The sequence below is a fragment of the Dermacentor variabilis genome, chromosome 3 (genome assembly GCF_050947875.1).
Source record: "Dermacentor variabilis isolate Ectoservices chromosome 3, ASM5094787v1, whole genome shotgun sequence".
Lineage (NCBI taxonomy): Eukaryota > Metazoa > Arthropoda > Arachnida > Ixodida > Ixodidae > Dermacentor > Dermacentor variabilis.
In genome coordinates, this window is record NC_134570.1 from 102,563,994 (window position 1) to 102,688,672 (window position 124,679).

Below are 124,679 nucleotides of genomic sequence, written 5' to 3' on the forward strand. Positions count from 1 at the left end.
AACGCACCGACAACCTCCAAGGATGTGTTCGCTTGTTCTGCGGTTTGAACGGCCAGTAGTGGAATAGCAGTCTTAGTAAGATATTCATGTGCCTCCGGTTTTGTGTAACCAGACCGCCATCGTAGTGTCCAACGCGCTGAACTTCTCTTCATTTCGCCTTTCATTTGCTTTGTTAAATGGCACGTTCCTTAGGCGATAATACCGAAACTAATTTAGAATTTTGACGTATGTCGGCATTCCTGATCGCTTTATATTTACATGAACTGCTCTTTCTACAAGGAACTGATTAGGCTACCGTCAAAATTCATTTTTTATGCCTACAGTGTAGGTGTGAAAATTTAGTGCGTGTAACGTTGCCTTTCACAATAGAATCTGATCGTCTTTATGCCTTGGAGACAATACCAAAGCGCAATTGCTGCGCTACTTGTGCCGCAAGTCATACAACTTTTCAGGAAAAGTTATATATACATTCCCTCAAATTATGATTCTATCGCCCGATGGCCATGCCATCATTTTTATTAAACCAAACAGAGGCAGCACCAGAAATAAGGTCAGCGAGTGAGCTATCTAAGTTCAATGTTTTGTCGCAAAAACAATTGGCTTCCAGGAGAGGATTTTCCACTCAATCAGCTCAAAGTGAACTAAATGATAAAAAAAATGTACTGTCACTCTAGCACATGCGAAAGAAAGTGAAAGATGAGTCTTCGTACTATAGAGACATTACCTAAATGGCTTGACATTCTCATTCGAATGCGTTGTTACGTCTTAAGACTGTTTTCCCTTTCCTAATGTGGTTGATTCGAGTGCCTTAACTGATTATATGTTAAACCTTCTATTGCATGAATTATGAAAAAGTCATTATAAAATTTTTTTTCAGCTTGTATTATTGATTGAATGTACAAATACATATACCAAAATTTCAGAGTTATAACGACTGTATTAATAAAGATACAGCTGTGTGCCAAAATATGGCACACCATGAAGATGGCCGAGCCGTCTTGCTGCTATGGGCGGAAAACAAACCTTCCCGGACGGTGGTATTTTTAGCGTGATGTGTGGAATGAAATGAAACAGTTGTTTGCTGCGTTCAGGCACAGATGAAGGTTGCACTTCTACCTTAGAGACGACTGGTCTGTGCAAGATGGCTGCTTACATCTTTGTTTCTTTTCATCAAATTCTGGCCAGTGGCCGACTTGGTCAGATCGGACGTCTTTTGGTGGCATTGCTGCCTCTGTTGCTTGTGATTTTTTTGCTTGAACCTGGAATTCGATGTCTTGACTAGAAGGCCTTCCTGGTCGCGTGTTGGTTAGGCACTTTTTATGCGAGGTAAGGCATTCTGCAATTTCAGCTGTGAATTGAGCCAGCGGTAGTACTTGTTCCTTCCCAAGCTGCTTCTGCACCCTCTTGTAGAATAGCCATGCTGCTACTACCTATAAGTCTAGCATATGCGTGAAAATTCGAAAGTGCGTTTTCTTCGACCTGATATGTATGCGGTAAAGTCCAAGCAGTGAGTCCAGCAGGTCGACCCCGCCCATTTGCCTGTTGTGAACCTTTACTACGCTGGGGCAATCAATTTCGTGAAACTCCTTGGCGGAGCTAAGCCAACGCTTAGTCTTATGGTCTGGATCTCTCCCAACAAAGCTCGACAGAAATGTCACGGCGCGGTTATCGTACCGCCGCACGCACGATAACTCCACCTCATCTATCGCGCTTGTGAGTTCCTCTGAAGCACCACGTCCTTCATATTTCAGTTCCTTTTCGCTTTTCAGGCGACAGTTCGGTAGACGATTCGCCCTCAACCTACCGATCGACTAAATTCCATCATGTGATAGAGTGGCCTGCAGCTTCAGGCTATTGAACATATGGCAGCATGTTACCATATTTTGTCTTTCAAGTTCATACTGTGCCAAATATGGCACACACCGATTTCGGGTTCTCTGCTGTAGTTGCAGACGAAATTGGAAAACTAATAACTGGCTTGAATTGGTGACACCGTAAAATATGCCAAAATAGTTTTTCTATGCTTCTGCGGTGGAAATCTTCAGAGAAAAAAAAATACCATTTGCTCGTGTTTGCCCCCTCCAAGTTTCACGTCGCTTCCCAAAATCTACTTCACCTCTGCTTTGCGTATCGCTCAAGAGATGGCAGCACTTGCTCATTATAAGAGCGCATAACTATGAAAAAAACTCCGACGGTATCACATTCTCAACTGGGCATCTCACACACACGAGAAAAAAATGGTAACCGGTATGTGCCAAATATGGGACGCCATGAAATGGAGGGCTAATTAGGCTTGCTTTAATTAACTTCGCTCTAATTAACACCGAAGGTAGGCGGTTCTCCTACCGCCAAAGGTGGGGGGTTGGAGGGCCTTATGAACTCTATAATAATTACCTGTGCCTTAATGCCAAGGATAAATCGAACATTGTGGATTCGAGTCCCTGAACTCAGAGTATTTTAATTAACGTTGGCTTATTTTGTCATGATTAAGAGCATCCGAGCGAGCTGTCGAAGACGAGGATGAACGCGGCAGCAGTGGCATGAGCGCGAGGGGCAGTATGGGAACGCGGACTTGGTGAGCAGCATTGAAGCCAGCTGTAGAAAAGACTAGGACCGAAGCGCGAGCAGTGCCACGAGAGCGTGTCTGTGCGAGGCGAGCTGACATGACTTCTTTGCCGCACGCCAAGTTTTAAACACCACCGGAGATTGAGCGAGTTAACAATTTCACCTTAATAACAATGACTATTACTGCAATAAGCCTATTTGATTCATTACTTCTGGATCTTTTCAATGTATCAAACAAATAGTTATGTTATGTTACATGAAAAGGTATACGCTATTTACGCTTTACAACTGATCGGCCCATATCTCCTTGGTAGGGTGCAGGTTGTTTGACTTTCCGGAATTGCGTCCGCATTCTCAACAATTAATATCAGTGACCCGCACAGGTGAATCCTTGGATCTCTCTCTCTCTCTCTCTCTCTATATATATATATATATATATATATATATATATATATATATATATATATAAATGACCAGTAGCAGCTCCTTTAATATTCACCTTGGCTGCATTGTTCTGATACTGATTGCATTTTGAGATAAACAGTCTATTTAATTACGTGACAGGGATACTACCAACGTTTTAAGCCGGTGACAGAGAAATGTTCCTGGACGTATTACCGATAAATCATTTTTATTATTTTGCGAGCCAGGCTTCTTGCAATAACGCATCGGTATGAATAGAGGAAACGGAATTACCCATAGTTCTGATAAAGCTTCGTTCATTGGGGCACAACTAGATAGGCAGTTTAGATTCCACAAGCATATCAACTTTGCGATAGAAGAGTGTCTTGTGATATGCGGATTTCAATGAAAATGGGTTCGTTTGTACTACTTTTTGCCACCCTCATCAACTTTTAAAACGAAACATTGTCTTGTCGCTTCCTTCGAATGTTATGCAGCTGTCGCTGCCGCCGCCACTGGCGACAGTGTCATCATCTTCGTCGTACCACTTTCAACCCTCGTCGCTCCTGGCCACAATCTATGACGATTGGTGGTGAAGGGTCATATCGTAAGTAAATACCGGAAACAGTGAATAAAGCGCGCTGTTGGCGAATGCGTGTGTCATACTGAAAGCATGATAGTCATTACACAATCGTTGTCGTACCAATGTCGCCCCCGCAACAGTTTAGAAGATCGGCCGTGGCCGGAATTATTGCAAACAGACATCAGGTATAGCGCGAATTAACACGACCCATTTACGAGAACGGACATTGTTCAGACAAACACCCGTTGTACTGCGAATTAAGGCAGCCCGCGGTACCTGACATACAAACAAACGTAGGGTATATTGCGAACGAGGAAGTCAGGGCTGGCCAGTACCGAGCATAGCGCAAAAGAACACCACATATAGAGCAAATAATTCATCACAGTTTCCCTCTACCATTCATGGTGACATAACGATGTACACATTGCGATTTCAAGTAGCCCCACGGTACCGGACATAGGGGAAAGACGCGATATAGTGCAAATTACAGCGGCCCGATTGGCCGTTACTATGGGGTTACTTTCAATGTGGTGCAAACACGCACCAGATATAGTTTTAATTGGGTGGCCCGCGTCAGCAAGTGATGTATATGTGCGAGGATAGGACCTTTAACAAGAAAACGCACTGGTTGTGATGTCGTCGTCATCATTAATTGGCTTCATACCATCGTGATCAATTTTTCGTTGTGAAGTTATTTTTCTTTCCGCACTTTCCACTATCTGGCTTTCAGTGCCTTGTCATATCGTCGTTATGCCGGCGTCTTCGAGCAGTCGTCATCATTCCTTCAACAACGTACAAGGACGTAATGCGATTGGCGTAAGCGCTTCATCCCCACAGGGTTACTGTCATGCCTTCGTGATCCTACCATTATCATATCATATTGGTACGGTGGGAAAAGAGAACAAAGGCATCGACAGTAAACACGACAAAGTGGCAACATCCTCTTGGGATTCTCGGCAGCTCTTTGTATACGCTTTGTAAATGCACCATGTGAATAGTTTTATACCCACGACATTTTGGTGGACGTGCGGGGTAGGCGTCTTCGCCACGAAGCTCCGCAGCGGCCCTCTCACCCAGCCTGGGACCAAGCTTCCAGTGAAAGGCACTGCATTTGCAGCTGAAATTCCGACTACAAATACCCAGTACGTTGCTCTACCTCAGCCGCAAGACCCCGGCAAGCTCGCTGGCATCGACGGTGTTGACGTAGAAGAAGGGTTGAAAATGTATGTGCGCGTCAGTAAGGTAAGCAGGTGGGATCCGACCATAATGCTGGCCAATGTCGTATTCTACCTCGACGGAACACCGCGAACGTGATTTTACGCACAAGAGGGAGGGCTAACCAGCTTGGACTTGTTCAAAGAAAAACTGTCCGACCTTTTTGGTAATCCGACTGGTCGACAACTAGCCGCCACACAACAACTCGCCAAGCGTGCGCAAACTGCTACCGAGTCGTAGGTCTCATACATTCAGAACGTCCGAGCCCTCTGTCATAATATCGACACGTCCATGCCAGAGGCGGACGAGATTGGACACATTATCAAAGGCATCGCGGACGACACATTCAACCTTCTGGTCTTCAGAAACTTACCGACTGTCGACGCCATCATGAAGGAATTCCGCCGTTTCCAGCAGGCGAAGAGTGGCCGTATATACAACCAGTTTACACGGCTTCCAAATACAGAAGCGACCTCTTCGTGTACCGACCAATATAGCTCGCCATCACCAAGCGAAAACGTGATCCGAATTGTACGCCGTGAACTCGAAGCAGCGTTTCCCGCCTCGCTTCAACAGCTGTCCTGGAACAACACTGCTGAGACGATATCGCTGATCCAGTCCGTGGTTCGTCAGGAAATCGCTAATACGGGTCTTCCAAGTGCCTGCTCCTTGAGTCCCCCTGACACCCGCCCTGCTCCTATGCCTCGGCCCTATCGCCGTCCACCTCAGAGTGTCCGTTATCCCTACGCTACCAGGAATTTCTTGGATTAGCGTACACCTTACGAGAGGCCGATCTGTTTCTGCAGCGGCCAAATCCCTCACGTTTCCCATTACTGCTGGAGCCGTTGGCCGTCCCCTCCTCGAAACACCTTCCGGAATTCAAGTTCCCCCCGAAATTCCTCACCTCATCGCTTCTACGGCGTTTCCGACGCCACTAACTCGACTCGCCGCTATGCGCGCTCGCCCTCGCCTCAACATCGCCAGCCACGTCCACCACAGCTTCACCGCTCGCCGTCGCCGACCTACGCAGGCACGTTCCAGCAGGAAAACTAGGCAATGCGACACCTCGAGGGGGCGCTACAATGTCGGATTCGCCGCAAAATTTTCCTTTGACGCTGTTTACGAGACATAACCGTTTTGACGTCCAAGTTGATGGCCCACCCGCCATAGCCCTCACAGATACTGGAGCGCACATATCGATTATGACCAGCCGCCTACGCTACCACTTAAAGATAATTGTTACGCCTGCTGTTACACCTTTCATACGAATCGCCGACAGTAACACGGTGAACGTGATCGGAATGTGTACTGCACGGGTGAGCATTACCGGCCGCCATACTCTCGTCCTTTTCACTGTGCTTGACCAATGCCCCCATGACCTCGCCCTAGGCGTAGACTCCCTCTCCGCTCATTCTGCGCTCATCGATTGTTCTTCAAGTACTGTGCGTCTCGACCTACTTCTACTGGACGTTCCTCCAACACCACACTAAATTCACCTAAGACCAACTGATTTTTTCACCTTCCATCGCAAGTCTTGAGATACATCGAACTGCCGCCTTCTACGCCAATTCCGGATGATGATTACATCTCCGCTCCCATAACTGCCATCGTTCTCACCCACAGCGTTAGTGTCCCGAATAAAATACTGAGGGTCACACTCAATCGAACGTACATCCCAGCGGTGAATGTCGGGCTCGCTTAGCAAATTCTGCTTAAAGAGATCACCCTGGCTAAAATCACTGCTCTAGAAGTTAGTTGTGTTCAGGCTTTTGCCGTCAACCTGGCCCTTGAGCCATTCCACACTATAGATCATCGTCATGTTTATATATTCTCCCACATGTCCTAAGTATTAGAACGTATTTTTAGTGTTATTGTCATGCGTTATAGAGGAGGTCCGACATCGGTGTATAACAAGCGAATGTCTTTCTCTATGTACGTTTAACTACGTATATATGCATACGCGATTTAGTAATAAAGCTTCACTATTTGATGTTTAATATATTTTAAGCACAAAGTGCACACTTATAAAAGCTACATTGTCGCATGTGTCATCGAGTTTATCTTTCTTCCCTGCACAAAGTGTCTTAGCCTGATTAGACGCCACAACAGTTTTATTTATGATAACGAAACAAAAAGTGGCCCAGTGACGACAGAGTGACGACAGGAACACACCGATAGACGCACAACAGCGAGGCATGAATTCCTAACTACTCTCACAATAATATGCCTGATTTCGAACACGATGGTTATAAGATACGCAAGTGGAATACAACTTGTGGTATGTCTTTTTTACTGTTTGCATTGGCTTGGTATTACTCGCCAACTTGCAGATACAATATCATTAGCACGGAGTTGTTGTCATCACTTCAACGCAGCCAGAGCAGCGAAAGCGCCGTGGCTTCGGAGAGGTGTGCTCACCTCACAGCCCGAAGGCCAGGGTTCGATTTGTACCTAGATCAAAACGTAAAAAAAATGTCTTCCTGGACCCATTAATTTCCTTTGTTTACAGGAACATCCCTGGTAGCGTTCTTCGGTCACGCCGACTTCGTCAAATTTTCCCGTAATTGAGCATATCATGCTTTCGGATTAAAAAAACAAATAATTCGAAAAACAATGAAGGCAGAAATGAGAGAAGGTACGCGCTTGCGATGTACGAGTTCACTTAATCGAACGACGGTCGCCGTCTTCTATCTTCATTAAATGGGAAAAGCTACTGCTATACTACTGAAAACAACTGAAAAGGCAGTTTGTCGGTAAGGCATACGGCCGTCTTCAATAAGTTGAGGCTCTGAACAAATCTTTTGACGTATTCCTTGCGTAGAAGGCAAAATCATTCCTCCACATAGCGTACGAACGCTTCCGGCGGCGGTGTGAATTTTGCCATTACTTCTTGCTCAACTGCTTCCACAACAAGGTTCCCTGCTTTTATCGGTTTGGGATCAACCTTAGTGGTCCCCTGCTTCTGAGTCTGCGTCTTTAAACTGTAGGGAAAAAATACGCTTAGCCGAAATGGTGATAATGATGATGAAGATTGTGATGATGATGATGATGATGATGATGATGATCATGATGATGATGATGATGATTATCATGATGATGATGATGATGATGATGATGATGATGAAAATTTGTTGGCATCCCGTTTGAAAGGGGGTGGTGACATTCACCTGGCTTGCTTGAGTAAAACAGATGTGCTGTACGGGCCCTTAACTTTAGCATTTTTGTGTAAATATCGTGAGCCTTTTTTTCCCCTTGACGACATATCTACATTGTACCGTAATCTATGCCTGTTAGGGATCCGGTCGTATAAATCTCTTCCCTGCTTTTTTTCCCACCGATATTCTAAATGACTCTTGCCTACTTTGACTGCTGACCAGTTGATGCTTCCGTCCACTTCAAATTCAAGCGCTTCTGGAAGGTGTACGTCACCTACGGATCTCACTATTTGAATACCTGCGCACTCCATTAGGATGCGCTGAATAAACTCCGGTGTTCTGCGGCAGCATACACATTTGTTCCAGTGCTAGGCAGTATCAAAGATACAGGTATCTTAGATACTATCTTAGTTACCTTTTTGGTTTCCTGTATCTGTATCATGATACGTATGGCAACACTTAAATGAATATCTGCGTTTCCAATACACGAAGGAATGTATCGTGTATCTTAAAATCCCAAATACTACTATCGTAACATCACCGTGCGAAATTATAAACATTTACTGAACTCCGCTTCTCAATCTGACACTGCTGCCACTAAGTCACCTGAATCTGAATCAATATCTGCATTCCCGATACATGAAAGAATGTACCGTGTATCTTAAAATGCCAGATACTGCTATCGTAACATCACCGTGCGAAATTACAAACATTGGCTGAACTACGCTTCTCTATCTCATACTGCTGCCACTAAGGCACCTGAATAAAACTAAAGGCCGCGACATTCTTTTATATTTGCGCAACAGCCCTCCAGCTAGGACAGGCGATGAGGTCTGCGCGTCCCTATTGGAGGAGCAGAGTCATGTCGTGGCGCTCGAAGCGTCCTGACAAAAAGCAAGCGCGAGAATGTCTGCGCGCACCCGACCCTTTGTTTTCTTGATTTTTTATTATTAGTTGCGTCGGCGCCATGTCACTTGCTCGAAGCCACCGTACTGTGTTGCCTATACCCCAATGCATGCGGCGTCTTTCGCGCACATTCTCATGCCGCTATAGTGTGGTTATCAAAATATACAACGCAGCTATGGCTACGATGCCGTGCACTTTTCGTGTCCCTTCAACAAATCTGATTGAACAAAAACTGTCATCATCAGCAATACGTACGTGCCAGTGTTCGCGCGTTCATCGTCATCTTCTTCCACAGCTGGCTCCGATGTCGCTTATCATGCTAGCGTTCCCATACAATACCGCTCCCTCTGCGAAAGCACTGACGGCACTGGCCCACTGCCAGTTGGCGCGGTGATTTCGGTCTCAAATTCCTTGCCTCAATATATCGCGAAATGACAACACGAATGTGTATAACGAATAGACAACACGACTGAACGCGGATGTGTAAAAATAAACGTGGTATGCCTAGCTTTCGTTACGACGACCACCGACCAGGACAATAAATTCCTTCGCGCCTTCGTTCGAAATTCTGAGCCACCTCCTTGTCGTGCGCTACACAGCATCGCTGGTCGGCCACAGTCACAGAGTTGAATGGCTCATCATTTTCTTTTGTGTGCTGCTTTTGTTACGAAATCTGAAGAATGCAAGAATGAGCTTGCCTTGCGTCTAGTCTCTTTCACACATCTGCGATTTGAAGGATATCAGGGATGTAAATTTGACTGTTGTGAACCAAAGCAGTGATGGCGCTGCATCCGTGAGACTTGTGGATAAGGCGGCTATTTTGTCTACGTGATTGTTGTTCGCAAGCACCAAAAGCAATTTTTAGGACTAGGTTACATGCGACGTTTTTGTGCTACACAAATTTTCTGGTAGAAAAAAAATTCTAAAAGTATTGCGCGTTAATGAATATGTCGCTAACGAACTCTTTACGCGAGCAGATAAGGAGATCATGAAAGATCATTGAAACTTTACGTGCTCTGTGTATAGGCAGTTCTTTCACAAACCAACATGCTTAATGGAATTGAGTGTGGATAAAAAAGCAACTTGCCGCAGGTGGGGAACCATCCCAGATCTTTCGCGCGAAGTATGTGGGATCGTTCTCCATTTGCACCAGGTTGCTTTTTCATCCACTTTCAATTCCATTAATTTAAAATTTCTTTATTACAATTAGTAAGTACAAGTAATTTACCCCGTGTTGTCCTTGGTGTCTTCGTTTGTAAGCTTCTTATGGCATAATTAATAAAATTTGGGCCCCTCGGTTAATCCCCTTTCATCTCGCTTTTGAGCAGGAGGAATACAGAATCCTCACACCGATGCGCCTTTCCGCACAGTCTCTCAGCTAAGCGCGTTACATACTATCACTGACGTAGGTTACTTAAATAGCATCAAACACATACTTAGAAGGGCAATACAGGACAAAATCGCGCTTGCCCTGCCAGTTTTGCTGTCGTGTCGTCCTTATTTGCGTAATTTTTTTTCTAAGTAGGAAAATTGGAAATTATTTAGGTATATCACGCCGGGTGTGAGGATCCAAAAAGATTGTTTTGTTTAAAACAGCGCATAGCATTTCAAGGAATTACGAAATCAAATTTTCGCCCAATGGAGGCCATTCCTTTGCGCCATTATTCGCCACATGCATTAGGTGAATATATTTGGCCGTTGTCATCCCAGATAGTGGTCTTTTCATCGTGTATGTTTAGCGCATACATTTATCGTAAGGGTAGCTGAAAAAGAATGCATGATTGTGCCATTGGAAGGGGAACCTCTTACGGCATTTTCACTATACCTACAACGCAAGAAATGCTGATTAGTAGCCACTGCTAAGGAGTAACAAAACTCTTTATGATTCTTCGCAAGTAGCAGAAGATTCTTTAGCTTCACTACCTGTAGAATAGATCACCCTGAGTCGTGAAATTTAATAAAGGTGCAACAGCCATTGGTATCGCAGTTCGACTACATATTTGCAACATTCGTGGAACTTCATTACGTCCGCCCACAATTTGCCCAATATTGCTTGTAGACCCAGCGCGTGCTCCACCTTTAGGACATTTGTTTACATATAAACCAATTTAATGACGGGACAGTTATTTATTACTCCGCATTACAAACAATTCACATATTTCGTACGAGATCCTTTTCAATCACAGCGCAGAGCAAACGACCCATCGGGAAAGGAAAACAAAGAAATACTACGTCAGGACTTAGCACTGCCAACTCTATAAGTATGTGCTAGCGTGCTTATATTTTGATGATTGTGACCTCTGGACAACTGCACGTGTTTGCCTGATGGATGGTCTGGCGCACTAACTAATCAAAGTGAGGTTGTCATATCTCTTTATTAATTTGGTGCATACTTTGACGCGATCGCACACGCTCAACAAGAAGCGAGTTTTCTGTTGAAGTTCCCTCTTGAAAAACGGTGAAGTCTGGCCCATATGAGGCAAGAAAAAAGAATGCGTGACCGATGGTGGAATCCACCCTCTGTCGTGCAGCACAGCAGCCGAATGATCTAACCATTAGGTCACTATTGCTTTTTTTTCTTCATTGATTAGGCCATGACTGGACACACACTTCTCTCACGCCAAAGTCAAGTTTAAATCGTCTGGCGCGCGCATCCCTTGCACGTTTCCGGCATTCTTCCCTATTAAAAACTAAATCTTGGGGTTTTACGTCCCAAAACCACTTTCTGATTATGATGCGCGCCGTAGTGGAGGACTCCAGAAATTTAGACCACCTGGAGCTCTTTAACGTGCACTTAACTCTAAGCACACGGTGTTATCGCATTTCGCCCCCATCAAAATGCTGCCGCCGTGGCCGGGATTCAATCCCGCGACTTCGTGCTCAGCAGTCCAGTACCATAGCCACTGAGCAACCACGGCGGGTCATTCTTCCCTTTTAACTGCTGTCGCGTTGAGACGCAGTGTTGCACAACACTACTTCCCTATAGGCCAGCAGTTTTAGAGCTCTCTCCCTTCAAGATCCGCCCGTATGTTTCGTTAAACAGATACCTAGAGAGTTTGTGAGGTCTGCCTATGCAATTATGTTACAATCAAACTACGACACCAGACGTGAATCAAACCTACATATTCAGGCAGATATAAATTTTTAGAACCAGTTCATTTTCCTATCCTTTATTTCTATTGAGGTTCTTGGCTGTGAGCCTAAAGCTGCGATATACTGGTAGCTCCACGGAGGCAGTATTTGAGGCGTGATTGGAAGCGCTGTGCGTTATAAAGTGCTTCATGCGTTGACAGTTCTAAACGATGCCGCAGAACCCACCGTGTGGGCGCAGTCGCCTTGGCGCCGCTCTGCTAAGCCCGTGGGTGCGGGATCAAACACCGGCCCCGGCAGCCCCACATGCATGGTGTAAAAATGCGAAAACGCCCGTATACCGTGCATTTGGTGCACGTTAAAGAACACCAATTTATCAAAATTATTATTCCGAAGTCCCCTAAGACGGCATGCCTCATAATTATATCGTGGTTTTGGCGCGTAATACCAGATACATTATTTTAATTTAAAAATGCTGCAGTGCTCTGGCTTGTTCTCCATAGTTAGTATGGTCATCAGTTGCCCACTACTCAAGAAGTCTGCTGCTGTAGTTTATTAAGAGGGTACGAATGGTTGGTGGGATTTCATAGTTTTTTTCTATAGCTTTTTGGTGAATGCTTCCAGTTTCTCAATACGTTAGAAAAATCGGGCAAAGCACGTCACTTGAGTGGTGATAACGTATCAAGCCAGAAAGTTTCACGTATGATCGTCGAGGAAAGCACGGTGAAAATACCTCTTCTTCATAGAACGTGGAATGAAATTAGCTTGTGTAAATACAGTTTCCACTTTTTCGTAATTCACAGACTGTTTTATTTTGGCTTTATGGTGTGTTGGTTCGCTATAGTTATTATTTGATGAGGTTTCATCCTCTCGTTCGCTGTTCGGTACGAATCATTTAGATACAAGGCCGCTGCATGAATGTTTCCTTGCCTTCTCTTTTAGTCTTTCAGATTGCCTATATATTTATTTGTAAGTATTCTCGCTGGTTTTTTCGAACGCAGACAGACCAGTATTTATTCTGTCCGTAAATGGAAACATATTCTGGAAATAAAAATATCGGCAAATAAAACCGATAGTCAAATTTCATGAATTTTTCTCACAAAGCCCCCATCGCTGAAACCAAGATGGTTTGAAATTGCCTTTTCGTTCATCGCTGTTTCTCCTTGCAGAATAATCACCACGTGTCAAACTGCCCTACTATATCTTTTTTTAGTTTTTCTAACTACAAAGCGATACTGTTGGACTGTGCCACAAGGAACAGACGATATACTGTGTATTTTAGATATTCCGCACGACGTCTTACTTTAGTGTGAAATGCAAGTACGCTAACGTTTCTCCGCCCAGTTCCTTGTTCTCCCAACAGGCCCTATATCCGTCCTCAAAGCGATGGTTGCAATACTAATATCCCGCCATGGCTATCGCAATACGTAGACTAATAAAAAGACAAACGTACCACGCGTTCGTTCCGCCACGACGTCAGGTAAATCTGGTTATGCAGTGCTCGTGAACGTGCTTCCTCCTTTCGCCTTCACTGCTGTTCGTGGTGTCCAAGGTAGACGTTGAACTGAATGTTTAATTGAGGACTGCCCCACCAAAAGCCTCCTTCAAATCACGTCTTGCACGCGATTTGAAGAGCATAATGGAAGAGAAACAAAAGAGCAGAACTTTTCTTTTAAAAACGAATAACAAACGTGGAGACTACCAGTCTGCCTAATGCCATAGTACGTGTACGCTTAGTTCTGGTTAATCAAGAATAAAAGAGAGCGTTAACTTGTCCCTTGCTACCAAAAAGGCCGGTTTCCGACTTTTTCTTGACGCCAACCAACAAGTATAAAAGCCCACTCGTCGAAGACCCCAACCAGAAGCTTCTGCTCCTCCATCGAACTAGGACCACCAACATGGTAAGTCACCAATGAACTTTTCGCTACTATGTGCAAACCTTACCGGCTGATCAGGCATTCCCCGTACCATAATTGAATTAACATCCATGAACGAGCTTCGCATAAAATTACGAAAGCTTATTGTTGCAAGAAACAGCTGATAAGAGACCTCCTTTGTGCTAGCCTTGCATTCATTTGCATTCAGCGCGTAATTCAAAAGCTGGATATTTAAAAATTAAGCGGAAACGTCCCCTCAAGCAAAAGCTGTTGCAGTGTTCACTTCCACTCTAGACACTCACTACTGTCTTCTAGCTGTATTGTGTGCAAGGAGTTTTTTTAATGAAGACCAAAAAGGCGCACAGAAAATCGGAAACAGGTCACTGCTAAACAATTCTACGTTAGGCCTTAGAAAAGAAAAGCCTTATACGCACTGCTGGGGCTAGTTAGCGCTACTCCTTTTTTGCGATGTCGGAACTATTTTATCTTGCAGTTGCGTGCCTGCATTGTCCTCGCCCTGGCCGCCAGCGCCTTCGCTGGTCACCTTGGTCACGTTGCTGGTGGCTACACCCTTGCCAGCAACCTCGGCTACGGCCTTGGCTACGGTAGCCTCGGCTATTCCGGTCTCGGATACGGTGGCCTTGGTCTCTCCCACTACGGCCTGTCCCACGGAGTTGGCTACTCCGGCCTTACCGGCTACGGTGCCGGCTACGGATATGGATATGCTCCCGCCGCCAGCTACGCCGTCGCTGCTCCAGCTGTTACCCGCACCGTCTCCACCTACCACGCTGCTCCAGCTGTGACCGCTGTCCACGCCGCTCCGGCCGTGACCGCTGTCCACGCCGCCCCAGCTGTCACCTACGCTGCGGCCCCAGCTGTCACCAGGGTGGTTCAGTCCGCTCCAGTTGTCCAGACCTACGCTGCCGCCCCAGCTGTGACCAGAGTGGTCCAGTCCGCTCCAGCTGTCACCTACGCTGCCGCTCCCGCAGTCACCAAGGTTGTCCAGTCCGCTCCTCTTGTCCAGACCTACGCTGCTGCCCCAGCCGTGACCAAGGTTGTCCAGTCCGCTCCTCTTGTCCAGACCTACGCTGCTGCCCCAGCTGTGACCGCTGTCCACGCCGCCCCAGCTGTTGCCACTGTCGCACATGCTGCCCCAGCCGTCGCTACCTACGGAGTTGCCCATGTTGCCCACGCTGCCCCAGCCGTCGCCACCTTCGGCGTTTCCCACGTTGCCCACGCTGCCCCAGCCGTTGCTACCTACGGTGTTGCTCACGCTGCCCCAGCCTACTATGGCTACGGTGTTGGCTCCCTCGGCTACGGCGTCGGCAGCTACGGTTACGGCCACGGTCTCCTCGGCTACGGTCTGAACTATGGCTATGGCCTTGGCTCTCCTCTCAGCTACTCTACCCTCCTCCGCAAGAAGAAGTGTAAGTTCTCCTTTGTTTTCAATTCCTTTCAATTTTAATCCCACTCTTGGCCTCTCATTTCTCACTAACGTTCACGTTTTGTTGTTCTTGCAGAAATTCTCTTCTTCTAGGACATCGAACTGAATCCAATGCGCCGAGCAACTTGAAAACCATTTTCAAGGCTTCAGTCAAATGTATTGATTGTACTGACTACAGAATAAACTTCTTGTCCCCACTCAATTACGCCATTTATAGCCCTTCATTGGAACAGCTCCTTGAACGACGAATGGCAGGCAGTTATTTATTTGTTGGCGCCCATTAACAACGGGTCGCTCCGATAAAACGTATTACTTGGCCGTCGACCGGACAGAGCAATGAGGCCATCCATCAATGTTGTCTTAGAATATTAAATTACAGGCCCTTCGAATTCGAATGACAGGCCCTTCGAATTCGAACATGCATATAACCGCATCTTTCTGCGTGTCCTAATCATTACACGTCTGTCCATAATTTTCACCACTTTTGAACTTAGCAAGGTAGCACGCTGGAGGACTTTGCGATTCCTCGATATGTTCTCTTTTCTCTTTTTCTCGATCAAGGTTTGCTTCTCATGAATTTCAGCATTGGTGTTGGATCTACGCCTTGCATTTGTGACTACATGCGGCCTGAAGAAAAATAAGCAGGCATATTTTTTCAGCGCGTTTAAGCCGCAGCTTATGCGGTTTGCCTGTAATTAGTTTTTCATTACGCGAATTAATCTGAACTGGTCTGAAGGTGGTTTGAACCGTTATTTTTTTCGCTCCGGAATGAAACCGGGACTGCACCATTCTCAGTGAATCAAAACACAAACTGGAACTACAGCCTTTTCTGTTTGAAAGACTGTTCATGATGTCCTGAAGTGTGCATGCACTGCACTTGCTATGAACAAATGCCTCTTTCGTATCTTTCTGTAGACTGTAAGTCAATTGTGCTGGTAACGCTGCCCCAATCAGCAAAAATGGCAACGACATCTGGCTTGCCGGCGGCTCTTTCGATTGGTGCTGAGTATTAAAGTTTCTGGTTTGTGGCACTCGCTCGTGATATAGATACTCTGGTGCAGTTTGAATTTATACTGTATTTGGCCTTCATATAAGCCATTCCGCACTGCGACTCATGTTGCAAGCATCCCACAATTTATAGGGAATGACGTCTGCCGTACCTTAATACGGATATTGCGCACTCACCAAACGAAGCTAAAGGCTGTTAAATTACCTGGACTGTTTGTCTGGGGATAAAAACAACTGAGTCTACCGTTTGGGAGTGCGGGTGCACCTTTCTCTTTATTGTTAGCTGATCCGTGTAATAGAGTAGTCTGCCTCCGTTGACTGGCACTTGACTGAGTTGGCTATCTTGTGCGCATGTCTTCCGTGTTAAATCCGCCGCACGTGTGCCGATAAGCGATACATCGTGCCTACATAAATCCTTGTTTTTGTGCAATAAAGGAATCTTGCAAAAGCTGCTGCTGCGTCCACATCGGTTATTACACTGGCGACGAGGCACGGTTGTGCCCATGCGGGGAGGGCGTTTTCAGCAAGATGGCCTTCGGCGTCCGTATCGGCAAATTTCACTTAAATGGTAACTCTTCATGGCAGGATTACGTCGAGCGTATAGAGCTATGCTGCACTGCAAAAAAGCTCAAGGAAGACTCCGACAAGAGGGCAGTATTGCTGAGCTGCTGTGGGGAGGATACGTACTCCCTGATAGCTACCCTCGTCAAGCCTCTCCGACCACCGTAGGCTGTGGTCCATCGTAAAAGCCGTGAAGAACCACATCAGCCCGAAGTCATCCGAGCTATATTCAAGGTACGTGTTCTCGAAGCGAGATCAGCACGACGCCGAATCTGTCGCAGACTACGTTACAGCTTTACGTAAGCTAGCCGAGAACTGCGGGTTCAACGACAGCCAGCTTCCTCTTGACGTAATGCTAAGGGATCGGTTAGTTTTTGCAATCTCTGACAGCATTGTACAGCAACGTTTTTTTGGCCGAGAAAGACCTAACTTTTAAGACTGCCTACGATCTAGCAGTGACGGAAGAGGCTGCTGCAAAACGTCAAAGGGTTATGGGCGGCCTACGTCAGGACGTCCCTGATTTGACAGCTAAAGTGGACAGGCAACCCATGAAGCAGCATAAGAATGGGCAAGATGTAAAAACTTCAAGCGAGCAGTTGAAACGGCAGTGTTTCCGGTGTTTGGGCAACCACGCTGCATACCATTGCAGGTTTAAAACCGCAGTATGCTTCAACTGTTCCGTGAAAGGGCACTTCGCCAAAGTATGTCGCAAGAAACAAAGAGGTCAGGTTAACCACCAGTTAGAAAATATGTCAAACTCGGAGCAAACTGAGTATGATGGCATGCTAAATATTAGTCAAGTGACTAGCGGTTGTCGCAAGTTTAGGTGGCCGTAAGTATAGGCGAATATAGTAAGTATAGTAAGTATAGTAAGAACTCGAATTAGCCTAGACCTGAGGAGGGAACTGAAGAAACTGATACATAAGAAGCCGATTAATGAGTTAGCGGTAAGAGGGAAAATAGAGGAATTCCAGATCAAGCTACAGAACAGGTATTCGGCTTTAACTCCGGAAGAGGACCTTAGTGTTGAAGCATTGAACGACAATCTTGTGGGCATCATTAAGGAGTGTGCAATGGAAGCCGGTGGTAACTCCGTTAGGCAGGATACCAGCAAACTATCGCAGGAGACGAAAGATCTGATCAAGAAACGCCAATGTATGAATGCATCTAACGCTACAGCTAGAATAGAACTGGCAGAACTTTCGAAGTTAATCAACAAGCGTAAGACAGCTGACATAAGGAAGTATAATATGGATAGAATTGAACATGCTCTCAGGAACGGAGGAAGCCTAAAAACAGTGAAGAAACTAGGAATTGGCAAGAATCAGGTGTATGCGTTAAGAGACAAAGCCGGCAATATCATTACTAATATGGATGAGATAGTTCAAGTGGCTGAGGATTTCTATAGAGATTTATACAGTACCAGTGGCACCCTCGACGATAATGGAAGAGAAATTAGTCCAGAGGAATTCGAAATCCCAAAGGTAACGCCGGAAGAAGTAAAGAAAGCCTTGGGAGATATGCAAAGGGGGAAGGCAGCTGGGGAGGATCAGGTAACAACAGATATGTTGAAAGATGGTGGACAGATTGTTCTAGAGAAACTGGCCACCCTGTATACGCAATGCCTCATGACCTCGAGCGTACCAGAATCTTGGAAGAACGCTAACATAATCCTAATCCATAAGAAAGGGGACGCCGAAGACTTGAAAAATTATAGACCGATCAGCTTACTGTCCGTTGCCTACAAACTATTTACTAAGGTAATCGCAAATAGAATCAGGAACACGTTAGACTTCTGTCAAGCAAAGGACCAGGCAGGATTCCGTAAAGGCTACTCAACAATAGATCATATTCACACTATCAATCAGGTGATAGAGAAATGTGCGGAATATAACCAACCCTTATATATAGCTTTCATTGATTACGAGAAAGCGTTTGATTCTGTCGAAACCTCAGCAGTCATAGAGGCATTACTGAAATATATATATAGCGGCTCCACAGCCACCGTAGTCCTCCATAAAGCAAGCAACAAAATCCCAATAAAGAAAGGCGTCATGCAGGGAGATACGATATGTCCAATGCTATTCACAGCGTGTTTACAGGAGGTATTCAGAGACCTGGATTGGGAAGAATTGGGCTTAAGAGTTAATGGAGAATACCTTAGTAACTTGAGATTCGCTGATGATATTTGCTTGCTTAGTAAGTCAAGGGACCAATTGCAATGCATGCTCACTGACCTAGAGAGGCAAAGCAGAAGAGTGGGTCTAAAAATTAATCTGCAGAAAACTAAAGTATTGCTTAACCGTCTCGGAAGAGAACAGCAATTTACAATAGGCAGCGAGGCACTGGAAGTCGTAAGGGAATACATCTACTTAGGGCAGGTAGTGACGGCGGATCCGGATCATGAGACGGAAATAATCAGAAGAATAAGAATGGGCTAGGGTGCGTTTGGCAGGCATTCTCAGATCATGAACAGCAGGTTGTCATTATCCCTCAAGAGAAAAGTATATAATAGCTGTGTCTTACCAGTACTCACCTACGAGGCAGAAACCTGGAAGCTTACGAAAAGGGTTCTGCTCAAATTGAGGACGACGCAACGAGCTATGGAAAGAACATTGATAGGTGTAACGTTAAGGGATAAGAAAAGAGCAGATTGGGTGAGGGAACAAACGCGAGTTAATGACATCTTGGTTGAAATCAAGAAAAAGAAATGGGCATGGGCAGGACATGTAATGAGGAGGGAAGATAACCGATGATCATTAAGGGTTACGGACTGGATGCTAAGGGAAGGCAAGCGTAGCAGGGGGCGGCAGAGAGTTAGGTGGGCGGATGAGATAAAGAAGTTTGCAGGCATGGCATGGCCACATTTAGTGCATGACCGGGGTTGTTGGAGAAGTATGGGAGAGGCCTTTGCCCTGCAGTGGGCGTAACCAGGCTGATGATGATGATGATGATGAAGTATAGGCGGTGAAATAGTGCCCATGGAAGTCGACTCAGGAGCAGCTAGGTTGATTATCAATGAAAACACGTTCAGCAAACTAAATGTGGCCAGGCGCATAAAGCTTGAAGAATCGGACACCAAGCTCGTAACTCGGACTAAGGAAGGATTGGACTTTGTCGGAAAAGCCACACTTCCGGTCAAATTCAAGGAACAAGACTTCGAGCTGCCGATACTCGTTGTACGAAACGAAGGTAGCACGCTTTTGGGTCGTGATTGGTTCAAGGTATTGAACATTAATTTCACTGGGCTTCACAGCATCGAACAAAACGCAGAAGCCCTTATCAAAAAGTTTCCAGATGTTTATCACGAAACATTTCCAGGCGCTGCTCTGCCACCCCTACACATCGAGCTGAAGGAAGATGCCCGGCCCAAGTTTCTGAAATGCCGCAGCATTCCGTTCGCACTGAAGGATAACGTCAACACAGAACTGGAAAAACTGGAACGTCAAGTTGTTCTGCAACCGACGCAGTACTCCGAATGGGCCACCCCTGTGGTTATCGTCCGTAAGAAGGATGGGTCATTAAGAATATGCGGCTACTGTCGAAGTACAGTAAACCAAGCGGTAAGGAACAACGTCTATCCTTTACCTACTAGCAAGGAACTTTTCGCAAAGCTAGAGAAAGGCCGTATTTTTTCTAAAATTGACTTGACGTGAGCGTACCAGCAACTTGCAGTTGATGACGCTACAGCAGAAGTGCTCACAATAAAGGGTCTGTACAAAGTGCGACGTTTGTCGTTTGGTGTCTGTGCAGCACCCGGATTATTTCAAAGAGCAATTGATACAGTGCTTGCAGGTCTATGCCAGGTGGCGGCATACCTCGACGACATCCTTGTGGCCAGCGAAACAACAGAGGAACACCACGAAATCCTCATGGAGGTTCTCAAGCGACTGTCAAAAGCGGGACTGCGTATACAAGGCGCCAAGTGTCAGTTCTTCAAAGAGAGCCTGGAGTATTTGGGACACCGGATAGACGCCACCGGCATCTACCCGTCAAAGGCTAAAGTCGAGGCGATTCACAAAGCACCTGTACCAAAGAACAAGGAGCTCCAAGCTTTTTTAGGTATGGTGAATTTCTACAATCGTTTCCTAAAAGGTCTGTCCGAAGTTGCAGAAGTGCTCTACCGCCTACTGGACAGCGGCAGTACGTGGAACTTGGGTGACGAGCAGCAACTAGTTTTCGAAAGACTAAAGACGTTGCTGACGTCCGAGTCACTTTTAGTGCATTTCAACCCTGATGCACCCTTAATTCTGTCTTGTGACGCATCACCCGTGGTTGTGGGAGCTGTATTAGCTCCCCGCGGCCATGAAAGCTCTGGCAAGGTCATATGTGTGGTGGCCGAAGATCGATGCCCAGATTGAAGATTTCGTGAGTCATTGCAAACTCTGTCAAGATAACAGGCAAAGCGAACCTAAAACGCCTGTGAACTTTTGGACGAAACCCGAAAGCGCGTGGAGCAGAATTCACATAGATTTTGCAGGGCCGGTTAAGGGCGTTTTCTTTCTTGTTGTCGTGGACGCGCTATCAAACTGGGCCGAGATCGAGATAATGCCATCGCTTCATTCCTCAGCTGTGATCGAAAAACTGCGAAGAATATTTCCTTCATACGGATTGCCGGAGTTGGTTGTATCTGATAACGGCACAGCCTTCTCGAGCAGCGAAATGCTATCTTTCTTGAACAAAAATGGTGTGCGCTACATGTATACAGCTCCATACCATCCCGCAAGCAACGGAAGGGCTGAACGCATGGTTCGCGAGCTAAAGTGTGCGCTTCGAAAGCAGAGCCAGGACACAATGGCATGTAATGTTTCTCGTTTTTTATTCAAGCAGCACTCCACGCCCCACTCGGAAACCGGGAAGACGCCAGCAGAACTCATGCTGGGCAGGAGCTTCCGCTCTGTCTTGTCGAGACTGCACCTTGGCGCAAAAGACCTTGGATGTACGAAGCCGCCATCCTCGAGGGAGTTTCTGCAAGGTGACCCCGTGTATGTGCGGAACTTCTCTCGTGGTCCGAAGTGGCTGGCCGCACGGATACTTCGTCGCTTGGGCCACGTCATGTACAAAGTACAGACTTCCGATGGTTCAGTGCACCGACGTCATCGCAACCACGTGCGGAGAGCATGGGATGCTATACCGATAGTCTCTCACGCTAACCCCAGCTTCAAGCTTCCAGCGACGCAAACTGCAGTGCAGAGATCGCCTAGTCCAGAACTTCCGCAAGCATGCCGTAGGTCTACTCGTGTACGTCGCCCAGTGCTTCGTTATGGCATTCACTACTAGGTAGGAAGGGATGTGATAACAGAGCGACGTGACTGAGTTGGCTATCTTGTGCGCATGTCTACCGTGTTAAACCCGTCGCACGTGTGCCGGTAAGCGATACATCGTGCCTACATAAATCCTTGTTTTTTGTGCAATAAAGCAATCTTGCAAAAGCTGCTGCTGCGTCCACATCGGTTATTACACTTGTGGAATTTAGCGAGGGTTCCCTTCAAGCAGTGTCACTAGTGTTAGTGTAAATTCATGACCTGGAAACGAATCGAATGAGTTGTAATGTAATTTGGCCGTGTGCACAGAGTCGCAAAGCAAACTCGTGGTGCAGTGGCCAAGTCAAATGCTCCAAATCTGGAAGGAGCGCTGTTTCCTGTTGCTTCTAAATTTCTTCTGATCAAATAAACTAACGAACTACGTGCGCTGTATGAGAAAACAGCACCTTCTGCCTACACCGAAAAACTAAAGTGTGCTATCAAGACGGCATGCCTACTCGTGGCAAACCATGTGTCGTGACCAACTTCTGGCCTTCCGAGACAGCTACTGTTCCTGCTACTGGTGCCTGCGGGCAAAAGTACTTTAGCCAGGATATTCCTGCTGCCTAAGCAATTGTTAACACGACTGCTGGGGCAGAAAATTAATCTATCAAAACCAAAATGAAGCTTGCGTGCATTACTAATTTAATAAAGGGCCTGCCGAAACAAAGTACACTCCACCATTTGAAATGTGAGCAACATGTTTGATATGTATGAAACAAAACAAATGGCCTACTCACGGTGAATAAAGATGCGTTCGAAAAGTAACGTCGTTCGGTTGGGTCTCGCGCGATTTCCCTGGCTTCGCCTAGGTCGCGACATCGGCGTGGACTGGACAGTCGCGTGAGGCGAATCAAAACGTCGCCGTTTCGAACGCGCACAAATAGCAGCCGTGCATAATATCAGTCACATTTTCTCAATCCCTAGGATTCTTATCCATGTCGGTCTCCGATGTGCATCATCTGCTTCTTTAAAAAAACGATGAAATCGCACATTGCTGCTTTTCCAACGCGATGACGTGCATATGTATAAAGAACAAGTGTTTCGACATTCGTCTTTTTTTCTTTTCATGCGTGGCAGCATCATGACGAACTGAGAACTGCGATGTATTCTGCGCGAGCTGCACTGCGAAGCGTTCTTTCACGTGAAGCCTAACGCTGGATTTATAAGCGCCGCCGCAAGATATATCTAGTGATCATTTACAGTCGCGAATACCCATACCCGATGAATAAATACACTGTATGTGGAAGAACGTACTGTTTCTAACATTGCCTTTCTTCATAGGAGCAGGAAATTTTGTCCCATGCAGACAGTGAGAAATAAGAATGTGTGCCCATTGCAATTCAGCAAGAAGCCACACTTATGAAATGGCGTCGTACTCCGGTGCGCGCGAACGAGCCGATCTTACTTCAAGGTGTGAAGTGTCGTGCCCAGACTACGCATTCCAAGTTTTCTGCATCGTACCTAATATACCTAAGCAAATCTATCAACTGGAGGCGCTTGTCCAACATGTCTACATGATCTTTCCAGCCGAGAGTTATTCTTAATCGCTTGTGGAATAAACATGCGTTCTCCCGCACCTGCGAGCAGGACACGAGCATGTAGGGAAACGCAGGGCGACTTGCCGATTCCTGGCATGTTTTGCTCGAAACGAAATCACTTTGAGGAAAAATGAAATAATATTGGAAATTATGAACTGATCATTAACATGCAACCGCTTTATCAACATAAATTGAGCAACATGGCACTGAGCAATGAAGTGGGCATTTAGCTGTTACCCGGTAAATGCTCTCAGACTGATCAGTAAGGCTGTTGTCAATCCTAGCTTTATGGAGAGGGATAGGCGTATCTCAGAAGAGGTTGCCTGGCTGATCACAGAGAAGTCGCAACGTAACTCGTAAGTCACGGACATGATTAAGCACATCATAGGCAACTAGCTTGCATTGCCAACGGCTTCTATGGAAGAAGGTTTCCTTGGGATGCAAAAAGCAGTGTGTTGGAGTAAGGTTCAAGGGGTATGCGGAAAGAAATTTTGCTCACGCTTATATGTGTATGTCTAGCATTTGCGGTGCGTGCGCCTTGTCTTTGCGCACCTGTTTACATTTCGCTGGCCACAAAAATCAAGAATTTGGCGACCAACAAGCCATACTACCATCATCACTAAGGCAAACGCCGTCACGGGAATTTCCTTTCATTTCCTAACCTATAAAGTTGAAGCAGTTCACCAATGTCAGCACTTAGGCATTCCGCTAACTCTTGATTCTTCTCTGTGCGATCATTTCCGGCCCACCAAAACGTTACGCCCAGACAAGCTTTATTTCGACTCATTGTGCATGATAACCAAAGATGGTACTGAGATTTTGAATGTACCCCTTTTCATTCAGCTCAAGGGTGGATCAGCATTCCCACTCTCCCTTCCTTGCTTTCCGATTGAGTTACGCTGTGCCCTTCACAAAAATAACTACCAATCCCTGGCGGCACTTCTGAGTCTCTTAGGTGCGTTTCTGTTACCACAAACACCCTTATTCGTTCTCTATTTAACTGCTCCTCAAGCTATAACCGATTTTCCGTTCTTTTACTGCCTTACATTTTTATGTAGCTTATGGCATGGCGAGCACTCTTTCTTGCTTTTCTCCTTTTTATTCTGTAATTGATGGCGATGCTATTCTGAGGCTCCCCTAAGGACCGTCTATATTAATAGCTACTCTGGCCTCCTGAGCACCCCCCCCCCCCACCAGGAAAGAAAAGCAACTGCGCGGCCAGCAAGTCACCAGCCCACTTCGGGTCCAGGCATGTGATTGAAGTGGATCCCGTCTCGTTGAAAACCACCACGCCTTCTCACGTACCTGTTTACTTCTACATCCTCGAAATCTTTCTCTCAGATCAATCTCCACAACAGAAGTAAGCTTAAAGTACACCTAAATAACATGTTTTTGTCGCCGCCACGGAGCCCTGGAAGAAAACTTCCGTCCGCCACAAATATCGCCACAGGTGTCTCAATATAAGTTCGACAAATATAAGTCCTGATGATGATGATGATAATGATGATGATGATATAATGACATTCTCATTGAAACGGCGCTGAGAAAAATAGCCACCTAGCCTGCTTGATTTATTCAGGTATGACATACATGTTTTCTACCTAGCATTTTTGTATACATCTACATAACCTTGTTTTTTGCCCTTCAAAATCTACCATGTACCGCTAGCCATAACTTTCTATAGCGCGTTTTCTACAGAACATCGTTTTTCACTAATTATAGACGCCAACTTAAAGAAAGAAAACGTCCTTAGGAAATATATTGTGCGACGCCGGACATCTCACACAACCCATACCACTATTCATGACCTAAAACGTGTTCCGAATTGCGTGCTAAGACTGAAGTAGAAACGTTGAAATTTTGTAGTAAAAAGCAATTTGCGATGAAATTTCTGATCGGTCTGTCTATTCCCGTGGATATATCGACTTCAATGATTTTACCTTTAGTTGGTTGCAGCAACGGCTCTTGCAATGAAAAAAGAGTGCTTCCATAGTCACAGTTTTATTGCGGAATACAGCATGATCAAAGCGAGAGCTGAGCATTCTGATCAGTCATGCTTCAATGTCGCTGATAACGAGATTGCGAGTTGGCTGGTTTGAGCTGGAGACCCTTCTCCTATTTGCCCGAGCGTTGAGAGCTCGCACGATATGGGCTGGCACTTTCGCTCCTCAGAATCCTCTGTTCTCTAGGCCATAGTAGCACAAATGAGGATGCGCTTTGCCTCATTTGCCGCAAGAGCCGAGCTGCATTACGCGATAGATGATACAAACTCTGGAATGGGAGTTGTAGTTGTAGTGCCCAATGTAAAGCTTACAAAAATCTATCGACTTTCCACGAGCTTCATGACGTATATAGCCAAAGTCCATATACACTGTTTTATAAAATATAAAGACGCCAAAAAAACGGACACACACAAGGGATGAGAACGGGACAGGGCGCCACTAGCGGCTGCTTTATTTGAGAACGTAGGCACTTATACACCGTCGGTATAAAGCAGGTGCAGTTGCGAGTGGCGCTCTGTCCCATTCTCTTGTCTTGTGTGTGCCCGTTTATTTGGAGTCTTTATATTTCATAATAAACAGCTACCAACTAGGCCAACAGGAAGTACCTTTAAACACAGTTTTATTGCGATGGCAAGTTTATGGACTTAACAAGCGACATTTTGCTGTCGTCGTCGGTGTCGTAGTGTGGTTCCCTACATATTAAGGTGTATGTATGCTACATGCCATGCCAAGTTATACGACATGCGGTATATGTCCGTTATATTGACCAACCATTCTATCACTAAAGTGCTAATACCATGTCTAGCAGTGTTGACAAGATTATTCCTCAGAATTTTGTGAATGGCACCCGACAAACAAATGTCATGAAACGAAACACCGACAGTGCATGCCTCCTATTTAAATCTTCTCACACTGAAACAGCAAAAGTGCGAATCAGTAACACAGCTGAAAACTAAAAAGGATGTAACTTCGTTGGTGCAGCTGTGCACAACCTACAGGATCGGCCATGGAAACAGGTTCGGAGCATTCCCGATTAGGAAAAGTGGTAGTATTGTCGTTAAGAAAGGCGTTGGCTGTAATTAATAGACATAAATGAAATTATTTGATGGCAGGATTCAAACAGAAGAGCCCTAACTAACTGCACGTTTTTACTTAGCTAAAGTGTTTTTTTCACTTCATACTGACACTACTGCTAGGAACCTCAGACTTCAGGTAATATTCTAACATGTTCCTATTGCATTTATTACTTCGCCTTTACGGAGAAACTGTGATATCTACTTAAGTAGCTGGTTGTGAAAGGGTAGTAGTCTTTTGTTGTCTTTTAAAGGCACTATTCTAAGCGATTAAAGAATGCTATTATCAGTTTAAGGAGTTCCTAAATCATGGGCCCGCCGAACTGATTCATGGTAAGAAGGGACAATAATGGTTTTAGGTTTTCGATCTACGATATATCCTCAAGTTGTTCTAGGCATGGTAATATAACTTTAACTTCACTATAAAATAGCACTTCAAATGTAAAGTGGGGATTAGGTATTTGAGTAATTAGCTTTGTTACTTCTCTTCGATATTACAATTCATGCAAATGCCAAACTAGAGCAGCTGTAGAAATAGATTTCGTATCTTAAAAGAAATGTTCAGCGCATGTTAACGAACAGGTTAACCGGATACATTACCGACAGCCTGCTGACGCTGATGTTCATCAAGATAAAGCGACATCAAAAAGTAAATTTAGAATTGGTGTTTTATATTTCCCTCGTATTGGGATCTACAGTCAAAAATTTCATGCACATCTGCGCACGCATCCCCTGTTCTATATGCATAATCGTCTCCTTTTTTCTTCTGCTCTATCGTTCCCACCCTAAAAGCGCTGGACGTTCTGGTAGGTCGCCTCATAACACAGCTTTGTCCAAATTAGCCTTTGTTTTTGAAGGTATCAATGACATCTTACATTTCTGAAAATTGAGCATCGCCGACATCGAGGGTTCTTATCAATAGTTTCCTTTTAGCTCCCTAAAAACTGTTCAGAAAACAAAATAAACAAAAATGTGTCATAAATAATAATTCATCCTGATACTTAGCGCCTTATCCTTTGCAACATATGTCAATATACCGAGCATACTCTGCATAATATGACTTCATTAAAAGCGGGCTTGATCGTCACCTCTCGCAAACGTTAATGCAACGTCAACATGAAATATTCATCACCACCACTTGCCTTTTTCTTAATGCAACAAAATATTTAAATTTTAGTGTGCTAGTGCTACGGCTTGCAATCCAGCGCAACGCTGTTGGATGTCCGTCCGCTGCGTGATCAGGAAATGAAGAGTAAAACCCCTTAAACTTCGTAAGGTAGCGACACTCTCCTCCTCCGCCTGCACTTCTCGTTTTTCCTCTCCTTCAAGCTCCCTCCCCGACCGTGGCGCCGCCTATACGGCTCGAGCGTAGCACACGAGCTTTCGCAGAGGGAATTCACGCATAGCAAGGCGGCGGGATTTGGGCATTCGCGTTGGCTTTCTAGCTCCGAGTAACTTCGTGCACAGCATAGAATTTATATACGGATGGTTATACAAATTCAGTGACGGCAGCTTCTTTTGCTGTTTTGATAACTACTTTTTGCTTTTTTTTAAGTATCTGAACGAGCGCTAACGCTGTGCCATGCCGACTCCGAATGTATCGCGTGCTCTACAGTTAGGTACGCAACATTTGTCAAGTGCCTGTCGCAAGATCTTGTTACGAATGGTTGTGAATGAAAGACGAACGATCGTATGCCAACATGCTGACCTACAGCAAGCCCTCAGTAGCATGAATAATCCGCGCCGTCCTTACCATGTGAATTCGCGGCGCGTATCACCAATGACACACAAAGGCTAATAGAGGGGACGAACGAACGCTGCTCTGAAGGTTCGAAAGCATGTTACAAGCTACGGTGCCGCCAATGTGCAGAGGTGAGTGCTGGTGCTATTATGTTTCTCGTGCCTCGAGGTCATCAGAAATACGCACAGCGGATTACTGAGTCGGTATTCTGCGTATATAAAAGACGAAATCAGGTTTTTTTTTTTGCATTCGTTCTTGAAACGGGAGCGCGGTAACAGTGCTTCATTCAGGCTCAAACAAGTGGATCATTTTTTTCAGGTTAATGACTCATCACGAATAACATTTCATTGCGCGTTAGCTCGTCCGTTCACGAAGTAACGTACTTGTTGCAAACAGAGTTTCACTAAGGTGCATGTATTGAGGATGGTTGCGCTCGCTCCGAAATAACATTTGCGAGATTTGACTTCAGTGGAGTGATGACGGCGAAAAAAATTGCCGCTTTATGACGCAGCCGAAATTGCGCTAAGTGAAATGACGCAGTCATTCATATTGAGACACTATTTGTTGCCTCAGAGACAGTCTCAGAGACAGTCTCAGTCTCAGAGACATAGTGGTCGAACGAGCTAATAGCTGAACGAACGTGGTAAGCGAACGACTAAACGAACGAGCGAACGACGACTAAAGCAGCCATTTAACGACGGGGTGACCGCACGTTTTCTTTGCGAGTGGTCCACCGCCACAACTTAACCTACACGCACTTTAAAGCTGACACGAATTAACACGTACGTCTCAAAGACTTATGATGCTGTCTTTCGGTGACGATCGCTGTTTCGGGAGCGCACGCACACTTTTCTTTTGGATCGCAAATCCACTGGGCGACCGGCAATGACAAAGACGAACAAAAGAGGCAAACAAAGCGATTCGCTCTAAAGAAGGCTAGTTAGTAACCACAAAATACTGAGACTTGCTTTCCTAAGATGAGTGTTCACGCTCGAGCCTCAACTTTTGTCAAAAGGAATGCGGTGAATCCTAAAGGTTTCGTAATTAGGTTCTCGCACGCAGCCTCGCGTGCCCATGAATTCAAGCCTGTTGGCGTAGAATACGATTAAGCGCGCCAAATACGACCACGTACTGCCAATATAGTTAAAGCACACGACGCGTAGGAACCGTGTTAAAGCGTGCAGACAAATGGCAACATCCTCAGTGAACTGCGCAATATCCAGTACGTTATGGTCCGCAACAAATTACGCAAGACTGACACATAGTGTACTATAACAGACTCGCAACTACCTCGTGTAGTCGTGTGGAAAATGTTGGTCTGATTTTCTCCCACCTAATTCGATGAATCCATGTTTTCTCAACCCGTAGCGCTTACCGGGCGGCATCGAAAAGAGCTTATGTTTGCTGAAACTATTTTCGCATACGAAGACGCAGCAGATTATGTTGATAGAAAATGCCGTGAAGCGACTTCGCATTTCCCGCAAAAGTTCAAAGCGTTCGCAAATCTAAACAACACAGAAGAGCAACGGCGCCAACATGTGCTCCTCGCTAAGCCGTAGACTCTTCCCAAGCGAAAATGGTGCTGAAGCGCGACTGTAAACAAACGAAGCCGGCGCGAGGGCCCACGTGATGCCATTAGGTCAATAGCGACGCGGCGTCGGCCTCGGCCAGCGCGCGCGAGGAGGAGGCGGCATTCTTCAATGCGTGGCGCTACTTTACGAAGTTTAAGAGGTTTTATTGAAGAGCCAGCAGCAGTGCCACACCGTGGAGGAAGCAAGCAGTACGCGCATCACGCGTCCGGGGAGAGTAACCACCTATACCACGCCTCGCACGGCGCATCCAATAAGAGCACGCGCGTTATGACATCTGCAGCCAATAGGAACCCGTGCTCGGCGGCAGCTGCGGCCGGTAGGCGGTTTGCCTCGCCTCACAGATAGTTCAGCAGCGCGTGAGACGAAGTCGTGTCACAGTTCTTCGGGATATGCCAATGATGAGGCGGCTGAACCATCTGGGTTGGTCGAGGCGGAGCGCCAGGCTCGACGAAACGCACAACTACAGCTTAAACGGCAACGCGAGCGTACGTCGACTGTTCTTGACATGGTAGCTCAACGAGAAGAAGAAGTTGGAAAGACACAGGTTGAGAAAATGTCGAGAACATGGCGATAAAACTCCTGCGCAGACGGAAAGCCATCTCGACGCTCATGCCAAGGCCACAAGAAACGCGCGGGCTAAAGAAACTGCCCAGCAGCGGCAAGGCCGCGTAGACACCAACGTTCAACTGGCATGGTTACAACGCAGTGGAGATGCTCCAGAGACCTGGCATTTCATAGAGAAACCATCGTGTCTAAAGGCCATCTCCAACTATTTCACAGACCATAAGACATTACTCGTGAAATTAATTCTAAGTAGAAGTGATATTTGATCCGGTGTTGATGTGCGCAGCTAAGCCTCGTGGGACAGTAATAAAAGCAGGTCAACCAATGTGAAAACAGTCTCTAATTCGGAAAAATTACAACACACAATGAACAACAAAGGTAAGTCAGGTGAACTAAGCAAGTTATGCAAACCCGTGGTAAGTCAACACAAACTTAGTATAGGGTTAACAGCGCTTGCGGAAAATGGTTCGTGCTTACATAAAGCTAAATCTTTAGTGAATATAGTTTTTTTTCTTGCGATAAGCAAGTGAGCATCATTGCCTTATCACTTTTGTAACCAACCCTGTTTTTTTTTTTCTTTCGCAGCGTTATTTACCTTCATTAGACTCATAATTTGGGCTGTTAATGAACATCCTAACACGTATTGGGTTCAAAAGAACTTGATTCACAATCGAACAATATATTAAAGCGCATGTGTTTGATAAGCTTAGCAGAACCCATTCTATGATACCAAGGTTTTTGTTCGGCGTCTTTCTCTGTAATAAATAGTTTTTTTTTCAATTATATTGCTATGTTGCCCTTCCATACGGCTCTAACGAAACACGATTTTTAGTTTCAAGGCAGCTTAAAACTAAAGATTGACTCCATGCATTGTGACATTCAGCAATAAGCATTCGTCCTTGACAACACCCTAAAATAACATCTAGAGTGTTTCCTCATCATTCTCATTTCATGGTCTTTAAATCCACGAAGTACAGCGATCATCATGCTCAGTTGTTGCGATATTCCAAAAGGTCACAAGAGCGCTAAAAATTCTTAATGCGCTTTTAGAGGTGCCACATAAGAACCCTTACATAATTCGCATGATGTTTTTAAAGAACTGTAAAGCGCCACATGGTGTATATTCTGTGGGTATAAGTAGAATTTGAAGGGTGGTCGGCAGGCACTTTTAAAGGCGCGAGTTGAAACGGGTTTTGAAAAATTTCTCAGCCAGTGGCGCACAGTAACTATAAATGGTTATGCAAATTGTAGCCCGGAGTCGTGAATGGACTGAGCCCGGCACCAAGTTCACATTTGGCGTAAATGAGGAGGAGCCTGAAAGAATAAATGTAAGTAGACGTTTATTCACTAAATCACTTTATGTCCGTATACTTCAAGAAACACAGGAGTTGCGTTTAAAAGTTGCTATTCGATCATCTGATGAGGCCACTACGCAAATACGTGTGCAGCACCCCGAGTAAGTCAACGTAAAAATAACAAACAACAATACATTACCAACCTAACTATGGTATTAACATAACACTGAAAAAAAAATTTAAGTATTGACAAATGGTGTTGCCCTTAAAAAATTCTAGCCTAACTTGCTTGAGTTGCCGGGAAACGAATGAGGACGAATTGGTAATAATTTTTTTCGAAATTTAACCATATGGGTGGCACGTACCACGTTTACCTTTCCTCATCTCGTAGCCATGTTTCTTTGTTTTCCGAAAAGAAATTGTTGAGGTATTTGATTTCGTATAACTTCAAGTTTAAATCGCGCGCTCATTCGACAGCGGTATGACTGGGGAGTGCTGATGACATTCACATAACGGCACAAATTAACACTTACTTCTCCGCAGCACTAACTCAGCATTTTCTACGTCAAGTATGAGCCGCGCAGGCAAGTAGCGAATAGTGCCCTTACCTTATTTTCTCACTTAAGAAGAGACACGTAGTAGGCTTCCGCAATGTCCTCGGTCAGGTCAGCCAGACACCAATTACGTGTATTTATAAATGGCGCCCAGTATGTCAAGTGTGCCCGCAAAGTTTATTTTATGTCGGAAAATTACAGCGCCGTACAAAAGGTATACACATGTAGTTAGTTACCCTGCGAGAATGACAAATGACACTGGCTTTACATGCGGAAGAAATCGGGTTCAAGCGTGAATCGTTAGCAATATCAATTGGGGGGCAAGGTTTTAAACCGTGCGCTTAAATTAGATGCAATTTAAATACATCCCGCAACTGCTGAGCAAAAAGAGCTTCGCTGGAAATTATGCTGTGATTCTCCAAGGTCGCCAAAGGCTGTGCGTTTTCTAGTTTCTCAAGCTATATCTGCGTAATAATTCAGCCGTATACTTCGAAGAAATCGAGAGCACGACGTTTGTAACTCGCTCTGTAGCGTAGCGCTTCGAAGTTTTCCATCACTGGAGACTGTAGCACTTATTTAGTGTAACCGTTATACAGTTCGCATAAGCCTTTAGTGATTTTAAGGCAAGGAGGTTAACATACCTTCCATCTCCCGTTCCTTAGCTATTGTCTTTCCCAATTAGCTTTATAAACATACTCTACAAAAAAATGCAACAGAAACTGTCTCAAGATAACTGCCGACAGTAATGCAATTAGCAATCAAGCAGTGTAGGTACGTACCTTTATTTGAACTCTTTTATTTGAACTCTTTTAGTGGTCATTCTGAGGCTTTAATTGCTTCTGCGAAATGTGCATACTGTTCCCCTGTATCGCCCCGCGTTGCCATAGAACTCGCTTGCCAAGGTCGGCCAACAGCATGATAACCTCACGACTAGCATATGACGACGAGTCCGCGAGGGCGAAAGAATGACCTCGAAGGAACGAAAAAGTGGTACGACGACGATGGCATGAGAAAATGAAATGACGAGTGAGTGATGACGATAGTGAAAGGATGAAGGCATAACGCCAATTATACGATGGCGATTGTGTGATCGCAATGGTGTGATGACGATCGCATGACGACAACCAGCTGACGATGCTGGAGTGACGAAGGCGCAACTAGGGCCTCAGGGCGATGGTTTAACAGTAAAAACATAGCGACTGTATGACAGTTATGGCATGACGACGGCATGACGTTAGTCGGAAGATGAAACTGTCAAGACGAAGATGCAGGTGACCACGAAGACATCACAATCAATTATGACTAGATGCACCTAACCTAAGGCATCCGAAAATTTCGTTCACTGAGTTTGCGCAAAGTTTGGACGACGACGTCATGATGAAAGTAAGGTGACGAAGCTGGAAGGACGACGAGAGAATGACCATGAAGGTATCACGACAGTGGTATCGCAACTACAGTATGACAGCGAATACATAACGAGTGTATGACAACGATGGCATTAGGATAATTCACATGACGAAAGTCCGGTGACGAAGCTATAATGCCAATGATAAAGTGATCATAACAGCAAAATGACCGCGAGTGAATACAAAGTGGAACAATCTGTGAGACAACGTGGCTCACTGGCTCGGCGTAAGATAGATAGATAGATAGATAGATAGATAGATAGATAGATAGATAGATAGATAGATAGATAGATAGATAGATAGATAGATAGATAGATAGATAGATAGATAGATAGATAGATAGATAGATAGATAGATAGATAGATAGATAGATAGATAGATAGATAGATAGATAGATAGATAGATAGATAGATAGATAGATAGATAGATAGATAGATAGATAGATAGATAGATAGATAGATAGATAGATAGATAGATAGATCTTGTAATTTCTGGAAGCGAATTTATCAGAAATTATAAGGAATTATAAGAAATTTAACAGAAATATATAAACCTTGCACCATTTACGAAACATAACCTAAAGGTTACAACTCTGTATCTCAGTGTAAAATACGATTAAATTCTGTAAACTAGACCTCATATATTCAGCCCGAATCGGATAAAATTGATATATTATACGCCACCTTGAAATACACAATGAAATTTTTAATAGGATATTTCAAAACCATTGCGAGCATTGTAACAATTATATAAGTTTTAAATTCATACATCTAATTTGTCTGCTCCAGATGCTCTGATGTAGTTAATAAAAATTTGATATCTGTTTTCTTAGCTGAGCTACTAATTTCATATGTTGGTGATCCTATTTTTAATACTGATTTCCAGCTATTCTTGTAGAAAACTCAATGTCCTAATTAAAATTATGCTTGATGCACTCACAAGAATTTATCCTTCTTTTCCAACTGCAACAAATTTCATTCAAATTGGTACAGCTGTTTTCTCATAAAAAATTACCGCCTCTTTCAATCCGTGAGCGGGGTCGAACAGCGAAGCTGTGTTCTTTACACCGAGTGTTACACTACGCAAGGCAACCTTCGCAAGCATTCTATATTGTAAATCTTTTCTTTAACCATTTTATCGCCTCATTTTTGCTTTCGCGTGCTTCCGCGTAATGACCATTTTAGTAGCGCTCCTTTTCGTCACTCCGAGTGTTTTTCATTTTTCCTGTGCACGTGAGGCAGACCCTACGACGACGAGCCCGTTCACGAGCCAACTCTCGATGGCGCTCCGTATTCGCAGCTTCTTTCTCAGGAGTACGCACAACTCGTGGTCTTGCCATAGTTGTAGCTGGGATGGAATGTGCGGAACTACTAATCTAAAGATTCTTGTATTGGGTGCAAGGCCCCCCATGGAAGATGCGGGCGCTGCAATCGTTTTGACGATTGGCTGGATTGATTTGACGATTGACGTGGCTACTTGACAGCGATTGAGGGCATGTGGCACTTCTTGCTGGCGCGAGAAGTGTCCGCAGCCACGCGCTCCTAGTACAGCGTTTCAATAGCTGGGCATTGTTCGTTGGCTTGAAACCGCCGGTATAACATTTGTTCGTTTGGCGGCAAGGTAGAATCGATCGTCAATAAATTCGCTGCCGACCTGGTTCGGCCACCGAAAATGCACGAGTGACAAACATATAAGATTCGCGTATAAGATAGCATTCTCACAGGGAGAGGGGGGTCACTCCGACCTCTTTACCCTTATTGAGCTCTTCATTTCCTCTCCCACTAGGTCACGTGGCCCCTTTTTAGCGATGTTCGACAATGACGGCACAGGGTCCGCATAAACAGCCTCGCTGTAAAACGTTTGTGCGTTTTACAGCGAAGCTGTATACCTCTACCGTCCAAGGAAATTCTCGTGTCGTTGTGGTAAGCAAAAAACTCCCCATACGTCGGCCGACACCAAAGATAGTGCGATGCCGGGCCCACTCGCGGAGGAGGTGAAGCAGGCGTTAAGCACTCCATATACGTGGGCCGATCTCGAAGGTGTTGCAATGCGGGGCCGACCCGCGGCAGAGGTGAAGCAGGCGTTAAGCACTCCCCATACGTGTGCCGATCCCGAAGACAGTGCAGTGCCGGGCCGACCCGCGCCGGAGGTGAAGCTGGCGGTAAGCACTCCCAATAGGTGGGCCGATCGCGAAGATAGTGCAATGCCGTGCCGACCCGTGGCGGAGGTGAAGCTGGCTCTAAGCACTCCCCATACGTGGTCCTATCCCGAAGATAGAGCAATGCCGGGCCAACCCACCGCGGAAGTGCAGTTCGCCATTAAGGGGCCAACATACACAGCTCCGCTGGTCATCCTTCTTCATAGAGTGGAAGGGTCCTGAACTTTTTTATCAATGTGAAGCAATATAAGCGCCATGAAGCAGAAAGCCCGGCGGGCGTCCGGCGTTAACATCTGATGGCACCAATACCCACGTGATCAAGTGATGACGTCACGTTCCCGGCGCTGAACCTGCTGAGGCTCGCACTTTGGTATCCCATGGTGAACGGCCACGGCGTCGGACGGGCGCCATGGCTCACACTGAAGAAATTTACTTTGTTCAATTCGAAAACTGAGTTGACTCACGTTAAAAACCAACCTTTGGCCCATACCCAACATTTGGGTTGCCTAGGCTCAAAATTGACTTTGCCCTATACAATCCCATGATTAAGTGAAAGGTATCGCGCGGAAGACTCAGAAGGCTTTCGCATCCAAAGCACGTAAGGGGACTTAAGTGTCGCTGTAATTTTTAGGTGCCCTTCAATAAACACCATCGCAGTAGGGTCCCAACTTAACGGTTCCAGTAGAACCGTGCATCACGCCGGTTGTACAGAAAACCAATGAAACAGAAAGTTGGCGTATACGCAAGCCCGCGGCCACTGTGGTGTCAAAAAAAAAAGCGAGAAGAGCTCCAGGAAAAAGAATAATCATCAGAAGCTTACCGCGAACAGTTATCTCGGCCAGGCATCTCATCCGCATGCCGACACGCTGTCTCGCCAGACGCCTAGCAAAATTGTCCATACATTGCCAGTCGAGCAGGTAACTAGCGATCTTCGAGATAATACTAATACATAACTGCCCTCGTTAAGAGCCAATTTGACGCGACAGTCTGAGGGTGTGCTTCTTCTATATTTTCTTCAGGTGGCGTTACAGCACAAGTAATGGCGGGCATTTCTAACTTATGATTATGATATATTGACCTCCCCTTTGAAACGGGGCGGTGACAAATAGCTAGCTGGCTTGAATAATGCTGTAGATGCTTTATATTCAAGCATTTTTGCGTACATCTCGTAAATTTCTTTTCTCTTCTTGAAAACCTCTATCTACCTTGTACCGTGACGTATGCCTGTAACCGCTCGAGTCGTAGCAATCTCTTCCCTGCTTTTTCCACCAACAATATATGCGTCTCTAGCTTATCTCAACTGCTGACTGGTTGATGGGTCCGTCCCTTCCGCTTTAATAAGCCCAAGCGCTTCTGGAACGTGCACAACCTGGAAGTGGTCACCCGACTTTTGCTGCAGCAGATACATGCCTTATCTTTTTTGCGAATATTTACTCCGGTCCCTTTTTGTCCTTAGCGAACCAGCTCGAGCCTCAAACAGCAAGACACTTTTAGCTCGTACAGGTTTTACCTTCGAATTTCTTTCCTTACCATTCTTGTATATCTCAATGTTTTCCTTTTTTGTGTTTTTGTTTTTTATTGTTCAAAGTCGATACGCAACGTGGGCGCAGAAAAAGGAAACTCCATGTGCAGACGAAGGTTAACGCCCAGCACACACTCCAATCCTTCACCTTATGACTCTAGAATCGTAGACCTGCTGTAGCGGCGTTGTGGGGGTGCGGGATCAACTCCCGGCAGCGGAGGCCGACTTCTATGGGGGGGGGGGGGAAGGGGGGGGGCGAAATGCAATATTACCTGTTTTCTGTGCGTTGGGTGCACCTTAAAGAACCCTAGGTTGTCTAAATTATTGCGAAGTCCCAAACAGTAGCGTGCTTCACGTTCATATCGCGCTATCGGCCCAAAATACCCCCGAATACGGTGAAATTTTATAATCCCAGTTGCACTAAGGAAGCTGCACTGTTCTTCTCTTGTGTCATAAGTCATTATGCAACTTTGAACGCTACTTTACGAGCAAATATGGTGATGATTAAACAAACGATGTTTTCAGTGGATGGCCAAAGAGTGACACGTAATAGATATTTTGAAAAAAAGAGTTTATTTTCCACAGAAAATTTGCTTTGCCTCCTTCTATGAAGTTTTCACATTGAACTGGTCTGGTGACGTCATCAAAAGATTACTTTGCTCGCTTCATCAAGCTTTCAATGGAAGTCCTCTTCAATGCAGTGTATGAACTTCCAGCAAACTACAGGTGTTTCCAGCCTTCCTTGACTTGGATAATTGCATGCATGCTTAAGTCTGACCACTTGTTCGGCAAAAGTTTCGTAAACCAGGAGAATTTCACACGAGGTATTATATTTGACCTCAGAAACATGACTTACTGCCATGTTACTGCGATCTTGTCAAAACCCCTTGCACGAAATATGTTTGCGCAGCAATAAAGGTCAATATAGAAAAAATATTATTGCGCAAGGTGACGATTGCTCGAGCAGATACACAATCAATATGGCTAAATAAACCTCAGACTCACCTGCGTGGAGACTATGTTGGTGCCTTTAGTCACACCTTCCCTGAAAGTAGAACAGTTATTGTAGTAAGTCATAAGTTCCGCATCCTTTCTTATTCTGATTCAAAACATACACTCATACTTTCAGTCACATTCATGTGAAAATGGCATAATACGTTTCTGAATATGACAGACGACTTTTGCACAAATCCACGAGGTGTAGAAAGTTTCAAGAAAGGAAATTATTTGTCATCCACTCGAGTTTAGTAATAAGCTGAAACAGTATAGTTCCATTTGCTAGATGGCTTTTCTTTCCAGCTTCGTGCAACCCTCGTGAACGGCATTCTTCGTTTCACTATAGTCAAATTCTCACTATGTCCACACTGTAGTCAAAGTAGGTCAGTATAAAATTGGCGTCGTTGATGCTACCTTTACTCACAAGTATGTCACAGACGGTACCACGAATGCGCCGCCACGACTTCAAACAAATAAAAACCCCTCAAAGTGACCCACCTGCTATGTCTGCCTTCCTTTGCTTTTCTTGATCCGACTTCTCTATGGCTCTCTCTCTCTCTCTCTCTCTCATGAAAGAGAGCTTAGTGTTGCATTACAGCTTGCTCACTGGCCGCTAGAATTGCAACATGAGAAGAACACACACCAGTCTTCATTCTTTTTTCTCCTTTTTGTCACTGAAGGGCGTGGGCTGTCTAAACCACAGCGCGTGTTGCCGCGATTACCATAAACTTAATACCTCCTGCCGGCCAGATCATTCTTTCGAGAGAAGAGAAAAGGAAGAAAATGTTAATTCACCTGTCCCCTATGTTATGCTGTTGAAATTCCTCCTAGCGACGGTTTAAATACTAATTTTTCATAGTGCCTGGGCCTACAGGGTGGCGATAACAAAACACAAAATGGCCCATGAGTTTGTTCGGTGCTAAAGCAGGCGACATCTGGTTAATACGCTGAGCTCGTGTGCGCATCCCCGCATTTGGTCCTCATTGTGGATGACGGTGTTCCGCTAAGAAACTGGGACTGAATATGTAATTGAGAACTCCTAGGAGAACCAGCTTTACTCCATCACATATCGCACACCGCAGCAGAGAGAGGAAGAAAGGCGGCGTGAGAAAAGATATGGTAATAGGACAAAAACAAATAAAAAAGCTAAAATGAGGAAGTTGAAGGATATGGATGCTGCATAGGATTACGTGATAGCAAAGACAGGTTCATTTTAGCGATGGTAGAGAGAGAGAGAGTTTATGAATCTCAAAAAGGGGCATTGTCTCCCTCACCTCCCCCTAAGTCCGGTTTATAACTTGTTCTTGAAGTCAACTACTAGGTATAAAAGCGGGCTCACCAGCGACTCGAATCAGAAGCTTCTGCTCCTCCGACGGATTAGGAACACCACCATGGTAAGACACGGGTGAACGCTTTATTCTCACGAGGTGATGCTACCAGTACATTTTAGAATGCGCTGCTTTGGGAAGCGACTCTAACTTGGAAAAATTACTAGTATTGCATAAATTCTCTATAATTGCTAGGCTTCTAAATATTAACTGTACTTATTCATGTAATTTATTAATTATTATTAATTGTTATTGATTAGAAGGTAATGATTGATAATTGAATGGTACTTAATATCATCCATAGTTATTAATTAGAAGGTAATACACAGTCATAAAATTATGACAAGAATCCAATGTGTCTGAAACTGAAAATATTGCTCACATAAAGGATGCTGAGGCTATATGCCAAGGAGATGCCGTTTAGCTGCTCAGTAGCTCGCATGTGAGCGACGTGCAAAGAGCAGATTAAATAGCAGTCACTACTATAATGTTGCAATGAATCTACACACAATACCTAAAGTTAGCCGCAAAAATGTATTCATCTGTATCCAAGAATGAAATTAGAGGCATACCAAAATACGCGCACACAACATTAATATCAATACTGTTTCTAGAGGCGTAATTTCTTTTACAGCTGCGTGCCTGCATCGTCCTCGCCTTGGCCACCAGTGCCTTCGCTGGTCACGTTGGCCACGTTGGCGGTGGCTACACCCTCGCCAGCAACCTCGGCTACGGCCTTGGCTACGGAAGCCTCGGCTATTCCGGTCTCGGCTACGGTGGCCTTGGTCTCTCCCATTACGGTCTGTCCCACGGAGTTGGCTACTCTGGCCTGACCGGCTACGGTGCTGGCTTCGGATACGGATACGCCCCCGCCGCCAGCTACGCCGTCGCTGCTCCAGCTGTTACCCGCACCGTCTCCACCTACCACGCTGCTCCAGCTGTGACCGCTGTCCACGCTGCTCCAGCCGTGACCGCTGTCCACGCTGCCCCAGCTGTCACCTACGCTGCTGCCCCAGCTGTCACCAGGGTGGTCCAGGCCGCTCCAGTTGTCCAGACCTACGCTGCTGCCCCAGCTGTTACCAGGGTGGTCCAGTCCGCTCCAGCTGTCACCTACGCCGCTGCTCCAGCTGTGACCAGGGTCGTCCAGTCCGCCCCAGCTGTCACCAGGGTGGTCCAGGCCGCTCCAGTGGTCCAGACCTACGCTGCCGCCCCAGCTGTCACCAGGGTGGTTCAGTCCGCTCCCGTTGTCCAGACTTACGCTGCCGCCCCAGCCGTCACTCGTGTCGCCACCTACGCTGCCCCAGCTGTCACCAAGGTTGTCCAGTCCACTCCAGTGGTCGCCAGCTACGCCGCTGCCCCAGCCGTGACCGCTGTCCACGCTGCCCCAGCTGTTGCCACCGTTGCCCATGCTGCCCCAGCCGTTGCTACCTACGGAGTTGCCCACGTTGCCCACGCTGCCCCAGCCGTCGCAACCTACGGCGTTTCCCACGTTGCCCACGCTGCCCCAGCCGTTGCTACCTACGGTGTTGCTCACGCTGCCCCAGCCTACTACGGCTACGGTGTTGGCTCCCTCGGCTACGGTGCCGGCAGCTACGGTTACGGCCACGGTCTCCTCGGCTACGGCCTGAACTACGGCTACGGCCTTGGCTCTCCTCTCAGCTACTCCACCCTCCTCCGCAAGAAGAAGTGTAAGTTCCGCCATATTGCCTCTAGTAAATGTTTTTGCGGTATCAATCTGTTCACAATGTGTGCAGCGCTAACATGTATTTTTGTTCTCTTTCCAGAAATGTTCTTTATCCTGAAACTCGGTCCGGACACAAACCACACAGCCATGGACATTCAGATTTTCTGGTTTCATTGATGTATAATCATTGTTATGGCAGAATAAACTGTTTGTCTGATATTTTTCCCTTTTGAGTGATGTACCGCATACGAAGACATGATAGGTTGGAGCAAGACATGATCTCCCCATTTCAAGACGGCGTACTGCGGTCGGCAGCTTCTCCGGCGTAAGCCTGATACAGTGGCGCTGGCTACGCGAAAACTTAGCCTATGCTCATTCTCACGGACGGTGCATCTGCAGCATATCTGTAGCGGCGTAATCCTGTTGCTAGCAAACATTTACAGAATCAGCAAAGCCAAACAGACTTTCTTACGGCAGTATTAGCTGTGTTTCTTTGGTTGAACTTTGCGCCACGAGGTCGCTCCAGCGTACATGGCGTCCACAACTGTGCATCGGGTTATCCCGTGAAACGCGTAGTACGCTTCCGTTTATCCGAATACAAGAGAAGCTAAAGCTCTCTAATAGTATTTGGGCGGGCGTTCCAGCTGGCGTTTAGGCACCGAACTACCATCTTTATGAAACGCTCTTACAGCCTGTATGTCCAACGAGGCTGATTATTCAATGACACCTGAGGTCTTAGCAATGATATTCAGACCCGTTAGAGGTGGACTCTCGTTGGATATGTTGTCTGCCGGTAGGACATTATTCCGTCTCGTGAGGCCTTCAGTCTCGTTGGCCATTCACGCTATGAATCTTTGAGACGCACCAGCTGTCTCACGTAAGCAATGTGGCGTCTCATGGTGTAGATGCTTTGGCGCAATGCTCGAAAAGGTCAGCCCTCCACTTCTCACGCCGCCCTCTACCTCTATTACGGCTGCGGAAAAAGCCTCCTGTGGAAGCGAAAGTAGCAGTCGCCTTCCGCGGTGGCGCTGGCGTCACTGGATATAACACCGATAGGACGAGGCTACTTATATTTAAAGGGACCTAAGCTGACGCTACTAATGTGCTGGTTGACGACTCTTTTCCTTGCGAAACTAGGCAATGAAACAAGAAACGTCAGCTAAACATATTCACTGTATCGCTATGAAGGGCCTTATATACGGTCCTACTCCGGACCACGTTACAGGACTTAGGAAACATATCTCGTCTACGGTGCAGTTAATGTAGTCCAGAGCCATCACATCATAATTATTTCTTTGGAGATCAATAAAAAGATCAATAGACGCATCAACCAAGTTCCTGTGCGACAACTCTTCATTTTGCTGAATAATTTTTATAGCATGGTTTGATAAAGAGGGAAGATTAATCACACTTTTCAACTTCTTCCACGTCACTTCAGTCCCCGAGGTTGAGTTCGAAAAAAAAGTGCAATAATACTCATCTCTAGCAATCCTGATATCTTTTGTTAATTTGTTATGAAGGCACTGTATTTTCTTTATCCTGACGGCGCATGTAGATCAGAATTTCGCCATATTGACTTGCCGTCAGCTGAACTGATTTCTCGATACATTCAAGAGTACCTTTAAGCGTTGCAACTCTGTCCAGTGTTTTATTTTTTTGTGAGAGCAGCCAGAGTTTTGCTAAGGCAGCTTCAATCTCGGGCTTGCTTCCTTGAACACTCCTCTTGGCACCGCGTTGCCTTTATCGATGACTCACCTTTTGACTTAAATGTGTTCTCAGACACGTTCGAACAATTCCCAAAATGGTATCAGTGGCCACACTCCGCGCAAAGCAGTCCTTCACTTTCTGAGCACTCTTCGTTACAACACAAACAAATCTCCTTTTCTGTGGCAGCCATGGCAGAAAAAAAAAGAATAAAATCTTTACAGCATTTGCTGTCACTTCAGCAACGCGAGAAAGCCAACGCTGTTCCTAGTGCATCATTAGCAAACAAATTCCTAATGCATTTTCACAGAATGTGTTTCATTAACAAGTTAACACTTCCACTGCAACTTTATGCCGGAGTACAGCATACGCGCTTGAAATAACTACCTTCAGTACAGCTGAACGACTGGGCCTACGATAACAAACTTCGTAATAGCACCGCAAAAAGTACTGTCATGAGCACCAGCTACAAGAAAACTGATGCGTATCGAACCTACTTCCTCGGAGGCACCCCTATAAGGACTTTTCGGGTTCTTTCCATTCTGAGCATCGCAGTCAGCCCTTCCATCGACTTTTCTGCATATGTCACCAGCACTGTATCAAAGGATTGTCGTATTCTTGGTTTTCTGTCGTGTCTCCCTTTCCTGTGGACCTGAGGTTTTCCGAGCACTTTACACCTCTATTATTCTGCCACGGCTTGAGTACTGCTCATCAGTATAGACCCTGTACCTAACTCGCGTCGCTGAAAAACTTAATTTTGTTCGGCACTGGGCAACATGCATCATCTACTCTCGTGTTTTCAGGCATCGCAAGCTCATGCAAGCCTACGAGGATTCCATCAAAGACTTCAAATGGCACACCCTGCAATAACAGCACAACACTGCACTAGCCTGTGCGGCCCGAGACCGCAACTCCATGCATATCTGGCATACAGAGCTTTCTCTCCACTCCCTGGCTTTCCTTGTGACCGCACTGAATTGCCTGCTCCGTGCTCTGCAATTGAGCAAGTATGTGTGTGTGTGTGTGTGTATGTGTGCGTGTGCGTGTGTGTGTGTGTGTGTGTGTGTGTCTGTGTGTGTGTGTGTGTGTGTGTGTGTGCGTGTGTGCGTGTGCGTGTGTGTGTGTGTGTGTGTGTGTGTGTGTGTCGTCTGCACCCTGCAAATTCCTGCTCGAGATCGCTGGCTCTCAGACGCTCTAGCATACAGGCATCAGCCTTTTTTAGTTTTGCGAGTGGTCCAGAGGGCCATGACACCACCAAGATTATTAATTAAATTATGGAGTTTTACGTGCCAAAACCACCTACTGATTATGAGGGACGCCGTAGTGGGGGACTCCGGAAATTTCGACCACCAGGGGGTCTTTAACATGAACCTAAATCTAAGTACACGGGTGTTTTCGCATTTCGCCCACATCAAAATGCGGCCGCCATGGCCGCGATTCAATCCCGCGACCTCGTGCTCAGCAGCCCAACATCATAGCCACTGAGCTGCCGCGGCGGGTGTCAAGATTATTATTATTATTATTATTATTATTATTATTATTATTATTATTATTATTATTATTATTATTATTATTATTATTATTATTATTATTATTTTCTCATGGCTACGACCGCACTGAATGTGTTGGAGCCACTGTGACAAGTAATTCAATATATTTGTGGAGCTTCGGGCGCTCTCACTCTTCTAACAAGAAATGCCGATGATATATGCCTTCATGGTGAAAACGCTGATGTTTCGAACACTGCTGATGGCATTGAAGAACATTTATGTTCTGTATATCGTGTAAAAGATGCTTGAAGTAACATTCCTTCTCATTCTGGCATGGTGTGTACGCTATCTCGTTCGAAGACCTCATTTTCATGGGTATGAAGCGCCGCAAACCTTCCCTTTCTTCTGGTGCAGATAGTATTCCTTCCACAGTGTTTAGCCCTTTCAGAAGCTGCCTACGCAATAGTGTACAGCAAGATCGACAGCGAAAGCACTGATGAAAGTAATGATATCTAATGTGTGTTGCATACATCTTGAAACATTTATTATTGTAACTGTGCTGCCAGTTTGAACAACCTGCAGAATGTTTTAGCAAAATGAGTGGAAACTTAGACGGTTGGGTGTTTTCACTCTGTGTCACTATGTTGTAGGCAGCGGGTTCACTTTTTTCATTGTTTTTCGCAATGCCATGCGCCAGGCATACCTTTCAAGTGGCTGGATAAGTGTTTTTGAAGCTTTTCAAAGTTTATGTTCTCATTTTCGATGTTCTTCTAACGAGTTTTCACTTGGAGTTAAAATTATTTAAATATCACAACCCTTGGCTGGAACCAAGGCGGGGTCCAGGCCCACCCCACCAAATCGCAGGGCACTGAATAAAGTTATTTGAATGAATGAATGATGACAAAAGTCAATAAATAATTGAAAAATCCTAATCTTTTCTACAGTTGTACACTTTCTATGATTCTGAAGATGCAAGAGATGTGATGAAAGCAAGTTTTGAATCAACGGGATGAAGTGGCGTCTGACAGGGTTAAGGCATATGGAAGCATACTTCTTTCCCGTTTTCACAAGCATCTTCAATAGTTCCTTAAAGTCTAGTGCGTTTAATAGCACTCGTTTAATGTCCAGGGTATATGAAATATAGACATTGGTGTGTACTTCCACAAAACGTTAAGCTTCTCCTCACACAGGTAATCATACAGCGTGCCCTTCATGATCTTGGAATTGTATGTCATATATTGCATGATTTCCACTCACCTGTTGTGTTTGGGAAATTGTATTCAGCTGTGTGCCTTTGTAGACGGAAGTGCGATATGCACATCTAATTCTGATCTCATTGAACGCGCCCCTGATAAATTGATATCTATCTTCAAGCGACTCTCTTGCCATTCTGGTGACCATAGTTCAGCCTTCTCAAATATACCTCAACTTGCACCTGTAGACTCAAGACTTAATTAATCAGACCTTTTGTTCCTGTATATGGTGGTCCATGGCATTATACAATCCCCAAAGCTTCTTGATCATATGCATTTGTTCGTGCCGCAACAGTATACTAGGCAGCATTCCACATTCTTTCCCTGGCCTTGTTGCAACACTGTGCTATGTATGACTCTACTCCAAAACACATAAGAACTGTGCCTGTATTGACACACTTCAGAGTTCATTTTTCTGTGTTTTGTACATTTGTAGATAATCATGTATGATTAACTCCCTTTTATTCTTCCTCGTTTTCTTTCTTCCATATTTGTTTCTCTATGTTACATTTTTTTGTCTACGACATTCATGTTTACTGTACATTTTGTCTCGCATATTGCTCGTTAAGTGCACCAGTACGAAGTCTCTCTAGCTGCTCCTGGGCACTATTATAAACATTTGAATGATTGATGATTATCGTAGTATAAAATCGTGCTTTTTAAGTATGCACTAGTATATTAGTTCAGTGCAGTGGCTTTTGCGCAGTTAAACAAAGGCATGAATTAAGATAGTGCAATGACATGCTATGTGCCTAATCATTTGTATTTTGCTATTAATTTCTTCTGAGCTTTACTAATGGCTAGCTATTCTATCTAGTGCTGCGCAATAATATATGCGACATCAATTATTGCGTGCCTCACAGAACAAATTGAATGTATTTCTCAGTCAAAGCATCACCGTAGGCTAAAACACTAAACTGGTATTTTTCGTGGTCACTTGAAGTCCATAAATTATGAAAACGACCTGTCTATATAGATAGTTCTTATATTACACAAATGAGCCACCCCCATACATTCGAATAAGTGCTTCGATAGTACGACTTGGCGTGTTGTTATCGGCAGTTCATCCAGCGACAACCTCTGGTCATGGCTAGCCCGATTATGGGGAACGGACCAGCGGCCTCGCCAAAATCGTTCTCGAAACGTATGATTGATGGCCAGCACGGGAGTACCTCAGTCATGAGAGATTTGGGCAAAGAGTGCAACGATACGGTCCGTCACCTGTGAGCCGCCCGAATCGGCACATCCACGCAGGGGAGGGATCCGGTGTACGGTCGGAGTCAGTGTATGATCTCCGTTCCCCTGTTTGTGCCCAGTGATGTGCGTGTGTTTCCAACAAAACTCCCTTCGGAGGGAAAGCACAACATGCTTCCGGATTAGTGGGACCTGATATTATCGGCCTCCTGACGCCGGATTGAGGGAAGTGACTGAACAATGACCACGCAGGGCATAAAAAGAGCAACGGCCTGCTAAAGGAACTGGCTGCTACAACTTCATGAACCTTTCTTGTACTACTTTGAACTCTCTTGTATATATGTTAATATAATCTTGTTTTGTCAAACGTCTTGCATTCGCTTACTCCGTCACGAGCTAAGTAGATCCCACATCTTCAAAACCCCAGTCGCAAAATTGGGTGGCAGTGATGAGATAGCCTGCGCCAGCGCTTCGACTTCGGCATAGTGAGTGCCGGACCTTTACCCCTTGAGAGTTGCCCGGCTTAACGTGGTTCTTCCTGGTAACAAGGGTGTTAGAAGCCTTCTTGGAGGACACCTTGCTTCAACACTTAATTCCTTGAGGAACTTATCGGCAAAAGAGAGGTAGCCAGTCATGGATTGAACGAAGTTGCACAGAATGGACCTAAGCGTGATATGCGCGGAATTTGGGATCCATTGTGGGAAGCAGCTAAAGAAGGCGAGGAGTCATTGATGCGATAGAGGCAAGTGGCAGAGATGAGGAGATCGTGGAGGCTTGGGAGGATATTCAGGGACAGAGAAAGTGAGGCGTAATTTCCTTTGCAGGTAGCACAACTTCCTGTATGTTGATTGACAAATATTTTCAACATGAGGATGCCAGTTCAATTTATCTGTTATGGTTATACCCAAATATTTGAAGCTACATACTTTTACCAGTATATTATCAGCAATATTATATGTGAACGAGATCACCTCCTTCCTTTTTTTATATAAGTGGTCTTTCTTAATTAATTTTTATACCCCATTTTTGACACCATGAACTTAAGTTTGGAAGGCACTGATTTATTTTAAATTGATCTCCCTGCATGTTACCGGACAATAAATTAGGCAATCAACTGCAAAAAGCTTAATTTGTACAGGTGATTGGACAACCGCTGAGATATCATCAATGTATAGCAGAAAAAGTAGTGGCCCTAGTACGGAACCCTGCGGCACGCCCGAATACACCTCACGATTTCCTGAAATATTATCTGCCACTCTTACTGCTTGTTGGCGATCAATTAAATACGATACGATCCAATCGAGAACATCTGCACTAAGACCGACATTGCGAAGCTGGAAGAGCAGTTTACGGTGTGAAACTTTGTCAAAACCCTTTGCAAAATCTATGCATATAGCATCGACTTGTACACAGGCATCTATAGCAACACAGAAATCATGAATCGTTTCGATCAACTGCGTTACAGTTGAATGTCCACTGCGGAATCTATGCTGCAACGGACATAATAAGTCATTTTGTTCCAGAAATGGTTTGATGTATTTTTGCCACTATATGCTCAAATATTTTGCAACACACCGATGTGAGAGCCACAGAAGTATAATTGCTCAACATTGTTCTATCGCCGCTTTTGAAAATTGGGACCACAATTGCTCTACGCCAATCTTGAGGTAGCGAGTGGCATTTCAAAGACTTCTGCAATATAATTACTAGGTAATACGACAACCACTCCGCGAATCGTCGCCCAAATTCATTCGGTATACCGTCAGGCCCACATGACTTTTTCGTGTCCAGAACGAGCAGCTGACTAAATATGCCTTCTCGGTTAATATTAATATTACCTGCTTGAAGTGGCGATTTAGGAGCCGATTCATATTCTTTGTTGTCATCCTGGTCCGTACAGAACACTGACTGAAAATATCGATTGAATCTGTCAGCGATATCAGGCTTTTCCGTAATTACTTCTGTTCCTTCTACAATCTGTTCAATTCCTTCATTCGTTTCCTTAAAGAACAGCCAGAATTTTCGTGGTGAGGTCTTCAGAAAGTTAGTGAGGGTGTTATTAAATATTGTTTTTTAGACTGCGCCATCTCCGCCTTTAAGTTTTCTTTTGCACGAGATATTTCCATCGGGAACCTTTTATTTTTGCACAACCTTTTTATCCTGCGCTTCATCTGAATTATTTTTCGGCTTATCCATGGGGTTCTTCGTTTTGTTTTTTTTTAGTGCGAGTAGGTACGTAGTTATCCAAACAGTACTGCACAATTTTCTTAAAACGTTTCCAAAGCTGTTGAACCGACTCAAGCCTTGATATCATATGAAATTCGCTAAGTGACGTTTCTAAACAGTCAATGATAGTCGTATCATCAGCACGACCGTAGTCTTTAACATGTGCATAAACATGACGCTTTGATCGAATGCTGGTGTCACAGAACACGGCAACCACAACCATTCTGTGGTCCGATATACCGTCCTCAACTGATACGGCGTAATCGGCCACTTTACTTGATATGAAAACCAAGTCTAACAGTGACTGTGACGTAGGGGTGATTCTTGTGCAGTCTTTTACAATTTGTGTGAGATTATGAGAAAACATTAGCTCTAATAGCCTATCAGCGCTACGGGTTTCTACATGACCAGTTGAAAAGATTTCCCAGTTAATATGCGGTAAGTTGAGGTCTCCAGCCATTATTAGTCTTGTGTTTCCATTTACATGATCACACAAAAACATATTTAAACCCTCTAGAAACACCAGCGGAGTGCTAGGCGGTCTGTAGACGGCCCCAATAAGATACCTAATGTTGGCGTAATTCACCTTGCACCACACTGTTTCTGGTAAATGGCAATCCACTTTTATCGCCACCATTGTGCTTTTAGTTATCACCGCCACGCCACCACCTCGAGTGTCCTTATCCCATCGAAAAATCTTGTATCCCGGCGGTACAATGCAGTTATCCGTTATGACACTATTCAGCCATGCCTCTGTTATGACCATAATATGGGGACTGTAAGTAATAAGTAAGTATTCTAAAGCTGTTACTTTGTTTACGATGCTTCGGGAATTTACTTGACTAGGACAAGAAACTCCTTCAATTCCAGCAGTGCACTATAAATGTTTAGATACTAAAGCTTGAAAATAGACTGATATGAATGTGCACTGCTATGTTATGTGTCAACCTCGCGAAACACACAGCATTTTAGTCTATGTTTAACCGTAAAATTAACACTGGCAGTCCCTGCAACAATGTGGCAATTAGTGGTCTTCATTGAGAAGTACACCATATATCGTACAAAGTTTGAAATCTCGAATTTCCTTCTAAGGGAAACAATTTTGAAATCAAAGCCAATATTCTAAAATTAGGAAGAGAAATACAAACCAGACAGACACATGCAATGCCTAAAAAATATTTTGTTCTGCACCTCCTATTTAATGCACATGAAGAGTAAAATCGTTTTTCTCGCAACTATGGGACCAAATTTGACGAGTCTTGATACATTAAAATATTAAAATATTAGTTTTTACATGAACGCCGTCGATATGTATAAAGAACTGCTGAAAATAGCAACACTTCAAGGAAAGAAGCTTACTCAGTTTGCAACTATATATTACAAGAAAAGAACAAGCACAATTTTGTTAATTCCGTAAATTTTCTACTCAAATACATCCAAAGTACAGAAATATTTTTGAGACAACCACAGGACTAACTTGAATTAAGTTTGTAGCATTTGAGAAAATTGACTTTTAATCGTTGCAGGAAGAGCTATCTTATTTAGGGCCTAGACGTAAAAGTTATCGAAAATTGCCAGGTTCAAGGAAAATAACACCACGAAGCTTATTAATCCCCGTCTCTGTGCCAAAAACAGATATGGCAGTTCTGCAGACACCATCCGCTATGTTGAAGGTCAAGAAATTTGATATATTAATTTACAGCTTTCATGAAATTGTTGCGATGTTTGAGAATTTTGCACATCCACTCATATATTAGTGATTGTATATCAGAGAAGCATATGATATCTCAAATTTGTCAGTCGAAATTATGGTATTAAGTGCAATAGAAATGTTATCTCGTTTTTTACTTATGAGTAAGATTTGTTTTTTCCAATTTTGCAGGTTTCATTAATTCGTATCAAAAGGCGACTAGTTGCCTAAAAACGTTTCATCATGGCACTGTGCTACGTGAATTATGCTTGTTGGAATAACATGTTTACTTTGATGTAACGATATTTCTTTATTTTACCTGATTCCTTGCTGGAAACCTGTAAAAAATTCATTAGATATAAATAAATAAATAATAAATTAATAAGTTAACAAATAAATACTGCGGTTTGTCTTGACATTCCACCAGCAGCATGACCTGTATGGAGCTATGGCCACTCCTCACCTGTTGCAAGTTCATTCTTACATGATCACCTGCTATCTCACTACCTCGCAAAGGAGCGAGGAAAGGCTGGTTTTTAGCCTCATATGGTCCGTCTAGTAATGGGCGACGGTGGAGCCTGCACAATACAATTGAAAGTAATTTGGAAAGTGTGTAATGAACATTAGGCAATAATGGATTAGCAGGTACAAACTTGCCACAAATACGCATAAAATTGTAGCACTATGCTAAGTTTCATTTCAGTATTTAAGAAAAAATTATAACAAGGTAGTAGCACAGCGCCCCACCTCCCTCACCACTCTGCCAAAGAGGGGCAGTTCTTTTGAAAATCACTTTTGAGAATATTTTCATTTTCCCAAGATTCCATGACATTAGCACTGGGCCAATGTGCATGGCACTATAATGTCACTGCTAATGACAAAAAGGTATCTCCAAGCGACAACAGCCCAGTCACACATTAATCTCATCTTGCACTGGCAACACATTCGCATTTATAACATAAGCAAATAGGAACACGCATGAGCTAAGAGTTCTATACAGACGTCACACTATGCATAGCAAACGAATTTTTCGACAAGGGAATGATTTACTGGCGTCTATGGCAGAGCGGTAGACAAAATTAATATTCCATCCGCTGTTAGCCAGAGTTCGTATGTACTATGCTTAATGTGCCAGTAATAAATATCTCACGTGGAACTTGAGATTCAGCAATCATGACAATGCATGTAAGTGTCCAGTACATGGGGACCAATAATGTTCTATGGTTGTTCTCGCAAATTATGTTGCATATGTGCCAATTTGTGGTATTTTTAACACAGTCGCAGTGTCACTGCAAGATACAATGGGCACAATATATTTCTACTTTTTGAGGTATCCAAACAATTAGTTTCTAATCTTGTACAGGTATGTACACTGATGTGTATCCTAAGCGTAATGATGAGAATTCCTACTTGTAATTGAAGAGAAAAGTTCATTCAGTTTTAATTCAAAGAGGTCCTTCTTGCAACAAAGCATAGGAAAAACAGAAAAAAAATTATACTCAGGAAGTACGTAAATTTGAATATTAATTGCATAACTGCTCTATAGGTCAAGCTGAAGATTTGGCAAGAACTAGGGTGCCTGAAACTAGTAGCAACAAACAAATTTGTTACTACTGGAGGCTGTGGAGAATTCAGTTAACAGATTCTGACTCACTCTTTTTATGTGGTATTTCTCAGCGATCTTGTTGGTCAATTAGTTGACGGAGGTGAACAAAACAGATGAACAGTCTAAATCCGGCGCGCAGCCCCAGTTCCATCGGTGCATGGTCAAGTGGGACGAGCATACTGGTCCTTGAGTTTATTATGGTGCTCTCCTAGGCACATGTTGAGGCACCGGCCAGTCTGCTGCATACACATTTGACCAAATATACACATGGTCACAGGAATAGACTACACTACCCCTGACAGACACAAGACAAATTTAGTGGTATCTCTAAAAAAATTATGGGGTTTCACGTGCCAAAACCACTGTCTGATTATGAGGCAGGCCATAGTGGGGTACTCCGGAAATTTGGACAACCTGGCGTTCAATAACGCACACCTAAATCTATGTACATGGGTGTTTTCGCATTTCGCGCCCATCAAAATGCGGCCGCCGTGGCCGGGATTCAATCCCGCGACTTCGTGATTAGCAGTCCAACACCAAGTCCACCAAGCAACCACGGCGGGTCTAGTGGTATCCTTAAGCTGGCCTTCCTTGTCAGGGTGCCTATATATCCAGTGAAAAAGAAAGCACGCAGAATATGAATGGCAGTGCGCCAGTGAATTGAAAAAAGCAAGCGAAAAAGGTTGGCTTGATCGGTGAAAGGTATTGTTACGGAGATCTTGCGGGTATAAGAAAACTATATTTACAAAATGCATACAGGATGAGCCAAAGCAGTTAAGATGGCTGACAACCAACAACACGCAGCAGCCAGCGTCTCTGATCTTCTTCCTCCCTCTTCCTTCATTCTTCCGTAACAGGACCGCCGGTTGGCGAAGCCGAGCGACCAAGCCGTCCAGTCGGGTTTCGTAGGGAAGATAGCCAGCAGAGTGCGTGGTGGTCTGCGACGACCGAAAACGTGCGGCCGTGCAAATATGGCCGGAACTTGGCGACAGTCCAAACTAAAGCCAAGCACTCCCGCTCGGTGATGGAGTAATTTCTCTCGGCAGGTGACAGCAGGCGGCTGGCGTAAGCGATCACGCACTCGGTACCATTGTGGTGTTGGGCGAGAACGGCGCCGATGCCATAGCCGCTTGCGTCAGTGTGGACTTCGGTCGGTGCAGACGGATCAAAGTGGGCACGTATGGGAGGGGTGGTCAGAAACCCGATGAGAGCGGCGAACACGTGAGCCTGCTCCGGGCCCCATGAGAATGGCATGTTCTTTTTTAGAAGATCTGTCAAAGGCCGAGCAACGTCGGCGAAATTTTAGCGAAACGGCGAAAGTAAGAACACCGGCCGACGAAGCAGCGCACGTCGGAAGTATCACATTGCACAGGGAAACTGCGTACGGCGCGCACTTTTTCCGGATCTGGTTGGACACCGGATTCCTAAACGAGGTGTCCTAACACGGTGATCTGACGTCACCCGAACTGACTCTTCATGGAGTTCAGTTGAAGGCCGGCTTTTCGGAAGACCGCAATCATTGCAGCGAGTCGGGTAAGGTGGGTAACGTGGTGGAACGTGGGAGCAAAAACCTTAACGTCGTCAAGGTAACAAAGACAGATGGTCCATTTGCAGCCCCGCAGACGGGAGTTCATCATGCTGCCAAACGTCGCAGACGCATTGCATAGATCAAAGGGCATGACTTTGAACTGATATAAGCCATCTGACGTGATGAAGGCCGTCTTCTCGCGGTCAATTCTATCAACGAAAATCTGCCAGTAGCCGGATCGAAGATCCATAGACGAGAAGTATTTAGCTCCGTGCAAGCAGTTCAAGGCGTCATCGATGCGCAGTAGTGGGTAGACGTCTTTTCGCGTGATCACCATTATCACCAAATTTCTCCAGTGTGCATCAAAGGGAGTGTACTGCATCCCTTTCACACGCGATCAAGCGCACATAGGGCAAACTGGCCGGTGCCTTATCATGTGCCTAAGATGTCACCATATTTCATTAAAGACCAGTATTGTCGTCCAACTTGGCCGTACGTTTGCACAACTGGGCTTCATGTTGGATTACAATCCTTCATCTGTTTTCATCCACCGTAAAAAATTTAGCCCTGAAATCAGTGAGGCATACCACATTAATAGCAATACATGTGAGCGAGCCCCCCTTCCTAATGCAACAAAAACAAAAAAGGTATCTTGTGTAGATAACTAGGGATCGTAATCGGTCTGTGCATATTTACTACTGAAGTAAATGCAGCACACAGAATACCGACCTTCTTATTAAATTTCCAGAAATTCAAGCTCATCAAATGTTTATTTGCCAGTGGCTGTTATTATGGGTACAAGACAGAAATAAATAAAAACTGAACATGTCAATAATAAACAATGGCGTGCACATTACGTGCTTAGACCTGCGACATATTTAGCCCACTACACTTCGAATCCTTACATGCACAGAAAACTGCATGAAATTGTAGCCTAAACAGGAAAAATACGCAAATAAAGCATACAGCATAGGAAATAGTTTTCAAAGAATAAAACCATAATAAAAAGTGATAAACATACTATGTGCAAAGCAAAAAGAAAATTTAACTTGCAGCCAAGCCGCTTATGCAAGAAAAAATACTGAGCACCAGGACAGGTGAGGTATATAGTTTTGCACAGAACACGATAATGAGGGCATAATCGCTACTTACACAAATAAGCATCAAGTTCAATAAAGTTGCATAAATTGTTATCCTCTTTAGTAAGCTGCGTGAAGTAATGTATTGATAAACTTCACCACTAATGATACCTGGTCCACTTTTTGGAACACGTACACATCATACACACCTGACATAACCATGCAGATCACACGCCATGCTGCTGCAGCCCACGGAGTCTGCATGTCTGGGGGCTCCTTCATCTTATGGTTTATGGTGTGCGTCACGGTCTCACCGCTATAAAATGAGTTCTGTTTTAGCTTATTGCAGTAGCACAATAATGCTGCGATATAGTGAACCAATGCAAGCAGCACCTTAAAAGAGTTACGAAGACAATGTTTGCACTAATATGGCAAGAGATGAAAAGGTTGAAATCATCGAATTTCATGATGATCAGGAGCTCTTCATCACAGTAAAATTTTGGACAAGCCGCAGCAGCACATTACAATGTAATCTTGTTTTTTTCCATTACTTTTCCCAATCTTGTTTAGTTAAGTCAAAGTTATGTCAACACATCTTGCGTTGAAAATAAAGGTGTATTAGTAGCAAGCTGTGATTAGCTTACATTTTTTTCTCAAGCACTGTTCGTTAACCGATAGCCTCGTAAGTAGAGATTGTGCACAATGTAGAGGCATTTATAAGCGAGGAAACGTCATTGAAGAAGGAATCGGTCAAGAGGTAGACGGGTCGTTACTATGAAACTTTAGCAGACAAGCGAGAGCTCACGCACAGGTACACAAGGTGAACATGATTTCCGAAAGCTTTCTCAGCGCAAGGAAACGCTTATCAGGATTATGAATTCCGCCTTGCGGCAATAGAGTTGCGTAACAAAATTCTGACAACCAGCGCGCAGCAAGAATCAGCGCAGGTTTCGCTGCTGTAGCGGCTAAGCTAGAGAAAGCTACAGAGAAAGCTATCACTGGGGTGTTATTTGAACGATTTCAGCTTCGGTCACTGGCCTTAGAGCCCTAAATGGCGTTATGCGCAGCCGTTACATGCACTACCTGCAGCGTCACTTCGTTTCTCTTTCAAGTAACTTCCTGCTGTCGTTTAAATGTAGCCCAGAACATGGTGACACGATTTCAGAGGTTCACGTGTGCAGTGTGGGATGCTTCCGTGCGCTTTGTAACTGTGTCCGTCGCATACCAATAAATATACGATGGTATTTAATTTTGCTCGTGAGGAGCAGGTTACGCTTATGTGGTCTGTATCTTGCTTTCGTGGCGGTGTGTTTATCGTACGCGGATCGCGCTCACGTCCTCCATGTCCTTTGTGTGCATTGTGCGATCTACCAAGATTCCTCGAAAAAAAAAGAAACTGCACGTTTCTGCAGCGTGCATCTCTCAGATTTAGATGGTGTGTTCCAGAAATGTGAGGCGGCGTTCGATGTGTTTCTACCCCAAGTGCTGTTGTCACTGAATTCCAGCAAATAGATATGAGGCGGCTGCTGACGCGCAGTTTTGCTTAGTGTTTCTTGGTCATCTTTGGGATTTACCTGCATATGCGATAGAAACGACAATGCGCGCTTCCATGATATTATTTTGGTTTTTTCTAATTTCGAATAGTGCCTCGTTTGCTTCGTCAATGAGTTTCTTTTTAAGGACGCTCTTTCTTGATAGTAAAAACCTCTGAAATGGGGTTGAAATAATCAGACTTCTTATTCCTCGAAAAGTGCGCGAGTTGTAATTTTACAAGAACTTAGTGATACAGCTCTGTATATTGAACTAAAAAGCAAGATATTTAAAGTGCTATAGCGCGCAAATCTTAATATGACGTGTCAATATCGCAGTATGCTCTCAGTCAGATGGGTCTCGCACCACCTTAAGGAAGAACGCAAGCGTCCAATTTACTCTGAAGTAATGTACATCACTTTTTCGTATCATTTGTTCCATGTACAAATTTTTTCATGAGTGCACTGTTGCCTTTCCGAATTAGAAAGACAATGTTAGATATTATTCAACACAATTGAGCACATTTCATTGAATGTTAATAAAGTGCAAATATAGAGCCAATCTTAGACAGGGCGCACTTTAGCTTCTTTACATGTCCTATAAACATTCCTCTATAGAAGTCACTACATATGATGTCAGATAATGGTTCATTTTTTGATAGGAATGGAGAGGGAGTCTATAGACAGGCTGCCTTAGAAGGGCTAAAAACGTTCTATAAACACTCTTCTATAGATTATCGTACATCTGACGACAATAAACTCTCTATAGACCGCTTATAGAGGGTGAATGGAGAGTGAGTCCATTGAAAAGTCGCATTAGGAGTGTTAAAAACGTTCTATAGACATTATTTTATAGAATTTAGTGCATATGATAACAATACACCCCCTATAGAACGCCAATAACGGGCGAATGGAGGGCCAGTCTATAGAGAGTTCGCGTTAGAAGTTCTAAACAAATTCTATAAAGATTGATTTGTAGGATTAAGTACATATGGACGTCAATACACCATCTATTGCACATCTATTGTGTGTGAAATGACATGTTTCATTAGACAGGTTTCTTTAGACTTCTTATATAGATTCTTTGCAGACGACTCTGTAGATCGCGAGTTCTCACAGAGCCCCTTTGTCTCCATGGGAACTCATTAGAAGTTCTAAAGGAGCCCTAAACCCATTTTCATAAGGGCAAGGTGCACGCGTCGTCTGCTTGCGCGCAATTCAAAGGCTGCTAATGGAAAGATAGACAATTACAAGCCCTGCAAGTTTCCCTAGATTAATAGTATACTCCATGCACATGTAGACAATTTAGCCCAAGTCAACTTTCGCCACAGGTGGCCTTAAACGCTTCATATCGAAGTCGAAAAATGTCACTTCACGTTAAAATATGCTAATTCCGAAATACTTTAAGGAAAACTAACGTCAATGCACTCAGCAAAAGCACAGCTTCAGGCAGTAAAGATAGCTTTTGATCCCCTTCGCATTGACCGCAGTCTTTCTTCAATGCCTTGCAGTGCGAAGAGTACGGCGGAGCCGTGTGGGGCCCGCAACACAGCGCCTATTGGACGTCGCCGTGGCGTACATTTCACGATTGAGTCTGGGTGTTGGCATAGACGCCACTACTACCAATTTTTGAGCCTATGACGCGCCGAACATTGAGGCTACGCCTCACCGTAAAATTTAGTTCAGAGTGTCTCATCCGTTTTCTGTAATACAGTGCACTACACAGCTGCGCGCGGCTATTCTGGCGCCTAATGACAAGAGAAGATTTACGTTCGCACTTATTTCAATGCAAATCACACAATTTCTGAGGGTCGAACAAAGGAGATCTTCGCGCTCGCACGTGCGATTTCGTCGGCAAACTGAATAAGCAATCGAGCACTCGCAAATCTCGTACCGGTTTTACTCCATCATATACTATTGCACGGCAGAGCACAGTGCTAGAACTATGCAGTTGAAATGTAAATTGGGCGGTCACTTCGTAACGAGAAGTAAGAACTAGGCAGCTATAAAAAATGGAAGCTCCATAGCATTTATCATTGCGCAAGCTGGCTCCCTTAAACAACGATGGAGAGAGTATTGATGATCTCAAAATGGGCGTTGTGTCTCCCTCGCCTTCAGTCAAAGCCAGTTTATAACTTGTTCTCGAAGCCCACTACCGGGTATAAAAGCAAGCTCGGCAGCGAGCCGAATTAGAAGCTTCTGCTCCTCCGACGGATTAGGAACACCACAATGGTAAGCCACCGGTGACCTCTTCACTCTCACGAGGCGATGTTACGCCGACATTTCTGAATGCGTTGCTTTGAAAAGCACCGCTTTCTTAGAGTTAGGGTTACCATAAATTCATAGGTTTACTAAAGATGTTGTTCTTTAAGCAATCAAATTATATCCGCTGTTATTATTCGGGCGGTAATTCAGACGCATACAATTATCTTCAGTAATTTATTTTTGCTGAAAGCGAAAGTATTATTCACCTAAATGATGTTTAGGCTCTATGCCCAGCAGAATCCGTTTCGCTGTTCAGTAGCCCGCACCTGAGCTACCTGTAGAGATAATATCTGACATCATTCCTTACTGTAACTTGCATTGAATCAGCACCAAGAACTTGAAGTAGCAAATAATTCCTGTTCATGCTACAAATAAATTAGAAAGACATGCTCAATGCCGAAATTTGCGTCAATAGTACTTCAAGAGGCGTCATGTCCTTTACTTGCCCACCGCGGTGGCTTAGTGGCTATGGTGTGGCGCTGCTGAGCATGAGGTGGCGGGATAAAATACCAGCCGTGGCGGATGCCTTTTAATGGTGGCGGTAAGCAACAACATCCGTGTCCCTTGCATTGGGTGCACAATAATGTATAATTAGTGAAAATTAATCCGAAGTACCCTACTACGGCGTGCCTCATAATGAACTCGAGGTTCTGGTTTCTAAAACCCGAGAATTTATTGAAAATCTCCTTTACATTTGCAGCTGCGTGCTTGCATCGTCCTCGCCTTGGCCACCAGCGCCTTTGCTGGTCACCTTGGTCACGTTGCTGGTAGCTACACCCTCGCCAGCAACCTCGGCTACGGCCTTGGCTACGGTAGCCTCGGCTATTCCGGTCTCGGATACGGTGGCCTTGGTCTCTCTCATTACGGCCTGTCCCACGGAGTTGGCTACTCTGGCCTGACCGGCTATGGTGCTGGCTTCGGATACGGATACGCTCCTGCCGCCAGCTACGCTGTCGCTGCTCCAGCTGTTACCCGCACGGTCTCCACCTACCACGCTGCTCCAGCTGTGACCGCTGTCCACGCCGCTCCAGCTGTGACTGCTGTCCACGCCGCCCCAGCTGTCACCTACGCTGCCGCCCCAGCTGTCACCAGGGTTGTCCAGTCCGCTCCAGCTGTCACTTACGCTGCCGCCCCAGCAGTCACCAGGGTGGTTCAGTCCGCTCCAGTTGTCCAGACCTACGCCGCTGCCCCAGCTGTCACCAGGGTGGTTCAGTCCGCTCCAGTTGTCCAGACCTACGCCGCCGCCCCAGCTGTCACCAGGGTGGTTCAGTCCACTCCAGTTGTCACCAAGGTTGTCCAGTCCGCTCCAGTGGTGGCCAGCTACGCCGCTGCCCCAGCCGTGACTGCTGTCCACGCTGCCCCAGCCGTGACTGCTGTCCACGCTGCCCCAGCCGTCGCTACCTACGGAGTTGCCCACGTCGCCCACGCTGCCCCAGCCGTCGCTACCTACGGCGTTTCCCACGTTGCCCACGCTGCCCCAGCCGTTGCTACCTACGGTGTTGCTCACGCTGCCCCAGCCTACTACGGCTACGGTGTTGGCTCCCTCGGCTACGGTGCCGGCAGCTACGGTTACGGCCACGGTCTCCTCGGCTACGGCCTGAACTACGGCTACGGCCTTGGCTCTCCTCTCAGCTACTCCACCCTCCTCCGCAAGAAGAAGTGTAAGTTCCGCTTTATTGTCTGTAGCGTAAAATTCAATCTGGTATCGATCTGTTCACGATGAGCGCAGCGCTAATCCTGTATTTTTTGTTCTCGTTGCAGAAATCCTCCTTCTTTTGACACTTGGACCAGAGAGAAACCACGCACTCATGGACAACCAGATTTTCTGTTTTCAATGACGTATGAACATTGTTATGGCAGAATAAACTGTTTGTCTGATATTTTTCGTTCTTTTCTGGTCAATTTTAAAACTTGAAAAGCCGGACCGATATCAGAGCTTCTTTGTAAATCGTTCCCGAAGGTGGGATGGTGGGTTTGCTATCATGGTTAAAATTATGTTCGACTGTGAAGTTCTTTTGGTATATTCGCTTATGTGCAACGAAGTTGAATGTTTAACTTTGTTATCACACAATTACATTTATTCCGTAGCGCACCGACCCTCAAATGCCGACATAAATACCTTTATTGAATTTCTAGACCGCCTCTTCAGCTACGTAAGCGACAACAAGTTCAATTTAATTCTTAGGTGCGACTTTAACATTGATCTCCTGAAACGATCTCCTGCGCAGGAAGCTCTTTTACTGTCTGTGGAATCGAGTGGTAATTGCATACTGACTCAGACGGCTACACGCGCTACGATGCAGACAGCCACACTTATTGATGTATTTCTAACTCTAACGTAAATACTAGTAGCTTACTTTCAAGTGTATTACACAGTTCTATCAGCGATCATTATCCCATTTATGTGTTCCTGAAATGTGCCCCAAATAGACAACACAATTTATCAGCGCATTATACTGCGCGAAATATTGCTCCGTACACCTTCGCATCCTTTCCTGCTTTCTTTTCTTCTTCTTTCTTTTCTTCGGAGACTATAGATGCGGCGTATCAGGCATTCTCCACCTGTTTTAAGCTCGTATACCATGATCATTTCCCTGAGAAAACTAAAAAATCCACTAAAAGTTGTAAGCCATATATAAATCGAGATTGCCTTTAAATGATTAAAAAGAAAAACCAGTTAGACAAGAAATTTATGAGAACCAAGTCCCTTGCTGATCTAGCCAAGTTTAGACAATACCACAGTAAAGCAACGCCTTTTCTCAAAAACGAAATACGGAACTTTCTGCACAATGAGTTTTAGAAGGAGTCCTGCGATGGTAGCGCACAAGTTTGGAAAAAAAGTTAATAAATTAGTAAACCGAGCACAGTGTATGTCAGGAGTTTCAGAGCTTTGGTTTGAAGGCGAAGGTATTGTGGGTGTGGCACTTCCTGAGAAATTTTTCAAAGATACTATAAATACCGGTCTGAATTCAGATTTTGCTTGCAACACTATATGGCGGAATAGCTATAGTATATTTTTGGAACCTACGGACGACACTTAAGTGTGCATCATTCTTACTTTCTTTAAGAACAACAGGTCTTGTGATATAGATGGCTTTCAAATCACACCTGTAGAATTGGTCCTCACTCTAATAGCCCCAGTTATAGCTTATATTTATAACTTTGCCTTATCAAGCGGGTCCTTTCCAAAGCAGAGGCAGAAATCTAAGGTAATGGTATTATATAAAAGCGGTAATAAAAACATCATGTCAAGTCACCGACCAATTTCCATTTTACCGCTTCATTCTGAAGGTTTGGAGAAAATTATTGAAAAACGGGTAGTGGAAATTTGCAATAGATTTAAATTATTATCAACAGCACAACATGGCTTTTTGCGAGGTAAATGTACCCAATCAGCTTTATTGTCTCAAAAAGAAATTGTTCTTAACGCTTTTGAAAATAAAGAATTGTGCATCGGCATCTTGATAGATTCCTCGAAGGCTTTCGATCACCTTAATCATAATACCTCACTTAAAGTTAGACCTTTATGGCGTACGTGGCACTCCACTTGAGCTATTGAAATTGTACCTGCGTCATCGTGTACAATGCGTTAAAATAGGGCCCCATATATATCGCTATTTCAAACTATTACTGCTGTTGTCCCACAGGGTAATATTTTAGACCTCTACTTTTCATTTTATATATAAACGACCTTGTTTTGACAGATAGCCAGCCGAAATTTGTAATTTATGCTGACAATACAAGTTCATTTTTCACAAGTAGTCCCATACAATATCTGGTTTCTGTTATTAACAATGCTCTAGATAAACTTAAGGATTGGACTGAACCAAACTCATTACTCATAAACACAAAAAAAACTAAAGTGGTTCTATTCAGTACAAGAATGTTTCCCACTCAACCCGATATACATATATACATGAGCAGTTCACAGGTACAGTTTCTAGACACTGTCACGATTTCAGCAGTAATTTTTAACAAGACCATAAGCTGGGACACAGAAGTTCAGTTCATTCTGAGTAAACTGGCAAAGTGCACCGGAATTCTCGCGAAATTTCAGCATTTTCTGCCCGGAAATATAAAATTAATTATTTACAATGCGCTTTTTGTATCCCACCTAAATTATTGTTTCTTTGTTTGGGGTAGTATCACTAAAATAAACATTATTAAAATATATATGGTTCAAGACAAAGCTGTACGCTACATTGTATACGTTGACTACCTTGCTCAGACTTAGGAACTGTATGCCCCTTACCAAATTTTGCCGATTAATACCGTGTACAAGTATTGCTTAGCATTATAATATAAGCTATGTATCCAAAATAATCAGCTTGGTTTTCTTGAATTACCCTGCCTCAGACAAAATCTTTCAGAACACTCCTTTCCCAAGAAAGAAATTTGGCGCATTCCCTTCTCCCGTACAATGTACGGGCAGCAGATGCTCCGAAGCACCCTGCCCATTGTTTTGAATAAATTATTGTCAAGGGGTGTAATTCCGGAAACATGTTCACTAGTTGACATGAGAAGTGCATTAATTCCCTAATATCTTCTTTTGAAAGCCGCATTTAAGTATTTCTTTCTAATCTTGCTGCGATGTATCCTGTGTAATTTTATCTTGCTGCGATGAATTTCTGTGTTTCTATTTTTGACTATTGTTCTGAGTTTCTTTCTGTTCTTATGCTTTGTTCACAAACTCATGCATATACGAAAAGTTTTTGCCCTTGTTAAATAGCCAGAACAATAACATGTCATTTACACATTGCGTTTTCGCTGGGTGCCTTGTACAGGTGGGCTCGGGCGTCCCTCAAATGATTGTGTTCACTTTTTGCCCGGGCCTACCCGCATCGTTAATTTTTTCCGATGTAAATAAAGTACCCTTTGACTTTGACTTTGACCGCATACGAAGACATGATAGTATCGTTAGAGAAATTAAGGAGATCCCCCACACCCTAGGAACAGGTTACGTTAATACCGAATTACAACGGCAGGTTCGAAGTGGCCGACGAACTCTGAACCGGAGCCCTGTTCTACGGCGGCGTGTAATAGAATATCTGCGATTGTAACGCAGGCACTCACGCCACAGCAATTGGCCGGGGGCGCTACAGCACATCCGCTGCCTCAAGCGCCCATAATTCCTCGGGTTCTCTCGTCGATGTCACCCTTTTCGGCTTTAACCCGCGCACGCGTTGTGTTGAGAAGGCGCGTGTTTCTTTTTAGCCTTCTGCACTCTAATGGAAGTCGCATCAAATGTAAGTCTGCTTCTCTTGTTCTTCTTGATTGTGTGTCAGAAACGTCGGTGGAACAGCGAAACCGGCGATTAATGCGGTGGCAACTTATCCAGACAGCCTGAAGTGCCTTCGCGACTGCATTTATTCAATGGTAACGGCTGTTAAAAGGGGAACTTGCGAAAAGGAGCCGTTGTTAGCTCTTCATCCTAATACTGTCGAACGAAGTCGTCGACAAAAAGTGCATCTTTGTTACCTGATTGCGATCGATTATCTGAGTTATCAACGATACATTCGCTTTGGATATCACCTTTACTTTCTCTGTTTTATTTGTTTGCTGCGCATATAAATCATGCCCGTCTGTAAATGAATATTAGTTGGAAGTTAGCCCTCTCTGCACTTTTCTGTCCTTTTTCCTACATTCTCGTGCTACGTAATACCGCCGTTAGGAGGAGTGTCCAAGTGGAAAAGAGTGTATATGTGTTAAGTGTGGAAGCCAGTCACGTAGTAAAGGCATATGGCGTGAGAGAGCTCGGAAGAGCCTGCAGGTGTGTATTATACCGTTCCTTTTTTTTTGCTGCAACTATTTTTTATTTTCCTTATCAGTTGGCACAGTTCTAAACCTTGATCTAAATCGCTCAATGAGGCGATCATTGCTTATAGGAGAAATCAAAATGATTAATGGAATAATTAACACAATTACGATGAATAACCTTGTCAGGTATTAATTTAGGGCAAATATTTCAATCTTACAATTGCAACTAGCAAGCAATCAAGGCGTACTTTCTACACATCGACGCCGGTGCAATCTCGGAGGCTACGCGCAAGGCAAGCCAAGCCATCGCGACAGAGTTCGTTGGCTTCCTTATTTGCGCAGCGGATGGACCCTGGTAACAACGGCGGGTCAGCCTAAACCAGCTACGTATGCGACGTCTCGTGTTGTGTGGCACGTGCTGCTCCAGCACGATGTGTTTTCTTCGCGTCCAAGGGCGGTAGCTGAACGGCTATACCAACATAGAATCAGATGGAAGCTATCGTAAAGACCGTTACGTCAGTGTGCATAGCCGTGTGTTGCGTGTGCGCAAGATTGTTTTATTACGTATATTTTGGTTCATTATAATTTTGTGGCATACGCGGTACCCTGGGTCGGAAACTCGTCTCCTTGTATCAATGTTTATTGTGCTGCACGCCGTTGAGTACACTGCAGTAAATGGCAATAATGGATCGAACGAAGTAATGAGCACAACTAAGTTTCCTTTTCTTCTCCTCTTCCAATTCTTCCTAAGAATGTTTTCTTTTCTTTTTTTTATGCGGCTACGGCGCCTGTTCAGGCATCAACATGGAGCTGTATCCCACAGAAGCCAAATCCCCGTGTCCAATATAGGTGCCCACTGTCACGGGTCGCTGCGCTATGTTCTGACTACCAAGATACCCAAACTTCTCTTCTGACGCTGATTACCATGGAAAGTCGGTGGTTATGAGATTTTGAGTCAAGATTTGGGCAACCTATGGAATTTCATATGTTTAGAGATTTCCGTATCATCTTTTCTCGAAGAATTCTTCGCCACGGCTACCATAAAAAAAAGACGTCCAAGGGGCCCTTAACTCCATAAGTATTTTCGATCACTGAAGCGCTGAAAAATTAACTTAAGACATCTCGGCAAATCAGATTAATTAATTCCACTTGCAACACAAGAGGGATGTTAACGCAATTGCCAATATGACAAAAAATCTTGTACGGCACAATAGTTGGTAAAATCCAGTCGTGCTGTGGCCAGTCGTAGTGTTGAACTTATCATAAGCCGATACGGTCAATGAATCGTAAAAATAACTTGCCACCGCAAAACATGTGTGAATTCGGTCCTAGAAGATATAGCATGGGTGCCCATGTGATTTCTGAAGAAATTGTAAAGAAATAGGGACAATAATGGTCCGTTGCGGCACCTCACTTACTTTGCATGAATTTACGCCTATGAGATTAGTTACATTGGAAGCAAAAAGAACTCTTCAGACACCGAGGCGCAAATTATCAAAAGCCACGGGCACCAGATTGTCAAATTGGTTACGCCGATGTGCTTCTGTTCTACTAATGCCCATTACCCCTCTGCAACTAGCCAAAAAATTTCTGTCCCGGTCCACTTTGCCAGTCTCGCACGCTGCGTCAGAGAACAGCGACAACCCTCCAGTGAATTGAACGATATTCGGTCACTTCGTTCAGCTGTTACATCGTTTCACGCTTGATTGCGCCAAATACTCCTCGATTGAAAGTTCACCTGGGTAACCCACACCTAGATTCATCTCGCTGCACTAAAGGCACATAAAGGAAACGCAGCTGCTAAAGCCAATAAGTAGTTTCCCCTGTGAATGCCATTTCGGGGTCACTGAACGGTATAAGTCGGCTTCTACGGAATCGACGAATTTGTCGCTGCAGCTTTAGGAAGTGGAGTACTTTCTTTTCGTTTTTAATTTATTTGAACAGAAGCATATAAAACAGTATTCCTTAGAATAGCGTGCAATTGTTCATTTGTTTACCGGTTTCCTCCAATAAAATGTTGCTTCACAGCCCCTTTAAAAATAATCATTAAGCCATCATCCAAGATAATTATGTAAATAAGAGAAAAGCTTTGTTATTCCACTGAGTCGTCCGTTGATCACTAGAATCTAACGGACATACAAGCAAGACAATTAGGACATCTTGCTTAAGGTGTTAATGATTTTTTGATGATACATGCATAAATTGGAACTTGCGACCCGACATGTGTGCATACCTCCATGTTCACCTGCAACACTTCCATGCTGGCGGGCTGAAAACGCATCATCGGCTCCGCCAACGCTACTGCTGACATCGGGTGTATACACGTTGTCCGTAAATATATTCGGTCCTGTCCCGCACGTCAACAGCGGAAGACCCCATAAATCCGCTCAGCTGTAACATTTACCATGTCTTGTCCGCCCTTATCAACGCGCCGATATCAAAATTTAAGGATTGGTTCCGTGCTGTGTTGTAGCAAGTCGATGGATTGTCGCAGTTGAAAATCTGATGCGATACGCAGAAACGGCTTTACACCCTGCGGTTGGTGCTCGTGCCATCACTGCCTTCATATCAAGACATTTCATTCTCCGTCATGGTGCATCACGGAAACTGCTGAGCGATGGAGGTCGTGTGCTTCAGTCCTAGCTCATACGAGAGCCCGCCCGCTCATGCAGTATTATTCACCGCACATCTGCACTGTAAAATAATTTACGCCCTGAAAAGTGAAAATGGGTGTAAATGTGTCCATAACTCAAACGCTTAGGGTTATAACTCACACCCTAGGGGTGTGAGTTATAGACACATTTACACCCTTTTTCACTTTTAAGGGTGTAAATTATTTTACAGTGTACTGCCTAAGACCCCCGAAATAATCACTCCGGGAACATTTCATACGCACGCTTGGAGACAGGCTCTTGATGAGCATTGATTCTGACCATTCCAATTTACACGTCGTCTCCCCTTTGTTACTTGTGCTTATAACAGCGCGAGACAGTTCACCACGGACTTTTTACCAGTTTTTCGTTTGTACAACCCTGAATCATCCTCCCCGCTTTACGCAATTCAGTCCAATTTCCGACGGCACACAGCATGTATAAAAGTGTCGGCAGCTGGCCCGCTCGTTTACCTCAGACAGCCAAGATTGCCGCGTCCGACACTCCTCCAGAAAGATCGCCGCGACAACGACCAGCATGTAGAGAGTTTTGTTGCTGGATCACCCGTCTGGCTCACACTTGAATTCCACTCCTCTGGCTTTACTCCCAAGTTTCCTGCCAAGTATGGCAGGCCATACCACCTCATCGAGGACCGGTCTCTCGTCATTTATTTCATGGATCGGTCAACCCATCCTCGGACAAGCGCCGTCCCTGTCACCATACGGTCCACGTTAGCTGCCTGAAGCCGCATGACGGTCCCCTGATCCTCGGATCGGCTTGAGTCGCCAGGATGCGCACCTGCACACCTTTAATCTCGAAGGCCACGACTATACTAATGGATCTGCTAACCCAGCCTGCAGGACGCGCCACATTGAGAAAGAGAAATGTTAAGGTGTTTGTGAGGAAAATCTCCAACCGATGCTTATTTGGTTCCTGTATTCGTTTTGACGCCGCGAGAACTAAACAGTTCCGGTTAATTTCTAAAGCGAAAAAATAACAGTTGAAACCGGTTGGAACCGGTTCAGATTCCTTTCCATACCAGAAGAATAATTACTGGAAAACACCATACATTTATTTTGTACAGAAACTCGATGATGCTGCATATAGCTTACCTAAAAGAATACGCCTGTTTGTTCTACAGGCCGCACTTGGTTAGAAAATAATTATGCAGATTCAACACCAATGCAGAACCGTATGTGAAACAATGCTTTGCTGAGCTACAGCTAGAGAGGACAATACAATGAGGAAACAGAGTCCTCCAGCCCGCGACTATGCTGAGGGGAAAGGAAAAGAGTAGACAAATATAGGCCAAAGAAATACTGATGAGGAGAACCTGTAGCAAGTGCTTATACATAGGTTCCTATACAAGGAGCCCGTTCGCAGCCTCGACACAGGACCGTGGTAACAAAATATTCTAACTATTGTTGTATTAGTAGGCGCAAGCATTCGGCCACTTGCTTATTTCGACGGATACGACGCGGCCTATGTTGTTATCCGCTATTGAAGCAGTAGACCTGTCAGTAAATATAAGCTTAATTGGCCTTCTAATATATTTTGGCTTTATTCTACCACTAAAAACCCTCATCGACCCCTACCGGTTGTTGTGCACGTTATGTTCTCGATCAAACCGGTTTTGTGGATGAAACGGTTATCCGGTTATTTGATTCACCGATTACTTGAATTTAAAAACCGAATGACCGGAGTGATCGGTTATTCGGTTGGTTATTCGGTTATTAGTAACCAGATATTCGTATACCCTCGTATTCGTTCATCTGTACTTGTGCCCAAATTACCTCTCTTTCTCTCTTCTATCATAGGTGTATTTATTTTTGCAACTGCTCGTGCAAGCCAGACATCCTGTCTCATTGACCTAGTCACCTTTCTTTCTCTAAATTTACCTTTTCGAATTGCTGTGCTCTCTAAAATAGTACTACAGGTCTTCCCCCTGACATTACTCCAAGGTACAGCTATTTTAGTCGAAGCGCCAGTCAATTTAATCCCAGCTCCAAATAATTTATTCTACGCGCCACGTATTTTAATCCTAACGCCAGTGAATTTAATCCAAAGTAAATATGCATTTGCGGAGGCGTTATAGCAGTTCCAAAAAATGGCAAAATGTTATAATTTTGCGACGACCAAACATAACTGAAGAAAATTCTTCAATAGGATTGTCATTGGACTACAGAAGTTCCTTTCTCGTGCGACATATCATCGAAATATTGCACTGATATGGACATTATATTACGGCCATGAACAGGTCATGCAGAGCGTTGCTATTTGATGGCTTTCTTGACATACATTGAAACAAAGGGATATTCAGCAACAAACTATTGATTGGTAAGCTGAAAAGAGCATCACGTGACCTATCATTTTGTTTTCTACAAGACCCGTTGACATAGATATCAAAGGAAAGAGCTCCGAACAATCTCTGCGATTATAACCACGTAACGCATCTGAGATCACGTGGAAGAGGGTGATACGGGATCTCAGGTGCCATTCGCTAGCATATTCCTGCTTGCATAGATATCAAACGATCGAGCTTCGAAGGAGCTCTGGGATAGTACCCACGAAGGGTACGTTAGACAACGTGGTGAAGGATGTCCCATGACCTTGCCTAACTTTCGGAAGCCCACCTGTGATTCTCAAACGCAGTCAGATGGGTGTCAAAGGTACGGGAATCACAAGAGCTATGCCATGGTACATATCTAGCGAACGTCAAATCACGTGAGAGATGCTGTCCTGTGAGCTCACGTATATTTCAATTGCCCATGCGGGATTCGCAATCATACTGACGTGAATATAAAACGATCGGGCTTCCGACAAGGTCTGCAATGGCACGAACTTCGCGTGCGTAATACCACATGAAAAAGAGTCACGTGATGTCATGTAACTTTAGCCACGCCATGCGCAATTACCAACCATGCTGAGATAGATAGATTGACATAGATATTAAACAAATGAGAATCGCAAAAGCTGTGCGATGGTGCCACGTAGCGAACGTCGTCACCTGGAACACGCTGTTCCATGACCTCACATATGTTTCACTGGCCCATGAGTGATTCCCAATCATACTGACGTGCATATAAAACGATCGGGCTTCGAGCAACGCCTGCGATGGCACGCACTTCGTGTACTTAAAACCACGCCAAAAAGGGTCACGGGACATTACGCAACTTTAGCCACACCATGGGTAATTACCAACCATGCCGACATGGTTGGTAACCATGCCGACATGGATACCAAACCAATGGGAATCGCCGAATCTATGCGATGGTGCCCACGTCGTCGTCATCATCATCATCATCATCATCATCAGCCTGGTTACGCCCACTGCAGGGCAAAGGCCACTCCCATACATCCCCAACTGCGACGGTCATGTACTAATTGTGGCCACGTTCTCCCTGCAAACTTCTTAATCTCATCCGCCCACCTAACTTTCTGCCACCCTCTGCTACGCTTCCCTTCCCTTGTGATCTAGTCCGTCACCCTTAATGATTATCGGTTATCTTCCCTCCTCAATACATTTCCTGCCCATGCCCATTTCTTTTCCTTGATTTCAACGACCGACGTACCCACGTAGCGAAAGTGAAATCACGTGGGAAACGGTGTCACCTGATATCACGTATCTTTCACTAGCCCATGCACGACTCCCAACCATACTGACATGGACATCGAATGATCGAGCATAGAACAAGGTCTGCGTTAGTACGCGCTTAGCGTTCTTTAGACCACATGGAAAACAGTAACGTGACATCACGTAACTTTAGCCAGGCATTGGCTAAACCATGCCGACATGGTATCAGACGAACGGGAAAATCAAAAGCTATGCGATGGTGTACACGAAGTTAATGTCTAATCGCGTGGGAAACTGTGTCACCTGATCTGACGTATCTTTCGCTGGCACATGCACGATTGCCGACCGTACTGACATGGCTATCAAGCGATCGGGCTTCGCACAAAATCTGTGATTGTACGTACTTCGCGTACTTCAGACCACGCGGAGAATAGTCACGATACATCACGTAACTTCAGCTAGAACATGGGTAATTACCAACCATGCCGACATGGCCACCAAACGAACGGGAAAATCAAAAGCTATGCGATGGTATACACGTAGTTAACGTCAATTCACGTGGGACAGGGTGTCACGTGACCTCACGTATTTGTCGCTAGCCCATGCATGATCCCCAATCATACGGCTACGGATATCAAACGATCGGGCTTAGAACAAGGTCTGCGATGGTACGCACTTCACGCACTTCGCACCACGTGGAAAAGGGTAACGTGACATCACGTATCTTTAGCCAGTCCATGGGTAGTTACCAAGCATGTCGACAGGAATGTCAAACGAAAGGGAAAATCATAAGCTATGCGCTGGTGTACGCGTAGTTAACGTCAAATCACGTGGGAAAAGCGTCACGTGACCTCTCGTATTTTTCGCTAGCCCATGCATAATTCCCACCATACTGACATGGATACGAAACGATCGGGATTATAAGAAGCTGTACGACGGTACGCGCGACGCGAACTTCAGGCCACGTAAAAAAGAGTCATGTAATATCATGTAACTTTCGCAAGCCCGTGGTTAATTTACAAGCATGCAGACATCGATATCAAAGGAACGGGAAAAACAAAAGCTATGCGGTAGTACCCTCGTAGCGAACCTCAGACCAGCTGGTTAAGGGTATCACGTCACCCCACATAACTATCGTTGGCCAGTGCGTGCTGCCCAATCATATTTTTCATTTTTTTTATCTTCCTTCGACATGGACATTAAACGAACTGCCTTCGAAGACGCTCCGCAATGGTACCAACGAAGAGCACGTCAGACCCCGTTATAAAGAGTGTCACGTGCCCTCACGGGACCGATGATTCACAGACATGAAGACGTCACGTGCACAGGGTTTCGGCGACCTTCAACAACGTCTGCTTGAAATTCGAACCAGACTGAGCATGGGAGATGGTCCGGCAGGAAAGACGATATGATGTAAACGCCAATATCGCAAGTTTAAGGCGTCATTGCAGGTGAGCGAACGTTCTGCGGGCGTGCTCCTCTACGCATGGACAGAGAAGATCTGTTAGTTGAGCCTCGCTTACCTTACTGTATGCTGCACCATCCCGGTTACTTCACTATCTCTTGCTCCCTGGTAGAGGCCCTTGTTAGCACACTCGTCAGCCCACACATTATTAATATTAGTATTATTAGGTACGGAAGCACATAAACAAACAAAATAAACAGGGAGGGAGCAAGCTCACAACTGTGGCCGAGAGGGGCACAATGTCTGTCTACTGCTTCGGGAGGAGGGAATGAAAGAAGAAGAGGGAAAATGATAGGAATCGAATAAATAGGAAAGAAAATACGAAATAAACGAATGACAGAGACACGGAAAACACCGAGGAATGTGAAGAAAAGCCCCTCACTGGCACTCCACAGAGAGGAATGCGGGGGAATAACCCTCACTGGTGTATTGGCGGGGAGCGTAGGTCACGTCGCCTAAACACACTGGTTAACCAACTGGCCAAACCGTAAAGCAAGTATTCGAAGCAAAGACCACTTCCTGCCGTAGAGGGAGAAAACGTAGGACAAATGAGAGTGTGAGTTGCACTGGTGCGTAATCCCCTCGCACACCCCCAACGGACAAGTCTTTTCATATTGGGCGTGACGATCAAGCACTTCGTCTCAGGCGCTTGGCCTCCGTTTCATGCATAGCCGCACACAGTAAACCGTAACAATCCGCGTACTAAACTCACGGAAATTGAACAGTCAGTGCGTCTTTTGCCAAGCGACACTGCGGAAAAAGAGGTGAAGAGCGCGTCACGTCACTTCACGTTATTCTGCATTCAACTGGCTGCTGAATCGATTCACGTAGATTTCATGGCGAGAGGAATTTACCTTGAAAGCCATGTGGTACTGATAGAAGAAATGAATTGCTAAAGCTTGCCATATTTTTTTTCTTTCCTCGCATGCACACAGGAAGCCTGCAATACTTACTTGCAAATTCTTACTTTGGTAGTTGCTCTCCACACATTAACGATGTTGTCAAATTATTGTTATGGACTCGTTACTGGGAATTCTGGGCTGTTTTGTTCGTTATCACTGCACAAAATTCCTCAGTATGCGAAAAGAGGTGCACGCCTTTCCAAACCCTGTGTAAGCAGAAGCCCGACTAGGCGTAATAGATAACAGCGATCATTTCTTTATAGTTCTTTAAATGTTCGCCGTGTGACTTTGGCTCGAACAAGTGGAGTGCCAGCTTTCACCAGAATTTGGCACACGACAGAACGAAATATGTGAACACAGTAAAAGGGGCGAGAATTATCTTGGTATCATTTCTTTACTTCAAACAGCGCAATGCTTGAACTCGTGTAGGTTGTACTATTTCTTTCCTAACTTTCTATTCTGATCATATCGCCCCTTTGTTCAAGGCGTGACTTAGGCGCGAGACATACAAAATGGCGCTGATAGCCCCGTTTTGCTTTCGTAACGTGACTCAAACTTGACGCTTTAAAGAAACAAATGGTGGCACTGAAACCAACGTTCTCGATGAAGCAAAACAGTATTCCTCCTGAGTAAAAATGAAGCCGCCAGTTCAAAGCATACGGCTATTCCGCGAAAGCATCTCTCGCTTCCGTCGTCTGCTGCATACAAGAAGTCTCTGATTCGTTGGCCAGGATTTGTGTCTGCACGGTATACTGTATACCGTGCAGTACCGTGCAGTATACCGTGCAGTATACCGTGCACGGACACGGTATACTGGCGCTAACGCACTTGTTTTCTACTTTGAGACAGCGTCCGCTACCGACCAGAGGCGATGGGCGCACTTTCTAAGCCGCGTTATGGCTATTTCATGAAACGCGAGTGACTCAGCCCTATTTTGCTGGCGTATAGGAGCGGCCAAATATCACTGGTAGCATTGGGCCAGCCACAGGTACTCGCTTGCGGTACGCTAGCGCCAGCGCCGCCATGGGTCGTTCGCCATAGACTATTGTCATACAGAAAGAAATTCACCAAGAGGGGACACTTGGCGAAAACTGGCAAATATGGCACGCTAGTATTAACGCCGACAGTTTGCTGCAGCGAGCATCGAAAAAAAAAGAAAATGTGAAATGAGGTTAACAGGAATTGTCTAATTTTTTTTATTTTTTCCCGGCAAAAGTAAAATATATACGTATAAATTAAATTAACCTTTGCGCCTTACTTCCATTGCCTAGCGACAGGCGAATCAGCGAATGACGAGCCAGATACATGCGTCATTCGTCAGACACACCGAGGAAGCGAGCGAGACCAGACGCGCATCTGAACGTTCGCCTGTTCGGTCACCTGTCTACTTGTTTTTCGATTTTTGGATTTAGCCTGGATTGGTGGGCTCCCGGCGAATTCTTGCGTTCCTTCTCAACTTCAACGTGGCACCGCTGCTCTATAGGGCTATGGCAAGGTGAGAAATTTTGTACAACCGCCTGCTACGCATTTCAAGCAATTAGGCTTACGGCACGGCACAAAGGCTAGACTTGTTACGCAGTTAATTTGCATGTATGAATCGTACTGGGAGATGTTTGCGACGTTTTATATATGCTCCCCAATATTATTTTAACTTGTTTCGGTTGGTTTTGGGTATGCTGGTCGCACAGAGTGCTGTGACGCAGTTTCGCATGCACTGAACCTTACTGGGACAAGTTTTGGCGCTTTCTCTAACCCCCGACATTATTGTAACTAACTTCGTTACTTTTTGGGGTACCTTTCAAGCGCAGCGGCCACGCCTGGTGTTGTGACGGGGTTAAAAAATGCAGCTCATCCCTAGTATAGAGTTTCGTGCTTTAATACAAACACAAGACAAGTTTTTGGCTCTTTCTCTGACGCCCAACACGATTGTATTTAATTTCGTGGCATTTTGAGATAATTTTGAGGCACCCTCGCCGCGCCTATTGTGACGCAGCGAAAAGCAGCTCGGCCATGGTGGCAGGGTTAGTTTGGTGTGTACTGAATCTTACTGCCACAAGTTTGTGACAATTTTTATGGCTCCGCGAGAACTTAAACCGCCTTACGGTACACACGCTTGTTGAAAACGCCACGAGCAATTGCCACGAGCGATAACACGGCAGTATGTTGCTTGCGCGGGCCGAACGCGCAAAAGATAACGCCAAGGAGCTGAAACAGCAGGAACTTGTAACTCGAAAATTTGGTCTTGTGAGCGACTGAAGACAGGGTTTATACCCACGCATTAGTCTTGAGTGCGAGTAGAAGAGATTACGCATGGTCTGGTTGAAGGCCTGTGTCTTGGCCACCTCTGTGTGTTCGTATAGTGTACTATCGCGTCGACTGCAGCCAAGGTTTTTTGGAAACGCGCAGTAGCCCGTGGATTTGTGCGCTTAAGGTGCAGGAAATGAGTCCCGGGAATAGGGGAATGCTTGGAAATGGGATGTTTTCATTGTATGTACGGTATTGTTTGAGATGAGTCGGTTATTTCCTACGCCATTTGTGTAAAAGCGAACTGCTTTTTTTTTAGTTATGGGGTTTTACGTGCCAAAACCGCTTCCTGATTATGAGGCACGCTGTAGTGGAGGACTCCGGAAATTTCGGCCACCCGGGGTTCTTTAACCTGCACCTAAATCTAAGTACACTGGTGTTTTCGCATTTCGCCTCCATCGAAATGCGGCTGCCGTGGCCGGGATTTCATCCAGCGACCTGGTGCTCAGCAGCCCAACACCATAGCCACTAAGTAACCACGGCGGGTTGCTTTCTTTTTATTTGTAATGCCGCCCTTTCACCGCTTTCGCAGGTTTCGCCTCTACACTCATTATTCGTATGTGTGAATACCAAAATGACTCTTGCTTAATTTTGGTTTCTTCAGCTGACGTCGTCCGGTTGAGCTTCGTACAGGAACTACTGCTGTTTACCTGGTGCCACAACATTGTTTGAATGCACAAACGAACCGCAACGAGCATTTATATAGAATAAAATAAACATTTCCTCATTTCACAAGGCGTCTTGCGTCCTTAGAATTGCACGTGGCACATATCCGTGTAGGCTTGTAAAGACCATTCGCAATCATTTCTTTTTCTTATTCATAAAGAAATTTCACATGAAAACCGCGCGCGGTTGAGCTCTAGATGAAAAAATTAAAGAAAAACGCCGATAAGCCCTGCAGGCGTAACGTGTACCAGGCAGCGTTCAAAACGCGCGCTCCCAGAACCGAAACCGGAAGTGTGGTTCGGGTATTACAGCCCGCTGCTTGGTGCGCTGCAGTCAATTCGGCGGCTGGGCTCTATGGGAGTGTCTACTCTTACATTGCTCTCTTTGAGGGGACATTTGGCAAAAGCTGGTAACCGGAAATACGTCACGCAAGTGCTAGGGTCGACCTTTTGTTGCCGCGAGTATCGGGGGAAAAAAATGAAGTGAACATTTTTTAATATTTCGTGGCAAAACTAAAAATGTCTGCGTTGTAATTAAGTTATACATTGCGACTTACTTTTCTCGCGTTATCTAGCGATGGGCCATTGACGCGCGAGATGCACACGTCATGCGTCAAGCACAAGGACGAAGCGAGTAAGGCCGTCGGCGCATGTGAGCGCTGGCCTTTTCGGCGACCCGTGTGCCTCTCTTTATTTTTTATTTATTTAGCCTGGTTTGTTGTGCTGCTGGCGCATTATTGCGTTCTTTCTGCACTTCGACACGGCACCACTGCGCTATTGGAAGACGGCAACGTGAGAAATATTGCTTGACAGTTCGCGACTCATTTCAAGCAATTGGGCTTAACAACACGGAGCGCAGACTTGTAACGCAGTTAGCGAAAAACAGCCGGTTTGGCGCAGTTAATTTGAGTTAACGACTAGGACTGACACATGTCTGCGACGCTTTCTGTGAGTGTCAGTTTATTGTAACTAAATCTATAGTTCTTGGGCGAGCTCGCCACGCCTGGCGTGGCGACGCATTTAGCGAAAAGCAGCTCAGCCGTGTCCCGCAGTTAGTTTCGCGTGTGCAGAACCTTACTGGGATAAGTTCGTTACGCTTTCTCTGATCCACAACATCACTGTAATTAAGCTTTGTTTCCAGGTTTCTACGATGTGTGCGTTAGTCACTTAGATACAATGATTACAGGTACTGAAAAAATTACTAGCAAATATATCGGCGGCATTGCAGGCGAGCGCTAGCTTGTCTACATTGCGTTTCTCAACCGCTGTGTTTGCTGAATGGCTATGCTGTTGTGTTGCCAAGCACGAGATCCCGGGATCGCATCCCGGCCACGGCGGCCGTATTTCGATGGGGGCGAAATGCGAAAACACTCGTGTACTCACATTTACGTGCACATTAAAGAACCCCAGGTTGTCAAAATTTTCAGAGCCCTCTCACTACGGCGTGCCCGATGATCAGATGGGGGTTTTGGCACGTAAAGCCCCATAATATGTAAAATAACTGCGTTAATAATGCATAAGCATTCTTTGGCGAGTACCTCAGTCCCGTCACCCGAGAAGTGAAATGATTTGTATCTCCACAACAATACGGAATCAGTAAACTTAAGACATTTAGTTATTTTAATTGTGCAAATGAAGATGAATGGTAGCTTTAGAAGTCATAAGAAGAATGTTTACCCCCGAAAATTAATATATAGAGAATACCCATAGAGGTACATAGGGCTTCTTCAAACATACATGGGGACAATTATAGTACGGGTGCGCCAACTTAAAATTTGGAGGTCGGCCAACTGAAATTTGGGGGCGGGCAAACTTACGTTTCTTGGTTGGCCAGCTTAAAATTGCGGATAAACCAAGAAGAAATCTGGGGATGTGCCAACTTAACATATGGGGCCGAGCCAGCCTAAATTTCAGGTTGGCCAACTCAAATTTGGAGATAAGCCAAGTTGATGTTAGGGGGTGGGCCAACTTGAAATTTGGGGATATGGTACTTAGACAACTCCATTAGAATTCGCGCATTATATTTAAGTTCTTGAATTTGATTTGAGTTAGGCTACTGCGAACGCATGAGTGGGTAACAATTACTATTTGGTTTTCTCACGGATACAGGCAATGTGCAGGTGGTGCTCTTATGATCGCGCACGCTTGCTGGCACTGAAATTGCACAACCGTCCTGTTCAGTTTCACATTGACCAACATAGCTACTTTCACATTGATAGGACAAACACATGGAGGGACGATGCACTCGCGACTAATTCATTATACGAAGGCGCGCTGAATATAATACCTGCGGTGCACACGCGCGCACAGGTAAGAAAAAAATATTAAAACATAATGGATGTACCACAAGTAATACTAGACAAATTGCACAAAGTAGCTGTTCTTGTGCGAAAAAAATTGTCTGGCGTACAGAATTCACCTCAAAGCTCCTATAACATCAGTATGCCCCATTCATACAGATTTACGAAGAAACCAACTTCCTCATAAACCTTACCTTCAGCATTTTCTATGCAGTTATCGCCATTTTTCTGAATTTTTCACCATTTTCAAAACCAGTTATCACCATTTTTCTAAACAACAGTAGGGCGTGCAGCTGGTCCAAAATCATGCGCCTCCAGCGAATACTGCGGCCCCTCCGCGAGAGCCAAGGAAAAAGAGCGTGCCGTGTGCAGAGAGCGCAGCTGGCGCACGAGGACAATTGGGGATGAAAGCGCCGCGGGGAGGAGAGAGTCGCTACCTTAAAATTATCAAGGGGTGTAAATTCGAGCAAGAAAGTACCGCAGTCTGTAATGAAGTATGACAAGTAGCTCAGGCACGGCAAAAGTGCGCGTAAAGTCACGGCCATGGTTAACTTTCGGCCAATGTGTTTCGGCCGTATCGTACTCTCAAATCCTACGTTGTCTGCTCCATCAATACTACAACAGCCGCGTCACGTTCTCCTTTGTGACAAATGCAGCATGTGATTACTGCTGATACCATTTCTGAGGCGATGTCAGAGTCTTTCCTTAGTCTATACTACCAAGCGTCCAATGTAGAGATGCGCGACATATCTCTAAAATGATGCTCCGCCGGAACTTATCGCTCGAGAATATCATCCCTGATTACAACTTACTATTGTTTTCTCTGCGTCATTGTCGCTTATAGTATTTATTGTCATCTCAAGAAAGTGCTGCAAGCATATCTTCCATGGCTAAGTGGCTGTGCTCGCGAAATGTTGCCTGTGCAGTTTCGTCAAGTGCAGTTTACATGAATTGTGCGCATTGGCTAGTCCGCCTCTCGCTTGCCTTCTGCGGGGCGGTGCAAAGGTGCGGCTTGAAAGTTAGGAAAGCAAAGATGTTTTCTTCGTTCCTTTGCGCATTGTTCTATAAAGTATGGCCATCGCTCCTGTTCAAATACGTGTTCGAGGACCCGACGACCACGTATCGCGTCCGCATTCTTGCAGCTGCTCAAATTACATGAGCAACGTGTACGTTGAGTACGCATTGCATACGAAAGATACACCCATACACTTCCAGATGTCGAGCAAGTTATGCGCCTCTACAATATTTATTGGTATGGTGTGCCTGATCGCCTTGACGCAACTGGGAGCTACACAGTCATGCACTGTTCTAGGACATTCGCCATATCCACACCCCTAAAGCTCACTGCCAGGTGCAAGCGTCGTATGCTTAGGCACTATTTAAAGGATGTGCATATAAAGTAGGACAACTACCAGCCCTGGGGGTTTGACAAGATTACTTGAATAGTATACGCTATGGGTTATAGAAAATTAAGCCCAAATCAACTTTTGCCGCAGTTGGCCAAAATCGCTTTTTATCGAAGTCGAAAAATGGAATTTTACGTTAAAACACGCCATTTCAGAAATACCTTGCAGGAAAACTAACTTCAATGCGCTCAGCACAAGCGCATGGCAGTCAAATATAGCCTTTAATCCCCTTCGCTGTGACCCCATTCCTTATTCACTGCTTTGCAGTGCGAAGGCTACGGCGGAGTCGTGTGGGGCACGCAATGCTCTGCCTGTTGGACGTCACCGTGGCGTTCATTTCACCAATTGAGTCTGGTTGTTGGCATAGGCGGCACTACTTCCAATTTTGGAGCCTTTGACGGGCCGAAATCTGAGAGCAATACCTCAGCGTACGGCTCATCCATTTTGTGCACTAGATAGCTGCGCGCGGCTATTCTCGCACCAAGTGACACGAGCAGAACATTTACTTTGGCAATTATTTCCATTCAAAGCTCACAATTTCTGAGGCCCGTACAAACGTGATCTTCTCGTTCGCATGTGCGAGTTCGTCGGCACACTGAATAAGTAATTGAGCACTCGTAGATCGCGTACCGGTTTTCCCTCTTCACATACTATTGCAAGGCGGAACACAGACTGGTGAAAATGTGCGACCAAGAAAATATGTTAATTGGACGCTCACTACGTAAAGAAAAGTAAGAAGTAGGCTGATATAACATATCAATGCAAGCTGATTAGCATTACTTGTTGCGCAATCTGCCCTCCCTTACGGACCATGGACAGTATTGATGATCTCAAAATGGGCATTGTCTCCCTCGCCTTCATTTAAAGCCAGTTTATAACTTGTTTTTGAAGCCAACTACCAGGTATAAAAGCGGGCTCGGCCGCGAGTCGAATCAGAAGCTTCTGCTCCTCCGACGAATTAGGAACACCACAATGGTAAGCCACCGGTGGCCTCTTCACTCTCACGAGGCGATGTTACGCCGACATTTCTGAATGCGTTGCTTCAAAAAGCATGACATCCTTAGGGGTAGGGTTACCAGCAATTCCTAGGTTCGCTCAAGATGCGGTCCTTTAAACAATGAAATTATACCCGCTGGTATTATTAGGGCGATAATTATGAAGCACACAATTATCTCCAGCGATTTATTTTGGCTGAAAGCGAAAGTATTACGCACTTAAACGATGTTTGGCTCTATGCCCAGCAGAAGCCGTTTCGCTGTTCAGTAGCTCACGCCTCAGCTACCTCTAGAGACAAGATCTGATAGCATTCCCTACAGTAAGTTATAGTGAATCTGCACAAAGAACTTGAAGTAACAAATAATTCCTGTTCATGGAAGACGTAAATTAGAAACCCATGCTCACCGACGAAATTTGCATCAATATTGCTCGTAGAGGCGGCATGTCGTTTACTTCCCCGCTGCGGTGGCTTAGCGGCTATGGTGTGGTGCAGCTACAGACGATCGAGGTGGCAGGATAAAATCCCGGCTCGGCGGATGCATTTAGTCGGGGGCGAAAAGCAATACCACCCTTGGACCTTTACATACAAGAAACACTAATGATCTCCTGGTGGTCGAAATTTATCTGAAGCCCCCAAACTATGCATGGTGCACCCCAGAATTTATTTTAAATCTCCTTTACCTCTGCAGCTGCGTGCCTGCATCGTCCTCGCCCTGGCCGCCAGCGCCTTTGCTGGTCACCTTGGTCACATTGCCGGTGGCTACACCCTTGCCAGCAACCTCGGCTACGGCCTTGGCTATGGTAGCCTCGGCTATTCAGGTCTCGGATACGGTGGCCTTGGTCTCTCTCATTACGGCCTGTCCCACGGTGTTGGCTACTCCGGTCTTACCGGCTATGGTGCCGGCTTTGGATATGGATACGCCCCCGCCGCCAGCTACGCCGTCGCTGCTCCAGCTGTTACCCGCACCGTCTCCACCTACCACGCCGCTCCAGCTGTGACCGCTGTCCACGCCGCCCCAGCTGTCACCAGGGTGGTCCAGTCTTCTCCAGCTGTCACCTACGCTGCCGCTCCAGCTGTCACCAGGGTTGTTCAGTCCGCTCCAGCTGTCACCTACGCTGCCGCCCCAGCTGTCACCAGGGTGGTCCAGTCCACTCCAGTTGTCCAGACCTACGCCGCCCCAGCCGTCACTCGTGTCGCCACCTACGCTGCTCCAGCTGTCACCAAGGTTGTCCAGTCCACTCCAGTGGTTGCCAGCTACGCCGCTGCCCCAGCCGTGACCGCTGTCCACGCTGCCCCAGCTGTTGCCACCGTTTCCCACGCTGCCCCAGCCGTCGCCACCTACGGCGTTTCCCACGTTGCCCACGCTGCCCCAGCCGTCGCCACCTACGGAGTTTCTCACGTTGCCCACGCTGCCCCAGCCGTTGCTACATACGGTGTTGCTCACGCTGCCCCAGCCTACTACGGCTACGGTGTTGGCTCCCTCGGCTACGGTGCCGGCAGCTACGGCTACGGCCACGGTCTCCTCGGCTACGGCCTGAACTACGGCTACGGCCTTGGCTCTCCTCTGAGCTACTCCACCCTCCTCCGCAAGAAGTGTAAGTTCGGCTATATTGTCTGTAGCGAACAATTCTATCTGTTATCGATCTGTTCTAGATGAGCGCAGCGCTAACCAGTATTTTCTGTTTTCGTTCCAGAAATCCTCTTTCTTTTGACACTTGGACCCGACAGAATACACTCAGTCATGGACAACCAGATTTTGTGGTTTCGATGATGTATAATCATTGTTATGGCAGAATAAACTGTTTGTCTGATATTTTTCTTTCTTCAGTGGTGTACCACATACGAAGACATAATCGTATTTTTAAAGAAATTGTGGAGGTTTCCCATACCTTAGGAACAGGCTTACGTTAATACTGAATTTCAATGGCAGATTCGAAGTGACCGACGAACTCCGCGAAGCAGCACTCCTCTACGGCGGCTAGTAATAGAAAATCTGCGACTGAAACACAGGCACTCACGCCACAGCAATTGGCAGGGGGCGCTAGCGCACATGAGATGCCTCAAGCGCCCATTATTCCTCCTGTTCTCTCGTCGTTGTCAGCCTTTTCGGCTTAAACTAGTGCCCGCACTGTGTTGAGAAGATTCTTGCTTCTTTTTAGCCTTCTGCACTGTAATGGAAGTCGCACCGAATGTAAGTCTGCTTCCCTTGTTCGCCGTGATTGTGTGTCGGAAACGTCGGAGAAACAGTGAAGGCTGCATTTAATGTGGTGGCAACTCATCGAGATAGCCAGGAGTGCCTTCGCAACTTATCACAATGAAGAGTAATCACAACCATAGTTATCGCAATCAATACTAAAGGCTGTTAAAAGTAAACTTGCGAATAGGAACCGCTGTTACCTCTTCATCCTAATACTGGCGAATGAAGTCGTCGACAAAACGCGCAACTTTGTGAACTGATTGTGATCGATTATCTGAGTTACCCGAGTTCTTTGGATATCACGTTTACTTTCTGTGTTTTATTTGTTCGCTTCGCATATAAATGATGCTTGTACGCAAATGAAGATTAGTTGGAACTTAGCCCTCTCTGCACTTTTCTGTCCTTTTTCCTACAATACCACCGTTACAAGGATTGTCGGAGTGGAAAAGAGTGTATATGTGTGAAGGTTGGAAAGCCAGTCGCGGGGTAAAGGCATATGAAATGAGAGAACTCGGAAGAGCCGGCAGGTGTGTATTATACCATTTTTTTAGTTGCACCAATTTTTCTATTCTTCGTCAGTTAGCACAATTCTAACCCTTGATCTAAATTGGTCCATAAGGCAACCATTACTTCTAGGAGAAATAAATGTGCTTAACTTAATATTAAACACAATTACCATGAACAACCTTGTTAGGTATTAACTAGAGGCACATATTTGAATCTTCTAATTTAAACTAGTCAACATGCAAGGCATACTTTCTACGCATCGACGCCGGTGCAATCTCGGAGGCTACGCGCAAGGCAAGCCAAGCCATCGCGACGGAGTTCGTTGGCTTCCTTATTTGCGCAGCGGATGGACCCTGGTGACAACGGTGGGTCAGCGCATAGAGTTTCTCACTACATTACCTAGAGGAAAATCTGGCGCTGCCGCGTAGTGGTATGCATGGGAATGCCCGTATATTGTGGATTCGGATTGGCATCGTTCTCGTAGAGACAGGACACCTTGAAGACGCCCTTGCCAAATACCGTTCCGTCTGTCACAATGATTCACTTTCTACTAAAACAGCACGCGAAAAGCTGTTTTAGCTTTATTATTACGCGAAAACATGTTTTGTTTAACTATGAGAACATGTTATTGTGTGGATGACTACATGTTACGCAAAAAGTATCAGCGGGCCGCTAAAGTTGGAGGACAGACGACAAGCAAGGTTCGCGCTCGCTTTGAAACAGTTGGTCGTCTGTTCTTGCTTTTCTTCTCTTGGTCATGCATCGTGGGTGAGTAAAGATGTAATATGCGTGAATAGAAATATTTTACGAAGATTTTACTTTTAGAACGCGTTATTTGCGTAGCCATATCCACGTTTTAGACGAAGCCTCTTACAACACCAGCCAACACGAGCCTCGCAGACACATATACCGTCATTCCCATGACGGCACGGTGCCCCCTTGAGAAACTCCCATAGACGGTGGCGCCAGATTACCCTCTAGGTGTTATACTGAGAAACTCTATGGATCAGTCTAAACCAGCTACGTATGCGACGTATCGTGTTGTGTGACACGTGCTGCTCTAGCACGATGTGTATTCTTCGCGTGCAAGGGCGCTAGCTGAACGGCTATACCAAGATAGGACCAGATGGAAGCTATCCTAAAGACCGTTACGTCAGTGTGCATAGCCGTGTGTTGCGTACGTGTGCGCATGATTGTTTTATTACGTATATTGTGGTTCATTATAATTTTGTGGCATACGCGGTACCCTGGGCCGGAAACTCGTCTCCTTGTATCGATGTTTATTGTGCTGCACGCCGTTGAGTACACTGCAGTAAATGGCAATAATGGATCGAACGAAGTAATGAACACAACTAAGTTTCTTTTTCTTCTCCTCTTCCACTTCTTTTTAAGAATGTTTTCTTTTCCTTTTTTATGCGGCTACGGGGCCTGTTCATGCATCAGCATGGAGCTTTATCCCACAGAAGCGAAATCCCCGTGTCCAATATAGGTGCTCACTGTCGCGGGTCGCTGCGCTATGTTCTGACTACCAAGATACCCAAAATTGGCTTCTGACGCTGACTACCATGGAAAGTCGGTGGTTATGAGATTTTGAGTCAATATTTGGGCAACATATGGAATTTCCTATATTTAGAGATTTCCGTATCATCTTTTCTCGAAGAATCCTTCGCCACGGCTACTATAAAAAAAGACGTCCAAGGGGCCCTTAACTCCATAAGCATTTCCGATCACTGAAGCGCTGAAAAATTAACTTAAGACATGTCGGCAAATCAGATTAATTAATTCCAATTGCAACACAAGAGTGATGTCAACGCAATTGCCAATATGACAAAAAATCTTGTACGGCACAGTAGTCCGTAAAATCCAGTCGTGCTGTGGCCAGTCGTAGTGTTGAACTTATCATAAGCCGATGCGCTCAATGAATTGTACAAATCACTTGACACCGCAAAACATGTGTGAATTCGGTCCTAGAAGATATAGCAGGGGTGGCCATGTGATTACGGAAGAAAATGTATTGAAATAGTGAGCATAATGGTCCGTTTCCGCACATAACGTACTTTGCATGAATTTACGCCTATGAGATTTGTTACATTGGAAGCAAAAACAACTCTTCAGACACCGAGGCGCAAATTATCAAAAGCCACGGGCACCAGATTGTCAAATTTGTTACGCCGATGTGCTGCTGTTCTACTAATGCCATTACCCCTCTGCAACTAGCCAAAAAATTTCTGTCCCGGTCCACTTAGCCTGTCTCGCACGCTGCGTCAGAGAACAGCGACAACCCTCCAGTGAATTGAACGATATTCGGTCACTTTGTTCAGCTGTTACATCGTTTCACGCTTGATTGTCCCAAATACTCGTCGATTGAAAGTTCACCTGGGTAACCCATACCTAGATTCATCTCGCTGCACTAAAGGCACGTGAAGGAAACGCAGCTGCTAAAGCCAATAAGTAGTTTCCCCTGTGAATGCCATTTCGGGGTCACTGAACGATATAGGTCGGCTTCTACGGAATCGACGAATTTGTCGCTGCAGCTTTAGGAAGTGGAGTATTTTTTTTGTTTTAAATTTATTTGAACAGAAGCATATAAAACAATATTCCTTAGAATAGCGTGCAATTGTTCATTTGTTTACGGGTTTCCTCCAAGAAAATGTTGCTTCAGAGCCCCTTTAAAAATAATCATGAGAGAGAGAGAGATGCAAATGAGAGGAAGGCAGGGAGGTTAACCAGACTTAAAACGTCCGGTTTGCTACCCTGCACTAGGGGAATGGAAAGGGGAAGTAAAGACGGAAATAAGAGCGTAACAAAAATAAAAGCAAAAAAAAAGATGAAAAGGGACGAAATGGGGTCATTACAGTCTTTCTAAAGGGCCACTGTCACGTAGAAAAGTCAACAGAGCCTTGACCGACTTTTACTGCGACGACAGTTCACGTCGGCATTCCAAAACTGACTGTTCTGAAAGTGGCCTGTCATCAAGGCGTGCAAACGCGGTCGCTAGTGACAGTCGGTGCGCGCTGTATCGAGGACAGTGGCAAAGCACGTGTTCGATAGTCTCTTCGCCACCGCAGTGTCTGCAAGCCGCGCTGTCGTCCATACCGACTCGGAAGGCGAACGATCTTGTGTAGGCGACACCAAGCCACAGTCGGCAAAGTACTGCTGTTTCGGGTCGAGAGAGTCCAGGTGGGGGTCGAAGTCGAAGGGATGGCTCCAGTCGGTGTAGACGTGTATGTTTTAAGCTGGGTCATGAATAATCATGAAGTAATCATTCAAGATAATTATGTAAATAAGAGAAAAGCTTTGTTATTCCACTGAGTCGTCCGTGGATCACTGGAATGTAATGGACATACATGCAAGACAATTAGGACATCTTGCTTAAGGTGTTAATAATTTTTTGATGATACATGCATAAATTTGAAGTTGCGACCCGACATGTGTGCATACCTCCATGTTCACCTGCAACACTTCCACGCTGGTGGGCTGAAAATGCATCGTCGGCTCCGCCAACGCTACTGCTGACATTGGGTGTATACACGTTGTCCGTAAATATATTCGGTCCAGTCCCGCACGTCAACAGCGGAAGACACCATAAATCCGCTCAGCTGTAACATTTACCATGTCCTGTCCGCCCTTATCAACGCACTGACATCGAAATTTACGGACTGGTTCCGTGCTGTGTTGTAGCAAGTCGATGGATTGTCGCAGTTGAAAAACTGATGCGATACGCAGAAACGGCTTTACACCCTGCGGCTGGTGCTCGTGCCATCACTTCCTTCATACCAAGACATTTCATTCTCCGTCATGGTGCATCACGGAAACTGCTGAGCGATGGAGGTCGTGCGCTTCAGTCCTAGCTCATACAAGAGCCCGCCCGCTCATGCAGTATTATTCACCGCACATCTACACTGTAAAATGATTTAAACCCTGAAAAGTGAGAATGGGTGTAAATGTGTCCATAACTCAAATGCTTAGGGTGTTATATAACTCACACCCTACGGGTGTGAGTTATGGACACATTTACACCCTTTTTCACTTTTAAGGGTGTAAATTATTTTACAGTGTACTGCCTAAGACCCCCGAAATAATCACTCCGGGAACATTTCATACGCACGCTTGGAGACAGGCTCTTGATGCGCATTGATTCTGACCATTCCAATTTACACGTCGTCTCCCCTTTGTTACTTGTGCTTATAACAGCGCGAGACAGTTAACCACGGACTTTTTACCAATTTTTCGTTTGTACAACCCTGAATCATCCTCCCTGCTTTACGCAATTCAGTCCAGTTTCCGACGACACACAGCATGTATAAAAGTGTCGGCAGCAGGCCCGCTCGTTTACCTCAGACAGCCAAGATTGCCGCGTCCGACACTCCTCCAGAAACATCACCGCGACAACGACCAGCATGCAGAGAGTTTTGTTGCTGGATCCCCCGTCTGGCTCACCCTTGAATTCCACTCCTCTGGCTTTACTCCCAAGTTTCCTGCCAAGTATGGCAGGCCATACCACCTCATCGAGGACCGGTCTCTCGTCATTTATCTCATTGATCGGGCAACCCATCCTCGGACAAGCGCCGTCCCTGTCACCATACGGTCCACGTTAGCTGTCTGAAGCCGCATGGCGGACCTCTCATCCTCGGATCGGCTTGAGTCGCCAGGATGCACACCTGCACACCTTTAATCTCGAAGGCCACGACTATACTAATGGATCTGCTGACCCGGCCTGCAGGACGCTCCACATTGAGAAAGAGAAATGTTAAGGTGTTGGTGAGGAAAATCTCCAACCGATGCTTATTTGGTTCCTGTATTCGTTTTGATGCCGCGAGAACTAAACAGTTCCGGTTAATTTCCAAAGCGAAAAAATAACAGTTGAAACCGGTTGGAACCGGTTCAGATTCCTTTCCATACAAGAAGAATAATTACTGGAAAACACCATACATTTATTTTGTACAGAAACTCGACCATGCTGCATACTTTACCTAAAAGAATACGCCTGTTTGTTCTACAGGTGGCACGTAGTTAGAAAATAATTATGCAGATTCAACACCAATGCAGAAACGTATGTGAAGCAATGCTTTGCAGAGCTACAGCGAGAGAGGACAATACAATGAGGAAACACAATGAGTCCTCCAGCCTGCGACTATGCTGAGGGGAAAGGAAAAGAGTAGACAAATATAGGCCAAAGGAATACTGATGAGGAGAGCCTGTAGCAAGTGCTTATACATAGGTTCCTATATGAGGGGCCCGTTCGCAGCCTCGACAAAAGACCGCGGTTACAAAATATTCTAACTGTTGTTGTATTAGTAGGCGTAAGCATTCGGCCAGTTGCTTATTTCGACGTATACGACGCGACCTATGTTGTTCTCCGCTATTGAAGCAGTAGACCTGTCGGTAAATGTAAGCTTAATTGGACTTCTAATATATTTTGGCTTTATCCTACCACTAAAAACCCTCATCGACCCCTACCCGTTATTGTGCACGTTTTGTTCTCGATCAAACCGGTTTTGTGGAAGAAACGGTTATCCGGTTATTTGATTCACCGATTACTTGAATTTAAAAACCGAATGACCGGAGTGATCGGTTATTCGGTTGGTTATTCGGTTGGTTATTCGGTTATTAGTAGCCAGATATTCGGATACCCTCGTATTTGTTTATCTGTACTATCTGTACTTCTAATATATGTGTATTTATTTTTGCAACTGCTCATGCAAGCCAGACATCCTGTCTCATTAACCTAGTCACCTTTCTTTCTGTAAATTTACCTTTTCGAATTGCTGTGCTTTCTAAAATAGTACTACAGGTTTTCCCCCTGACATAACTCCAAGGTACAGCTATTTTAGTAGAAGCGCCAGTCAATTTAATCCCAGCTCCAAATAATTTATTCTACGCGCCACGTATTTTAATCCTAACGCCAGTGAATTTAATCCAAAGTAAATATGCATTTGCGGAGGCGTTATAGCAGTTCCAAAAAATGAAGAAATGTTATAATTTTGCTACGACCAATCATAACTGAAGAAAATTCTTCAATAGCATTGTCATGGGAATACAGAAGTTCCTTTCTCGTGCGACATATCATCGAAATATTGCACTGATATGGACATTATATTACTGCCATGAACAGGTCATACAGAACGTCGCTATTTGATGGCTTTGTTGACATAGATTGAAACAAAGGGATATTCAGCAACAAACTATCGATTGGTAAGCTGAAAAGAGCATCACGTGACCTATCATTTTGTTTTCTACAAGACCCGTTGACATAGATATCAAATGAATGAGCTCAGAACAATCTCTGCGATTATAACCACGTAACGCATCTGAGATCACGTGGAAGAGGGTGATACGGGATCTCAGGTACCATTCGCTAGCATATTCCTGATTGCATAGATATCAAACGATCGGGCTTCGAAGGAGCTCTGGGATAGTACCCACGAAGGGTACGCTAGACAACGTGGTGAAGGATGTCCCGTGACCTTGCCTAACTTTCGGAAGCCCACCTGTTATTCTCAAACGCAGTCAGATGGGTGTCAAAGGTACGGGAATCACAAGAGCTATGCCATGGTACATATCTAGCCAACGTCAAATCACGTGAGAGATGCTGTCCTGTGAGCTCACGTATATTACAATCGCCCATGCGTGATTCGCAATCATACTGACGTGAATATAAAACGATCGGGCTTCCAACAAGGTCTGCAATGGCACAAATTTCGCGTGCGTAATACCACATGAAAAAGAGTCACGTGACGTCACGTAACGTTAGCCACGCCATGCGTAATTACCAACCATGCTGAGATAGATAGATTGACATAGATATCAAACAAATGAGAATCGCACAAGCTATGCGATGGTACCACGTAGCGAACGTCAAATCACCTGGAACACGCTGTTCCATGACCTCACATATGTTTCACTGGCCCATGCGTTATTTCCAATCATACTGACGTGCATATAAAACGATCGGGCTTCGAGCAAGGCCTGCGATGGCATGCACTTCGTGTACTTAAAACCACGCCAAAAAGGGTCACGGGACATTACGTAACTTTAGCCACACCATGGGTAATTGCCAACCATGCCGACATGGATACCAAACCAATGGGAATCGCCGAATCTATGCGATGGTGCCCATGTCGTCGTCGTCGTCGTCATCATCATCATCTACCTGATTACGCCCACTGCAGGGCAAAGGCCACTCCCATACGTCTCCAATTGCGACGGTCATGGACTAATTGTGGCCATGTTGTCCCTGCAAACTTCTTAATCTCATCCGGCCACCTAACTTTCTGCCACCCTCTGCTACGCTTCCCTTCCCTTATAATCTAGTCCGTCACCCTTAATGATTATCGGTTATCTTCCCTCCTCAATACATGTCCTGCCCATGCCCATTTCTTTCTCTTGATTTCAACGACCGACGTACCCAAGTAGCGAAAGTGAAATCACATGGGAAACTGTGTCACCTGATATCACGTATCTTTCACTAGCCCATGCACGACTCCCAACCATACTGACATGGACATCGAATGATCGGGCATAGAACAAGGTCTGCGTTAGCACGCACTTCGCGTTCTTTAGACCACGTGGAAAACAGTAACGTGACATCACGTAACTTTATCCAGGCCATGGCTAAACCATGCCGACATGGTATCAGACCAACGGGAAAATCAAAAGCTATGCGATGGTGTACACGAACTTAATGTCAAATCGCGTGGGAAACTGTGTCACCTGATCTGACGTATCTTTCGCTGCCACATGCACGATTGCCGACCGTACTGACATGGCTATCAAGCGATCGGGCTTCGCACTAAATCTGCGATTGTACGTACTTCGCGTACTTCAGACCACGCGGAGAATAGTCACGATACATCACGTAACTTCAGCCAGACCATGGGCAAATACGAACCATGCCGACAAGGTCACCAAACGAACGGGAAAATGAAAAGCTATGCGATGGTATACACGTAGTTAACGTCAATTCACGTGGGAAAGGGTGTCACGTGACCTCACGTATTTTTCACTAGCCCATGCATGATCCCCAATCATACGGCCATGGATATCAAACGATCGGGCTTAGAACAAGGTCTGCGATGGTACGCACTTCCCGTACTTCGCACCACGTGGAAAAGGGTCAAGTGACATCACATATCTTTAGCCAGTCCATGGGTAATTACCAAGCATGTCGACAGGACTGTCAAACGAAAGGGAAAATCAAAAGCTATGCGCTGGTGTACGCGTAGTTAACGTCAAATCGCGTGGGAAAAGTGTCACGTGACCTCACATATTTTTCGCTAGCCCCCATGCATAATTCCCACCATACTGACATGGATATGAAACGATCGGGATTTGAAGAAGCTGTACGACGGTACGCGCGACGCGAATTTCAGGCCACGTAAAAAAGAGTCACGTAACATCATGTAACTTTCGCAAGCCCGTGGTTAATTTACAACCATGCAGACATCGATACCAAAGGAACGGGAAAAACAAAAGCTATGCGGTAGTACCCACGTAGCGAACCTCAGACCAGCTGGTTAAGGGTATCACGTCACCCCACATAACTATCGTTGGCCAGTGGGTGCTGCCCAATCATATTATTCATTTGTTTTATCTTCCTTGGACATGGACATTAAACGAACTGCCTTCGAAGACGCTCTGCAATGGTACCAACGAAGGGCACGTCAGACCACGTGATAAAGAGTGTCACGTGCCCTCACGGGACCGATGATTCACAGACGTGAAGACGTCACGTGGACAGGGTTTCGGCGACCTTCAACAACGTCTGCTTGAAATTCGAACCAGACTGAGCATGGGAGAGGGTCCGGCAGGAAAGACGATATGATGTAAAAGCCAATATCGCAAGTTTAATGCGTCATTGCAGGTGAGCGAACGTTCTGCAGGCGTGCTCCTGTACGCATGGACAGAGAAGATTTGTTCGTGGAGTCTCACTTACCTTACTATAAGCTGCACCATCCCGGCTACCTCACTATCTCTTGCTCCCTGGTAGAGGGCCTTGTTAGCACCCTCGTTAGCCCACACATTAATAATATTAGTATTATTAGGTAAGGAAGCACATAAACAATCAAAAGAAACAGGGAGGGAGCAAGCTCATAACTGTGGCCGAGAGGGGCACAATGCCTGCCTACTGCTGCGGGAGGAGGGAATGAAAAGAGAAGAGGAAAAATGATAGGAATCGAATAAATAGGAAAGAAAATGCGAAATAAACGAATGACAGAGACACGTAAAACACCGAGGAATGCGAAGAAAAGCCCCTCACTGGCACTCCACACGGAGGAATGCGGGGGAATAACCCTCACTCCTGTATTGGCGGGGAGCGTAGGTCACGTCGCGTAAGCACACTGGTTAACCAACTGGCCAAACCGTAAAGAGGAATTGGAAGCAAATACCACTTCCTGCCGTAGAGGGAGAGAACGTAGGACAAAGGAGAGCGTGAGTTGCACTGGTGCGTAATGCCCTCGCACACCCCCAACGTCATCTCAAGAAAGTGTTGCAAGCATATCTTCCATGGCTAAGTGACTGCGCTCGCGAAATGTTGCCTGTGCAGTTTCGTCAAGTGCAGTTTACATGCATTGTGCGCATTGGCTGGTCCGCCTCTCGCTTGCCTTCTGCGAGGCGGTGCAAAGGTGCGCCTTGAAAGTTAGGAAAGCAAAGATGTTTTCTTCGTTCCTTTGCGCATTGTTCAATAAAGTACAGCCATCGCTCCTGTTCAAATACGTGTTCGAGGACTCGACGACCACGTGTCTCGTCCGCATTCTTGCAGCTGCTCAAATTACGTGAGCAACGCGTACGTTGAGTACGCATTGCATACGAGAGATACACCCATACACTTCCAGATGTCGAGCAAGTCATGCGCCTCTACAATATTTATTGGTATGGCGTGCCTGACCGCCTTGGCGCAACTGGGAGCTACACAGTTATGCACTGTTCTAGGACATTCCCCATATCCACACCCATAAAGCTCATCGCGAGGTGCAAGCGTCGTAAGCTTTGGCACTATTTAAAGGCTGTTAATATAAAGTAGGACAGCTACCAGCCCTGAGGGTTCACCAAGATTACTTGAATAGTATACGCTATGGGTTATAAAAAATTATGCCCAAATCAACTTTTGCCGCAGCTGACCAAAATCGCTTTTCATCGAAGTCGAAAAATTGAATTTTACGTTAAAACACACTATTTCCGAAATACCTTGCAGAAAAACTAACTTTAATGCGCTCAGTTAAGCGCATGGCACTCAAAGATAGCCTTTAATCCCCTTAGCTGTGACCCCATTCCTTATTCACTGCTTTGCAGTGCGAAGGCTACGGCGGAGTCGTGTGGGGCACGCAATGCTCCGCCTGTTGGACGTCACCGTGGCGTTCATTTCACCATTGAGTCTGGGTGTTGGCATAGGCGGCACTACTTCCAATTTTGGAGCCTTTGATGGGCCGAAATCTGAGAGCAATACCTCAGCGTACGGCTCATCCATTTTGTGCACTAGATAGCTGCGCGCGGCTATTCTCGCACCAAGTGACACGAACAGAACATTTACTTTGGCAATTATTTCCATTCAAAGCACACAATTTCTGAGGCCCGTACAAACGTGTTCTTCTCGTTCGCATGTGCGAGTTCGTCGGCACACTGAATAAGTAATTGAGCACTCGTAGATCGCATACTGGTTTTCCATCTTCAAATACTATTGCAAGGCGGAACACACAGTGGTGAAAATGTGCGACCAAAAAAATATGCTAATTGGATGCTCACTGCGTAAAGAAAAGTAAGAAGTAGGCTGGTATAAAATATCAATGGAAGCTGATTAGCATTACTTGTTGCGCAATCTGCCTTCCCTTACGGACCGTGGACAGTATTGATGATCTCAAAATGGGCATTGTCTCCCTCGCCTTCCTTTAAAGCCAGTTTGTAACTTGTTTTTGAAGCCAACTACCAGGTATAAAAGCGGGCTCGGCCGCGAGTCGAATCAGAAGCTTCTGCTCCTCCGACGAATGAGGAACACCACAATGGTAAGCCACCGCTGGCCTCTTCAGTCTCACAAGGCGATGTTACGCCGACATTTCTGAATGCGTTGCTTCAAAAAGCACGACATTCTTAGGGGTAGGGTTGCCACAAATTCATAGGTTCACTCGAGATGCTGTCCTTTAAACAATAAAGTTATACCCGCTGGTATTATTAGGGCGATAATTATGAAGCACACAATTATCGTCAGCGATTTATTTTGGCTGAAAGCGAACGTATTACGCACTTAAACAATGTTTGGCTCTATGCCCAGCAGAAGTCGTTTCGCAATTCAGTAGCTCACACCTGAGCTCCCTGTAGAGACAAGAGCTGATAGCATTCCCTACAGTAAGTTATAGTTAACCTGCACAAAGAACTTGAAGTAACAAATAATTCCTCAGGGAAGAAGTAAATTAGAAACCCATGCTCAACGACGAAATTTGCATCAATATCGCTCGTAGAGCCGGCATGTCCTGTACTTCCCCGCTGCGGTGGCTTAGCGGCTATGGTGTTGTGCAGCTACAGACGATCGAGGTGACAGGATAAAACCCCGGCTGCGGCGGATGCATTTCGTTGGCGGCGAAAAGCAATACCACCCTTGGCTCTTTACATTGAGGGCACAATAACAATCTCCTGGTGGTCAAAATTAATCTAAAACCCCAAACTATGGTGTACCCCAGAATTCATTTCAAGTCTCCCTTACCTCTGCAGCTGCGTGCCTGCATCGTCCTCGCCCTGGCCGCCAGCGCCTTCGCTGGTCACCTTGGTCACATTGCCGGTGGCTACACCCTTGCCAGCAACCTCGGCTACGGCCTTGGCTATGGTGGCCTCGGCTATTCCGGTCTCGGATACGGTGGCCTTGGTCTCTCTCATTACGGCCTGTCGCACGGTGTTGGCTACTCCGGCCTTACCGGCTATGGTGCCGGCTTCGGATACGGATACGCCCCCGCTGCCAGCTACGCCGTCGCTTCTCCAGCTGTTACCCGCACCGTCTCCACCTACCACGCCGCTCCAGCTGTGACCGCTGTCCACGCCGCTCCAGCTGTGACCGCTGTCCACGCCGCCCCAGCTGTCACCTACGCTGCTGCCCCAGCTGTCACCAGGGTTGTTCAGTCCGCTCCAGCTGTCACCTACGCTGCCGCCCCAGCGGTCACCAGGGTGGTCCAGTCCACTCCAGTTGTCCAGACCTACGCCGCCGCCCCAGCTGTCACCAGGGTGGTCCAGTCCACTCCAGTTGTCCAGACTTACGCCGCCCCAGCCGTCACTCGTGTCGCCACCTACGCTGCCCCAGCTGTCACCAAGGTTGTCCAGTCCACTCCAGTGGTCGCCAGCTACGCCGCTGCCCCAGCCGTGACTGCTGTCCATGCTGCCCCAGCTGTTGCCACCGTTTCCCACGCTGCCCCAGCTGTCGCTACCTACGGAGTTGCCCACGTTGCCCACGCTGCCCCAGCTGTCGCCACCTACGGCGTTTCCCACGTTGCCCACGCTGCCCCAGCCGTTGCTACATACGGTGTTGCTCACGCTGCCCCAGCGTACTACGGCTACGGTGTTGGCTCCCTCGGCTACGGTGCCGGCAGCTACGGTTACGGCCACGGTCTCCTCGGCTACGGCCTGAACTACGGCTACGGCCTTGGCTCTCCTCTGAGCTACTCCACCCTCCTCCGCAAGAAGAAGTGTAAGTTCCGCTGTATTGTCTGTAGCGAACAATTCTATCTGTTATCGATCTGTTCTAGATGAGCGCAGCGCTAACCTGTATTTTCTGTTTTCGTTCCAGAAATCTTCCTTGTTTTGACACTTGGACCAGACAGAAAACACTCAGTCATGGACGACCAGATTTTGCGGTTTCGATGATGTATAATCATTGTTATGGCAGAATAAACTGTTTGTCTGATATTTTTCTTTCTTCACTGGTGTACCACATACGAAGACATAATCGTATTGTTAAAGAAATTGTGGAGGCTCCCCATATCATAGGAACAGGCTTACGTTAATACTGAATTTCAATGGCAGATTCGAAGTGACCGACGAACCCTGCGGCGCAGCACTCCTCTACAGCGGCTAGTAATAGAAAATCTGCGACTGAAACACAGGCAATCGCGCCACAGCAATTGGCAGGGGGCGCTGGCGCACATCAGCTATCTCAAGCGCCCATTATTCCTCTTGTTCTCTCGTCGTTGTCAGCCTTTTCGGCTTAAACTAGTGCCCGCACTGTGTTGAGAAGATTCTTGCTTCTTTTTAGCCTTCTGCACTGTAATGGAAGTCGCACCGAATGTAAGTCTGCTTCCCTTGTTCGCCGTGATTGTGTGTCGGAAACGTCGGAGAAACAGTGAAGGCTGCATTTAATGTGGTGGCAACTCATCGAGATAGCCAGGAGTGCCTTCGCAACTTATCACAATGAAGAGTAATCACAACCATAGTTATCGCAATCAATACTAAAGGCTGTTAAAAGTAAACTTGCGAATAGGAACCGCTGTTACCTCTTCATCCTAATACTGGCGAATGAAGTCGTCGACAAAACGCGCAACTTTGTGAACTGATTGTGATCGATTATCTGAGTTACCTGAGTTCTTTGGATATCACGTTTACTTTCTGTGTTTTATTTGTTCGCTTCGCATATAAATGATGCTTGTCCGCAAATGAAGATTAGTTGGAACTTAGCCCTCTCTGCACTTTTCTGTCCTTTTTCCTACAATACCACCGTTACAAGGATTGTCGGAGTGGAAAAGAGTGTATATGTGTGAAGGTTGGAAAGCCAGTCGCGGGGTAAAGGCATATGAAATGAGAGAACTCGGAAGAGCCGGCAGGTGTGTATTATACCATTTTTTTAGTTGCACCAATTTTTCTATTTTCTTCGTCAGTTATCACAATTCTAACCCTTGATCTAAATTGGTCAATGAGGCAACCATTACTTCTAGGAGAAATCAATGTGCTTAATTGAATAGTAAACACAATTACCATGAACAACCTTGTTATGTAATAATTTAAGGCTCATATTTCAATCTTCCAATTTAAACTAGTAAACATGCAAGGCATACTTTCTACGCATCGGCGCTGGTGCAATCTCGAAGGCTACGCGCAAGGCTAGCCAAGCCATCACGACGGAGTTCATTGGCTTCCTTATTTGCGCAGCGGATGGAACCTGGTGACAACGGCGGGTCAGCCTAAACCAGCTACGCATGCGACGTCTCGTGTTGTGTGGCACGTGCTGCTCCAGCACGATGTGTTTTCTTCATGTCCAAGGGCAGTAGCTGAACGGCTATACCAACATAGGATCAGATGGAAGCTATCGTAAAGACCGTTACGTCAGTGTCCATAGCCGTGTGCTGCGTGTGCGCAACATTGTTTTATTACGTTTATTGTGGTTCATTATAATTTTGTGGCATACGCGGTACCCTGGGCCGGAAACTCGTCTCCTTGTATCGATGTTTATTGTGCTGCACGCCGTTGAGTACACTGCAGTAAATGGCAATAATGGATCGAAGGAAGTGATGAACACAACTAAGTTTCTTTTTTTTTCTTTTCTTTATTATGCGGCTACGGAGCCTGTTCATACATCAACATGGAGCTGTATCCCACAGAAGCGAAATCCCCTTGTCCAATATAACGAAATATTCTAATGCACTCCCAAACATAAACAACATCCTAAGAAAATACCACCCAATATCATCAAGTAACGGGCGTCTGCGAAAAGCGTTCCCGGATGTACCCATGGTTACCTATCGCCGAAACAAGAAGATTAAAGACATGTTAGTGCACGCAAAAGTCAGCCAGCAGCATTCCTCCGTAATAAAAGCATGCTGTCTCCTTAGGTGTAAAACCTGCAGGCACCTTCAAAGTGACATTAAAATTAAAAGCACCGCAAATAGTTATACACATGAAGTCAAATCTAGCTGCACTTGCACAAGTTCGGATGTGATTTATATGCTTGAATGTTCCTTCTGTGAGAAACAATATATCGGTGAAACAGGACAATCAATGAACGTCAGATTAAACGGACATCGCGCGGACACAGCTAAAGAGCTTCCCAAAGCCGTCGCCGAGCATTTCAACCAACCAGGTCATAACTTTATGAACTTAAATTCTACATCTTACAGTCAAATTTCCGTTCTGAACGAGAAAGAAAATACAGAGAATCATACGTTATCCATAAGTTCAAGACATTGCAACCAATAGGCATAAACATTTCAAAGGGAGCTTTAGAATATATTCGCTATGCTAAACTTCAAGCTATAGGCAACAACACTTAGTTTGATTTCTTGGTGTATCCCCCCCCTTTCTTTCATTTTTCTTCTACCCTTTCCTTTCCTCTTTTTTTTTTCTTGTAAGCCGGCGTGTCAGACGCCCTTGACACGCCGGCTAACGCGCGTGTGTTGACAGATTTGACAGACCGGGGTGAAGGGAGGGGTGGGGGGGAGGCGCTGGCATTGACCTTGTACACAGCGTTTCTTTACTCTCAATTCCACACGCTAACAAACTTTGCCTCGTTTCCGCGTCCTCCCGCCTCACTCCCTTTCTCCTTTAGAAGAACCCCACCTATATATACTGTGGCGAGGAAAGCATATGTCGCCTTGAAGAAGACAAGTCCACTTGTCGAAACGTTGGCTCCTGCATTCACCTTGTTCACGTTTTGCTCAAGATGTATGAAACACATTTTAAATACCATTAGTTTCATCAGTGCTTTCGCTATTGATGCACTCTCCTGCTGTGCACACTAGTGTAGACAGAGTCTCAAAGGGTTAAGCTCTGCGGAAGAAATACCATCAGCACCACAAGAAAGGGAAGGTTTGAGGCACTTCATTCACTTCGAAACAAGGTTTTCATTGACCTATAGCGTTCACCCCGTGCGAGACTGACATTCAAGGTTACTTGAAGCATATTTCAAACCATATAGCGAACATAAATATTCTGCAAAGGCACCCGCAATGTTCAAGACAACATCACCATTTTCATCAAGAAGACATACATCTTTGGCACTCTTTTTAGAGGAGTAAGAGCGCACGAAGCTCCAGAAATATTTTGAATTACGTGTCACGCTGACTTCAACACAATCAATGTGGTCGTAATGATAATAATAATAATAATTTTAGGGGTAACATGGCACTCTAGACTAAAGAAAAGATTGGTGCCTCTATGTTAGAGCGTCTGATAGCCAGCCATCTAGAGCAGGAATTTGCAGGGTGCTGAAGATCTCCCCTCCCTTCCACTCCACGTGCACACACATGCACATACACACACTTGCTCAATCACACAGCACGGCACACACGCACACAGTCGATGGGTGCACAACACACAGGAGTGCCAATTCAGTCTGGTCGCAAGGAAGGGGAGTGAGAATGGCCATGCAGGGCGGGCTAGAAAGCTAAGTATGCCAGATATGATCATGGAGTTGTGGAATCGGGCCATGCAGGCGTGATGGGGCTCAGACTGTGCTGACCACTTGTTCAGACGAACTGAAGAAGAAATATGAGTGTTGTCCAGAGAGCCGTAAAGCACCCTGAAGAATAGACTATGCAATGTTGCACTCGTCTTGCAGGTTGTGCCACTTAAGGGGTTTGAGACAATTAGGCTGGCGTGAGCTTGCGACATGACATGAGAAGTCATGTCGACATGACGTGCGACGTGAGCAGACGATCGCACTGAGCCCGGTGGAACCCAGGGGGCAGGTTGGATTATTCGGCGTCGTTCGAAGTCGCTTCGCATCTACGTCGTACTGCCACAACCCACGGTCGTCGGTCGTGTCGTTGTTGGCCTACTATTACAACACTGTCTTTCAGGAACACTGTCGCACGGGTGGGGCGTCCTAAGAACTCGGACGATCTCGGGGCCGGCGCCTTCGCATGGGCGGCCATCATAGGAATAGCAGCCTTCGCAGCCTCCGATTGGTTGACGCCTGCTACGCGTCGCAGCCTTTCTTTGTTGCACGCCGGCGATGCTTCGATTCGCGTAGGCAAACTTCTAGCATCGGCAGTCGACATAATCGCTGCGTGTCGTCACGCTTTGCCGTGTTCCCGACCGACGCTTTTGACGTTCCGGCGCGTGCCGAAGCTTTCCGACGCATGCCAGTGGTTGGGGTCTCAGGCCGGCTGCGCATGTGAGCGCTGGCCTGTTCGGCGACCTTCTTTATTCCCTCTTCTTTATTCCCTTTTTATTTTTTTATTTAACCTGGTTTGTTTGTTTCCCGGCACATTCTTTTTTCGTTCTTTCTGCACTTCGACACTGCACCACAGCACTATTAGAATAAGGCAAAGTAAGAAATTTTAGTTGACCGTCTGCGACGCATTTCAAGCAATTATATAGGCTTAACAAGAGAACCTAGACTTGTGAGGCAATTAGCGAAAGACAGCTCAGCCGTCGTGACGCAGTAAATTTGAGTTAACGACTAGGACTTAAAGATGTCTGTGACGCTTTCTGTGAGTGCCATATATTGTAACTAAAATCTATAATTTTTGGGCGCGCTCGCCATGCCTGGTGCGGCGACGCAGTTAGCGAGAAGCCACTCAGCCGTGTTCCGCAGTGAGTTCCGCGTGTACAGAACTTTACTGGGACAAGTTCGTGATGCTTTCTCTGATCCCCAAAATCACTGCAATTAATTTTGTTACATGTTGCGATAACTTTGAAGCATACTTGCAGCGCCTCTCATGACGCAGCGAGAAGCAGCTCTACCGTGGTGATAAAGTTAGTTTGGCGTGTACTGAATCTTTGTGGTGCAAGTTTCGTGACGTTTTTTTATGGCTTCGCCAAACCATATACCTCCTTTCGGTACTCGATCACGCTTGTCGAAAACGCGACCAGCGATTGCAATTTCGCTAGCAAGTACATTTACTTACCTTGGTTACACTGCGTGGTGGTTCGGCTGCAGAGTGGCCTACAGCTCGGTTTCTCTGAAACGCGCGCATTGAGTTGGCGCCTTGGAGAAACAACGACACGCTCGCTCACCGCACATTTGTGCGCTTACGCTGCGGCTACTGATGGCAGCGCTGCTGCGGACCACGTTTAATGCGTTGAGCTATACGCAGTGCAATATTTTGCCATCTTAGCGCCACCTGGTTGACGTATCGATTTCGCCTGCCAGTGCCTGGCAGGCTGGAACCATCGGGCTACAATTGCGCCGTCAACTTTAGCCGTGCCGACTGAGCTAAAATCCCTTGATAGTTTGAAAGCACCGCCACTCTTCAAACTGTGGCGCCGCCGCGCAACATCCTCGCCCCTTTTGCGTCCCCCTCCCTGTGGAAACTAGTTTTGCCCCCGTTTTTCTGCAAGACGATTGATTGGTCTCCTTGCCATTGCCCTTGGAAACGTGCGGATCTTGAGTTCCGCTTGCATTTTGCTTTTTTTGTTGGCGCCATTTTGCTCATTAACTCTCCGGTGGTTCGGTTCAGCGAACATTGCACGCGGTGTTTCCTGCGGTGTCGTGCTTGCGCTATGCCTTACTGCAGTGCATATAACTTTAGCCAAGAAGCCTGCAGATGGTTATGCAGTTTTTATACCACGAGGAAAGCGTGCATGGCACCTTGCGTAAGAAGCTGTGGCTGCACAATACTGGCTGAAAGAACTTTGTTCTGACAAAGGACAGTGTTGTTTGGGAGGCAAGGCGCCTGTTTTATTGCTCGTACCAAAGCATCCCCTAATGCTTCATTTCTTTTATTTCATCTGGCCGACTCATCAGCCTTTTTGCTGAGACAATTTGTACATTGCATAAAAATGGAGCTGTCCTCAGTATGCTGAATATTCTGCTCGGACTCATCATTTCCCACGTCGTCAACTGTTATTCAGTCGCAAATGCAACCCTATAGCTTCTGCTTTTCGCTGTGACCAATTAATGTGCGAAGATGCAGCGTCTCGGTCGCACTTTTCGTGATTGTTAAGATCCGTTGTCTGTTTTATTGAAAATCTAAATAGTGGCTTGTAGAGAGCTTTCCTTCCAACTTACTTCACTTAGATACAATGAATTCGGGTCTGAAAAAAAAAATGAATGGCAAGTTTACCAGTATCATTGCGGATGATGAGCGCCAACTAGTCTACATGGCGTTTTTATCCCGCTGTGGTTGCTTAGTGGCTATGCTGTGGGGCTGCTAAGCACGAGGTCGCGGGATCGAATCCCGCCTACGAGGGCCGTATTTCAATGGGGGCGAAATGCAAAAACACCCTTGTGCTTACATTTAGGAGCACGTTAAAGAACCACAAATTATCAAAACTTCTAGGCGCCCCACTACGGCGCGCCTGAAAATCAGATGGGAGTTTCGTCACATGAAAGCCCATAATTTATTGAATAATTGCATTTTTAATGCATAGGCATTCTTTGGCGAGTACCCCAGCCCCGTCACGCGAAAAGTGTAATGCCTTGTATCTGCACAAAAATGCGTAATTTGTAAAGTTACGATATTTAATTATTATAATAATGTAAATGAAGATGATTGGTAGCTTTATAAGCTATAAGCAACAATTTAACACTCCCAAAAATAGATAAACAGAGAATACCCATAGAGATACATAGAGCTCCTTAGAAAATGCATGGGAAGCTTATAGTAGGTGTGGGCAGATATGAAATTTGGGGGTGGGCCAACCTATTTTTGTGGGTTGGCCAAATTAAACTGGTGGGATTAAGCCAATCTGAAATTTGGCGGCGGGCCAATCTAAATTTCGGTTTGCCCAATTTAAATTTGGGTATTTGCCACCTTGAAATTTCGGGGTAGGCCAACTTAAATTTGGAGATAAGCCAATTTCAAGTGTGGCTGAGGGCAAACTTGAATTTCGGTGGCGGGCCAACATGAACTTTAGGGATGGGCCAATATGAAGTTTAGGGATCGGCCAACATGAAGTTTCTTTTGCCTACATAAGTGCCTACTTGAAATTTGAGCGTGGGCCAACTGAAATTTGGGGGTATGCTTCGGATACTTATACAGCTCCAGTGGAGTTTCTGCATTATTTTTTTAATTCTTGAATTTGCTTTGAATTGGGCTGGTTCGAACGCATGAGCGGGTGACGATTGTTATTTGGTTTTCCCACGGATACAGGCATTGTGAAGGGGCGTTCTCTTGATCGCTCACACTTGCTCGCACTGGAATTGCACAACCGTCCCATTAAATTTCCCATTGCGCTACATAGCTACTTTCACATTGATAAGACAAACACATGGACAGACGATGCACTCGCGACTAAGTTATTGTACGAAGGCACGCTGAATATAACACCTGCGGTGCACATGCGCGCACAGGCAAGAAAGAAAATGCTAAATAGAGAGGGATGTGCCGCAAGCAATAATATAGCAGATGCGCAAAGTAAACCATGCCTTTGTGTGGGAGAAAAATAATGTCTGGAGTATATAACTCGCCTCAAAGCTCCTTTACCATCAATAGGCTCCACATTTACAGCTATAAGCGAAAACCAACCTCATCATAAACGTTACCTTCAGCATTCTCGTTGCAGTTATCACCATTTACAAGATATTGTACACCACTGGGGCGCGCCACTGGACCAAAATCATGCGCTTCCGTCGAATTCTGAGGCTCGTCCATGGGAGCCAAGGAGAAAAAGCGTGCGGTCCTTTGAGCGCGCAGCTGGCGCGCGAGGAGAATTCTAGTGTTGGTGTATATGCTACCGCAGAGAGGAGAGTTAGTTACACATAACTTTTCCGGTGCCGCTCGCATCGCTATTCGGCCTCTGAAACTCCACCGCTTCCGTGGCAGAGCTCGTTGCCTTTGAGCAGCATCACGTAGGTTTGTTTCAATTAGATGACAATGATATCTCGGTCAGTTTGTGCGTCCAACATTCGACAGGCGCCACCAAGCGAACGTGTTTAAAGTAGGTGAATTTCATCACCTGCGATGTTTCACTGCCATAACGGCTGCATGCAGGGCTTCCGTCGTTTTGATCTGCTGCGTGTTCCCACGTATTGACGTGTTGCATTTTTAAAGAAATGTGCTAGGTGGCGCCAAAATTAGGCACTGGAACCGAGTACGGTCCGTTTTGAAACTAGCCGCCCAAATCGATTAAGCTTGCAGCCTCTGGGTGTGTGCACCGGGTAGTAAAAAAGGACTGTTTCGGCTTTTAAACTTTGAATTTCTTTGCGTGTCCGGCGCATAAAACAGATTTCAGTAGTCACTTCCTAAAAGAAGAAAATAATAATTATAAAGTGGCTGCGCTTAATAAGGGATTCAAACAAAGCTCTTGTTATTTTGCCACGTTGCTACAGTTACCAACACGGAGCACAGCATAAATTATAAATAATTTTGGTCGTTTCTACATTAATTATACGGTGCGATAAATTCACTGCGCATTAGTGCAAATGTACTTCAGGTGATAGTTAGATTAATTGCATTTTGTGCATAACAACATTACTGTGCTTATTACCTAGTAGCTGACAAAAAAATTCCATCTTATCGAGGCTTCACAGTCACGGCCCACAGAAGGACACCATTGAAAGAAATGCACACTCAAAACAGTATTGTGTGCGTGTCTGTGTGTGTGTGTGCTTTTCTGTCATGGAGTGCCTTGTGTACTATTCTTAGTAATACAGAATCATAAACTCAGCCACACTTCCGCCATAGTAATTGAGGCTATTTTATCTTTCTACTACAGCCTTTAAGACGTTGCTCACATTTGTTCGCCCCTTTGGACTCTATTGTTCCTCATCGTACATGGCAACAGTGAATGGGTCACCACTGGGCCAGAATCCTCACAAGGTATGTTTGGAAACACTTCACCTAGAACCGTCATTTGCTCATTTATTTGACTAACTTTTGTTTCGCCATATTGTGCTTGCATGTTTGTCATGGTTTCATCATTTCTCTTTTCAGAAAGACGGAGGAAAGAGATATTATTGGTCGGCAAATTGCCCACGCCAAGCCATAAGAAGCTCAGCAGTCACCATAATATCAACAGGTCCTCTTGAACTATGAGACTCACCATAAAATGTTTGCAAGTTTACCACACAGAGGGGTGTGAGCATCAGGAAAGCAGCAGTTTTGTGCCGTACAGAGCGGCAATACTAAAATTTTACATACAAGCTTACCTACATTTAAAGGTGTTTTATGACAAGCGGAGAAGTAACATGATGAGTGCCAACTTCTTTCTTTGCAAGTCGTTATAGCCATGACGAACCGAAGAGAAACAGTGTAAAAAGCTCCTACTTAATAATTCACAGACTATGTCATCTGCTCTTTGCAAATAAGTTTGACGGTCAATACCAAAGAGCATCACATGCCCCCTCACAACGTTAATTTGTTACATGAAAATGCAGATAATCTCAAAAGCTTCAAGAACGCTCAATGAAATTTTGAAGAAATTATATCTCATGACAGAAACCCTGGCAGGCACTCTTCAATTTATTATTCTATATTTTATTTAAAGTACCTTCAGTGACATATGACATTAAAACGACGAATGGTTTCAAATTAGTAGAGTCAAGCAAACACACATACAAGAGGCAGTGAGTTCGGGTAACGTAATGATTCTTCTGAATAAACAATGTTGATCAATGTTGATCAACACAGTTTGAAATGTACTGAGGTCGCAGTTGGAAATCGTCGTGAAGTGTGGTGTCATGGAAACTTCTAAGAAATAGTAAAATACATGCGATTGATTGATTGATTGATTGCTTGATTGATTGATTGATTGATTGATTGATTGATTGATTGATCGATCGATTGATTGAAAACTTAATTATTCCACCGAGCTAGGGTGCCTGCCCCGTAACCTAAACGTAGCTAGGGGGGGAGGACGAAGCAGTCCCCGCGCGTTGAGGACGGGGACGGTGAGTCTTCACGGCCTGAACGGCCAGGCGGATTGCTCGACGCTGGTCGTCGTCAGCCTCGCTCTGGAGCAAGGCCTCCCAGGCATCTCTACTGTCGATGTTTTCCTTGGCCCCTGGGGAGCCAGCACACTCCCCTTTTATATGGTCTAGCGTACCTTTCTGCTTACAAATTTTGCAGAAGGCGTCGTTATAGTCCTTCATCTGTGTTAAGTAGATAAAATGTGGTGATGTATAATTGTTTCCCTGGAGGCCTCGCCAAATGCGAGCGTCCTCCAGAGAGAGAGACTGATGCGGAGGCAGGAAGATTCTTCTTTCGGCTTTGTAATGATCGACAATTTCCCTGTACGTGATGATGCTATATTTTATCCCTGGAACTGGCTGCTCTAAAGTTGCCCGGTGGTAGAGTGCTTGGGCGAGCTCGTGAGCGGCTTCGTTGCCTGGGACTTCTTCATGGGCGGTTACCCAAATAAAAGTTATGTTCCTGGGAAGGTTTTTGAGTAGAATGTGGAGGGCTTCTTCTAAGATTCACCCTTTGTTAAAGTTTCGGATAGCCAATTTGTTATCGGATAATATTACTCCCGCTTTTGTAGCCGCCCAAGCGAGCGCTACTGCAACCTCTTCGGCTGTACAGGCGTCCCTCGTGCACGTGGAGCACGCCATCTTAACGCACCTGTCGCCATCAACCACCGTCGATACCGCAGCCCCGTCTCTGCCGCAAGCAGCGTCCACGTACGCTACTTTATGCGCCTGTGTGCTTTTAACATTATTTACTAGAGCCTTAGCCCTGTGAGCTCTCCTCTCTTTGTTGTAGATAGGATGCATACCTTTAGGTAGGGGGGCACCATCCCCTTCAGTACCACAACTTTACAAGACCAATACCCTCGAAACCTGAATATGCATCTGCAATATGATATTCTAGGAGCATAAATCTTATTACTTCACTCTACTCGTTTCATTCTTTCTCATTATAGCCGTACCACGAGTACCTCAATGAAAAGTAACCTAACACTTATTCGACTGCCGCAAAGTCACCAGTATATTTAGGTAGGGGGGCGATTCGGAAGCGTTTACACACGTCCAAGACATTCCGTTGGACGTGGGTAAACGTTTCCGAATCGCCCCCCTACCTAAATATACTGACAACTTTGCGGCGGTTAGCTAGTGGAATAAGTGTTAGGTTACTTTTCAATGACGTACTCGTGGTACGGCTATAATGAGAAAGAATGAAACGAGTAGAGTAAAGTAATAAGATTTATGCTACTAGGATCCCATATTGCCGATGCATATTCAGGTTTCGAGGGTATTAGTCTTGTAAAGCTGTGGAATTGAAGTAGATGGCGCTTTGGAAAAGTTGCGCCATAAGTACCTGAGCATCTGATTGGCTTTGGTAATGATCTATTTTATATTAAATGCCTAATTAAGGTTATTTGTTATTTGTACACCCGGGTATCTCTATGACATGTGTAAGGATGTTTAATTAAAGGCGAGGAGCAGCAGATAAACAGCAGCCTAGCAGCAGCGAGCAGCCCGAGCTCTCTTGCCAAACACAGCACGTGTTGTCGTCGTCGTCTCCAAGCACTCTCGGAAACACGAGGCGCGTCTGCTTCATTACATTGGCCCCGGGTCTGAAATGGAGCCATCCTGGCGACTCGGGGAGCAGAGAAGATGAGGGGGTCGAAATAAGGCTTCAGCTTGCTAACATGCACTGTCTGCCGACCTCGGCAACGAAGGTCCGGCGATGGTGTTACGGGCTCAACGATATAGTTCCCAGGAGAGGAGGCTTCGATGATCGGGTACGGACCGTGGTACCGCGCATGTAGTTTCGAAGCAAGGCCGGGCACGTGAGGTGGTATCCTTAGCCACACAAGGGAACCAGTAAGGAAGGTGCGCTTGGCCTGATGACTGTCGTGTCTTGTCTTCTGACGACCCTGATCCTCGCTGGTCAACGAACGAGCCAGCTGGCGGCAATCTGCAGCGTATCGGGCGACTTATGAAATAGCTGTGCACTCGGAAGCGTCAGGTCGCTAGGGCAGGATAGTATCCAGAGTACACGAAGGCTCACGCCCATACCAGAGAAAAAAAGGTGAAAAGCCGGTGGTCGCTTGCGTCGCGGTGTTATAAGCGATCAAAAATAACGTACAGCGCAAAGGACCAGGACAGCGATAGACGACATACACAGCGCTGACTTCCAACAATATTTTATTGTGTTGCCACATCGTGTGTATATATACAAGAAGAGGCATGCGCAGAAAATGTACGACAGTCACATGGGGTGTTCTAACAGCAAGTCATTGAACGATACATGGTCACCTCAAAAAATAATAATAATAAATAAAACAAATTAAGCAATACAATTTCTATCTGTCTAGAAACGCGACTTCACCAGGGGTCAGCGCGATTGAGGGCGCACTAACGCAAGAACTGCCAAGTTTTCTGATGAAATCAGCTTCCACTATTTCGCGTGTGAGTTGTGAGCAGTGTCTCGCTAAAACTTGCGTATCTTCAAAGAATGGCACGCAGCCGCAGTCCTTTGCGCTGTACGTTATTTTTGATCATGAATTACCAACTAGCCCAAGCAACCACCCTAGTTATAAGCGAGTGTAACGAACGGGAGTACGGGGCCCCAATTAGTCTGGTCGGACGAGACGTACATCCTCAACATGTCGCCCAGCGTTCGGTCGAAGCGCTCTGTGAGACCGTTCGTTTGGGGGTGATACGCGGTCGACTTCCGGTGAATGATCTGGCACTCGCGAAGGAGGGATTGTATTGCTTATGACAAGAAGACACGACCCCTATCACTGAGTAGTTGAGTGCGATGGGACGGCGAGAGGTCTGCGGCGATGGCGTTGTCGAAAACTGCTGAAGGCGGTGATGATGAGACGGAAGTTATGGCATCCAGATGCAAAAGGGGGCCGCCATCGTGAACGTCAAGGTCTTCAATACACGTGACAGCTTGCACAAATCCCAAGGTCGAATGCCAAGGTCGAATTACAGATGGGTATCAAAGCGGATTGAGACCTAACAGTGAGGACGGCATACGGGAGAAATAATTCCTTGCGGTGAGCAAGCATGTCAGATGGCGTAAATGCCCCAGATGAGTCTGGCTCGGCAGTACACGACAAAGTCGCAAGCAGCGATGTCTCCGGAGGTATATCAATATCATCGACGAAGAATTTGTGAAAGCTGAGGTCGTCGCCGACCGATGGCGAGTCACATAGCGGCGAAAGGGCCACTTGCAAGCGAGAACAATCGATGATGCCACTATGACGTGACAGGAATTCCCACCTGTGGATGACATCATGAGAACAGGAGGGCAACACAAAAAACTCGAGGATGTACAAAATGTCTTGGATGACTGCACGGGCGGTGCATACAGCTGTAGGATTGAGGCGTTGCGCGCTAGCAGTGCAGAGTACCATGCCAGATGGAGAGGTCGTGACTTTTTTCAGCTTGCGACAAAGATTTTCATGGATGACGGAAACTGTGGCCCCGGTATCGATAAGCGATTGAGCGGATGCTCCCTCGACATGGACGTCAGTGATATTCTGCGGTGAAAATTGAGGCTTTGAAAGCTCGATGAGCTTGAAGTTCTTTCCTCCGGAACTGCACTAGTCAGTTTTCTTCGGCAGTAGGTGGCCGATGACGCATAGGTGACAGCGACCGTCGACGTGGAGACGGAGAACGGCGACTGTCTGAACGACAGTTGTGATCGAAGGGTCTCGGCGGCGAGTCAGCGGCATCTTGGCGGCGTATCTCTGCAGAATGTTGTGTCGCGTGGGGAAACTGGTCGAAGGCGTCACGGTGCGACGGCATGTTTCGACGACAAAAGCGCGCAACGTGACCAGCAATGCCACAGGAAAGCAAATAGGCCTGTTGTCTGGCGTGCGCCATGTGTCGGGTCGTCGAAGACGCTGGGGTGACTGCCGTGGAACGGGAGCAGGCGGAACCCGGTGCGTTGGTGGTGCGACGGAATATGATGGTGGGGGTGGCCGTACGACAGCGGAAGCATAGCTGAGCGGCGTAGGTGACCCGCGACGGGTAGTCGGCATAAGACAGCGGTGCCGTCGGAGATGCCAAGAGCGGCGGGTAGTCAACATAGGAGAGCTGTGCCGTCACAGGAGCTGGCGGCCGAACGGGGGTAAATGCGTGAGATATTTGGGGACGGATGGCTTGTTGTATGGCCGGAGGTAGCGTTAGGACAGGGCAGGCTCCTGGCTGTGAGGGAGTAGCGACAGCTGGCAGGCCACTTCCTTACGAATGAAATCCTTCAGCTGAAGGACGAGAGCAGAAAGATCGGTATGGCCAGTGGCATCTGCAATGGCCGAGACCGAGTCAGCCTGTGGGACGTTTTGGCGGGCGATGTTACGTTGGCGGCGCAATTCGTCGAAACTCTGACACAGGTTGAAGAGTACGGTGACGTTGGTTGGATTCTTGGCCAGCAACATTTGAAACGCATCGTCCTCAATACCCTTCAGTATATGATTAATCTTCTGGTCCTCCACCATCGCTGCGTTATTACGGCTGCAGAGACCCAAGACATCCTCAATATAGCTGGGGAACCCGGTTGCTGTGCTCGCTGGCGTAGACGCTATTCGGCGCAAAGCTTGCGGACGACGGGGCGGCCAAACACTTCGGCGAAATGTGTCTTGAATGCGGACGAACTCAAAATGTCAGATTCGTGGGTCTTAAACCAGAGATTGCCGACGTCAGCAAGGTAAAATATGACGTTATTCAGTTTATACTGGTCGTCAGACTTATTGTGAGCGCTTACACGTTCATAGGAGGAGAGCCAGTCTTTGACGTCATGTTCTCATGACCGGGTCGCGCTGACAGGGAACGCCGGTGCAAGTGACAGGGTCAGCCACGGGTACAGTCGGTTCGTAGGTCGCATCAGTCATGGTGATGATGGGCAACGTACGATTGCGGAGCTCCAGGTTGTCCTGAGGGAATCAGCAATCTCCACCAAATGTAAGAATGTTTAATTAAAGGCGAGGAGCAGCAGATAAACAGCAGCCTAGCAGCAGCGAGCAGCCGGAGCTCTGTTCCCAAACACAGCACGGGTTGTCGTCGTCGTCTCCCAGCCGCTCTCGGAAACACAAGGCGCGTCTGCTTCGTTACACATGATGAAATATAACAACGTTGTTCAGATGGTAAGGGCTAGGATTAGAATTAGATCCTAATACGCGCATTCTTTTACATTTGTTAACTACAAAAGGCTCATGTACAGTTTGCATGAGGTTAGGCTTAACATTCAACCAATCAACAGTGGACGAGCAAGGGAAGCCTTAGAGTGGAAACTTGTCTTCGTCAAGGCCCTTAGAAATATGTTCGCTTGTTGAAACGTTGGTTGCAGCCTAAGGCGTCCTTTGCTCACCTCTGTTATTCAATTGAAATGTTCATCTCCTTGAAACCTATTTGACTTGTCTGAATACACAAACCGAGATGCTTTTTTCACATGAAACTATAAATTGCATTTTCCAAGGATCCCTGAGGATTATTTGGCCTGTTATGTTTAGTGTCCTTGTTTATTCACACAATATTTGCAAATGTCCTTTTAAGCACTGTTGTCTCCATAATATTCCTACGAGTACTCCATTTGTGTCGAAGCTTTTCCTGCCGCACCTGCACATGTGCAGTAGAAATATCAGGAACAGACAATGTGTGATGTAAAATATAGCATAACGTTTTTTTACCCCTATACTTCTTGCCTCTGGCCAATGTGTAATGAAAACGAAGGGACATTGCAGCTCGAGGTTATCTTCCGGAAAGTACGTGTTTGCCAAGCATTTTTTTTTTTCAAGCAGCACTGTACACAAAGAAGTACGAGGGTAGCCTAGCATAAATATCGTTGTCTGAAGCTTGGTTCTCCCTGCTTTGGCCGAACACGATGAGAAAACTCAATTTCAGCTTTCAATTTCATTAAATACATTGCGATCTGTGTTTCTGTATGTTGTAAAGTCCGTGACTGACAGCATTAACTCCATCCGACCTGTACAAAAATTGTGCAATATTACTGCTTCATTCGACATGGCAATAGACGACGCAAGCTTACTTGTTTTAAGTGCTCTTCCTTTTGCCAGTTGATGCCTCTCGGTCACCTGGCGATATAGTAACGATGTCTGTAGTCATGTTACAGTACTGTACTAACGAATACCGCCCAAAAACGGTAACAAAGCGCCCAAAATAAGTGAGCGAGCCGCGCGATGAGCCCCACCAGCCGTATCTGCAGCGGCAATATTGCTCACTATGTAATAATGATGATATTAGTTTCGATTTTGGTTGCACTATCTCTCGGTCGTATACTTTAATTGACAACGCCACCACTACTCTTGTTTCCGTTGCACTGTGGTAGGTACACTGTGCCTACTCTAAGTTTATATCCGTGTTCTGTGGTGAAGTCACGGCCGTATACGGTCGCGGTAAGGCTTCGGCCTATGTGTTTCGGCCGTATCGTGCTCTGAAATCGTACGTTCTCCGCCACGTCAACCCCACAACCGCCTTGTCGCGTTCTTCGTTACAAATGCAGCATGCGATTGCTGCTGATACCGTTTCTGGCGCTGTGTCAGAAAGTCTTTCATCTATACTACAAAGCGTCCCATGAAGAGACGTGTGGCATGTCCCTGAAATGATAGACCACCGGAAAAGATTGCTCGAGAATATTGTCCCTGATTACAACTTACATTTAATTTCTGTGAGTCATTGTCGCTCATAGTACTTATAGTCATCTATAGAAAGTGTTTCAAGCAGATTTTCCAAGTGTGTGTGACTCTGCTCGTTAAATGTAGCCTGTGCAGCTTCGTCAAGAGCAGTTTACATGCTTTTTGCGCGTTGGCTGGGCCGCCTCTGTATTGCCTTCTGTGGGGTGGTGCGAGCTGTGAGCCCTGAAAGCCAGGACAGGAAAGATGGATTCTGCTTTCCTTTGTGCAGTGTTCTATAATGTACAACCATCGTACGTGTTGAAATACGTCTTCGAAAACCGGACCGCCACGTATCGCTCGCGCATTCTTGAAACTGCTCCAATTGCGCGTTCAACAGGTACATTGAGCACGCAATGCATACGAGAGGTACGCGCATCAACTTGCAAATGTTGAGCGAGCCATGCGCCTCTACAATATTTATTTGTATGGTTTGCCTGGCCGCCTTGACGCAACTGAGAGATCAACGGTCGTGTACTGTTCTAGGACATTCGCCATATCCACATCACTAACGCTCATCGCCAGGTGCATGCGTCGTCTGCTTAGGCACTATTTAATGGCTGTGAATATAAAGTAAGACAACTAGCAGCTCTGGGGGTTCGCCAAGATTACATGAACGATATACGCTATGCGTTATAGACAATTTAGCCAAAATCGACTTTCGCCGCAGTTGGCCTGAAACCCTATTTATCGAAGTTGAAAATGCAATTTCACATAAATATACACGAGCTCAGAAATACTTTGCAGGAAAACTAACTTCAATGAGCTCAGTAAAAGCGCAGGGCTGTCAAAGATAGCCTTTGATTCCCTTAGCAGTGACTGCAGTCCTTCGTCAATGCCTTGCAGTGCGAAGGCTACAGCAGAGCCAGGTGGGGCCCGCAACGCTACTCCTATTGCACTGTAAAATAATTTACATCCTAAAAAGTGAAAAAGGGTGTAAATGTGTCTATAACTCACACCCTTAGGGTGTAATCTATATAACGGACACCCTAAGGGTGTGAGTTATGACACATTTACACCCTTTTTCACTTTTTAGGGTGTAAATTATTTTACAGTGTGGACGTCACAGTGGGTTCATTTCAGCATTGAGTCTGGGAGTTCCCATAGGCGCCACTACTTCCAATTTTGGAGCCTTTGATGCGCCGAACTCAGAAGCCATACCTCAGCGTACGGCTCATCCATTTTCTGTATTACAGTGCACTAGATAGCTGCGCGCGGCTATTCTCGCACCTAGTGACACGAGCAGAACATTTACTTTCGTACTTATTTCAATTCAAACCACACACTTTCTGAGAGCCGAAGAAACGTGATCTACGCGTTCGCACGTGCGAACTCGTCGGCAAACTGAATAAGTAATTGAGCACTCGTAGATCGCGTACCGGTTTTACACCATCAAATTCTATCGCACGGCGGAACAAAGAGGTCAAAATGCGCAGTAAAAAAAGTTTAAATTGGGCGTTCGCTACGTAAAGAAAATTAAGAACTAGGCAGGTATAAAAAATGGAAGCTCCATAGCATTTCTCATTGCGCAAGCTGGCTCCCTTAAGCGGCGATGGAGAGAGTATTCATGATCTCAAAATGGACGTTGTGTCTCCCTTTCCTTCAGTTAAAGCCAGTTTATAACTTGTTCTGGAAGCCAACTACGAGGTATAAAAGCAGGCTCGGTAGCGAGTCGAATTAGAAGCTTCTGCTCCTCCGACGGATTAGGAACACCACTATGGTAAGCCAGCGGTTACGTCTTCACTCTCACGAGGCGATGTTACGCCGACATTTCTGAATGCGTTGCTTTATACAGCACCGCTTGCTTAGAGGTAGGGTTACCATAAATTTAGAGGTGTACGAAATATGCTGTTCTTTAAACAATCAAATATAGCCGCTGTTAATATTAGGACGGTAATTCAGGAGCACACAATTATTTTCAGCTATTTATTTTTGCTGAAAGCCAAAGTATTATTTACCTAAACTATACTTAGGCTCTATGCCCAGCAGAAGCCGTTTCGCTGGTCAGTAGCGCGTGCCTGAGCTACCTGTAAAGAGAAGATCTGACGGTATTCGCTATTGTAACTTTCAGTGAATGTGCCCGAAGAACTAGTAGTAACAAATAATTCCTGTTCATGCAAGACATAAATTAAAACGCATGCTCACCGACTAAATTTGCATCAATAGTACTTCTAGAGGCATCTTGTCCTTTACTTCGCCGCAGCAGTAGCATAGCGGTTATGGAGTTGCGCTGCTAAGCAAGAGGTGACGGGATAAAACGCTGGCCGCGGCGGATGCATTTCGATGGGGTCGGAGAGCAACAACACCCGTGTGCCTTGAATTGGGGCACAATAATGATCTCCTGGTGGTGAAAATCACTCCGAAGTCCCCGACTATGATGTGCCTCATAATGAACTCATGGTTCTGGTTTGTGAAACCCGAGAATTCATTTAAAATCTCCTTTACCTTTGCAGCTGCGTGCCTGTATCGTCCTCGCCTTGGCCACCAGCGCCTTCGCTGGTCACCTTGGTCACGTTGCCGGTGGCTACACCCTCGCTAGCAACCTCGGCTATGGCCTTGGCTACGGCAGCCTCGGCTATTCCGGTCTTGGATACGGTGGCCTTGGCCTCTCCCATTACGGCCTGTCGCACGGTGTTGGCTACTCCGGCCTTACCGGCTATGGTGCCGGCTTCGGATACGGATACGCCCCCGCCGCCAGCTACGCCGTCGCTGCTCCAGCTGTTACCCGCACCGTCTCCACCTACCACGCCGCTCCAGCTGTGACCGCTGTCCACGCCGCTCCAGCTGTGACCGCTGTCCACGCCGCCCCAGCTGTCACCTACGCTGCTGCCCCAGCTGTCACCAGGGTGGTCCAGTCTGCTCCAGCTGTTACCTACGCTGCCGCCCCAGCTGTCACCAGGGTTGTCCAGTCCGCTCCAGCTGTCACCTACGCTGCTGCCCCAGCTGTCACCAGGGTGGTCCAGTCCGCTCCAGTTGTCCAGTCCTACGCCGCCCCAGCTGTCACCAGGGTGGTTCAGTCCGCTCCAGTTGTCCAGACCTACGCCGCCGCCCCAGCCGTCACTCGTGTCGCCACCTACGCTGCCCCAGCTGTCACCAAGGTTGTCCAGTCCACTCCAGTGGTCGCCAGCTACGCCGCTGCCCCAGCCGTGACTGCTGTCCACGCTGCCCCAGCTGTTGCCACCGTTTCCCACGCTGCCCCAGCCGTCGCTACCTACGGTGTTGCCCACGTTGCCCACGCTGCCCCTGCCGTCGCCACCTATGGCGTTTCCCACGTTGCCCACGCTGCCCCAGCCGTTGCTACCTACGGCGTTGCTCACGCTGTCCCAGCCTACTACGGCTACGGTGTTGGCTCCCTCGGCTACGGTGCCGGCAGCTACGCTTACGGCCACGGTCTCCTCGGCTACGGCCTGAACTACGGCTACGGCCTTGGCTCTCCTCTCAGCTACTCCACCCTCCTCCGCAAGAAGAAGTGTAAGTTCCGCTCTATTGTCTCTCTGTCGAACAATTTTATCTGGCATCGGTCTGTTCTAGGTGTGCACAGCGCTAACCTGTATTTTTTTTTTTTGTTCTCGTTCCAGAAATCCGGTTTCTCTAGAGACTTGGACCGGAAAGAAACCACACAGTCATGGACAATCAGATTTTCTGGTTTCAATGATGTATAATCATTGTTATGGCAGAATAAACTGTTTGTCTGATATTTGTATGATATTTTTCTTTGTTGACTGGTGTACCACATACCAAGACGTGAAATGACTGAGATCCACCACAACGTAGGAACAAGCTTACGTTAATACCGAATTCCCATGGCAGATTCGAAGTTACCGACGAACTCTGCGGCGGAACACTCTTGTACTGCGGCGAGTAATAGAAAATCTGCGATTGAAACACAGGCACTCACGCCACAGCGATTGGCAGGGGGCGCTAGTGCACATCCGCGTCTTAAAGCGCCCATAATTCCTCACGTTCTCTCGTCGTTGTCAGCCTTTTAGGCTTGAACTCGCGCTAGCTTGGTATTTAGAATGTTCGTGTTTCTTTTTAGCCTCCTCAGCTCTAATGGAACTTACGCCGAATGTAAGACTGCTTCTCTCGACCGCCGTGATTGTATGTCGGAAACGTCATAGAAACAGCGAAACCGGTGATTAACGCGGTAGCAACTCATCGAGACAGCCCAAAGTGCCTTCGCAACATCATTTGGTTAACAATAAAGGCTGTTAAAAAGCGAACTTGCGAAAAGGAGCCGTTGTTACCTCCTCATTCAAATGTTGGCGAACGAATTCGTCGGCAAAACGTGCAACTTTCAGGTCTGATTGTGATCGATTATCTGACTTATCAACGATGCATTGTCTTCGGATGTTGCCTTTACTTTCTCTGTCTTACTTGTTTGCTGCGCATATAAATCATGCTCGTCTGCAAATAAAGATTCGTTGGAAGTTAGCCCTTTTTGCACTTTGCTGCCCTTTTTACTACTTTCACGCTTTACGGAATACCGCCGTTTTGAGGAGTTTCGAAGTGGAAAGGAGGGTATATGTGTGAATTGTGGAAAGCCAGTCAGGTGGTAGAGGCTGACATATGGTATGAGACAGCTCGGAAGAGCCAGCAGGTGTGTACTATACCGTTTTTTTAGCTGCACCAATTTGGTTAATTTCATTTTTCAGTTAGCACAATGCCAACCCTTGATCTAAGTTGCTCAACGAGGCGACCAATACTTCTAGGAGAAATAAAAATGCTTATTTGAATAATTAACACAATTACGTCGAATACCCTTTTTAGGTGTTAAATTAAGACACGTATTTCAATCTTCCAATTTCAACTAGTAAGCATGCAAGGCATACGTTCTACGCATCGACGCTGGTGCAATCTTGGAGGCCACGTGTAAGGCAAGCCAAGCCATCGCGGCGGAGTTCGTTGGCTTCCTTATTTACGCAGCGGACGGAGCCTTGTGACCATAGAGTTTCCTACAAAAATTACTAGAGGGAAGTCTGGCGCTGCAGTCGTTGTCCTACCATGGGAATGATGGGAAGTACATGGATTTGTCTGATCTTCGTGCTTGTGGATTCAGACGTTCTTGTGGCTTTGTATATTAAGCTATATAAATCTTATTGTCGTATATTTCAGCGCAATCTATATTCTTGTAGGAAACTCTATGCTTGTGACAACGGCGGGTCAGCCTGAATCAGCTTCGTATGCGAGGCAACGCGTTGTGTGGCACGTGCTACTCTAGCACGATGCGCTTTCTTCGCGTCCAAGTGCGCCAGCTGATTTCTTGCACCGCGTCTCAATTTCTCCATTTTCAAGGCGCTGCAGCTGGGGCAAGTAGAAAGCTGAGTGCCTATCCCAACATAGGAACAGATGGCACCTATCGTGAAGACAGTCACGTTAGTGTGCATAGTCATGTGTTGCGTGGGCAGAAGATTGTTTTATTATGTATGTTATGTTTCGTTATAATTTTGTCGCATACCGCGGTTCTGTGAGCCGGAAACTCGTCTCCTTGTATTCATGTTTATTGGTCTGCATGCCGTTGAGCAAACTGCAGTAAATGGCAATAATGGATTCAACGAAGTAATGAACATCATTAATTATTTTTCTTCCCTACTTCCACTTCATCCTAAGAAGGTTTTTCTTTTCTTTTCTTTTTTTTTATGCGGCTACGGTGCTTGCTCGTGCACCAACTTGGAGCGGTTTCCCACAGAAGCGAAATCCCCGTGTTCAATATAGATGCCCACGTTCACGAGTCACTGTGCTGCGATCGCACCACCATGATACCCAAAGTTCACTTCCGATGCTGATTACCATGGAAAGTCGGTGGTTATGAGCTGCTGAGTCAAGATTTGGGTAACAAATGAAATTTCAAATATTTAGATATTTCCGGCTGTTATCTTTTCTCAAAGAATCGTTCGCCATACCTAGCATAAAAATGATGTCTGAAGAGGCCTTGACTCAAAGTGCATTAGTGTTTTCGATCACTGAAGCACTGGAAGATTAACTTCGTACAGCTTGGCAAATCGGTTTCATTAATTCTACTTGCAACATAATAGGGACGTCTACGCAATTGCCCATATGACAAAAAATCTTGTAAGCTGCAATAGTTCGGGACAGCCAGACGTGCTGCGGCCAGTCGTAGTGTTGGACTTATCGTAAGCTAATGCGGTCAAGGAATGGTAAAAATCACTTGCCACCACAAAACTTCGTGAAATCGGTCCAAGAAGATCTAGCAGTGGATTCCATGTGATGCTGGAACAAAAGGTAAACAATAGTGACCAGATTGCTCCGTTGCAACACATAACCTACCTTTCATGAATTTACGCTTATGCGATTTGTTCCATCCGAGGGAAAAACAACACTTCAGAGACTGAGGTGCAAATTATCAAAAGCCATGGGCGCTGCATTGTCAAATTGGTTTAACCGATGCACTTCTGTTCTATTAATGCCATTATCTCTCTGCACCTAGCCAAACACTTTCTGTGCCCGTCCACTTCGCCAGTCTCGCACGCTGCGTCACAGAACAGCGACAACACCCCTTCTCTCCACTGAGGTGAACGGTGTTTGGTCGCCTCGTTCGGCTTTTACTTGGCTTCACGCTTGATTGCACAAAATACTCCTCGAATGAAAGTACACCAGGATAGCCCATACCTAGATTCATCTCGCTGCACTAAAGACACGTAAAGGAAATGCAGCTGGTAACGGCGATCAGTTGTTTCCCCAGCGGATGCCATTTCACGGTCACTGAACGATATAGCTCGGCTGCCGCCAAATCGACTAATTTTTTGCTGCAGTTTTAAGAAGTGCAGTACTTCCTTTTCTTTTTAAATGTATTTGAACCAAAGCTCATAAAACAATTTTGCATTCAGTAGCGTGCAATTGTTCACTGATTTAGCGTCTGTATTGAAATAGATGTTGCTATAGAGCCCCTTTAAAAAATCGTGCAGAAGTCATCCCAGATGATTATTTAACAGAAACGCTTTGTTATTCCACTGAGTCGTCCGTGGATCACTCAAATGTAATGGATATACAAGCAAGACAATTAGGACATCTTGCTTAAGGTGTTAATCATTTTTCGATGATACATTTATGAATTTGCACTTGCGACCCGATATGTGTGCATACTTTCTTGCTGACCTGCAACATGCCCAGGCTAGCGTGCTCAAAACGCAACATCGGCTCCGGCAATGGTACTACTGGCATTGGGTGTACACGTTTTCCGGAAATAAATTCGGTTTTGTCCCGCACGTCAACAGCGGAAGACCTTTCACCATAAACCTGCTCAGCCTTTAAGCACGTCCTGCTTAAAGATTAGGATTAGGAATCCTCCTTAATCCACCCTAATCTACCTTCATTCACCCTAGCCCACCATTGTCCTCCTTATCCCACCCTTATCCTTCTTCATGCCCTTTAAGTAACCCTAATCCTCTATAATCGCCCTTAATGCACCTTAACACACCTTCTTCCACCTTAATGCACCTTCATCGACCTTAATCTAACCTAGTCCTCCTTTATGCACCTTCATTCACCCTAATGCACCTTCAACGACTTTAATCCATCTTAATCTTCCTTAATACACCCTAATTCATCTTAATCCAATCACTAATCAATCATTGCTTCGCTAATCATCAATCATCTCTTATACGCGGCTGCACTTGCCGTGGTTCGCTTCCCGCCTTCCTTTGGGCACGTGATATTTTCTGTAGCTCACAACGGGAGCTTGAAACTGAGGTCTAAGGCTTTCGCTAGATAAGCCACACACAAAGGGATGCATCACAAGCAATACTAGATCCGACGCACGAAGTAAAGCATCTGATAATGTGGCAGAAAAATTGTTTGGAGTATAGAACTCGCCTCAAAACTCCCTTTACATCGGTATCACCCGTTCATACGGCTTTAAGAAAAAAATAACAACGGCCGCATAAACGTTGCCATCAGCATTATCGATGCTGTTATTAGCATTTCTCAAAGTTTCCAAACCCACTGGGGAGCGCAACTGGCCCAAAATAACACGCCTCCATAGAATCCTGCGGCCCCTCCGCGAGAGCACAGGAGGAAAAGCGCGCCGTGCGCAGCAGGCGGGCGAGGACAATCGAGGAGGAAAGAGCCGTGAGGGCGAGACTGTCGCTACTTTCAAATTATCAAGAGGTTTTAGCGCCGCGGGCACGCGCTTCGAGAGTGCTCCGACTGAAGACAAACTTCTCCCTCACTCTCGCGCGGGTGCTTATCTCGCTTGATAAATTTCTAGTGCGCCGTTGGGTTTATCTAAAGCCCCTCCATACACGTTTCCGCCGACCAGGTTAAGTACCGCCAACTTGCCCTCCTCCTCCACGCTCCTCTCCCACTCACCCCCTTAGCTTCCGGCGCCAAGCGGAACTTACGTAGCTGCAGTTTCCTGTTCAGAGTGGAAGTGACGTTTTGTTTTTCAGCGTTGTTTACTTTCGCGTCGCTGGAGAGGCTTTAATTGCACCAGCTGCGGTTGAAACTGTGAATGCGATTCCATCCAAGAACAACCGCCTATTGTAACCAGCGATCTGCTTGTGTTCGCTGCTTCGCGTCAACCTGCGACCGGTTGTGGCACGAGCAACAGCGTACAGTGGAATATAGTACCTGGGCGCTTGGAGACCACTGCCGTTTTTCGTGCATTTGGAAAACAGTGACCGCGAACTACTACTTCAGCGGAGTACAACAGCTTGTCCCCTTTGCGTTCTTCTTATGGTGACTGCCACAGCTCTGCTAAGCACTCGCGGGCGTCTCACCATCGTCTAACAACAGTCAAAGCGGAAATTCCCGCAGCGCAACTCAAGGAAGCGGAAACGCCGGAACCGGAAACTTTTAAACCGGAAATGCCGGAACCGGAAATACGGAACCAGATTTGGTGTGAGGGGAAAAGGCGGACCACAACAGAGGTTGACGCTACTTAAGAAAGCGGCGGTGGCGCTTGGATGCAGGGGCTTTAGGTTGATCTGCTGCTGAAAGAGGAGGTAAAGTCAGGCACCGCACACTCTCAAGTTCCAGCGATCACCACAGAGGGCGAAAAATCAACCGCAGCGCGTTCCAGCATGAAGCGCGCAAGGAGAGCTACTGTAATTTGGTCGCGTACTTTGTATTTTTTTTTTGCTATGGGGCGCTCAACGCGGCTTAATATTTGATCTACAAATGTAGACATATTACGAAAAGCACAGTTAACATGTGAGTTTGTTACAAAAAGAGTTGACACTTGTTTTTTGCACTTTATTACATTTATGTTTTATTACTTGAATAAAATTTTGCGATCTCACCGACGTTAAATATGCAGCAGCCCACTGGTATCGATCGCAGTACGTGCCGTTTATCGATTCAAATTGTACGGTGGTAATGTTTGCGAACAAGGTGGTCGTTCCCTTTGAGCAGCATCACGTAAGTTTGTTTTAATTAGATGGCAATAATTCCTCAGTCAGTTTATGCGTCCAACATTCGACAGCCGCCGCCGAGTGAACTTGTTTAAAGAAGGTGAATTTTATCAGCTGCGGTGTTTCACTGCCATAACGGCTGCATGCAGGGCTTCCGTCGTTAATGATCTGCCGCGTCTGGCCGCGTAATGACGTGTTGCTTTTAAAAACATGTGCTAGCTAGCGTGAAAATTCGTCGCTGGAACCGAGCACAGTCCGTTTGGAAACTATACCCGCGTAATTGGATTAACCTTGCGTACACCGATGAGTAAAAAGCACTGCTTCGCCTTTTCAGCTTTGAATTTCCTTGCGTGCGAGGCGGATAAAACAGATTCCGTTAGTTATTTCTTTAAAGTGGACAATAATAATTATAAAGTGATTGCCCTTCAAAGGGGATTCAAACAAAGCTCTTGTTATTTTGCAACGTTTCTATAATTACCAACGTGGAGCACAGCATAAATTATAAATAGCTACTTAAATTATACGGTGCGACAAATTCACGGCACATTAGTGCAAATGAACTTACGGTGATAGCTGGATTAAATGCATTTGGTACATAACAAAATTACTGTGTTTACTGTGTTTAATAAAGAATTTCATCTAATCGGGGCTTCACTAACCATGGCCCACACAAGGACACCATTGAAAGAAACGCACACTCAAAACAGTGTTGTGTGTGTATGTGTGTGCTTTTCCGTCATGGAGTGTCTTGTGCACTATTTTTAGTCATGCAGAATCATAAATTCACGCACACCTCCGCCATAGTAATTGAGACTCTTTTCTCCTTCTACTAAAGCCTACAAGGCACTGTTCATATTTGTTCGCCCCTTTGGACTCTATTGTCCTTCGACGTACAAGGCAACATTGAATGTGTCACCACTGGGCCAGAATCCTAACAAGGTATGTTTCTGAACACTTTAACAAGAACTGTGATTCGTTCACTTATTTGACTAACTTTTCTTTCGCCACTTTTTGCTTGTATGTTTGACACGGTTTCATCATTTCTCTTTTCAGAAATACGGACAAAAAGAGATTGTTGGTGTGAAAGCTGCCCACGCGAAGCCGTAAGAAGCTCAACAGGCACCATAATGACAACAGGTCCTCTTGAACTATGTGACTCACCATAAGATGTTTGTAAGTTTACCAGATAGAGGGTTGGGAGCATCAAGAAAGTAGCAGTGTACAGTTTTTTACCGAACAGAGCAGCAAAGCTAAAATTTTACATGCAAGCGGGCCGAGCCATACTTGACAAGCTGGGACGTAGCCCCACGGTCGTCGGTCACGACGCTGCGAAGCTGCCCAACGACGTAATATACAAGATTTCCATAGACCGCATGCCACGCAATACCCATCCCACCTACAACAATGGACAAAGACGAGCCACGGGTAAAGCACTGCTAGCCAGTGCCTGCTTGAACATGTATAGAACATCCTTCGTAGACGCTGCTTCATATCCTCAAAAACACGCTTTCTACTCAGTGGTCATCGACTGTGATCCCAAAGTCCTCAGCTGCGCTACCATCCGCACTTCTAGTTCCAGCGTTGCAGAGTAGGTTGCTATTGCTCTTGACTTGACGGACAGTGTATCTGACACGATTTATTCAGATTCCAACGCCGCTGTCAGGGCCTTTCATATGGGAATGGTGGCTCCCCAGGCCCTACGCATACTCCAAAATGCTAAAGACATCAAACAACACTCATTGGCCTGGTTCCCTGCACCTTGAAACCATTGAGGGTGCCTCGCTCAACCCCAACGAGGAGGCGCACTCGGCTGCACGAGGTTTGACTGACCGTGCACCGGGTAACGCGTCCTCTCCTAGGCGACCCGAGCCTCTCTGCTCGTACAACGAGATCTGCAAACATAATTATCTATCAAGAAGACTCCTGACTTTGCCGCACTCCTCACTGAGCAGGGCCCAGACAGTCACTTTCAAGACTTCTGCAGACAAGCACCTACCCGAGCCCCGCGACGCTG

General features: G+C 45.7%; 3 protein-coding genes across 3 annotated transcripts; all 3 read left to right on the top strand.

The window, feature by feature from the left end:
• Positions 1-13,795: 13,795 nt before the first annotated feature.
• Positions 13,796-41,785, top strand: LOC142574651 (uncharacterized). The gene is made up of 7 exons (XM_075683688.1): positions 13,796-13,817; positions 14,287-15,220; positions 20,560-20,868; positions 21,637-21,781; positions 39,876-39,948; positions 40,517-41,570; positions 41,667-41,785. Coding segments are annotated over exons 1-7 (2,520 nt in total). The 5' UTR covers positions 13,796-13,814; the 3' UTR covers positions 41,669-41,785.
• A 17,287-nt stretch (positions 41,786-59,072) lies between these two features.
• LOC142574652 (uncharacterized) lies at positions 59,073-88,461 on the top strand. Its single transcript, XM_075683689.1, has 6 exons — positions 59,073-59,097; positions 59,831-60,791; positions 75,473-75,500; positions 81,057-81,129; positions 81,840-82,763; positions 88,231-88,461. Exons 1-6 carry the CDS (start codon positions 59,095-59,097, stop codon positions 88,459-88,461), a joined length of 2,220 nt encoding a protein of 739 aa, XP_075539804.1. The 5' UTR covers positions 59,073-59,094.
• A 6,385-nt stretch (positions 88,462-94,846) lies between these two features.
• Positions 94,847-116,989, top strand: LOC142576120 (uncharacterized). The gene is made up of 4 exons (XM_075686076.1): positions 94,847-94,855; positions 95,559-96,265; positions 115,999-116,765; positions 116,873-116,989. Coding segments are annotated over exons 1-4 (1,479 nt in total). The 5' UTR covers positions 94,847-94,852; the 3' UTR covers positions 116,875-116,989.
• Positions 116,990-124,679: the final 7,690 nt, after the last annotated feature.

What these genes read in the sequence shown, in the direction of transcription:
- LOC142574651 (XM_075683688.1), top strand. An exon ending in CCTCCTCCGCAAGAAGAAGT is followed by an intron (nt 15,221 to 20,559) that starts GTAAGTTCTCCT and finishes GTGTCTGTGCAG; the next exon opens with CACCCGGATTATTTCAAAGA. An exon ending in GGAGCTCCAAGCTTTTTTAG is followed by an intron (nt 20,869 to 21,636) that starts GTATGGTGAATT and finishes TTATTCAAGCAG; the next exon opens with CACTCCACGCCCCACTCGGA.
- LOC142574652 (XM_075683689.1), top strand. An exon ending in AGCTCGGCCATGGTGGCAGG is followed by an intron (nt 75,501 to 81,056) that starts GTTAGTTTGGTG and finishes GCCAACTACCAG; the next exon opens with GTATAAAAGCGGGCTCGGCC. An exon ending in GAATTAGGAACACCACAATG is followed by an intron (nt 81,130 to 81,839) that starts GTAAGCCACCGG and finishes TTACCTCTGCAG; the next exon opens with CTGCGTGCCTGCATCGTCCT.
- LOC142576120 (XM_075686076.1), top strand. An exon ending in GCCCCAGCTGTCGCTACCTA is followed by an intron (nt 96,266 to 115,998) that starts CGGAGTTGCCCA and finishes CGCCAGCTACGC; the next exon opens with CGTCGCTGCTCCAGCTGTTA.